The sequence below is a fragment of the Podarcis pityusensis genome (assembly GCF_964106645.2).
Source record: "Podarcis pityusensis genome assembly, chromosome: 16".
Lineage (NCBI taxonomy): Eukaryota > Metazoa > Chordata > Lepidosauria > Squamata > Lacertidae > Podarcis > Podarcis pityusensis.
In genome coordinates this window covers 9,027,731-9,151,696 of record NC_138041.1, presented here as the reverse complement: position 1 = coordinate 9,151,696, position 123,966 = coordinate 9,027,731, and the positions used below count along the sequence as shown (strand labels likewise).

The window sequence follows — 123,966 nt, the reverse complement described above, 5'->3', positions numbered from 1 at the left end:
GTCATAACTGGTGGTACTGGGCTTGATGGGCAAACAATCTGACACGGAGTGAGGCAGCTTTACAGAGCAAGCTTAAGGGCAAGTCCCTGACCCGAGGAGATTACAATTCGGGGAGGGAGGAACAGGTAAATCGCACTGATGGCTAGGGCCGATTGGGGCTGGGAAGGCAAGGAGCCCAACAGTAGGTGGCGCCGGAGCCAATGAGAGGCCAGGCCAAGAGATTATAGCTTTGCCCCTGAGGGAGCTGAGCCTCTTGCTTAGAGAAGAGCTTTTTGCAAACACTCAGCTGCTTTTTGTGTTAATGGATGTAAAATGCATCAAGACTGATACTCCTTTTCTTCCTGGTCTGACTCTTCCAACCTTCCAAGCTTCATAGGGTGACCTCATGTCCTGGTAAGAGGAGACGGCAAAAAACTTATCCCATCCACTTTATCTCCTCTCTCTAAGGTGGGAAGACATACTCTCCAACATTTCTCCGATGAAAATAGGGACGTCCTGTTCCATCATGATCATTTTATTATTTATCCTCTGCCCATCTGTTTTTCGTTGGTGGTGGTGGTTCAGCTGCGGCTTTTTGCTTCCAGAAAAAAGAGCAACAGCCACCATGTGGTACCCTGCCCTCTTCTGATATGGAGTATCAGAGGTTGGATGGCCATCTGTCATGCATGATCTCACTGATATTCCTGCATTGCAGGGGGTTGGACTAGATGACCCTCGGGAAGTCATCCAGATCCTATGGAAGTCATCCAGATCCTGGCCATTTCTCTCTTTCCTGGAAGCAAAATTCATAGTACAGTGGTACCTCAGGTTAAGAACTTAATTCGTTCCGGAGGTCCGTTCTTAAGCTGAAACTGTTCTTAACCTGAGGTACCACTTTAGCTAATGGGCCTCCCGCTGCCGCCGGAGCCCGATTTCTGTTCTCATCCTGAGGCAAAGTTCTTAACCCGAGGTACTATTTCTAGGTTAGTGGAGTCTGTAACCTGAAGTGTCTGTAGCCTGAGGTACCACTGTATGTGCATTGGGTAACCATATGATACACCACGCATGGGCAAACTCTGCCCTCCAGCTGTTTTGAGACTACAGTTCCCATCCTCCCTGACCACTGGTCCTATTAGCTAGGGATGATGGGAGTTGTAGTCCCAAATCATCTGGAGGGCTGAGTTTGCCTATGCCTGTGATACACCATGTCCCTATTCACTCCGGGGATCAACTCTCATTTCACTGTATGTTATATGTCTCTATATGCGGCTTTATTCAGTCAGATCTGTCTGCACTGACTGGCAGCAGCTTTCCAGGGTTTCATATAGGAATCTATCCCGGCCTCACGTGGAGATGCTGCCGGGGACTGAACCTGGGGAGGCCTCCGGTCAGCCATTTTGGGAACAGAATGTTGGACTAGACGGAATCACAGAGCTGGAATGGGCCATGAGGATAAACTAGTCCAGCCCCCTGCAATGCAACAATCCTTCTCCCAAGGTGGGTTTCGAACCCACAACCCTTAGATCAAGAGTCTCATGCTCTATCGGCTGAGCTATCCCAGACCTGGCCTGATCCAGCAAGGCTCTTGTTACCTACGCGAACAAACATACATAGATTAAAGAGAGACATATTTATTTGGTTTGGAGTTGTTCCACTCCATCCTTCCACGTGCTCTCAAGAGGGATAGAACTGACTGGCAGATAGACTTGTTGTTGTTTAGTCGTTTAGTCGTGTCTGACTCTTCGTGACCCCACGGACCAGAGCACGCCAGGCACTCCTGTCTTCCACCGCCTCCCGCAGTTTGGTCAAACTCATGCTGGTAACTTCGAGAACACAGTCCAACCATCTCGTCCTCTGTCGTCCCCTTCTCCTTGTGCCCTCCATCTTTCCCAACATCAGGGTCTTTTCCAGGGAGTCTTCTCTTCTCATGAGGTGGCCAAAGTCTTGGAGCCTCAGCTTCAGGATCTGTCCTTCCAGTGAGCACTCAGGGCTGATTTTCTTCAGAATGGATAGGTTTGATCTCCTTGCAGTCCATGGGACTCTCAAGAGTCTCCTCCAGCACCAGAATTCAAAAGCATCAGTTCTTTGGCGATCAGCCTTCTTGATGGTCCAGCTCTCACTTCCACACATCACTACTGGGAAAACCATAGCTTGAACTATACGGACCTATGTTGGCCCTTCATGGATCACTGCCTTGCCGTGGCGAAGGGGCTTGAATAACTCAGAGAAGCTGTGAACTATGCCAAGCAGGGCACCCAAGATGGACAGGTCATAGTGGAGAGTTTTGACCAAACGTGATCCACCTGGAGCAGGAACCGGCAAGCCACTCCAGTATCCCTGCCAAGAAAACTCCATGGACAAAGACAACAGGCAGATAGACAGACTGGTATAAATGAGATCAGGGAAGGGATGGAGAGAGCGAAGACAGACACACGCCGGCGGGTGAAAATCCCACCGGCAAAGCTTCGCAGCGGATGCCGGCGAGCAAAGCTTCACCTGTTGATCTCCCCACCTGCCTCACACATCCCACCTCGGTGCGACCGAGCCCTGCCGCGGACTCCTGCCTGGGCTCGCGTGTCCGATGGATCAGCCTCGCGCGGCGATCCCAAGGGAGCCAAAAGCGCAGCTCAGCCGTACGCCCAGTCGAGGGCAAAGGCGCGGCGGACTCCAATTCCCGTGGTGCCGCGGGGCGCGCACAGGCGCACTGGCCGCCGGTGCCTTTGGGGAGGGGGCGGCGGGCGGGGGAGGGGGTGATGTCAGCCCGGCGGCTGCTCCCGGGCAGCCAATGAGCGGCCTCCGACGGCAGGTGGGCTTGGCTGGCGGCGCGCGCGAGAGGCAGCGCTGGCTGGCTGTCCATTCAAGCCCCGCTCGCGGCTCGGCTGCAGCAGCTGGCGCCGGCAGCTCCGGGCCGTCGCTTCTCCTCCGCCGCCGCCACCGCCTCGCCACCCCGCCCCGCAGGCTGGGCATCCGAGGGGGCCGCTTGGATGCCCCTGCCCTGGGGGAGGCAGCGCGCTGAGCCCGGGCAGGGGCAAGCCAGGGCCGGGAGATGGAGCCGTCGGGGCCCTTCCACGACTCCGGCGTGGGCGATCTGGACGCCGACGAGTCGCGCCCGCCTTGCCCGCCCTCGGGGGACGAGCCGCGCCCGTCCGCCGCGCCCCCCAGCTTGGCTCCAGCGGCGGCGGCGACGGCGGCGGCGGCGGCGGGTCCCCTGCGGGCTCCTCCCCCGGTGGCCGCCCTCCGCCCTTCCTCCCGCCAAGGGAGCCAGCCCAATGTAAGCGGCGAGCACTGGGCGGCCCCGGGCCACTCGCCCAGCTCCAGCGGCGGCGGCGGCGCGGGCACGGGCGGCAAGCACCGGCAGGCCAGCCCGCTGGCGCACCGGCGGGACAGCAACCCCTTCACCGAGATCGCCATGAGCTCGTGCAAGTACAGCGGCGGCGTCATGAAGCCGCTCAGCCGCCTCAGCGCCTCCCGTCGGAACCTGCTGGACGCCGAGGCCGCCGCCGAAGCGCAGCCGTTGCAACTTCTGGGCGCCGGGGCTCACCCGCCGGAGATCGTCATCTCCCGGGAGGACAACCACTCCCCGCAAGGGCTGCACCCCAACACGGCAGGGCTGTCGGGGACCGGAGGTGGCCCCCACAAGCACCCGCCCGTCGGGGGGCCCTCCTTCGCCAAAGCGCCCAAGCGCAAGAACCAGAACATCGGCTACCGCCTGGGCCACCGGCGCGCCCTCTTCGAGAAGCGGAAAAGGCTCAGCGATTACGCGCTCATCTTCGGCATGTTCGGCATCGTCGTGATGGTCATCGAGACGGAGCTGTCGTGGGGCTTGTACTCCAAGGTAGGCGCGGCTCCCCCCGGACCTCGGAAGGCGTGTGTGTGGTTTTATTGGGGGGGGGGAATGTCCTGGAAGGCGCCTTCCAACCTCTCCAAAAAGCGCGCACCGGCGCTCTCCAAACCAAGAAGGCAATTTCTGAATCGCGACGCGTGACTTTGTAGGGGAGGGAGGGTGGAAGGAAGAAGGGGAGCCACGTCTAAAAATTGGTGAGGGTATCTAGCATCTTGTGGGGGGTGGGAGGTGGCGTTAACATATCTCAGTCGTAAAGAGGGTGGGATGGAAAGCTGCTCCCCCCCCCCCCCCCGCCAACAGCAACCGAAGTTGCGCGCATGAATGTGCTCCCCATGGTAACGTTAGCGCCAATTGAAGTTTGCCTGGGTTTTCCCCTCCCTCCATTCACAGTTGCGGTCGATTCTTTTTGTGGGGGGCGGCGGAAGGGATGGCATGCTTAGGTGAGAGGGAAGACTCTGGTGGCTTCTTCCGCCCAAATTGCTCCCTTACCTCCCCAGAAAGAAGGCTTGATGGACCCCCCCACCCCCTTCTCCAGTAAGAGAAGGATACAGGTGGTATGGGGGGGGGGGAGGCTGTAGATAGAGAAAGAGAGAGAAGGGCGGGGTCACAGTGCTTTTTCCCCTGCTGTGTAATGCAAACCGTGCCTATTCGGAATTAAATCCCATTAAACCCGGCGGGGTTTACTCGCATGTAAATGGGATCGGGCATGCAGCCTGGAGTGCGTTTTCCCACCTAGCCAGTTTCCATCTCTGATCGCTATTGGAAGATGATTGGGGGTGGGGAGCAGGGAAAAAATGGTCAGTGGGTTTCTGCTCACAGTATTCTCTTATTTTTCACCCACCCCACTTGACTCTTGGGCAAGCACACCCTACTGCTGTCTCCATAGGAGAATATTCCGGGATTTGGGGGGTGGGCATTCGTGGCTGCCGTTTAAGGCTTGTAGTACATCATAGCGGAGGGGTGATGGGTTGCATTTTGAGAGCTCCCCCACCCCCTGACTCAGAGCCAAGATTGTCCTCCATGTTCCCCCTCTTTCCTCAATCGGGGTTTTCTATGGGGTAATCCGGCTGTTGATTTCTGTAGGGAGCTACTGGGGGTTGCAGCTGCTTTTCAGCTTGCAGTCATGTGATTTTGACTAGTGTGTGTGTGTGAGAGAGAGAGGAAGATGATGGACAGGAAACCCCTTAATCATTTGAGACATGAGGCACCCGCCATGAGGCCCTGATGCTGCTGGGTTCCTGGCCCCCCCCTCTCGGAATCTGAAATGCACAGTGGTTCTTCTTCCCTCCTTCTGCTGCTGCTGTAGCTCAGTGGCAGAGAATCTGCTTTTGCATCAGAAGGTACCTGGTTCGATTCCCAATGGCATCTCCAGGTAGGGAGGTCCCCTTCCTGCAACCCTGGAGAGCTGCTGCCAGCCTGTGTAGACAATATTGAGATCAGTGGTCTGTACTCAGGCAGCTCCCCATGTTCCCTTTTTGCCCTTTTCAATAAAGCACTTAAGAAAAGCCTGCCTGGATCTGGCCAAAGGCCATTTAACATGTTGCTTTCAGTAGGGCACACCTTTTCCTCCACTAGATTTATGCCGGAATTAAAGGGCTTTGGGGATGAAATAACTCCTCAAACCCTTGTTTAGGGGTCCCTCTAACCTGACATTCGAGCTTCATGTGTACCAGAACTGTAGGGGGCAGAATTAAGGATGTTGCTCTGGCTTGGTATCTGTTGAGAGTTTTTATTGCTTGGGAGTTGCCTTCCCCTTGGGGGCTGTTGGCTCCCTATCTGAGCCCAGTTAGCCTTGTGCTGCCCTGTGGCATGGCGTTCCAGAGGTGAACTCTGTGCCGAAAACCCCCCTGTTTCAGCTCATTGATTGTGGAGATGGGGAAACTCAAAGCACTCTGTATGTTGCTGGACTCCCGATGGATTGGTCATGAGTGATGGGAGCTGGAATTCCGCCATAGGTTCTCCATCCATTGTTAAAGGAGTGGTGCTGGAGGAACGAATGTTTAGAGAATGACAGTCCTTGGTTGTGTGGACAGCTAGATGCTGCTACCAATAATTGACATAATATTAAAACGTATTTATTTATCGCTAATTTCATCTACAAATAATTTCCCAGCGGGCGTCCCAAAGCGTTTTGCAATATTGTGAAAGCATATATCAAACAGCTGCATGTGTTTAAAAACAGTTAAAATATTAACGTATTTTATAGACAGTCTTAATTTTATATATAACACCCATCTTAAAACAGTAAGAACAATCACTCATATATCATATAGATACAAGCGAGCTTAGCATGTCAGACCCAGACCTGGGAGAGCAGGATTCGAATCCGCACCCAGCCGTGAAGCTTAGTAGGTGACCTTGGGCCAATCGCATACTCTCAGCCTAGCCTACCTCCCAGGGTTGTTGTGAGAATAAAATGGGGTGGAGGGGAACAATGTAAGGTGCATTGAGCTCCTTGGGAGGAAAGGTGGGATACAAATGTAATTCATAATAATAATAAATTATAATATCATTCGTGCATATGATCCTTTGGGAGGGCGGGATCTGTTCTTAATCCTCGCTGCCAATTAATTTCATTGGGTCATCCCCCAAATTCCAATATCAGGAGGAAAAGGCAATAGCTTTTTCTGCCTACCCCCTTGGCACCACTCCCATTTTCATAAGTTCCTGTTATGCACACACACATCTCAAATCAGTCACCTTATTTTCCAACCTGAGGATGATGAATCCAGTGGCCCTTTCCAATATTGCTGCCTTCTGACTCCCATCTCAACAGGCCAGTGCTGGCTGGGGATGATGGGAGTTGTAGTCCAACAACATCTGGAGGGTGACAGATGTTACCAGCCCTGCTTTATGCCACATTTGAACCATACATTTCAAGCACCACAATACCACTTTAACCAGCTTCCCTCCCTCCTCCCACAAGACTTATGGGAACTGCAGTTTGTTAAAGGTGCTAAGGGTTGTTAGGAAAACCCCAGTTCCCTTCGCAGAGCTACAATTCCCAGTTCCCTGTTAAGAAGCATTGATTGTTAAACCACTCCTTAGGGAGGAAGAGCAGCATAGAAATCATATATATATATATATATATATATATATATATATATATATAGACAGCTGGACAAAACTGGGAAGCAAGATGTGGTCATGGGGCATTGCCTGATGTTTGCTCCCCTCCGAGAGGCCTGGTATGGAGAGATAGACTGCCACGGGACATGGAAGTTCATACTTAGGTAAAAGTAAAGGGACCCCTGACCATTAGGTCCAGTCGTGTCCGACCCTGGGGTTGCGGCGCTCATCTCGCTTTATTGGCCAAGGGAGCCGGTGTACAGCTTCCGGGTCATGTGGGCAGCATGACTAAGCCGCTTCTGGCGAACCAGAGCAGCGCACGGAAACGCCGTTTACCTTCCCGCCAGAGCGGTACATGTTTATCTACTTGCACTTTGACGTGCTTTCGAACTGCTAGGTTGGCAGGAGCAGGGACCGAGCAACAGGAGCTCACCCCGTCGCGGGGATTCGAACTGCTGACCTTCTGATCGGCAAGTCCTAGGCTCTGTGGTTTAACCCACAGCGCCACCCGCACACAGGTGGATTGATTTTGCCCCCTGAACTAGCTCGTTTGGAAAAATTGTTCCATACGCCACAGTAGTGAGGTAGAGAATTTTAGGCTTGGGGGTTCAAGCCTCTCTAACTCCTTCCCTCCCTAGGCCCCCTCCCCAGCCACGTTGTTTAAAGTCTCTGCTTTGTACCCTCCATGGATGTTTCTGTGTGGCTGGAATGTGTTCTTGAACTCTGATAATGCATCTTGTTTTACTTGGAGGGAAGATGAAGATGTCGTGGGAATGTAGAATCGTAGCGTTGGAAGGGACCTTCAGAGTCATCTAGTCCAACTAGACTAGTCATCTAGTCCAAATCTCTGCAGTGCAGGAATCTCAGCTAAATGTAGAAACTAGCTAAAAGTACAGAAGGAAAAATGGGCACCCGTTGCCCCGCCCACTTTGTCCTCTGGCCCCGCCCACACCTGGCATGTGGCCCCCAGCAGGCAATGTGGCCCTCAGACTGAAAAAAGGTCCCCTCTGCTCCTCCCATCACTGTCCTGTCTCCCTCTGTTCCACCCCTGCCCCCATTTGTGTGTTTGGCACTGTAAGCTCCGTGGAGGCGGAGACCTGGCTTCCCCTCTAGGAATCTCCCTCCGGGGACATCTATGCTGCTGCTTTTCTTTTCACAATGACACTCTGCAGCATTTCAAGGTCACTTTCCTTCTGGGAGGGCAGAAAGTGGCTGCAGTGCTTTAGCATCTGACCAGCAGGGTTGATGAGCAGGGCTTGAGCTATATGAGTTCACAGGGGACTGGGGAGGCTGCAACTCTCCAGGTGTTGTTGGACTCCAACTCCCAGCAGCCCTAGCAGCAGGCACGGCCACGGCAAGGAATGATGGGAGTTGTAGTCCAACCAATAATCTGCAGGGCTAAAGACACTCCCATCTGTGGCCCAGGCGAAAATATTAATTTTAGTTTTTTTATTTTAATTTTGCTTCTTCTTTCTGGCCTCTTGCTAAACACAGATAATGGGGGTGGCGGCGTCATGTTCCCACGGGGGCCTCTTCTTGCTTTGTAAGGGAAGGGGCTGAAATCGTATGTGTTTTTAGGGTAATAATATAATTTTTTATTTATACCCCGCCCTTCCCAGTTCAGAAAACCGGGCTCAGGTTTTAACAACAAATTTAAAACACTTAATTGATGCAACAAAAAACAGCATAAAATATAGTATAAAATGTATATAACAATAAATTCAGAATTCAAAAATCAATTTAGGGGGGAAATCCATCCAATAAACATTAGATGATCACCAGGGCTAGCTGGCTAAATTAGTCCTATTTGGGCCAGCGAGGAGACCAGGGGAGAATTAGCTGTGGGATCCCAGAGCGGGTAATCTTCAAAAAAAGGGGGAGGGGGAGGGAAGGAAGGGGAATAAAAGATCAGGCTAAGTTCAAATTGAAAGCCAGGCGGAATAGCTCTGTCTTACAGGCCCTGCGGAAGGAAGTTAAATCCTGCGGGGCCCTGGTCTCATGGGACAGAGCATTCCACCAGGTCGGAGCCATCACTGAGAAGGCCCTGGCCCTGGTGGAGGATAGTCTGACTTCCTTAGGGAATGGACCCATTCACCTGCCCTAGATCCTATTCATTCTGAATTTCATTTCGATCCCCCTCCCCATTGCCTTTCCATCAAGAGTCTGGGGCAGACAAGGGGAAGGTGCCTTTTAAGATTCTGACACCCGAGGAACGTGCATTTACGGCTATTGCGACCTCTTTGTGCCACAGGACTTTTAAGCTCAGCTTCAGAGAGTTGGTGGTTAGAATCCCCACGACGGGGTGAGCTCCCGTTGCTCGGTCCCTGCTCCTGCCAACCTAGCAGTTCAAAAGCACGTCAAAGTGCAAGTAGATAAATAGGTACCGCTCCAGCAGGAAGGTAAACGGCGTTTCCGTGCGCTGCTCTGGTTCGCCAGAAGCGGCTTAGTCATGCTGGCCACATGACCCGGAAGCTGTACGCTGGCTCCCTTGGCCAGTAAAGCGAGATGAGTGTTGCAACCCCAGAGTCATCTGCGACTGGACCTAATGGTCAGGGGTCCCTTTACTTTTACCAGTGTCATCTAGTCCAAACCCCTGCAATGCAGGAGGCTTTTGCCGAATGTGGGGCTCAAACCCACGACCTTGAGATTAAGAGTCTCCTGCTCTACTGACTGAGCTGTCCAGCAGCTAGGGGCTTGCAAACTCTTTGGAGCTGAACTCACTACTGGGGGAACTGAGAGCGGTGTGGCAGTTAGAGCGCCAGTCTCGGACTGGTAGAGATACGGGTTCAAATCCCCACCCAGCCGATTATGTTCACGGGGGACAGGAATCTTGCTCCAATAACAATCTCTTGCTCTAACCTACCTTGCAGGGATGCTGTGAGCGTAAAGGGGGGTGGGCGTAGCAGAGTGGAAGGCTGGCAGCCCAGCAGTGGGCGGAGCCAGAGCCAGTGGGAAGCTGAGCCGTCCCCTGATTGGTTGTTGTTAAAAGGGCAGGTAGGTGGGGTTGGTTGAGGACAGGCTGCCAGAATGAATCTTTCTCAACCTTGGGCTAATTGCTCTTTCTTGCCTACCTCGCAGGGTGGTTGTTGTGTGGCAAGAAAATCTGGCAGCTGCTCTTTCTGCACATAACCTTCCCTTACAGAGATACAGCGCTGGGGGAAGCAAGGGCACCACCACCTTTGAGCTCTTTGGTGGCGAGAAATGCAAGGAATAAAACAAGCAAATAGACCTTCCTGGCTGGGTGGGTGTGAGACGGTTTGTCAGCCGGCAAAACGCGGCTGCTGTGCACATGCGCAGGAGGCATTCTCCTCCATTAATTAATCTGCTTGTTCCGTACTGCATCCTAGCCTAGGGAGAGAGCATGCACACCGCGTCAGGCTTGCAAAGTTGTGGCTGGCATTGGGAATCTTAAGGGTGAGCATGCGTCCAGCTGGACCTCTCTGTCTGGCTCTCCATGCAACACCCCTCGCTGGTTCTGCATTGCACCCTGATTATTTCCCCCAGGCCGAACTGTGACCTTGGATTCCCGATTGTGGCTGCCTCGATTCCCCACCCCTTCCTTAAGCTCTCTGCCTCCATGCCCTATCTGCATTATGGCTATAACAAAAGTCATACTGCCCTGCCTTGCAGGGGGGTTGTGAGGATACTGTGGAGTGATGCATAAATGAGGGTTAGGGAAAACTGTGATTTCCCCCCCTCCAACATTAATTGCATTCATATCCCACCATTTCCTCCAAGGAGATCAGGGCAGTGTACGTGGCTCTCTTGGTCTCCGCAACAACCCTGTGAGGTAGGTTAGACTGAGAGGGAGCGACTGGCCCAAGGTCACCCCATGATCTTCTTGCTCAGGTGGGGATTTGAACCTTGACCACCCAGGCCCTAGTCTAACACTTGAATCACCACACTACTATGGCCCTCCCAGATGCTGCAAGTCTCATAATCCCAGACCATTGACCATTCTGGCTGGAGGCTGATGGGAGCTGAAGTCCAGGAGACATCACTGCACCCTTCTGTGAGTGCATTTAACATGTGGTCCCTGATTGGTTGGGACATGTGTTTAAGACGCCGCCGAAGCCCTCCAGGTGTTGCTGGACTCCAACTCCCATCATCCTTGACCATTGGCCATGCTGATGGGAGCTGGAGTCCAGGAGACATCACTGCACCCTTCTGTGAGTGCATTTAATATGTGGTCCCTGATTGGTTGGGACATGTGTTTAGAAAGCCACTGAGGCCCTCCAGGTGTTGCTGCATTCCAACTCCCATCATCCTTGACCATTGGCCATGCTGATGGGAGCTGGAGTCCAGGAGACATCACTGCACCCTTCTGTGAGTGCATTTAATATGTGGTCCCTGATTGGTTGGGACATGTGTTTAGAAAGCCACTGAGGCCCTCCAGGTGTTGCTGCATTCCAACTCCCATCATCCTTGACCATTGGCCATGCTGATGGGAGCTGGAGTCCAGGAGACATCACTGCACCCTTCTGTGAGTGCATTTAATATGTGGTCCCTGATTGGTTGGGACATGTGTTTAGGATGCCTCTGAAGCCCTCCAGGTGTTGCTGGACTACAGCACCCATCACCCCTGTGCTCTCTGGGGGCTGCTGGGAGCTGGAGTCTAGCCGCCTCCCCCGAGGGCACTGGGTCCCCCCCCCCAATCCCTGGGATGAATGCTAAGATATTCTCCCTGGCCCTGATTGCTTCTGATTTCGACACCACCTTCCCCGCTCTCCTGCCAGGCTCGCCTGGGTACCTGCGTGTCTGCATTTAGAAGGCTGGGGGAAGGAGTGAAGTTCTCTGCGGGGAAGGGAACGTTGGCATGGGAACTCTTTCCAGGGCCTGAGAAGCCTGGCGGGGAGGCAGGGCTGCTCTCTGGGGACTTGCCAAGGAAAATCACACACCCTCACACTCTTCTCCCCACCACCACCACCAACCGGAAAAAAACCACACAAAAAAAAACCCCACGAAGAATGTGTGTGACGCTGGCACTTTGCCACCTCTGGGGTTGGTGTGATCCGGAGCCTGCCCCTTGTTGCAACACAATAGCAGGTCCCAAGGTTAGGCTGGGGGAAGCGTTTTTGCTTTCTTCTCTTGCCAGTTGGTAGCTAAATATATCTCTTGCCTTCTCTCCCCCCCCCTCCAATCTTGATTCTGCATTCACTCTTTTCCCAGCTCTGAGGAAGAGCAGCACTTGATATCTTTTTTTAAAATATATATACAGTATTAAGGAGGTGATGGAGATCAAGTCAGCTAAGCAATGTGAGCTCCCAGCCTCAAATCCCTGCTTCCTTGTGCGGGGTAATCTGTGCATCCTCAGGGGCATCCTTGTTTTATGCAGATCCTTACCTTCTTATTTTGCTTTTTTTCAACCCCCCCCCCAGTTGAATTTTAATAGCAGCTTTCAGGAGAAGGAAAGGAAAGGAAAATAAAAGGAACTAGAAAGATTAAGTTGCCAGAGTTCCAGGGTCTGGAAACTAAGCCTTATGAGGAATGATTGAAGGAGCTGGGTATGTTTAGCCTGGAAAAGAGGAGATTGAGAGAAGATAGGATAGCCATCTTAAAATATCTCAAGGGCTGTCACATGGAAGATGGAGCAAGATGGTTTTCTTCTGCTCTGGAGTGTAGGACCTGAACAAATGGATTCAGGTTACAAGAAAGGAGATTCCGACTGAACATCCCTCAGGAGATTGTGCACCTTTGCATTAGCTGAGATTCCTGCATTTCAGGGGGTTGGACTAGATGACCCTTGGGGTCCCTTCCAACTCTACAATTGTATGATTCTGTGATTTACTGAGTTGACCATTCCCTTCGTTACTTAGAAAAACATTAGTGCATTTTTGTTTCCTTTTTATCAACATATTTGTTAATCTTTAAAAACTTCATACAGAGGAAACAATGGAAAAAGCACAGGATGAAAATAGGCAGACCCAGAAATGTATCTGCTTGCTTGTTTAGATGTTCAAGTTTGTCACCTGAATCAAAGCTACTACAGTGGTACCTCGGATTAAGAACTTAATTCGTTCTGGAGGTCCGTTCTTAAGCTGAAACCGTTCTTAACTTGAGGTACCACTTTAGCTAATGGGGCCTCCGCTGCCGCCTCCACCATGTGATTTCTGTTCTCATCCTGAAGCAAAGTTCTTAACCTGAGGTACTATTTCTGGGTTAGCAAAGTCTATAACCTGAAGCATATGTAACCTGAAGTGCCTGTAACCCGAGGTACCACTGTACATACCAGATTTTATCATCCTGTCTTGCCACTGTTGGAGGGTTACTTTCCTTGGTCCCTGCAGGCTCTGCCTGTGAGGTTCTGGATATTCAAAATGAAACTGCAGAGATGCAACAGTCAGAGCTAGGTTTCTCCTTCCCTTTCCCAAACTGACTTTTATTCTCTCTCCCCTGCTGATGTGTAAATAAATCTTGCCAGCCCAAGGTCTGGTTGGAGCGTAGCTGTCGTGCCTGTTATGAGCTTGAGCTGAAATCTAGGAACTGTGAAATTTTTAGGAGGGGTGATGGGACAAGTGAGATCCTGGAAGGAAAAACTTAAGCACTCCTGAAAGCTGTCATCCTCACTTTGTTTTTTTTTACCTGGGAGTAAATCCCATTGGACACAGTGCGGCTTCCTTCTAAGTAGACTGAGGACTGCTCGGTTAATCTTGTTTGTTCAGTGAGAGAGGCCGTAGGCACTGTGTGAAATTTCTCAGATGAATCTGATAGAGCTTAAAGATCACCCTAGAATCATAAAATTGTGGAGTTGGAAGGAACCCCAAGAGTCATCTAGTCTAACCCTCTCTCAGTCTCCTCTTTTCCAGGCTAAACGTACCCAGCTCCTTCAACCATTCCTCATAAGGCTTGGTTTCTAGACCCTAGATCATCTTTTTTCTTAAAAAAATAATATTTATTATTTTCCATACATAAATATAACAAAAGAAAAGATTGACAATAATAAAGAAAAAAGAATAACACAGAAAAAAGAAAGAGAAAAAAGAATATAAAACATAAAATGCAACAAATCTTCACTGCACTAACACTTAATTAATTAGAATCCATCTTCATAAACATATTATTTGACTTCCTTAAATCTCTTCCATCTGAATTTCTTAGTAATTATATATAGCAGTTTCCAAAATCATTATTTCATAAACCATATCACAGTCATAATCATATTTCGACCCTAGATCATCTTGGTCGCCCTTCTCTGCGCACGTTCCAGCTTGTCATCGAGGCCACATTCACAACATACATCATAGCTTCTCCCAAAGAATTCTGGGAGTTGTAGTTTATCAAGGGTGCTGAGAGTTGTTAGGAGGTTCCCCCCATTCCCCTCTCAGAACTACAGTTCCCAGAGTGGTTTAACAATCGATTCTTCTTCCCAGGGAACTCTGGGAATTGTAACAAAAATAAGAACACATTATTCTTATTTTGGGTGTGACTAGTGCTATACAGAGTCCCAGAGGACAGGGCCCTGCCCCTATGAGCTTACAGTCTTACAGATTTGACCACAGGTGAAACAATAGAAGAAGACTGGAGGCCTAAGTAAACAAGGAAGTGGTATGCAATGGTTAAGCTCAGTTAACAGACACATTTTGAATTTGGAGAGAGCACTGAGGGCGCCTGTCACAAAAAAAAAGCTGCTTATAGGGGAATGGACACGGCCTAACGCAAAATGGCTGCAGCATGACACAAAATTAGAGAGACAGCCACCCCATGCAACTGTATTCTTACCACAGGAAATCAGTTTTTCCCCGCTGATCCTGATTGTGGCGATTACACAATATTGATTTTTTTTACACACACAAACTGATGCTGCTGGTGTCTTATAGTAACAGGGAGCAGCATTCCTCAGTACCAGGGAAAATATGCAAGGTGGCCACAGTCTCATTTTGCAGAAATCGCTTAGGATGTCCCTGCACATTTCTTTGTATTTATTAAGGGTGCTGAGAGTTGTCGGGGTCTCATATTCCCCCTCACAGAGCTGCAATTCCCAGAGTGGTTTAACAATCGATCCCTTTTCACAGGGAACGGTGGGAATTGCAGCTCTGTGAGGGGAGCGTAGGCCTCCTCTGAAGAACTCTCAGTACATTTAACGAACAACACTTCCCAGAATCCTTTGGGGGGAAGCCATGACTGTGATACCATAGTGCAGGCATAGGCAAACTCGGCCCTCCAGATGTTTTGGGACCATAGCTGTCAACTTTTCCCTTTTCTTGTGAGGAATCCTATTCGGAATAAGGGAATTTCCCTTTAAAAAAAGGGAAACGTTGACAGCTATGTTTGGGACTACAACTCCCATCATCCCTGAGCAGTGGCCCTATTAGCTAGGGATGATGGGAGTTGGAGTTCCAAAACAACTAGAGGGCCGAGTTTGCCTATGACTGCCATAGTGCTTTAAACGAGGGTGTGAATATGGCTTAACAGAGACAATTTCAAGTACAGGACCCAGCCAAACAGATGTGGTGGTAATAATGGTCACATACACCTTCCATTTAAAGCACTGAGTGCGGTAACCAGTCATGGCTTCCCCCAAGGAATTATGGGAACTGTAGTTTGTTAAGGGTGCTGAGAGTTAGGAGACCTTCTCTCCTTCCCTTACAGAGCTACAGTTCCCAGAGTGGTTTAAGGAACAGTCCCTTCTCCTCTGGGAATTATAGCTCCATGAGGGGAAGTGGGGTCTTCTAACCACCCTTAACAAATGTCGTCTCCCAGAATCCTTTGCAGGGGAAGCCATGACTGTTCAAAGTGGTATGATGCTGGTTCACATGCAGACTGCAGATGAGACCAATCTCTTTCTGCCTTGCCAGGGCTGTCGTTACCCGCTTTGCCAGCCGGACCAGGGCAGAGGAAGTGGGGGGCAGCTTGGCAGCTTTCTCCTCTCGATTCCATGCCGTTTGGCTCGAAGTAGAGGGTGGCACGCCGCTCCCCTTGCTTCCCGCTTTTTGCGGTGGAGCTGGAGATTCCTGGGAGCTATAAATAATGCTCCGCAACCGCGCCTCTCCCCACCCCACCCCAAAAGCCCCAGTTCCTTCCCCCTGCCCTTCCCCGGCCAATCCTATTGTGTTCAGGAAATTGGAGCTGAGTTGGCAAGGGGCACCCTTTGCGTGGGCGGCTGGGGAAGAGGGGAACTAACAGCTGTGAGCAGAGGCGGGCAGAGAATTCCCTTCCACCAGGGCTGGGCTCGGGTGGCGCCTTGCCAGCAGTGCCCCTGCAGGGATGCCAATCAGCCTGCCTTTATCCTTAGAAATCTGCATGTTGCAGCCGTCTTCTTCTTTGAAATGGGCAACATTTTGTGCCGAAACCTTTTCCAGTTCCTCCCTCTCGCTGCTCTGCTTTGAGCCCCCATGGTCTCCCAACTGGGGTATGCCTTTATATTTTGTGGGGTGGGAGGAACAGAGTTTTTATTTTTGGAGGGGGGCTGAATGCAGAAGAGCGGCTTCAGGCTGTTTATTTATTGCATGCATATCCCACCTTTTCCTGTACCGAGCTCAAGGTGGCTTGCATGACTCTCCCCCTCCTCTGTTAATCCCCACAACAAGCCTGTGAGGTAGGATAGTCCAAAAGGCCCTGACCTCAATGAGCTTCATGGCCGAGTGGGGATTTGAACCCTGGTCTCCCAGGTCGTCGTCCGACACCTAACCACTGCACCACACTGCCTGTTATTACATTTCTATCCCACTTTCCTCCAGGGACCTCCAGGTGGCATACTGGTTCTCTCTCCCTCTCCATTTTAAACTCACAGCAACCCTGGAAGGTTGGATAGGCTGAGAGATTATGGCTACAGTGGTACCTCGGGTTAAGTACTTAATTCATTCCGGAGGTCCGTTCTTAACCTGAAACTGTTCTTAACCTGAAGCACCACTTTAGCTAATGGGGCCTCCTGCTGCCGTTGCGCTGTTGGAGCCTGATTTCTGTTCTTATCCTGAAGCAAAGTTCTTAACCTGAAGCACTATTTCTGACTTAGCGGAATGTGTAACCTGAAGCGTATGTAACCTGACGCGTATGTAACCCGAGGTACCACTGTATTTTGTTGCCTTAGAACCGGACCCTTGGGGCCCTGGTCAGTGTGGCCAGTGTCCAGGGAATTATGGGAATTGTAGTCCAGCAACATTTAAAGTAATCCAGGTGAAAATAGATTTCATGCAAAAAAAACCCCCAAACCCCCATAGTTACATGTGAGTGATTGTATTTTCATGGGGTTGTTATCTTCCTCTTGCTTGAGTGAAAGGTCTCAAATGGTCCCAAACTAGACATAAAATGAAAATGGGGAGGGGGAAAAGGTTAAGCCTGTTTCCCTCACATCCTCAGACCCAAGGTGTGGAATAATGGCAAGGGGAGAGACTAGTTCTCCCCAACAGCCTTGTGAGGTAGGCCCAAGATATGGCGACCGGCCCAAGCTGACCTCGTGAGCTTTGTGGCTGAGTGTGGATTTGACTTTTCCACCCTAGACTGACACTCTTGAACCACATGGTTAGAGTGCTGGGGTAGGACTTGGGAGACGCCAGTTCGAATCCTAGCACAGCCGCGAAGCTCACTTCATGAGTAAGCTTGAGTTGAACGGATGTGGCTAGACTCCCAGCTCCTATCAACCACAGCAGCCGTGGCCAATGGTCTGATTGCTCATGTTTAGTTGATTTGATCCAGGTAGCGTTTAACAAAGAGAGCATCAAATTTTTCACGGTCTCTTTCTTGTCTCTCATCTTCAAATACATAACGCAGCAAGGCCAAACTATTAAGGGAGACCGCTCCATCCCAATTTCTGTGCTTCTTCCTTGCCCGTTCTCTGCCAGTGAGTCCAAATCTATTCCAGGCTAACATAATAAAAAAAATGAAACCTTTCCCTGATTTCTCTGGCAGGAGGATTTTACCTCAGACCTTGCGGTCCAGCATAGCTACGTGTATGACACCCCTGTTTAACAAGGGGATGGAGCAACATCGGGGCTTTCAGTGTTCGGAACTAGTCAGGCGCCGGGCGCATTTTGCACCTGGTTTTCGACCACAAGTGAAGATGCCTGGCATCTCTGCCATTTTGAGGTGCATGCCTGGGGATCATTGGATCTGGACTGTTCTCACATACTAACACCCTGATCATGTAGAATTCTATCAGTTACCGATACATTTTATCTGCACAGTTGGAACGAATTTCTGGAACTGTTAAGTTGTGGGTGAACATATCAGACAACACAGCGATTCTTCAAACAGCTCTTGTTTATTCACAGGCCAGGACAGAACTGAACTGAAGGGTTCAGCCAGCCTGCTTATATAGAGCTCCAGTACAATGTAACTGTAACAATTTTCTAAAACTATCCAATCACTGAACGTCACTTTCGATCCCTTATTTGCATAACTATCTACAGTATCGCCCTGCTGGCCCAGGGTGAGAACTTCAGTACATAACAGGAACCAGAATGCTTTTTCTCTGCAGCCTGAGCACGAGCAATCACCATTAAGAAAAAGGGGTTGGAATAGGCCAATATATATGTGGACTGTCCCTGGATCAAGCGACTTTTCTTCTTTAAGTTCTCAAAGCTCTTAACCTAGCTCAGGGTTGACATCTGAACTAGCCAGATGCTTAGCTGAGAATCAATCACAGCCAGTCAGTCATCTGAAAAATAAGGCTTTAGAGCCATTTTGCCCCAAAATGGCAACTAGATGTTATATTTTGGCGACTGTAGCCTTGGTTTTAAGGAGCCGTTTGGTGCCTAGCTTACATATCTGTGTTCCTAACATTGGCAGGCTTTATGGGTTAGAGCAGGGGTCAGCAAACTTTTTCAGCAGGGGGCCGGCCACTGTCCCTCAGACCTTGTGGGGGGCCGGACTATACAGTGGTACCTCGGGTTAAGTACTTAATTCGTTCCGGAGGTCCGTTCTTAACCTGAAACTGTACTTAACCTGAAGCACCACTTTAGCTAATGGGGCCTCCTGCTGCTGCCGCGCCGCCGGAGCACGATTTCTGTTCTTATCCTGAAGCAAAGTTCTTAACTTGAGGTACTATTTCTGGGTTAGCGGAGTCTGTAACCTGAAGCATATGTAACCCGAGGTACCACTGTATTTTGAAAAAAGAAGAACAAATTCCTGTCCCCCACAAATAACCCAGAGATGCATTTTAAATAAACGGACACATTCTACTCATGTGAAAACACCAGGCAGGCCCCACAAATAACTCAGAGATGCATTTTAAATAAAAGGACACATTCTATTCTCGTAAAAACATGCTGATTCCCGGACCGTCCACGGGCCAGATTTAGACGGCGATTGGGCCGGATCCGGCCCCCAGGCCTTAGTTTGCCTATCCATGGATTAGAGAAAAGGAGAAAGGTTGGAGGTGTGGATAGGGGAGTTTCCCATAAAGCGGAATGTTGGAAGGTTCAGGGCAGGCGAAAGGAACTACTTCTCTGCACATGGTTAAAATTTGGAATTGGCTCTGTGAAGAGTGAAGGCCACTAACTTGGATGGCTTTAAAAGAGGATTGGACAAAATCATGGTGGGCACGGCTGTGTTCTGCCTCCACTGTTGGAAGCGCTAATGTGCACCTGAATAGAAGTGGCTGAGAATGGCAGGTGGGGGGGAGTTGCTGGTGCGCTCAGGCCACAGCTGTCAACTTACAGATTTGAAAATAAGGGACCAGCAACCTCGAAAATAAGGGATTTTCGGGCAGCCCAAATAAGGAATTTTCAGAGCACAGGTACGTTCGACTTCTGAGCCCCTCCGAGCCAAAGGCAGAAAGCCCAGCCAGCAGCCAAACGAAGCCTCAAGCGGTGGTTCCCACAGCGCAGCAACCTGCCAAAGGGGATGCAGCAAAGAAAACCACCGTCACCTCTCCGCTGGGAAGCGCTGAGCAAAGGAGAGTCCCCAGGCAACGCGGCCGATTTGATCGGCACAAGGCATGCAAGCTCCACCCCCCAGTCGTTCTTAGACTCCTTATTGGGTGAGCAACGCAGCCAAGCAACACAGTTGGAGCCTCCCTCCTCCCTGGCCAGCAGGGAGGGAGGGAGAGGAGCTGCTTCCTTTGAAACCCGGGAAATTTAAGGGACATCATCAATAAGGGACAGCAGCGGGACATGGCGCTGGAATAAGGGACTTTCCCGCCAAATAAGGGACGGTTGACAGCTATGGCTCAGGCATTGCTTGCGGGGTCCTCCCCCCCCGGCGTGTTTGGCCAGCCACTGTGAGAACAGGAGGCTAGACTTGATGGGCTGCTGGCCTGATCCAACAGGCTGCTGTTATGTTCAGTGGGGATTGGCTATGTTCTGGATTGCAGCCTGTGGATTATGGGAGGAAAGCGGTTTTGGGATGGGCAGGTGCGTGTGGGGTAACCGCCGCCATTTGCTCTTTCCCCGAGCGATTCGCAAGTGGCTAATTTCAGGTCGCTTCGATCCATCCAGAGACACTAATTGGGTTTTGCGCTAGGCTGGGATGAGAAATATCTAAAGCCTCGAGAGGGTCAGGGCAGGAGTGTGTGCTCTTTGCGGATGGTACTAAGCATAATGAGGCTTTAATGCCTTTTTTGGTAAATGAAGGGGCTCTTTCCAACGGAGGGCTAACTCCTCTGTTCCTCAACGAGGGAGAGAGAAATCGATGGACAGTAATGGAGAGGATCAGAAGGAAATCGTTCTGAGAAATAACTTTGGGTTCTCCGCTGCCTGGAGGGCCTCAGCTTTAAGCTCTCCTAGAAATTGCCCACAGTCCTTTGCTCTGCGGGGCTCCTGTGCCTTTTTAACAGCTGCAAAAATCCAGCCGGCATGTTTTACCTCTCCCCATTGTCAGCCCTGTTGAATTTCTGCAGGAGGAAGGGAGATAACGCAGGTTCACCACCCCCTTTCTAAGATCCCCACTGTTAAGTTGTGGGTGAACATATCAGACGACACAGCGATTCTTCAGACAGCTCTTGTTTATTCACAGGCCAGAACAGAACTGAACTGAAGGGTTCAGTCAGCCTGCTTATATAGAGCTCCACTACAACGCAACAGGAACCACTTCCTGTAACTATCCAATCACTGAACGTCACTTTCAATCCCTTATTTGCATATGTGGACCTGAGTGAAAACTATCTACAGTATCCCCCTGCTGGCCCAGGGTGAGAACTTCAGTACATAACACCCACCACTGCTTAGTGGGTTGGGAAACAACTGAATAAGCAATAAAGAGGGGATGGGGTGGGGTGCATTGTGAACCCCGCTATCTTAGTCACACCCACTGCCAACATGAGGCCCCTGTAGGGTTTTGCTCTGAGCAGATGAGGCCCCCCCATATAGCAGAGCCCTTCTGTACCTGGCTCTCAACTCTCTTGCCCTTTAAGAGGGAGCTGCTTTTCGATGAATAAAAATAATAAACGAGGTGCCCCTGAGCACGTGCCAAGTGCAGCCCTCATAAACGCATCTCACGGCAAGTAGAGCAGCAGCAGCGAAATGCTGCTAGATGCTTATTCTGCTTTTGCATCCTGGAAAAGAATAAATCTTTATTTCTTTTTCTGTAAAATGAAAGAAGCCGGAGGGAGTAAGGGCAGGGAGGACGGAATACAACAGCCAATACAAACACGGTGGAGAAATGGAAAGGACACAGTTATTACCCAAGTAATATCCTAAACTAATGAGTGTGTGTGCACAGGAAAGTGTACTGGGGCCACCGAGGAAGCAATTACCATTAAAAAACAAAAATCAGTGAAGGATGTGTGCTCAGTAAATGAGGGCATGAATGAAAATGGTGATTATTTTCGTTCCCAGCTTTATTTTGCCCTCCAGAAACAGCAGGCACTGCACCCCTAGCAGAAGCAACTGATGGAACAAAATGCTTGTTAAGAAATTGAAATGCCTCTGCACTTCTTTGTGGCTTATTCTTCTTTTTTTTTGGAGGGGGAGACAAGGAGACACGACTGGATCACTTTTATTTGACATTAAAACACCCAAGGATGTAAAGCCTCCACCCCCCCGCCCTGCCCGCTGCTGTTTCAGAAACATTCAAAATCATCTCCCCAGCTCAAGCTGTCCTTAGCTTCTGAGAAACGAGGCTGCAGTCCTCACCCAACTTACCGGGGAGTAAACCCCATTGAATTCAGTAGGACTCCCTTCTGAGTAGATGTGGTTAGGACTCTGGTGCAAGTTAATAAATAGTCCAGGTGGGATGAAGGAGCGTCTCCACCCCCATTGTTCAGCCTGGACCCTGAGGTCCAGCTCTGAGGGTCTTCTGCTGGTTCCCTCACAGCGAGAAGTGAGGTTACAGGGCCTTCTCGGTGGTGGCGCCCGCCCTGTGGAACGCCTTCCCATGTTTAGGGAAGTTTTTAATGTTTGATGTTTTGTCGTGTTTTTAATATTCTGTTGGGAGCTGCCCAGAGTGGCTGGGGAAACCCAGCCGGATGGGCGGAGTAATAATAATAATAATAATAATAATAATAATAATATCCATGGGGTCTCTTCCAACTCTACAGTTCTATGATTCTGTGTTTAAAGTGGTATGATACTGCTTTATATATATGGTGCAGACAGCGGCCTCAGTTATGTGGATTTCAGTGAATGTACCATGAGTAGGACATGTACTTTTTGAGAATACTAAGGAAAAACCATCTTCCGCAGAAACTGCTGCTTGCCTTCTATCACTGTGCCATTGAGAGCGTGCTCACTTATGGCTTATGTGTGTGGTACGGAAGCTGTACTACCCAGGACAGGATGGGGTTGTGCAGGGTTGTTAAGGCAGCAGAGAGCATTGTTGGCTGCCCACTCTCCACCTTAGAGCAGATTTATGCCACAAGGTGCCATAGGAAGGCACTGGACATAGTAAAAGATCCATCGCATCCTGGTCACTGTCTCTTCGAGCTCTTGCCGTCGGGACGGAGATACAGGACGATGAAGACAAGAACGAGCCGTCTTAAGAACAGCTTCTTCTCCAGAGCGATCTCGGCCCTGAATGGGAAGCCCGGACCTTGAAAGTCATCTAATCTCCCTTGCTGTATTATACTGTATTGATTAATTAGTGTTTTTATGGAGCAGTCAAGTAATTTCGTTGTCCCCGAAGGGGGCAATGACAATAAAGATATTATTGTTATTATTATTATTATTATTATTATTATTATTATTTGCAGTCCTGTTATTATTGCTATTATCCATCACCCTAAAAAACCCTGCTGCTTCACACCCCTTGTGAAAGGGAGAAGGGTTATTGTGTGTGTGTGTGTTGCTTTGAACTTTACAGCTAACCTCTCCCTTCCTTCTCGGTTTGACAGGGCTCCATGTTCTCACTGGCGCTCAAATGCCTTATAAGCCTTTCCACCATCATCTTGCTGGGACTCATCATTGCCTATCACACCCGAGAAGTTCAGGTAATGCCCCTGCGGTCCTATGAGTTGATGTTACATTGATTTCTCTATTATTATTATTATTATTATTATTATTAAGTATTACCAATTGCTTGAAGTTCCCCAGATGTTGTTGAACTACAACTCCCATCACCCCTAGCTAGCAATGCCAGAGCTCAGGGATGATGGGAGTTGTAGTCCAACAACATCTGGGGACCCACGGGTTGAGAACCGCTGAAAGGTTTCAGCAGAACAGCAGTCTTCTCTGGCTGGCAGTGCCTGGTGGGATTTATAGTCCAAAAACACCCGGAGGGCACCCGTGCTGGCGATGACTTTTGTGTATTTATTTATTTTTAATTTAACGCAGTTTATTTATATACCGTTTTTTAGCCTAAAGGGACCCCGAACGCAAGGAATGGCATATTAAAACGAAATACACACACAGTAGGGTGTGATAAAAGTGGCATAAATCAGTCAGCGAAATCACATCAGCTGGGGCACCCGCAGAGAGCTTTTTCTAGCTAGAGAACAAATGGGTGCTGTCTCCAGCTCTTCTTAAGGGCTAGAAACCCCGAATAGACTTTCGAAACCCCAAACAGGTCTATTAACATTTCTTCTTTATGCTTTGGTGAAGAATTTCATTCTCGCTTTTCTGTATGCCACCTTGGAATCCCTTTTTGAGGAACGGCAGCTGAAAGATTTGAAGCTGCAGGGTGGCTAAGCTGTGGTCTTCTAGGGGTAGTCTGTGAATATTGGCCATATTGGTGAATATTCTGGTTGGGGCGGATGAGAATTGGGGACAGCAACATTTGGAGGGCCACTGCCCACCCTTGCTTTAAATGAAGAGTTTTGTGGGTGCAGCTTGAAGTAACCCCAAGTCATAGAAGGAGGGGGACTGGAATGAGGCCTGACAACTCCCAACATGCACCAGCCTGGAGGGGCAATTATTATTTTTTAAATTTATATACCGCCCTATACCCACAGATCTCAGGGAGGGCAATAAGTGTGGGGAGGGGATTAGGACAGTTTGTCTTTGGGGTTTAAGCATTGCTGTGCAGCTCCTCCTCTCAGCCCATTGACGCCATCCTGCCAGTAAAACCAGATCCCTCCCGGCCTCTCCCTCAAATTTTGGGGTTTCTTTAGAGCAGGGGTCAGCAACCTTTTTCAGCCGTGGGCCAGTCCACTGTCCCTCAGATCATGTGGCAAGGGTACCCCTGACCGTTAGGTCATGTCGTGGACGACTCTGGGGTTGCGGCGCTCATCTCGCTTTACTGGCCAAGGGAGCCGGCGTACAACCAGAGCAGCGCACGAAAACGCCGTTTACCTTCCCACCGGAGTGGTACCTATTTATCTACTTGCACTTTGATGTGCTTTCGAACTGCTAGGTTGGCAGGAGCAGGGACCGAGGAACGGGAGCTCACCCCGTCGCGGGGATTCGAATCGCTGACCTTCTGATCAGCAAGCCCTAGGCTCTGTGGTTTAGACCACAGCGCCACCCGTGTCCCTGACCATGTGGTAGGCAGGACTATTTTTTTTGGGGGGGGGGGGAAATGAACAAATTCCTATGCCCCACAAATAACCCAGAGATGCATGTTAAATAAAAGGACACATTCTACTCATGTAAAAACATGCTGATTCCCTGGGCCGGATTGAGAAGGCGATTGGGCCACATCCGGCCCCCGGGCCTTAGGTTGCCTACTCCTGCTTTAGAGAGCTGATTTTCGCATCTGTGTGAAAATATATAAAGTAAAACAATATGTGTGGATGTGTTGGGGGAGGGAGCTTTCCCTTTCTCCCCTCCCCCAAAATGCTTTGTGATCAGTAGGAAATGTTCCATGGACCCAGATGGCTTGAGATCCCATCCTTTTTTGGGGGGGGGTGTAGCCCAATGGGTGACAACTAGGCCTCTCTGGCTGTGGGTTGCCAAGGTTACCAGTGCAATTGACACGACTTCCTGGCATTTTTGTTTTTGCTGATTGCATGTTCTCCTGCCCCCTTCCAGCAGGCTTGAATCGGGTGCTCACAAACAGGCTTTGGGTTTATTTGGGGTTTTTTTTGGTGGGGTGGTGGTATGGGCACTAAACTAAACCCACAACCTTTCATGCCAGGCTCATCTTCCCCATGAGGCATTTCCTCCTCCTCCTCCTCCTCCTTTTTTAAAAAAAGTTAGACCCCACATTTGTGGATTAGGCCTTGCCTCTGAACATGTGCAGAGTGCCTCTCAAACGGTGCAGAAACCAAAGTGGGTGAGAGGCTTGGAAGTGGGTTGGGAGGGTCCGAATTCAGTGTGTGGCGATACCTGACATTTTTATGTATATACGAAGATAATTGGGTGGAAGAGGGGATTTTATTATTAACTATTAGATTTCTTGCCTGCCCTTCACTGTTAGTGAGGCGACGCCACAGTTTCAGATGGGCTTGTTGACAGCACTGATCAGCGAGTCCATCTTTGAAAGCAACATTCAGGAGCTCTCTTGAACCTTCCCAATGCTCCTTTGGAACGGTGCCTTTTATTTTATTTTATTTTTTGCAGAAAACAGTCTCACAGGCCAAATTAGGAGCCGCGTTGGGCTTAGTAAGATCAGTAGGCCGGACGTTCCCTACCCCTTTCCTAGTCCAGCCACGACTCGACTCTGGCTCCTTTACACCCCCCCACCCCTCAGCTGCCAATATTTAAAAGCAATGAAAGAGGAGCTGGGGAACAATTCACTCTGTTTTTCTTTCTTTCTATAGTCTGCTTGGCCTTGGCTTAGAAAATCCACCCCATTCCCCTCCGCAAACGAGTATACCCAGTGGTTCCCTCTGAAATCCACCCTTGCCAGGGTCACCCTGACCCCATTGCTCATCTCCTCCTTCCCCACAGATTTTATTAGCTCTGCAGCGTGCCAGGAAAGCGATGGGAGAAGGAATTACTCCTTCAGCTGTGTGTGTTTTCCTTGCTTGTTAAACGGAAACCGCTGCCAGATGGAACCGATTCTCGGTCTGAAGCATTCATGGGGGTCTTTGGGTCCAGGCTAGGTGTTTGCTGGGTGTAGGCGACTGGCATTTTTGGAGTCACACTCCCCAGCACAACCCCCATCTCACAGAGACTTCCCCTATTGCAAATCACAATTATTTCTGTGCATTTCAATGTTATTTTGTTGATTTATTGCAGGCATAGGCAAACTCTGGCCCTCCAGATGTTTTGAGACTACAATTCCCATCGTCCCTGACCACTGGTCCTGTTAGCTAGGGATGATGGGAGTTGGAGTCCCAAAACATCTGGAGGGCTGAGTTTGCCTATGCCTGATTTATAGCATTTATACCCCACACTTTAGCCAAAAAGGCACTCCAAAAGGGGTGAGGTTTTGCCCCTGCACCTCCAGATATCAAGCACAAAGTTGGGGGTGATTTCCAGAACCCCCCACCCCTTTTCCCAGCTCTAGGCTTGGGGCCGGGGAGGTAGTTTTGGGGGACTGATCCTGCAATGGAACTGTCTCTGAATCACTGCAAGTGGATCCAAAGCAACTGGGCTGCATTGTGATGTCATGGTAAACTGTGGTTTGTCATTTTGGGGTTGAACCTAGCTTCTACTGGGCTTGTGCCTGCCCCGCCCCCTTTTCACCTCCGTTTTTGAACAGTTTAACCACAGTTTAGGGTGTGGGTGCAATCTTAACTGTGGTTTGTTTGAAACAAGCTGACTTTGTAAACTGTGGTTTGAAGTTGGCTTGTTTCAGACAAACCACAGTTGTTTTTTTGCTTCGGGTGACAAGACACACTGTAGTTAATCAAAACCGGAAGAGGAAACCTTGAAACTTTTCCTGGTCAGACCAGCAGTGAGGTGGGGAAGAGAAAGAGCCCAGGGTGAAAATTGGGCTTGCTCCCATTTTGATAAAACCATGGTTTGTTGTGATGTCCAAAGGCAACAGCCTTTCTTACAGCTCCAAGGCTGGAAGGAGAGGGAGGGCTCATCATGCCCTCCAACAGAATTGTGGCCCACTGTTTCTGTACTTATGCAACTGCTTCATGGCAGGTAGGCATTCAACAGATGTAGCAACTCAGAATGCTGCTGCTCTATACCAAGAGAAGCTTCAGATTTTGAGTTTCTCCCCTTCAGACGCTAAAAATAAATTGTGTTTGAGAGATTTGTTTGTGACGAGCCTGCACACTTGCCTACGTCTTTCGGGCTTCTCGGAGTTAATGATATTTTGTCCGCTGAACTCCTTTTTGCTGTTGTCATTGCTGAGTTTTCTGTGTGCTTGTCTTGCTGATTGTTTTATTTTTAGAATGCATTTTTACATAAGCCAACGAATCTGGGAAAGGTAGCATATAACGTTTTAAATAAATTAAGCACACCCACCCAACCCAAATTTGTATATCTAGTAAAAGCTGCCCTGATAAATAAATAGATCCAAATTTGCCTGTGCCCATTGGCATACATTATTTTACTTCTCTCGGGGCTCTCGCTTCTGAAATTTCAACTTTTGGCCCATGTATTTTTAAAACACCTATCTTGAGGTCTAGAACCATGCTTTTAAGAAATAAAGAAAGAAATTGGATATTTCCGGATGTGGAGTTACTCATCTGGTATAAAGCCTGCATTTTGCAATTATGGGGTCTCCAGAACCATCAAATAATAATAATAATAATAATAATAATAATAATAATAATAATAATTATACCCCGCCCATCAAACATTAAAAGCTTCCCTAAACATCTCTAAGATGTGGGATTTCATCCTAATTGGGACCAGCCCACCCATAAGGCAGAGGGAGGCAACTGGAGGCAGGATCCGCAGGGACAGCAGATCCTGATGCTTATCTTTCTTCTCCTCCTCGTTCCTGCCGTAGATCTTCCCTCGCCCCCTTCTTTCCTGGTGCCATTTTGAAGTCTGTCTTGGGATGGCGCTGGGTTCTCCCGTTGGTGGTTTCCCGGCTCGTTCCTCCCAGCATTCCTCTGCTTCCAACCATGACAGTGGCTGTGTTCTGCCAGCATGGCCAGAGGCAGCAATGATTCTGAATGAATACCAGTTGCTCTTGTGCCTTTCTAAACCTCTTTTTCCAATAAGGGCATGCTGTCTGCCTCTCCTGTTTCAGTGCCGCCACCAGCTCTCCCTCGGGGCTAGTCTGACGGCTGTTAACGGATTGCAGCTCTCTTTAGAGGGACATGTTCTGTTTGGGAGTTTGCTGTCCGTATCAATTTGGAGCGAGCCTGCTCCCGTGTCGTTGGGGGCGGAATTGGGGGCACATTTGTCCGTTGTCAGGCAGCTGTCAGCGGTCCTAAGACCTAATGGAGAAGTGAAAGACTGTAGGGGTGGGAGTGCGGAGTAAACCCTCGACACCATGGACTGGCTGGATGCAGAGGAGAGGTGGGATGCTCCAGCTGGGGAACCCCCAAAGGAAGAAGACTTAGAGCTTGGGGATGGGTGGTGGGACTGTTAAGCTGTGGGCGAACATATCAGACGACACAGCGATTCTTCAAACAGCTCTTGTTTATTCACAGGCCAGAACAGAACTGAACTGAGGAGCTCAGTCAGCCTGCTTATATAGAGCTCCACTACAACGTAACTGTAGCAACTCTCTAAAACTATCCAATCACTGAACGTCACTTTCGATCCTTCATTTGCATACAAACTATCCAATCACTGAACGTCACTTTTGATCCTTCATTTGCATAACTATCTACAGTATCCCCCTGCTGGCCCAGGGTGAGAACTTCAGTACATAACAGGGACGACGATAGGTGGTCAGAGGGAGAAGACAGGGAGGAGGTGTTGCCCGAAGCTGAAGAGGTAACAGGGTTTAGTGAGCAGGGAGAATCTGTGGCAGAGAGGAGGCCCGAAACAGAAGCAGTAGCAGGAGAGAGGCCAAGAGGCAGATATGAGTCTGGCTGGCGAAGAAACATGGGTGTCTCCCGCCTCGCCCCGTCTCCCAGGACCAGAGGAGGTATGAAGTGGGAGGAGCAAAGGCAGGTGTGCTGGCATAATCTCAGATTGCTTGTGAAGGACTGGGGAAGGAGTAGATTGAGGCAGCTGTGGGAAGGGGGGGCGTGGATCTTCAGCCTCCATAACTGCCTCGTAGGGGCAAGACCTACCAAGAAGAATCGCTGTGCTCATTAGGCTTGGTCCTCCTGAGCAGACGTTGTTTCTTCTAATAAAGAGTTGTGTTCACTTACTCCATGGGGTTTGTTGTTGGCTCGCTTCTGACCCTTAGGGTGGTCTTTCTCTCTCTCTCTACAGTGGTACCTTGGTTTCCGAACAGCTTAGTTCTCGAACAACTTGGAACCTGAACACAGCAAACCCGGAAGTGACAGTTCCGGTTTGCGAACTTTTTTTCGGAAGCTGAATCTGCTCCGTTTTTAGTATTCTGCTTCCGATTAGAGTATTCCTCTTCCTGTCTGAGTGTTCCATTTCCGATTAGATATTTGGAGCTTATATTTGGTGCTTTTGTTTTTGCGGCTTTTTCGGTTAATTTGTTTTTGTGACTGTGTAGAACCCAGTTCAGCTACTGATTGATTGATTGTGTGACTGAAGAAATGGATAAAAGCTGCAAAGCCAAGAGAACCACTAACAGAGCAGCAATAGAGGTAGTAAAATTCATGTTAAATTTCTGCTTTAGGGGTTGTTTTTAAAGTCTGGAATGGATTAATCTATTTTGCATTACTTTCTATGGGAAAGCCCGCCTTGGTTTTGGAAAGCTTTGGTTTTGGAACAGACTTCCGGAATGGATTAAGTTTGAGAACCAAGGTACCACTGTATATACCATAGATCTGTGTACAGAAAGTCTCAGTGGGGCAGTCCCCCGTCCCCTCAGCTTAAAGGATCTGGAAATCAGGAGTGGGGAGCCTTCACCCTGGGGCCAAATACAGACCTTGAGACCTCCTTGTCTGACCCTCAGGACTCTCCCTGCATTAGTTGCTCCACCTACTTTTTAGCCTCTGGCCCCACCCACCACTGTCATATGCCTCTCGGCCCCCGGAAGGCTGCCCAGGAGGAAATGCGGCCCTCATGCTCAAAAGGGTGTGTCATACAATCGTAGCATGGGGACAGCTTTGTTTAGCACTGCTGTGAATGGGGCTGCCTTGATTATTGAATGAGCTGTCAGGGCGACTCATAAAACCATGTTCCTTTGATGGACCCCCGTGGGCGATTTACCTGCGGGGATGGGAAGTCGGCTGTGCTCTAGGCGTGGGTGGCGAGGTATAAGAAACAGCAGTTTTGGAATAACACGTACCAAAATACATAAAATCTGTCAAAAGAGCAGTTTCCTGCAAGGCACCCAAACCCTCGTATAATGTGAAGGAGATAAATCATTAGTTTTATCATTAACAAAAGTCATAAAAATCCTAACACTGTCCGGCAAAGTAATATACAGTGGTCCCTTGGGTTAAGAACTTAATTTGTTCTGGAGGTCTGTTCTTAACCTGAAACTGTTCTTAACCTGAAGCACCACTTTAGCTAATGGGGCCTCCTTCTGCTGCCGCGCCGCCGGAGTATGATTTCTGTTCTCATCCTGAAGCAAAGTTCTTAACCCGAGTTAATATTTCTGGGTTAGCAGAGTCTGTAACCTGAAGCATCTGTAACCTGAAGCGTATTTAACCCGAGGTACCACTGTATAGGGACGCGGGTGGCGCTGTGGGTAAAACCTCAGTGCCTAGGACTTGCCGATCGCATGGTCGGCGGTTCGAATCCCCGCGGCGGGGTGAGCTCCCGTCTTTCGGTCCCAGCTCCTGCCCACCTAGCAGTTCGAAAGCACCCCCAAGTGCAAGTAGATAAATAGGTACTGCTTTATAGCGGGAAGGTAAACGGCGTTTCCGTGTGCTGCGCTGGTGCTGGCTCGCCAGAGCAGCTTCGTCACGCTGGCCATGTGACCCGGAAGTGTCTCCGGACAGCGCTGGCCCCCGGCCTCTTAAGTGAGATGGGCGCACAACCCTAGAGTCGGACACGACTGGCCCGTACGGGCAGGGGTACCTTTACCCTTTACCTTTACCACTGTATACCGTATTTTTCTGTGTATAAGACTAGGTTTTCCCCCTAAAAAAAAATGTCAAAAATTAGGGGGCGTCTTATACTCTGGGCCATCTCCTCCCATTTTCTTAAATCCGAGTCTCCAAAAATAAGGGGCATCTTATACATGGGGGCATCTTATAGATGGAAAAATATGGTATATATTGCTTGTCCCCTGATTACTTTCAAGTTATGTCAGTTTTTCTTGAAGTTGTGTAGGAGACTTTAAATCCCTGGAACAGCTCTGTTGGTAAGAGCACGAGACTCTTAATTTCAGGGTCAGGGGTTTGAGCCTGATGTTGGGCAAAAAAGATTCCTGCGTGGCCCTGGGTTGGACTAGATGACCCTCGTGGCCCCTTCCAACTCTACAATTCTGTGAGTGGTTCAGAGGGTGTACGACGCAGCTGCATCTAGCAGAGCCTGGTGTGGCCAGGAGCCTATGATCCAGCCTGAAGCTGGGATGGCTTGCACGCTATTGCACAGATGGCCTCCCCCTGCTGCTGTGACAATACACAGCCGCTCCCAGCTGCCCTTTCACCTTGAGTACACAGAGAGAAATCGGCTTCGTGTAACTAAGCATGAACCCGGCAGCTGCGGAGGGTGCTAATCCCACCTCCTCGGCCTGTGCAAAACATCTGCTTTCTTCCGCTCTGCTAGGCTCAGCTTCCCTTCCCGGTTTTTCTCAGGCCCCCAAAACCCAAGACATGGCGTTTTTGATACTGGTGGGAGCCAGGAAAAAAGGAGGAGAATTTGCCTTGTTGGCAATTTCCTCCTCCTTTTAAGAAAAAGATGCCCGGAGATTTCAGCGCAGAGTGCTCTGCTGTTGGTCAGGGATGCATTTCAGAAGAGGAGTCCAGAACAGGGGTCAGCCAACTTTTTCAGCAGGGGGCCGGTCCACTGTCCCTCAGACCTTGTGGAGGGCCGGACTATATTTTGAAAAAAAATTATAAATGAATGAATTCCTATGCCCCACAAATAACCCAGAGATGCATTTTAAATAAAAGGACACATTCTACACATGTAAAAACACGCTGATTCCCGGACCGTCCACGGGCCGGATTTAGAAGGCGATTGGGCCGGATCCAGCCCCTGGGCCTTAGTTTGCCTACCCATGATCTTGTCCAGGGGTCAGCAACCTTTTTCAGCCGTGGGCTGGTCCACCGTCCCTCAGACCATGTGGTGGGCCGGACTATATTTTGAAAAAAAGAAAGAAAATGAATTCCTATGCCCCACAAACAGCCCAGAGATGCATTTTAAAGAAAAGGACACATTCTGCTCATGTAAAAACAAGCTGATTCCTGGACCATCCGCTGGCCGGATTTAGAAGGCCATTGGGCCGGATCCAGCCCCTGGGCCTTAGTTTGCCTACCCATGGCCCAGAAGGATCAGGTCAAACTTTGACTGTCAAAGGCCCATCTTGTCCAGCATCCTGTTCTCCCAATGGCCACCTCGATGCCTCAACAGGAAGCCCACAAGCAGGACCCGGGTTCAGGAGCTGCTGGCCCCTACTGTGTTTCCCAGCAGCTGCGATTCAGAAACATTACTGCCTCTGACTGTGGAGGGAGAACGTAGGGAGATCCTAGCCATTGTGGCTAGCAGGCATTAATAGCCTTCTCTGCGTATTTGCCTAGTTAGTTCCCTTTTAAAGCCGTCCAAGTTGGTGGCCATCCCTGCCTCTTGTGACGGGGAGTTCCATAGTTCAACTATGCCTTGTGTGAAGAAGGACTTCCTTTGATCTGTCCTGAATCTTCCGACGTTCATTGGATGTCCCCATGTTCTAGTTACGGGTAGGTAGCCGTGTTGGTCTGCTGTAGTCGAAACAAAATAAAAAAATTCCTTCTAGTAGCTCATACCAATAACAAACTTAAAGGTAAAGTAAAGGTAAAGGGACCCCTGACCATTAGTTCCGGTCGCGACCGACTCTGGGGTTGTGGTGCTCATCTCGCTTTCTTGGTCGAGGGAGCCGGAGTACAGCTTCCGGGTCATGTGGCCAGCATGACTAAGCCGCTTCTGGCGAACCAGAGCAGCGCACGGAAACGCCATTTACCTTCCTGCCGGAGCAGTACCTATTTATCTACTTGCACTTTGGCGTGCTTTCGAACTGCTAAGTTGGCAGGAGCAGGGACCAAGCAACAGGAGCTCACCCCGTTGCGGGGATTCGAACCGCCGACCTTTTGATCGGCAAGTCCTAGGCTCTGTGGCTTAACCCACAGCGCCACTTGTGCTGTATAGCAGGCAGAAATTCAACAGGTTAAGTTTCTTCTGGTACAATTATGGGAAGGCGTGCCAGGATCCTCCAATGCTCTGTTGGTTTTGCTGTGTATTTTCCTTGTATTCCTTTCTGTTCCATAAAGACGGTTTAAAAATTTGCCAGCCAGCGTTGAGTTATGCCTTTTCATTTGTGGCTATGCATATTATGGCTGGCTGCAGTAATTCAAAATGATTCCTGGGTTCGGGGGGGAGGAATGTTTTCTAACCTACAGCCGCAGCACACCAGTGACAGGTGATATAACAACCAAGATGGAACAGTGCTGAGAAAAGAAGAAAGGGTTTCAAACATGTTCATTTATGAACAACAACAACAAATGAATAGATTGTCTCCCCCCAATCACTTTATGTTTCTTTCTCTTTTCTGCTCTTTCGGTGGGAGGGCGTCCATTTTGCATTAGAGTCTCACCCCTGGCCTGATCTAGAAGGGCTCTTCTTATCTTTGTATGTTCTCTGACTGCCCGCAGTTCTTCCCCCAGCATCCACTATTCAGAGGTAGACTGCCTCTGAATGGGGAGGGTCCATTCAGAATTCACTCTGGAATTCACCCTGCAAGATAAATAATGGCGAACAAGTTGGATAGCTTTGGAGAAGCTTATGAGTTTATGGAAGAAGAGACTATGTTCTCCCTTAGCATGCCTCTGAAAAACCAGCAGCTGGGAATTGAAGGGAGAGTTGCTGTTGCACTCGGATCTTGTCCGTTGTTGTTGCTGTTGTTGACGATGTTGATGTTGTTCTTGTTGATATCCCAGGGCAGGTTACAACAATTAGATGGATATTACATAGCTCAGAAAAAGGACAACAAAATGATCAAGGGGATGAAACAGCTCCCCTAGGAGGAAAGATTGCAGCACTTGGAATTTATTAGTTTTAGATAGAAAATCTGAGAGAGAGGTGACACAAAAGCAATTTATGCTAATATGCATGGCGTCGAGAAAGGGGATGGGTTTTCTCCCACTCTCATAACCCTAGAACATGGGAAAATTCCTTCCAGTAGGACCTTAGAGACCAACTAAGTTTGTTATTGGTATGAGCTTTCATGTGCACGCACACTTCTTCAGATACAGCTCATACGGTACCAATAACAAACTTAGCTGGTCTCTAAGGTGGGATGCGGGTGGCACTGTGGGTTAAACCACAGAGCCTAGGACTTGCCGATCAGAAGGTTGGCGATTTGAATCCCCGCGACGGGGTGAGCTCCCGTTCCTCTGTCCCTGCTCCTGCCAACCTAGCAGTTCGAAAGCACAAAGTGCTTGTAGATAAACACGTACCACTCCGACAGAAAGGTAAACGGCGTTTCTGTGCGCTGCTCTGGTTCTCCAGAAGCAGCTTAGTCATGCTGGCCACATGGCCCGGAAGCTGTTCGCTGGCTCCCTCGGCCAAGACTGGTCCAGGCTTTGGTGGATGGTGTGGAGGTTGCCGAAATGCAGGTGGAATTTCTCCCCAGGGGCTCCTCCCTGCTTGGCCCCAGGTGATGCAGATGTTATTGATGTGTCTCAGGTAAAGGTCAGGCCTCTGGGGGAGACGAAGCAAGAGAGCTTTGTTCCAAATCAGACATGTGATTGAATTCTGGCACTCTGCAAAAACGCCCATGGCGTTGCGATGCCGCTCGTGTTCCCGAACCTGAAATTATTGCGGGTTGGCATAGAAAGTTGGTGGAGGAAATATGGGAAGGCCGGGAGGGGGGATGAATGGTTGTGTAATTACAAGTCTGCAACAAAATGTTGCTGCGTTCTGTTCAGCAGCTCTGTTCCTACTCTCCCTGGTTTTCCACTCTTGACCCCCCCCCCGGCATTTAGCATTCTGTGCTCATTGGTTTCTCCGCCCCTGCAAACGGGTTTTCCCACCTCCAGATCTTTTTATTGTTACAGAATGGGTATAGCTCAGTGGTAGAGGATCTGCCTTGCATGCAGAAGGCTCTGGGTTCGATCCCAGGCATCTCCAGGGATGTCTGGGGATGTCCCCTGCCTGAAATGATGAGGAGCCTCTGCCTGTCAGTATAGACAATACTAAGTTAGGTGGGCCAAGGAAGTGGAAGATTGGCAACAGAAGGTAATGGAATACGCAGAAATAGCTAAATTAACGGGGGAAATCCGACAACAGGGCGATGAAACATTTCAAAAAGAATGGAAGAAAATTATGCTGTACATAGGAAAGATATGCGTGAAATAGAGAAACCAGTAGAATTGAAACAAACCTCATAATGTGCCATACAAATAACTTGATTGGAAAAATAACAACAATAAGTACAATGCAATTAAAGTAACCAATAGTAGTTGCAAATGATATATGGATAGACAATAAGAATTGTATATATAGAAGGATTTATTCATCTACAGACATTTTATGGACAAATGTGGAAGCAGAATAACTATATGTTGTTGTTTAGTCGTTTAGTCGTGTCTGACTCTTCGTGACCCCCTGGACCAGAGCACGCCAGGCATTCCTGTCTTCCACTGCCTCCCGCAGTTTGGTCAGACTCATGTTTGTAGCTTCGAGAACACTGTCCAACCATCTCATCCTCTGTCGTCCCCTTCTTCTTGTGCCCTCAATCTTTCCTAACATCAGGGTCTTTTCCAGGGAGTCTTCTCTTCTCATGAGGTGGCCAAAGTATTGGAGCCTCAGCTTCAGGATCTGTCCTTCCAGTGAGCACTCAGGGCTGATTTCCTTCAGAATGGATAGGTTTGATCTTCTTGCAGTCCATGGGACTCTCAAGAGTCTCCTCCAGCACCAGAATTCAAAAGCATCCATTCTTCGGCAATCAGCCTTCTTTATGGTCCAGCTCTCACTTTCATACATCACTACTGGGAAAACCATGGCTTTAACTATACGGACCTTTGTTGGCAAGGTGATGTCTCTACTTTTTAAGATGCTGTCTAGGTTTGCCATTGCCTTTCTCCCAAGGAGCAGGCGTCTTTTAATTTCGTGACTGCTGTCACCATCTGCAGTGATCATGGAGCCCAAGAAAGTAAAATCTCTCACTGCCTCCAACTATATATAAAATGAATAAAGACAATGCGAAAAATTTAGAGGTGATATAAAGAAGTCAGAAGAAGGAAGGAGGGAAGTCAGCTCTTAGGAACAAGTACAAATGTAAAATGTAATAGAATATGTATATGTAATATGAAATTTGTAAAACTAATAAAGATTATATGGGGGGGGGGAAGCTAGGTGGGCCCAGGGGTCTGCGGAAATTATAAGGCAGCTTCCTACGTATGAACTGTGCTACCTTTTAAGTTGTGTTAGTTTGCACTAGGGAAGTTTCTGGTGACAGATGTCCACTGCGAGAAGCAATTTCATCTTGTCTTCTTTGCCAACTTCTGTGAATGCTGCTCAGACAGTTACTTTTATCTGTCTTCAAGGGCTGGGCTAGGAAGCTGTGTGTTTCCAGACTCTGGGCTTTGCACAAAGCCAAGGATTAGCTTTGGAAAGGGGGCGGGTCATTAAAAGTCTGCAAGGTTGCCTAACCTCATCTATGCTTGCTGGACCTCTCCAAACGGCAGAACTGGCGTTGTTGTTGCTGCTGCTGTTGATTAAATTTGTATACCCACAGGTCTCAGGGCAGTTCACAACGTAAAATCACAATACAGTGGTACCTTGGGTTAAGAACTTAATTCGTTCCGGAGGTCCGTTCTTAACCTGAAACTGCTCTTAACCTGAAGCACCACTTTAGCTAATGGGACCTCATGCTGCCGCCGCCTCGCCGCTGCTGCACAATTTCTGTTCTCATCCTGAAGCAAAGTTCTTAACCCGAGGTACTATTTCTGGGTTAGCGGAGTCTGTAACCTGAAGCATCTGTAACCTGAAGCGTCTGTAACCCGAGGTACCACTGTACAAAAACACAAAAAACACAACAAAACAAAATTACCTCGTTGTTAGGCTGAGCTTAATCTCACCAAAGCTTAGTAGAATTAAATACAGCCTTTTGCTTCTCCAAAGTCCCGTTTTGCTCGTGCAAGGGATGCTTTCCACTTTTGTAAGCAGTTGATCTTTTAGTGTGGCTGCACCTGCACTTTGGAACTCCCTGCCTGTTGACACCAGGCTGTATTCTTTCTGGCACCTACTAAAAACGGTTTTTTTAAAAAAAGCAAAAGCCCATCCAGACACGTAGAGCATGGAGATAGAGGCTTTCATCTGGTTTTTAGCTCATTGTTGACTTTAACTTTTAAAAATGGTTCTCAATTGTTGTTTTTCAACGTTTACAGATAATTTCATTGTACAACATTGATTGTATACCACTTTGGGTTTGTTTGTTTTTTAAAAAAAGCAACAACACACACAATCAAGTGGCATATTAATTTTATGAAATACAGTGGTACCTCGGTTTACAAACTTAATCTGTCCCTGAAGTCCATTCTTAAATCAAATCCGTTCTTAAAACGAGGCACGCTTTCCCTAATGAGGCCTCCTGCCGCCGGTGCCCTTGCACTGTTTGGCTTCCGTTCATAGACGGAGGTAAGTCTTGCAAACTGGGGCACTACTCCCAGTTTTGCAGAGTTCGTAAACCGAATAGTTCGTAAACAGGACTGTTCGTAAACTGAGGTACCACTGTAAATGAATAAAAGTCAAGTGGGTTGTTTGGTGACTGGGTTTGTTTGTGAGAAGGTGGGTTTATTCTGGGTTGAGTTTTGGCTCCCAGCAGAGGGGGTGGGGGCAAAAATAGGAGCCCTGAGCCTCAGTCAGAGGATGCAGGATTTAATTTGGGCCAAAGCTGAAACTGAAGTTAAACCCCAGAACAATTTTTGGGTGCCCCCTACTTCAGCGCTGCATGTAAAGTGTGTGGGATCAGGACTCTCCCCTCCCACCCATTAGATTTACTATAAACATTAGAGAATAAGCTGTGCTATTATAAAGACTAAGGCCTTAGAAGCAAATTATAGAGAATATTGTAGAGATTAAGACTTAAACCATATTTTAACCGCTGCCATAACTGTATTGTTTATCGTTATATTGATTGATAACTTAAACTTAATTTTATTGTGTTTCTGATTTCTTTAGTCCGGTATGTGAGTCTGGTCTGGGACCGTAATAAATTCAGTTCAAATTCAAACGTTAAGAACATCGAAAGAGTCCTGCTGGATCAGGTGTTGGGCAAAAGATTCCTGCATTTCAGGGGGTTGGACTAGATGACCCTTGTGCTCCCGTCTGACTCTACAATTCTATGATATTTCCTTGATAATGTCAGGCCAGAGGCCCGTCTACTCCAGCATCCCGTTGACCTGAGTGTGATAGTGTTCTCTCTGCTTGTCATTTTCAGTAACTGTTACTTAGCGGCAAATATTTCTGGGGTGAGCTGTCCCTGGCAATGAGTGGCGGATTCTGGAGTTAACACCTGCCTGAGTTAAAGCTCCTTTAAGATGCAAGGGAATCCTTGCCATGCATGACAGAACTCTCTCTCCCCCCCCCCCCCCTTCGCTCTTTCATTAATTAGCATTTCACTCTGGGCAATTCCAAATGGGTTTCCTCTCTGAATTGCAATGCAATCCCACCACAGCCCCAAGAGAGACTTAAAAAGGGAGTGTTTGTGGTTGGGAAAGCCAGGCAGTTGAGCTTCTGGCATGGAGTGTGGTGTGTATTTATTTATGCCACTTGTTTTTATGCAACGAGAGAGGAGGGGAAAGGTTGTTGGTGTGGGCATGAGACTACCCAATTGTCCTTGATTTGTTTGGCTTCCATTATGCTTTGGGGGCAGGTGGGTGATATTGAGTAAGATGCATTTGGTAGTCCCTCCTCCTCTGTATTATTATTAATAAATCATCATCATCATCATCATCATCATCATCACCTCCCCCCCTTAATAAGATTTTCAAAAAACAAAATACAATATAAAACCAAACTAATCTAAACAAATATGAAGTGGGGAGGGGAAAGAGTGCAGTGGTACCTTGGGTTACAGATGCTTCAGGTTACAGACTCCACTAACCCAGAAATATTACCTCGGGTTAAGAACTTTGCTTCAGGATGAGAACAGAAATTGTGCTTTGGCAGCGTGGCGGCAGCAGGAGGCCCCATTAGCTAAAGTGGTACCTCAGGTTAAGAACAGTTTCAGGTTAAGAACAGACCTCCAGAACGAATTAAGTTCTTAACCCGAGGTACCACTGTAATACAAAGTCCTTTTTCACAGGTAAATCTTAACTTGACCCACACAGAGAAAAGTGAATATATACACTACCCAAAAAAGTTATTGTAGTTAAGCAGACCTTAACCTAATATGGTATTTATCGCTGAATTTGTCCATGGAAAGTCTACGTTTGTCCACAGCTTGTTCATGTGTAGTGAGCTTGTATATACCTTTAATCTATTTGTTAAAGGGAACTGCATTTTTTATTTTCCCTGTTCATCAATACCTCTCTTTTTCCATAGTACTGTAATTCTCCTGTAAACAGTCATAGTTTCCCCCAGAGAATTCTGGGAGCTGCCTTTCGTTGCACTTGCCGAGATTCGTTAGAAAACCCCCGTTCCTCTCCCAGAACTACATTTCCCAGAGTTCTCTGTGAAGAGGGACTAATTGTTAAACAATTATGGAAACGATAGCTCTGTGATGGGGCCTATTGGGGCCTCCTGACAACTTTCTGCACCCTTAACAGCTATGGCTGCCCCCAGAGAATTCTGGGAGTTAGCGTTCATTCAGATTAGGAGAGCCCTAATTCCCAGAGTTATCTGGGATGAAGAGAAGATCTATGATTTAACCTCTCTGGGGACTATAGCTTTAGGAGAGGAACGGAGCGGGGGGTGATTTCTAAACATTTCTCGGCAGCCTTAAACTACAGCTCCCAGAATTCTTTTGGGGAAAGCCATGAGTCTTTAAAGAGGTATCATAGTGCTTTAAATGAATGTTGTAGATGTGGCCTTCCCCTCTGCTCTCTCTTCCCCTGCTGCCAACTTAGCATCAGGGAAGACTAATTAGGTACCTCTGGACTTAGGATGGGGTTGCCATGGAAACCCGGTGGCAACGCTCACATGTTGTTGGGTGGAAAGCCCGTCTCCGAGAAATAGATCCATTCTGTTGTTGTTTGGGGTAGAGGGAGGACGGATGTCAAGAGAGATCAATGGCATTTCCCCCCTCTGTGGGTTTCTGTGTGTATGTAATGGAGCCCCAGGCAGGAAGGGCCGAGTTGCTGGCTGGCGGTTGGCCCAAGGCCCCTGGCTCCCTTTAAATAGACTACAGCTGCCTTGCAGGCATGAAAACTTTCCAAGGGGGGAGCCCAGATGCGCCTCTTGGTCACGATGATGGTGGAGGGTGGGAAATAATAGTCTGCATTTCTCACACACAATCCCATTAATATACCTGCAGGAAATCTCAACTCCCCCCCCCTCCAATGGGGAATATTTCCTGCAGGTGTATTAACGTGATTATCTGTTCTGCAGGTTTTGATTAAACATTGGTTTCCTATACACACAATGGAAGATCTCCACCTTATTGGCCACTGGGCATCCTCCCTGCTCTGTGGGGACAAAGGTTGCCTAAGAGCCCACTTGAATCGAGTCCCTGCTGTCTCTGGCATTGCATCCTGTTTCTCACACTGGTGCTCCGGCCCGATGTCTCCAGGAAATGGACAAGTAGAGACTATTGAGGTGAAGAAGAAGGGGGCAGAGGCCGGAGAGAGAACTGTGAGTTGGAAAGGGTGTCTTTTCTTTCCATCTTCTTCAGTATCCTCTAGGAAACATGCCAAACTTTGGTACTTAGGACGGGGTGTGGACTGTGAGGCTGCTTGATGAATGGGACACAGCTATGGGCAGTCTTGAGGGTTCTGCAGAGAGCGGGTGGGGGGGGTAGATGGGGGGGGGGACTATGAGTGACAGCCAGGAGGCTGAAAGGGAAGGTGCGTCCAAAGTCAATAACTGAATATTGGTTTATATTTATTAGTAATTTTGTAACATTTTTATAAGCTAACTATGCAATTTTTAATACTTGTTGCTTCAGTTGTCTGTTGTTGCTTTACTCGGTACATTGCTTAGAATTACACACACACACACACACACACACACACTGCTTTTTTTCTGGGGGTACACATGCCATTAACATTTTGTGAATCTAAGTTTGGCCTCATTGAGGGGCAGTATTTCAATATGAGTAGGAAAATGAGAGTACTCCTAAACATTTTTAAAGGAAAAAAAAACAAACAGGTGTGTTTGTGTGTACATATATACATATACATACACACTTACACACACCCACACATACACATATATACATATATATGAATGTATATATATGTATATGTGGGGCAGTATAGAAATGGTGTAAATAACAATAACAATAGTTATCCAGTATAGCCCTAAGTTAAGGTCACTTATGCTTGACCCCAGTGCTTTTTTTCTTAAAAAATGTTTAGGGATATACTCATTTTGACTCAAGAAAATCACCATTTTATAGTTCAAATTGGGAGAAATAAATACAGCAAATGGACAAAAGTAGAAAAAGTCACAAAATGTTTAGGGGGGAATGCTTACCCCTGCGTTCTCCCCGCCCCCCAGAAAAAAGCACTGCTTGAACCTATCCAATCACAAAAGGGAGGTATTGGCACAGCTTGAGGGAATCCCCAGAAGAACAACAACAAAAAATAAAATAAAATAAATCCTAAACTCAGTGAGGATTCATCATACTCAATGTCCATTGAATGTTAAGCATCTGCTGGGGAGAAACTGGGGCAGGACGGAATGGAGTATCATGGAATGGGGCACGGCTGGGTGACTGGCAGACATCCTTTTACAGGATGCCCCACACTGCGACGACATTCTGCTGCCAGCCCTGCCCACCCATCTCTTCTAACCCTTGCCGTTTTCTCCCTTCCCTCCCCCCCCGCCAGCTCTTCGTGATCGACAATGGTGCCGACGACTGGCGGATCGCCATGACCTACGAACGTATCCTCTACATCAGCCTGGAGATGCTGGTGTGCGCCATTCACCCCATCCCTGGGGAGTACAAGTTTTTTTGGACGGCCCGGCTGGCCTTCTCCTACACGCCTTCGCGGGCGGAGGCGGACGTGGACATTATCCTCTCCATCCCCATGTTCCTGCGTCTCTACTTGATCGCCCGGGTCATGCTCTTGCACAGCAAACTCTTCACGGACGCTTCGTCCCGCAGCATCGGGGCCCTCAACAAGATCAACTTCAACACCCGCTTCGTCATGAAGACCCTCATGACCATCTGCCCCGGGACTGTCCTCCTGGTCTTCAGCATCTCCTTGTGGATCATTGCTGCCTGGACGGTGCGTGTGTGTGAGAGGTGAGCTCGCGAGTTGCGCACGGAGACGCAGGGGACGTGCCGTAGGGAGGTGCCTCTTGTGTGTGTCCGGCTGGGGGCTGATGGGAGTTGGGATCCAGGAATATTCGTTGAACTACAACTCCCATCACCCCTGTCTATAGGCCGTGCTGTCTGGGGCTGATAGGAGTTGGGATCCAAGAATATTCATTGAACTACAACTCCCATCACCCCTGTCTATAGGCCGTGCTGTCTGGGGCTGATAGGAGTTGGGATCCAAGAATATTCATTGAACTACAACTCCCATCATCCCTGTCTATAGGCCGTGCTGTCTGGGGCTGATAGGAGTTGGGATCCAAGAATATTCATTGAACTACAACTCCCATCATCCCTGTCTATAGGCCGTGCTGCCTGGGGCTGATAGGAGTTGGGATCCAAGAATATTCATTGAACTACAACTCCCATCATCCCTGTCTATAGGCCGTGCTGCCTGGGGCTGATAGGAGTTGGGATCCAAGAATATTCATTGAACTACAACTCCCATCACCCCTGTCTATAGGCCGTGCTGTCTGGGGCTGATAGGAGTTGGGATCCAAGAATATTCATTGAACTACAACTCCCATCACCCCTGTCTATAGGCCGTGCTGTCTGGGGCTGATAGGAGTTGGGATCCAAGAATATTCAATGAACTACAACTCCAATCACCCCTGTCTATAGGCCGTGCTGTCTGGGACTTATGGGAGTTGGGATCCAAGAATATTCATTGAACTACAACTCCCATCACCCCTGTCTATTGGCCGTGCTGTCTGGGACTTATGGGAGTTGGGACCCAGGAATATTCATTCAACTACAACTCCCATCATCTCTGTCTATTGGCCGTGCTGTCTGGGGCTGATGGGAGTCGGAGTCCAGTGAAATCTGGAGGCCCATAGGTGCGACCACTCCTGCCACAGGCATCTGGGAGCCAAGGGCCTATATTTGTGTGGGGAGGGAAGAGGTTCTTCTATGAACTGAAAAGATGGATGTTGCTGGGCTCAGGAATGAGAGCAAATCATTCCTCCACAACCTGGGCCATTCTGCACCATACAGTTCAAGCACGTTGACAGCCATTGTTTCTGACAAGGATTTTTGGGAACTGCCATTTGTTAAGGGTGCTGAGAGTTCCCTATTCCCCTCACAGAGCTGCGGTTCCTAGAGTGGTTTTAACCATCCGTCCTTCTTCCCAGGGAACTCTGGGAATTGTAGCTCGGGGGTGTGTGGGATAAGGGGCCTCCTGACTCTCCCTTGACAAACAACAGCTCCCATGGTGCTTTCGGCGAAGCCGTGATTGTTCAAAGTAGTACGGTACTGCTTTAAATGTGTAGTGCCGATGGGGGTCTTACTCGCCTGCCCTAGGCATTTGAAACTCTTATAATACCACTTTGTCGTGGCTTTTCCTGTAGAATCCTGGGAGCTGTAGTTTGCTTTTTTTTTTTTTAAATGATATTTATTAAAATTTCAAAAAATACAAGAATTACACAAAAACAAAAAATAAAAATACAAGAAAATACAAAATACAGCAAGAAGAATAAAAAAAACCCCTTATTAAGATATAACAAAGAAATGAAAAATAAAAAGAAACATACAAAATAAAAACAGTTAAAAACACATTAATTTTCCATAGCATATCTTCCTTACACTTATTTCCCCGGACCTCCTCGTACCTCCCTTTTTTGTATTCCAGTTCAGTTTGTTAGTTCAGCAAATCCTTACCATTAAGCTTTTACCCATTTATAAACCTTTTTTCATATCTCTTAAAGCATTACAGCTGGAAACCACTTAGTTTCTATCCAACATCCTTCTAAGATTCATTAATTTTACAATACTTCTGTAAATAGTCTTTAAATTTCTTCCAGTCTTCTTTCACCGACTCTTCTCCCTGGTCTCGGATTCTGCCAGTCATTTCTGCCAATTCCATGTAGTCAATCACCTTCATCTGCCACTGGGAGCTGTAGTTTGTTAAGGATGCTGCGAGTTGTCAGGAGTGCCTTGTTCCTGTTCCAGAGCTACAGTTCCCAGAGTTCTCTGGGAGGAGATTGTTAAACCACTGCGAACTGTAATTCTGTGAGGGGAATGCGCAGCTCGCCTAACAACTCTCAGTACTTTTAGGCACCCGGCACAGTACCCAGGATTCTTTGCAGGAAGCCATGACTAGTACCAGTGGTTTATTTATACGGTTCTATGTGTGCCAGCATGCAGTTCTGCCACCCAGCAACTACAAAAAGGCAACATTTGTGCACTCCTTTTGTTTCGTTGCTTTGCATAAGTTCTGCTGGGGTTTTTTTGCTACTCACAAAGTGATAAGGGCATGGAAAGGAAGAGCTGTGGTTCATGGGTAGAGCGCTTGCATGCAAAAGAACCTAAGAAGAACTAAAAGCCCATATAGTCCACTGTTCTCACAGTGGCCAAACACATGCTCGGGGGAAACATGCAAGCAGAACCCGAATGCAATAACACTTTGCGCTTCTGTGGCTTCCACCAGCTTCTTGGGCTTGCCGATTGGAAGGTCGGCATTTCGAATCCCCGGGACGAAGTGAGCTCCTGTTGCTCTGTCCCAGCTCCTGCCAACCTAGCAGTTCGAAAGCACGCCAGTGCAAGTAGATAAATAGGTACCGCTCTGGCGGGAAGGTAAACTGCATTTCCGTGTGCTCTGGTTTTCGTCACGATGTTCTGCTGCGCCAGAAGTGGTTTAGTCATGCTGGGCACATGACCCAGAAAGCTGTCTGTGGACAAACGCCGGCTCCCTCGGCCTGAAAGCGAGATGAGCGCCAGAACCCCATAGTTGCCTTTGACTGGACTTAACCATCCAGGGGTCCTTTACCTTTACCTTTTTTCCTTATTCAGAAGCACGGCTGCCTCTGACTGTGGAGGCAGAGCACAACCATTGTGGATATCATCATCATCATCATCATCATCATCATCAATTTTTATTTGTATCCCGCCCTCCCCAGCTGAGCCGTGCTCAGAGCAGCTAACATCATAAAAACAACACAATATGGATAAAAACAGACATTGTTAATTAAAATACATCTTAAAATTAATTCAGTCAAGTTAAAATCTGGGCAGGTGGCAATTACAGTGGTACCTCAGGTTACATACGCTTCAGGTTACATACGCTTCAGGTTACAGACTCCACTAACCCAGAAATATTACCTCGAGTTAAGAACTTTGCTCCAGGATGAGAACAGAAATCGTGCTCTGGTGGCACGGCGGCAGCAGGAGGCCCCATTAGCTAAAGTGGTGCTTCAGGTTAAGAACAGTTTCAGGTTAAGAACGGACCTCCAGAACGAATTAAGTACTTAACCCGAGGTACTACTGTATCAGGTTGGAATTGAGAGTGGTTAAAGCTGGTCCCATTCCCAATGCCCAGCATTCCCAGATTGGGCTGGAAAAGACTCCTGTTTGGGAAAGCTCTGGAGAGCAGCTGTCAAGTCAATGCAGGTCAAGGGTAGCCAACCTGGTGTTCTGCAGATGTTTCAGACTGCAACTCTGATTATACCTGACCCTTGTCAGTGCTGGCTGGGGGTTGACAGGAGTTGGAGTCCAATGACATTTGTGTTTATTCAGATTTAGCTCCTTTTCTCCGGCAACCATTCATGGGCCCATCAGTTCTCCAGCCAAAATTGGGTAGCATTTGTTGGCCAGACCTTCCTGTCACAAAACCTCTGCCACAGAGAGAGGTGGCATTGCCCGGCGACAGATGACTCAGGACGAACCAGCTGCCTCCGATTGGCAGGAGAGGCCTCTGGCGAGCAGAGCACGAGATAGGCGACCCCCGCCTTCAGCCGTCAGCCTGGTTCCCGTTTTGACAGGGGATCGGTTTAAAGCGGCAACTGCATTTCTGCTCTTTTCACCCGTCCCCAGAAAACCTCAGCCACCCACCCACCCAAAAAAGACCTGTTGCCACGGGCAAAAGTCAACCCGCAGTTGAAGAAGACAAAAAAAAGAAAACCTCCCAAAGATGCGAGATTGTGTGTGCCAGTCTCCCAACCGTTTGCGAGGCTGGGTGCCAAGGAAGAGTCACCACTGGTGGGCATTCCTGCAAAAATAATAATTAAGGGAAAGGACTGACTAAGCCTTGCCCCCACCCCAAACGCCCACGACCTCATTAGTGCCTGGCAAGCGATGGGAGCGGCTTAGAGGGTGGAATATACCCCTGTTGCCAGGCTCCCTAGCAGCCAGGCTCCCTGGGAAGTGGATGGAGAAGGGCGAGAAGAATGAAAGACTCAGCGAGCGGCGGATCTTTGCCAAGGTGGGGGAGGTTGGCAGGATGCCAGCGGGTGCCCTGCGGAACGCCAGATGCCAACAATTCTCTAGCTGCCAGCTTCTTTTACTCCCCCTTCGCCTTCCACACTGAGTAATCTGGTCCACCCTAATTCCACGTGTGTGCGTTTAAGAAGAAGAAGAAAAACGATTCATTCTCCACATTCTATCTATATCTATATCTATATCTATATCTATATCTATATCTATATCTATATCTATATCTCTATCTCTATCTATCTATCTTATCTATCTATCTATCTATCTATCTATCTATCTATCATCTATCTATCTATCTATATCTATCTATCTATCATCTATCATCTATCATATCTATCTATCTATCTATCATCTGTCTATCCATCTATCTATCATCTATCTATCTATCTATCATCTATCTATCATCTATCTATCTATCTACCTATCCATCTATCTATCTATCTATCATCTATCCATCCATCTATCTATCTATCTATCTATCTACAGTGGTACCTCGGGTTAAGTACTTAATTTGTTCCGGAGGTCCGTTCTTAACCTGAAACTGTTCTTAACCTGTAGCACCACTTTAGCTAATGGGGCCTCCCGCTGCCGCTGCGCTGCCGGAGCACGATTTTTGTTCTCATCCTGAAGCAAAGTTCTTAACCCGAGGTAATATTTCTGGGTTAGCAGAGTCTGTAACCTGAAGCGTATGTAACCAGAGCTACCACTCTATCTATCTATCTATCTAATCTGTACCCTGCCTTTTTTCTCCAAAGAGCTTGAGGTGGCCTACGTGGCTCTCTCCCTTCTCATTTAATCTCCATGACAACCCTTTGAGGTAGGTTAGGCTGAGAGGACACAGGGACCGTCTTAAAGTTGCGCCCAGTGAACTTTTGTGGATGAGATGAAGGTTTGAACCCTGGTCTCCCAGGTCCTAGTCAGGTTGGATAGCTCAGTTGGTTTGAGCGTGGTGCTGATAACGTCGAGGTTGCAGCTTCGATCCCCGCAGGAGACAGCTGCATATTCCTGCATTGCAGGGGGTCAGATGAGATTATCCTTAGGGTCCCTTCCAACTCTGATTCTAGTCCGATGCTGTAACCACCTCACCATGCTGGCTCCCCAGTGGATAATGTCTACCTGCCCTGTAAGAGGCAGTGGTATGCTGGGCATCGCAGGCGTGGTGTGTGTTGTGCTCAGGTCCTGCTTGCAGGCTTTCCAAGAGGCAACTGGTTGGCCACTGGGAGAACTGGATCCTGGGACTAGATTGGCCATTGGCCTGATCCAGAAGAGCTGATCTAGGTTCTTAGGAAGCCCTTTAAGGGTCAACATCAACATCAACACAACAGTCATTTTGCAGATGCAATTCATGGCCACTTGTTGTTGTTTAGTTGTTTAGTCATGTCTGACTCTTCGTGACCCCATGGACCAGAGCACGCCAGGCACTCCTGTCTTCCACTGCTTCCCGCAGTTTGGTCAAACTCATGCTGGTAGCTTCAAGAACACTGTCCAACCATCTCATCCTCTGTCGTCCCCTTCTGCTTGTGCCCTCCATCTTTCCCAACATCAGGGTCTTTTCCAGGGAGTCTTCTCTTCTCCTGAGGTGGCCAAAGTATTGGAGCCTCAGCTTCAGGATCTGTCCTTCCAGTGAGCACTCAGGGCTGATTTCCTTCAGAATGGAGAGGGGACTCTCATGGGACTCTCAAGAGTCTCCTCCAGCACCAGAATTCAAAAGCATCCATTCTTCGGCGATCAGCCTTCTTTATGGTCCAGCTTTCACTTCCATACATCACTACTGGGAAAACCATAGCTTTTACTATACGGACCTTTGTTGGCAAGGTGATGTCTCTGCTTTTGTTGTTGTTGTTAGGACGCCCATTTAGACTTCATTCCTGCTGGTGAACAAACAGCAATCTTTAATCAGTACACCTGGTAGGAAGCAGGTGCTCCACCAGTGAACTACATCCCTTCTGAGGAACATAGGGATCTGCTTTCTACTGAGTCCACCCAACTCAGTATTGTCCACACTGACTGGCAGCGCCTCTCCAGGGTTCCAGGCAGGGACACTTCCCAGCCCTACGTGACAATGCTGGGGATTTTCCTGCATGCAAGGACCGTCTGCACGCAAGGCAGATGTTGTACCACAGGCAGAGATGCAGCTGCAGGGAAAGGGTCAAGTTAAACACAGACATCCCTTTCTACCTCTGTTTCTCTGCTTGCAAGGGGTCGATCTGTTCAGTGGTAGGGGAGGGGTGGTGTTTAACTTGACCCTCATCTCTTCCTCTTTGCAAAGGGTTGTGCGGACAGCCTAGCTCTAGGAGTTTAGCATGCAGAAGCCTTGCTCTTTTTCCTTGGAAAGGAACCCCCACCCACTCAACACGCACCGAACGCAGTGCCTGGGAGCTGGGTGGAGAGAAACCGTTTGTTGGGGGCCGACAGTGAGACAGTGTGCATGTGCGTGAGAATATGCATGCGCACGCCAAGGGTCCAGATGTTTTCACCGAAAGCAGGAACAGCTCACATGAGAGCAACAACTGGCCTCCAACCAGACCCCCCCATAAAAAACTCCCAAAGGGACAGAACAGAAATTTGGCCGCTGGTGCCAAGTGCAGATATCATCTGCTCTCTGTGGACACCCAGCCTTGTTTGTTTCCTTGGTTGTCCTCCCCTCTTCCTCCCCACACCCAGCAAGAGGGAGGAGTAGGGAGGGAGGGAATTTCCTTCCATGGCTGTGGTACCCCAAATTAACAAATCTGCTAAGCGCTGCTAAACAGGGCAAGGCTGGCTCAGTTGAGGAGGCCTCTGTTCTGACTGTCACTGTCTGTTGTTTTGTGTTTTAAAAAAGGAAAATACAGTGGTACCTTGGGTTAAATATGCTTCAGGTTGCATACGCTTCAGGTTACAGACTCTGCTAACCCAGAAATAGTGCTTCAGGTTAAGAACTTTGCTTCAGGATGAGAAAAGAAATTGTGCTCTGGAGGCCCCATTAGCTAAAGTGGTGCTTCAGGTTAAGAACAGTTTCAGGTTAAGAACAGACCTCCGGAACAAATTAAGTACTTAACCTGAGGTACCACTGTAGAGAGATGGAGGGCATAGAAAACAGGTGGGGTGGTGGGGAAGGGGTTAAGATAACCGCCACTCGAATTGGGGGGGGGGGAGAAAGGGTTATGTTAACCACCACCCAGAGAGGTGTGTATGAGGGATGGGGTGAAGTTAACCACCCCTTGAATGGGTGTATGTGAGGGAAGGGGTTCAGTTAACCACCACTCGAAGGACAGGTGAAGGAGGAGGCAGAGGGTTTAGTTAGCCACCTCCCCTTCCTGCCTGCGGTTTTTCCTCTACTAAAAATACCCTTCCGCTGTGCTATGGCATTATTCAGCAGATACGGAGCTGGGAACCGGCACCCCATGTTTGGAATAAATGTGCAGTTAGAGAGATGCACAAACACACTCTCTCACTTTCTCTCTCGCACACACATGGAGCCTTGGTGTTCACAAACAGCCTTGTACAGGAGTTGCATGGGGAAGAATCGTGAGGAATGGGGGGGGGCAGATAGCACACACATGGGGTGCAGGCGGGACTCCCTGGCAACCGGGGAAGAGAGCCAGGAATAACCACCTGCCTTGCAGAGTAGCTCTAATTTAGAAAATGGGGAATGAGCAGGGATGCGGCGGGGACGAAAAGGCATGTGTTGATCGGTTTTTAAAAACCCGTTTTGCTCAAGGGATCTCTCTTTTGAGTTGCTGCAGGAGACTGGCACTGGCCGGCACTCTGGCACCACATTTCCTTATGCGCCCCCCCCCAGGCATGCACGCCCCACCCCCGGTCATTGCCCCACCCACCCACTCATTCATGGCTTAGCAGCAGAGCTTGCCCTGCAGGAGATCCCAGCTTCAATCCCCAATGGCCTCTCCAGGTCGGGCTAGGAAACCCTGCTTGCAACCCCGGGGAGCTGCTGCCGGTCAGTGCGGACCATGTTGAGCTGGATGGACCAGTCCTCCGACACAGTGTAGTGCACGACTGTAGCTCAGCGGTAGAGCGTCGGTTGATTGCAAGTCCAAGATATCTAAGTAGGGCTGGGAATGCCCTTCGTCTGAAACTTTGGAGAGCTACTGCTGGTCAGTGTAGACAGTATGGAGCTAGATGGACTCAGTATAAAGCAGCTTCCGATTCTCTTTAAAATCAGGTATTGGTGCAAAAACATGAGGACTGGTATCTTTGTAGGAAGGGGCTTGTGAATAGGGTGTACTGGGGGGAAAGTAGCTTGGATCCTGGCCAACTTTCTGGTTGCCCCTCATTTTTAAAGGGTAGAAAGGCAGTGGGTGCTGCAACAAAATGTTTCAGCAGGAAATGTTCCTGCCCAGGGTGCCAGCCACTTATCGCTGCCATTTTATCCTCTTCTCTTTCCCCTATGAATCCATCAGTCTTCTGTGCCTGCTGAACATGCTCAGTCCTCATTGGTTTGCTTTTTTGGAGGGGGGGTTCCCCTCCTTGTAGAATTCCTTCCAATTTCATTTTTGTACTGTTGCAAAATTTGGGGTTTCCCTCAAACCGCTGCGGTTTCTCTTGCACCTAGTGCTGTTTTGGCTACATGAGGATACAGCTGGCGGAATGAATTTGCTTATTAATATATAGCAGTGGGGGTGGGGGGACGTTTTCCAAAGCCCAAGAGCTGCATTCCACCCCCCCCTTTTTAAAAATGCATTTTCCATTTTTCTATTTACAAATCATACTTTACTGTCAAATATTCTTTCCATATAGCCTTCCAAGGCATTCGGAATACATCCACTATTGCTGCATATCCATATATTAATTCACCCTACTTTTTCCCTTCCAGTCCTTCTTTGTATTTGTTGTTCAGATGATTACCCCTATTTGTAGTTTTGATTTAGCATCAACTCCCCAAAAGTTTCCCCATTAGCCCTTCATTTGTTTTCCATCCTGATTCCTTATTTTGGCTGTTGTGCTTGTGAGTTTGGCATCTTCTGTCAATTCATACAGCCATTGTTCTTTTGTTGATGTTTGTTTTCCTTTCCAACTTTTAGCATGCACTATTCCAGCCGCCGCTGTTGCATAAAGAAATAAATTGAGTACCCTCGAGGGGAGCTCATCACCAATTATCGCTAATAGAAAGGTTTCTGGTTTCTTTGGAAATGCATTTTAATTTTTTTTTTTTAAAAAAAGCTCACCATAGACCATCTCTTAGTATTTGGCGGCATAGTATTTGCCACCACCTATGTATAATAATAATTATACCCCGCCCTTCCCTGTTAAAAAACTGGGCTCAGGGTGGCTAACAACAAATTTAAAACAATTATAAAAGCAGCATTAAATACAGGATAAAAACATGAATAACAATAAAATTCAAAATTCAAAAATCAATTTAGGGGAAATAAGCATTAGATATGTATGAAAGATCCCTCAATCTCTTCACATTTCCAACACAGTTTGGACCCTCTCTTGTACATTTCAAGCAGTTGACTGGGTGTCAGATACCAACTATAGAGCCTTTTTTGTATGCTTTCCTTTATCAAATAGCAGGCGGAACAGTTTATGGTTTTGTTCCAGGGCTTTTCCCAGGCTATGATTTCGATGTTATACCCCAGGCATAGGCAAACTCTGGTCCTCCAGATGTTTGGGACTACAATTCCCATCATCCCTGACCACTGGCCCTGTTAGCTAGGGTTGATGGGAATTGTAGTCCGAAAACATCTGGAGGGCCGAGTTTGCCTATGCCTGTTATACTTGATACCTATAGCCCAGTGTATCATTGCGCCGGAGGCCTGCATTCCCATCTGGGCAACATTCTGGGGGCCACATGCCACTGACGGTCAGGACCGGGGCAGAAATGGGCAGTTCAATGAATATAAATAAAACAATAATAGATTGTAGGCAGGGCCAGCCACAACAGTTTTATAATCTCCACATCCACCTTTGAAGTTATATCTGTGATCTATTTCTCAGCTTGGTTTCAGTGACGTGCTGGCAGACATCCTTGAGACTTCTCTTTGCATTTGCGAGCGCCTCTTGAGGATGTGCAGAGTGCACAGCTGAGCAGCCACACCGGACCGCCTTGTGGCTGTGCTTGGTTTAGGGTGGACGGCTAGCGGTCCTGCAAACTGCATTTCCAAGCACACTTGAAACCATCAACGCCTCCCCTCTGGAAAATGAATGGTTTCCTTGTAGGATCAGAATATTTGGGGAGAGGGTGGTTGTATCCTGCGCGAGCCCTCCTCCGAGTTAGACCCATTGAAATGAACAAGCAAACTGAGGCCCTTGTGTCTACTTGTGAGCAGGATTATGCCCCCCCCCCGCCTCTTTCAGATGGGGAGGCAAGCAATCCTTCCTTCTCTACTTCTACAGAGGCTGTGGGTTGATTTGAGATGGATAAAGGGAGTTTATTTGACTCATGGGCGCCACCTGCTGAGTCCTAGTTTCTTTCCTCCGCAGCGCAGAATATTTCCTTGTCCAGGTTTTCATTGAATTGCTGAGCTAAGAACATCAGAAGCTGCCCTGTTGGAGGCCCTGTTTTAATCAGCCCTTGGTTCAGAACCATGAGGACTAGAATCTTACTATCATATTTAAGGAAAGAGACACACAGTTACCTCAAGCTAAACATGAGTGGCACCTCCCAGGAGCGGCACCCCACGACGCCAGTGACAACCCTTTTCTCGAAGGAAAACCCTGAAAAACTAAAGATTCCCACTGCTGCTAAAAAATGCTAAAAGGTGGAGGCCTATGCCGTGGTACCTTGGGTTAAGAACTTAATTCGTTCCGGAGGTCTGTTCTTAACCTGAAACTGTTCTTAACCTGAAGCACCACTTTGGCTAATGGGGCCTCCCGCTGCTGCTGCGCCGCGGCTGCACGATTTCTGAGGTACTATTTCTGGGTTAGCGGAGTCTGTAACCTGAAGCGTATGTAACCTGAAGCGTATGTAACCCAAGGTACCACTGTATGATATATGGGGTGAGAACCCAGGTGACACCAGCCACAGTCTGGCCGCCATGGTCTAGACTAGGTCGGATCCTGCTCGCACCAGGCCTGATCCCCTTGGTCGAAACAACAAATATCAGCAACGTTAAGATCACAGGCCATGCTCCAGTAGAAGCTACCCTCAAACTAGGAGAGGAAATACAAACCACCCCATCATGGTCCTTCAAGCACCTCATACTGAGCACAGACCACACAACAAGGGAGAGTCTCTTGACAGCATAACCACCCACCTTCTCCTCTGGGATGCAACGAAAGCAGTTTCCAGGCGAGCTCGTTTATAAAAAAAGGAAAGGGACACTGCATGGTGTCTCCCTTGCATGCAGAAGGCCCTGGGTTCAAATCCAAATAACATTTCCAGATAGGGTTGGACAGCCTTGCAAAGCCCTGTCTAGTCCAGCATCCTCTTCTCGCAGTGGCTATCTGGATTCCTGCAGGAAGCCAAAAGGCAGTGCGTAAAGGGAAGAGCCTTTCTCTCACTGTTATTCCTGTTGTTGTTGTTTAGTCGTTTAGTTTTGTCCCACTCTTCGTGACCCCCTGGACCAGAGCACACCAGGCACTCCTGTCTTCCACTGCCTCCCGCAGTTTGGTCAAATTCATGCTGGTAGCTTTGAGAACACTGTCCAACCTTCTCATCCTCTCTCGTCCCCTTCTCCTTGTGCCCTCCATCTTTCCCAACATCAGGGTCTTTTCCAGGGAGTCTTCTCTTCTCATGAGGTGCCAAAGTATTGGAGCCTCAGCTTCAGGACCTGTCCTTCCAGTGAGCACTCAGGGCTGATTTCCTTCAGAATGGAGAGGTTTGATCTTCTTGCAGTCCATGGGACTCTCAAGAGTCTCCTCCAGCACCAGAATTCAAAAGCATCCATTCTTCGGCAATCAGCCTTCTTTATGGTCCAGCTCTCACCTCCATACATCACTACTGGGAAAACCATAGCTTTAACTATACGGACCTTTGTTGGCAAGGTGATGTCTCTACTTTTTAAGATGCTGTCTAGGTTTGCCATTGCTTTTCTCCCAAGAAGCAGGCATCTTTTAATTTCGTGGCTGCTCTCACCATCTGCAGTGATCTGTTATTCCTAGGAATATAATTAAAGGCTTGCTGGACCAGGCCAGTGGTCCATCTGTTCCGGCATCTTCTCACAGTGTCCAGCCAAATGTATCTTGGGGAGCCTGCAATGGGAACCTGAGAGCAAAGGCAGCTCTCCCTGCTTGCGATTCCCAGGGATGGATAATTCAGAGGCACCTGCCTCCGACAGGGGAGGCAGGACACGACTCTCGTTCCTCACCCCTTTTTGCGTGAGCCTTGTCATAAATCATCTCTGACCTTTCAGTTCCCTTCCCTATTTAGCTCCGACCTTTAACATGGGACCTCGTTTTCTTGACAAGTTTGTCCCTGTGTGCACAGTTGATCGGCAGCTAACGTTTTATTTGCAGGAGGGATCACTTTGAAGTCAGTTGATGGGCAAATTTTCCCTCCCTCCCTGTAGGATAGCTGGCAAATCCCCATTGCCAAACCAGCCACCCCTTAACTGCCAGAGACCTGTGCATAGAGGTCTTCAGCATAAAGCAAATGTTCCGCAACAAAGATGTTCAACGCAGCTCTGTGGGGTGGGAGTTTCACAATTTAGTGCAGTTGACATGAGTCACCTTAAGCTGGGGCAAGAGTCCTGACCTCCTAGTCAAAGGCTTTAGCCTTATTCATCATGATGCAGAGCTCTGTGTAACTTCAAACCTTGTGTATTCTAAGAGTTCTGTGTAACATGGAAGATGATTTTTTTAATAAAAAAAAACAACTACCCCCACCCTTCAACCTGGACAAAGTCCTAGACTTAATCTAAAAACACTGAGAGATTTTCAAGTGTTCTTTAATCCTTCAAATTCCCTGGGTTGAGCCTTAGCTTAGTAAATGGGGGCCTGAGCTTTTTGGTTGAATTGGCCCTGCCCAAACTTCCTACACTTTCTGCAAAATAGAATTCAGGGAAGGCAAGTGTTTCAGGTGAACATCGGATGGGCCTGTTTGTCTCTGTGTACGTACATCATATTTCACTTTTATGCTCCCATACTTCATGAGCCTCTTCACATCCAGGAGATGTTGGGAATTAGATTTCCTCCCCCCCTTCTCCTTCTTTGGGAAGAAGAAAAAAATTGCATGCCAAAACCCCCATAATTCTGAGAGTGATGGTTTGAGAAACTTGGATCCCTCAGAAACCAAGCCAAAATAACCCCATCTGGCTTTTGCCTGTTTAACGATCTGGTAGAGAGGCTGCGAAAGAGGAGGGAGACGTACTTTGGGATCCCGTTGCTGACAGCTGGGCCCTCTGTCCTCCCCCAAAAGCAAGACGAATCCCATCTTTAAGATGAGAATGTCCAGCGTTGTCAACTGGCCGGCAACTTGATTTTATGTTGCTGTTGTCCGGCCGTGGCACCAGGGTATTGATAGGGGTGGGCCCGGCTTCAGCTGGGGAGGGCGGGATATAAATAAATTATTATTATTATTATTATTATTATTATTATTATTATTTATTAACCCTGTCTTTTCCTGCCTGGTTCAAGTGCTTCTGGGTAGGTAATGTGTGTGTGTGTGTGTGTGTGTGTGTGTGTGTGTTGAATTAGAGCGGGGAGGAGGGGGACTTCAGGCATTTGGGCTGAATGTGGCCCTCCAGACCTTTCTGTCTGGCCCTTGGAATTCTCTCCAGAGACCACCTCCTCAATATTTTCTTCCTTGGTTGCCAAAATATGCCTTTCTAGCCAATAACTTTCCTGTTTGCAATTTTAACCTGTTGGTTCTCTAATCCTGCCTTCCAGAACATCAGAGTACAAGTCTACTGTTTCTCCTGCATGCATTGTAACAGGATGCAAAGGATTCTTGGCAGTGCTTTTTTTTTTTTTTAAAGTTTAGGGGTACTCTCATTTTGACTCAAGAAAATCACCATTTTATTTTTCAAATCGGGAAAAATGAATACAGTAAATGGACAAAAGTAGAAAAAGTCACAAAATTTTTAGGGGTATGTGTACCACTACGCCCCTCATCCCCCCGAAAAAAAGAAATGTTTGGCATCTTCCAATGGAATAAGAGTGAACAGGGTTGCAGCGTTAGTGTTTTTGCCAGGGGTGTGGAAACTCTGGCCCTCCAAACCCCTTTTCTTGGCGCTGGGGGCTCCCCCAGGCCACACCCACTCCCTGGCCTTCCTCTGCCCTCTCCTGGAGTGTTTTTGCCAGGCTGGTATTTGTCCTTGAACTCTGATCACGGCCAGATGAGGGATAGAGAGGGGGCGCAAAAGCATCTATAGAAATGAGCCTATGGTCCTGATTGGTTTGCAAGGAGATCAGGCAATGTTGTATCAAATAAAGGGATAGCTCAGTCGATAAAGCACGAGACTCTTAATCTCAGGGTTGTGGGTTCGAGCTTCCTGTTGGGCGAAATATTCCTGCATTGCAGGGGGTTGGACTAGATGACCCTTGTGGTCCCCTCCAACTCTACAATCCTATGACTTTTTGCCCTTTCACTGCATCTCCTCCCCTCCATGACTTTCCTTATTGTAATTTGTCCAATTTCTTTTTTGGGGTGGGGGGTGGGGGTGGAGAGCAGGTTTGCTGTGCAAGACTTTCCCCATTGACTATAATTGCTCACCCTGCCTTTTCCAGTCCATGATTGGAACCCACCCTCCAAAAAAAGGAATAGCTTGGTTGAGGATGCAAGGACATAAGAAGGACATGGATCAGGCCAATGCCCATTCAGTTCAGCATCCTATCCTCACAGTGGCCAACTAGATGCCTGCAGGAAACCTTCAGAGCAGGACCCCCCAAGCACAAGAGCCCTTTCCCAACTCGGCCGTTTCCAGCAGCTGATAATTCGGGGGGGGGGGGGAATTGGCTGCTTCTGACTGTGAAGGCAGAGCGTAACCACAGTGGTTTCTTGTTTAGTTGTTTAGTCGTGTCCGACTCTTCGTGACCCCATGGACCAGAGCATGCCAGACACTCCTGTCTTCCACTGCCTCCCACAGTTTGGTCAAACTCATGCTGGTAGCTTCGAGAACACTGTCCAACCTTCTCGTCCTCTGTCATCCCTTCTCCTTGTGCCCTCCATTTTCCCCAACATCAGGGTCTTTTCCACGGAGTCTTCTCTTCTCATGAGGTGGTCAAAGTATTGGAGTCTCAGCTTCAGGATTTGTCCTTCCAGTGAGCACTCAGGGCTGATTTCCTTCAGAATGGAGAAGTTTGATCTTCTTGCAGTCCATGGGACTCTCAAGAGTCTCCTCCAGCACCAGAATTCAAAAGCATCCATTCTTCGGCAATCAGCCTTCTTGATGGTCCAGCTCTCACCTCCATACATCACTACTGGGAAAACCATAGCTTTAACTATACGGACCTTTGTTGGCAAGGTGATGTCTCTACTTTTTAAGATGCTGTCTAGGTTTTTCTCCCAAGAAACAGGCATCTTTTAATTTCGTGGCTGCTCTCACCATCTGCAGTGATCATGGAGCCCAAGAAAGTAAAATCTCTCACTGCCTCCATTTCTTCCCCTTCTGTTTGCCAGGAGGTGATGGGAGCCTTATTCCCCCTCCGTCAATTTGCCCAATCCTCTTTAAAACCCATCGTTTTGGGGGCTTAGTTTCAATCTCAGTGCAAGGCAAAGCCGGATTCTCAGCTGCCTGCCCAAGTGTGCTTGTGCAGATGTGATGCAGGAGCGTTAAAGAGGGTTGGCGCCATTGGCAGCCCGGCGCCTGGGTTTGCCCGACAGCAGTTTTGCTACCCTCACAGGTCATCATCACCTGTCAGAATCTGAAGCCTGTCTTCAGCTGAGCTCCCTCTCACTTCTTTCCCGCTCAGACACTTCCAGCCAGTGGAGGCCACTCTGTTAGGGCAAACAGGGCACCACTGCCTCAAACTCTCCACCAACACCTGCCTACGTTTTTATACTTAAAACCAGTGGGTTGCACTGTGACCTCCTTAGTGGCTGTGTTGCACTTATCCTTGTGTAAATTAAACATTAATAAATAAGGGGAAATGGTACGATATGTCATAAGAAAGTATTAGAAAATATATTAAGTGTAAGCTAATAAGTATAAGTACATTCAATGTAAAGGTAAAGTACATCAGGAAATGATGGGAAGTCTGTCTTGACATAGTTTAGTTTATTGGATTCTCCTTTGGTTTATTTTTGTTTAGTTAGAAAGTATAAGAAAAGAGCACATATAAGAGCACGTATAAGTACAAGTTTAAATCAATATTTAATGGTATAAGTATTTAAGGTTATTATTATTATTATTAGTTTTACCTTTTCTTTGTACGTGTATTTAAGATTGTGTATGATATCCTTGGATATGTGTGTGTGTGTGTGTGTGTACACACACACACACACACACACACACACACGGTATATATGAAGAAGGAGAATGGGGGACAAAGCTGGAGTTGGCTCTGGTGCCCCCTGCTGTTGGTCTCCTTGCCTTCTGCCCTACCAGCACTATCCTTTGGTGAGACTTTTTTGAACAAGTCCTGTAAGGAAAAGCTGCGGGATTTGAGTATGTTCTGTTCCAGAGAAGAGAGGCTGCACATCAGTGTGGTGTGTAGTGGTCAGAGCGCTAGACCCAGGACCCAAGAGATGTGTGTTCAAATCCCCACTCAGCCATAGAGCCATATGCAAATTGTCTTGAGGCGGTGATTAATAAATAGGAGGGGATTCATAAACTGTTTTTGGCCTACAACTCCCTTCATCCCTAGCGAGTGAGGCCAGGGGTCAGGGATGATGGGAATTGTAGTCTGAAAAAAACAAAAGACCCTGATGTTGGGAAAGATGGAGGGCACAAGGAGAAGGGGACGGCAGAGGATAAGATGGTTGGACAGTGTTCTCGAAGCTACCAGCATGAGTTTGACCAAACTGCGGGAGGCAGTGGAAGACAGGAGTGCCTGGCGTGCTCTGGTCCATGAGGTCACGAAGAGTCGGACACGACTAAACGACTAAACAACAACAACAACAACAACACCCAAATTTGGGAAAACCCTGATCTAAATCTGTATCTTTTGGGGGTATAAAAGTTGGGATATAGATGTACAGTAGTACCTTGGTTCTCAAACAACCTGGAACCCAAACACTGCAAACCCGGAAGTAAATGTTCCAGTTTGCAAACTTTTTTTGGAAGCCGAACATGTTCCGTTTTGAGTGTTATGCTGAGGTCTGTCTGTTTTCGCTGTTTATTTTGCATTTTTGTGGCTCTTTTTTTGTTGTGGTGGTTGTGTGGAACCCAGTTCAACTTCTGATTGTGTAACTGCAGTACATTGTTTATTGCTTTCATTTTATGGATCGATGGTCTTGTTAGTAAAATTCATTTTAAATTGCTGTTTTGGGGATGGTTTTTAAAAGTCTGGAACGGATTAATCCGTTTTGCATTACTTTCTATGAGAAAGCGTGCCTTGGTTTTGGAACGCTTTGGTTTTGGAACAGATTTCCGGAACGGATTAAGTTTGAGAACCAAGGTACCACTGTAATTAAAAATAAAATGATTGAACCCACTACTCTTCAGAAAGTAAGCACCCTCCCTCCCCCTTTTAGTGTAGTCAGACACAAAGTTTTTCGTTTGGGGTGGGGAACAGTGGATAAGCAGCACCGCAAGAACATTTAGGCAGTTCCCAGATTCTCGGCAGGGGCATTTTTGAGGACGTGGGTTTCTTTGATTCACAGAAATGTCCTTTTCCAGCTGCACGTTTTCTTGCTGCCCCAGAATGGTACATTTGATGTCTGGTTGGAGTTCTAGGAAATAAAAAGTCCTGGGCTGCTTCCCCTTGAGAATATTTTGAGAACGCAGTACCCGTTTTTCAGTTTGAAATGTTTTATGGTCCCTGTCTAACGTGCAGCGATACTTTTTGCACAATGGCAAGAGTTGATTACAGCTCCTGGAGGTCTCTCTGCACTAGTCTGAAACTGTCTCACCATTCCTGTTCATTCTCACCACAGGCATATTTTATCTTATTAAAAAAACACACCCTCTAAACGGGTTTACATAAAATGTAATAATACAGATAAAAATTGCCAATGAAAGTCAGAAGCTAAAAGCTGAGGTTTGCATTCAGTGCTAGTCTTACTCAGAGTAGACACACTGGAAGTTAATAGACATGGTTAACTTAGATTCGTTCATTTTGATGGGTTTACTCTGAGTAGGGCTAGCATTGGCTACAATCCAGGTTGGCCTTATTCCCCCCCACCCCACCTCCCATTATAATTAAAATTGGATAAAAATATATAAAAATGCACATCAGCTTTACATAGCTGGGCAGGCTTGCCTAAGCAAAAAATATTTTTTTTGCAGGCACCGAAAACTAAAGCAAAGGCGCCAGCCTTATCTCAATGGACGAGTTGTTCCAGAGAATAAAAGATTGATTCTGTACACAATAAACAATTATACGACACCTGAAGGCAGCCCTGTACCTGGAAGATTTTAATGGCTGTGATGTTTTGCTGTGTTCTGTTATATTCTGTTGGAAGCTGCCCAGAGTGGCTGGGGCAACCCAGTCAGATGGGCAGGGTACAAGTTAATAATAATAATAATAATAATAATAATAATAATGGGGTAGCCTCTCTGTTTGGCCCATGGGACTTTGTAGGCCCCACCCCTTCTCCCTAGGCCACACCTTCCCCTGCTCCTGTTTTGACTCCTTGAGTGTTTCTGCATCTTTCAAATCTGAGATAACGCCTCTTGTTTCTATGGATGTAGTCTTTCGAGAATTGTGTGTAGAAACCAGCCTACTGTAGGAAGGTAAAGTTTGCATATCTTGCTCCTCCCACTTTTGCTGCTGGCCCCTCCCCCTGCTGCTTCATGGCCCCCAGAAGATTGCCCCGAAGGCAATGTGGCCCTTGGCTGAAAAAGGTTATTTATGTATGGAGCTGAGGCTCCAAGACTTTGGCCACCTCATGAGAAGAGAAGACTCCCTGGAAAAGACCCTGATGTTGGGAAAGATGGAGGGCACAAGGAGAAGGGGACGACAGAGGACGAGATGGATGGACAGTGTTCTTGAAGCTACCAGCATGAGTTTGACCAAACTGCGGGAGGGAGTGGAAGACAGGAGTGCCTGGTGTGCTCTGGTCCAGGGGGTCACGAAGAGTCGGACATGACTAAACGACTAAACAACAACAACTACTACTGCGGCCCGTGTTTTGTTAGCCCCCAAAAATGGAAAATGAGCGAGGTCCCAACTAAAGAAAAATGGCAACTTAAGCTGACGGAATATGTTCAGCTTGCAGGTTTAACATATAGAATTAGAGAAAAAGAAGAACATAGGTTTAGAGAAGATTGGAAAACGTTTATTGAATATCTGGGGGGGAATTATGCACACCTGAAAACGTTGGCAGCGTTAAGATAAACTCGACAGTGTAAATAAGGTTTGATGGGTACAATAGTGGAATACTGAATGGTTTAGTTTTTGAAAAATATGCAGGAATCTATGGTATGTGTTAAGTTGTGGGTGAACATATCAGACGACACAGCGATTCTTCAAACAGCTCTTGTTTATTCACAGGCCAGGCCAGAACTGAACTGAAGGGTTCAGCCAGCCTGCTTATATAGAGCTCCACTAGAACGCAACAGTAACCAGCCCACTGTAGGCTGGTTTCTGTAACTATCCAATCACTGAACGTCACTTTCAATCCCTTATTTGCATATGTGGACCTGAGTGAAAACTGAGAACTTCAGTACATAACAGTATGCAAAACGAACAATGGAAGGAGAAGAAGGGAAGTCACTGATATTTTCAGGATGTTAAAATAAGTGTTTTAAACTGTGTAACATAAAATTTAATGAAAATTTTATTTTTTCAAAAAGTTCCTTACCTGTGCTTGTATTTCCTCGGCAGGTACCATGACCAGCAGGACGTTACCAGCAACTTCCTGGGTGCCATGTGGCTCATCTCCATCACGTTCCTGTCCATCGGCTACGGCGACATGGTTCCACACACATACTGCGGCAAAGGCGTCTGCTTGCTCACAGGCATTATGGTAAGATGGAACCTCGTGGGGGCAGTCCTGGGGGAAGATTAAACATTCTGTGTCTCGTCTGAAGTGCTGTTTCAGGGCTGGCAGCCTCCCGATGCTGTTGGACTCCAACTCCCATCTGCCCCAGCAGGCACTGGCCAATCCCTTTGTTCCCCTCGGAGCGCTACAATTCCTAGAGCGGTTTAACAATTGGGCCCCTCTTCCCATGGAACTCTGGGAACTGTAGTTCTGGTAGGGGGGAATAGGGCATCTCCTAACAGCTCGCAGCTCCCTTAACAAACTACAGCTCCCAGAATTCTTTGGGGGAAGCCACAACTAGTTTTGTGCTGTAATAATAAAGGGACCCGGGTGGCGCTGTGGGTTAAACCACAGAGCCTAGGACTTGCCGATCAGAAGGTTGGCGGTTCGAATCCCCGCGACGGGGTGAGTTCCCGTTGCTTAGTCCCTGCTCCTGCCAACCTAGCAGTTCAAAAGCACGTCAAAGTGCAAGTAGATAAATAGGTACCACTCCGGCGGGAAGGTAAACGGCATTTTCGTGCGCTGCTCTGGTTTGCCAGAAGCGGCTTAGTCATGCTGGCCACATGACCCGGAAGCTGTACGTCGGCTCCCTTGGCCAATAAAGCGAGATGAGCGCCGCAACCCCAGAGTCGGCCACAACTGGACCTAATGGTCAGGGGTCCCTTTACCTTTAATAAGAATAATAATGCATTGGGGAGGGGGCATTATTGCGTTCTTCTTGTTTCTATTTTTATTATCAACCTTGTGTTTTCCGGTTGTGATTTTATGCGGTGAACTGCCCTAAGACCTGCGGGCGTTGTGCGGTGTACATATTTAATTAATAATAACAATAATTAATAAATGCAGGCAAGTGGGGTCCGCCTGGCAGCAGCCTCCACTGCTTGCCGCTGTGGGATGCAGAATGAAGATGGCCGTTCTCACCTGAATCGGCGGAGCCTCTTTGATAACCTCTGCTGGTTAGGAATGGAACCTCCATGTCCAGTGGCAACCTGCCTCTAAATACCCAGCTGCTACCAGCTGTAGAGGACAAAGCACAGGAAGGGCTGTTGCCCCCGCGCCCTGCGGGGTGTGATTTCTCAAGAGGATCTGGCCCAAGACTGTGGGAAACAGGATATTGGACTGCTGGACTGGTCTTTGCTTGTCCCATCCAGCAAGGCTCTTCCTGAACACTTTCTGCCGTGGTTCCAACCTCTCCAGAGTTGTCCCAGATGTCTTCCGGAGCCAGCTGTGGAGCGTTCTCGCCTGCCCACCCCCAGCCCACTCCATTAATCCAAGCTACTTACACACACAGCACCATTTCTGGTTTGTTTATCTCTCTTTTAATTAATGAGCTGGATTGGGCTGCCCTACCCCACCCAGGGGAAATATACAGCAGCGGCAAGTCCTCTCCCCTTCCGAATGTTGCTGAAGGTTTGCAACTGGGTGGAGATATTCCTTTGCCAGATTTATTTCTCGGAAGCCGGATCTACAGCCTGGTGAGAATCCCAGAGCTTTATGAGTCAACGAGCGACGGTCCAAAACTTGTGCGCATTCAGGGTTCAGGAAAGGAGCACAGGCTCTGCGGCAATGTCCAGCTCCCTGAGAGGCATGGCTTTAATTTCAAAACCATGCCTCTAGGCCTCATGGTGGAGAAGAAGCTCTTGAATTGCCTGCTTTGGATACCATTCCTATAGGTGTCTACCAAGAACTGAGGATCAACTTTATACATTTAAAGCGCAGGGTTATGTGGCTCCCCCCAAAGGATTCTGGGAGCTTGTTAAGGGTGCTGAGAGAAGACCCCAGTGCCGCCCCACATAGAGCTACAGCCCCCCGAGTTACCTGTAAAGTAGGTTTGATTATTAAACCACTCAAGAGAACTGTAGCTCCGTGGAGGAAACAGGGCTCTTCAAATAACTCTCAGCTCCTTTAACAAACTACAGCTCTCAAAGTTCTTTGGGGGAAACTGTGGCTGTTTAAAGTGGTACCATGAGGTGTTAAATGAATGGGGTAAAGGTAAAGGGACTCCTGACCATTAGGTCCAGTCGTGGCCGACTCTGGGGTTGCGGCGCTCATCTTGCTTTACTGGCCGAGGGAGCCGGCGTACAGCTTCCGGGTCATGTGGCCAGCATGACTAAGCCACTTCTGGCGAACCAGAGCAGCGCACGGAAGCGCCGTTTACCTTCCCGCCGGAGCGGTACCTATTTATCTACTTGCACTGGTGTGCTTTTGAACTGCTAGGTTGGCAGGAGCAGGGACCGAGCAACAGGAGCTCACCCCGTCGCGGGGATTCGAACCGCCGACCTTCTGATTGGCAAGCCCTAGGCTCTGTGGTTTAACCCACAGCGCCACCTGCGTCCCAAAACGAATGGTGTAAATTAGCCTAAATCCCATGGAATTTGGTGGGTCTTACTCCCAAGTCAGTGGATAGAGGATTGCGGCCTATATCTCAGAAAAGGCAGCTGAATAAAGATTTCCCAGCAGTTGCTGGGTTGCTTGAAAACCTTTTTCCCTTGCTGGAAAAGGTTTTTTAAAGGCCAACCAAAATCTTACAACGTTTGGGGCTTTGGGGTTTAGAGGAAAGGGGGAATATGACATGATAGAGGTATCTAAAAGCAAGCACAGCTTGGAGAAAAAATTCAGAGAGAGAAGCTTCTCTCTTTCATGATACTTGAAGCCATCCGATATAGCTGAATGTCAGAAAATTTGGGACAGATTAAAAGAAGGCACTTCTCCACTCCACATGGTTACTCTGTGGAACTCCCTCCCACAAGGTGTATTGACAGCCACCAACTTAGGTAGCTTCAAGAGAGGATTAGACACAATTCATGGAGGAAAAGATTATCAGTGGCTACCAGCCACAATGCCTATTTTCTGCTTCCACTGTCAGAGTCCACATTGTTGGGGATTGGAGGTGGGGAGAATTGCTATTGCTCTTGGGGTCCTGCTTGGCCTTTGGGGCATCTGGGTGGCCACTGTGAGAACAGGATGTGCTAGACCGGATGGGCTATTTTCCTGATCTAGGAGTCGGACACTTCTTATGAGCAAAACCCAGGAAAACGATTTGTGCGAATGGGTAAGCCTGCCCTTCCTTTTGCAAGAAAATGTTCCTGTTTGTTTATTTCCCTATTCAGAAGCCTGCCAGCACAATGTTTAAGAACACCATTTCGCTGACTCCCCAGAGGTCAGTTCTCTGGGATGTGCAGCGGTGCCTTGGCAATTCTTCGCCATCAATCAGTCGTCAATAAATAAATACCACGTGCTTTATTTGGAAGGGCTTGGCCAGCCTAGAACCTTTCCTTCTGTCCTGACCTCTTTTCTTCTTATTCTTGGGAACTCTTTTTTTTAAAGACCCATCATTAATCTGAGACTAGGGAGGTTTCCACACAATTTATCAGTGCTCTGGCATGGCAGCCTTCAAGGATCATCTCCACTCCAGCTGGAGAATCATTAATTCAGCGACACCCAAATAATCCTGGTGTGACCTCTTGATGCATGCTGGGATGGATTCTGGGAAGCTTCTTTAAAGTTTCCAGGGTTCAGCCTGGCTTCCTTTTGAACTTTAGCAGAGCTGGGGAACAATTTGCAGCCTGGAGGCCACATTCACTTCTAGAAGCTGGTGTGGGTCTATGGTAGGGTTTCCAACTTAAATAAAATACAGTATTGGGATGTGTGTGTTTTGTTAACACTTTTCACAGTACGGTCGTACCTCGGGTTACAGATGCTTCAGGTTGCGTTTTTTTGAGTTACGGACGCGTCGAAACCTGGAAATACCGGAATGGGTTACTTCCAGGTTTTGGCGGTCGCACATGCGCAGAAGCGCTAAATCGCATGTGCTTTGCGCATGTGCAGAAGCTCCGAATCGCAACCCGCATGTGCGCAGACGCGCTGCTGCGGGTTGCGAACATGCCTCCTGCATGGATTCGCAACCCGAGCGTCCACTGTACAATAAAAGACAACCTAATCTACATAAAAAAATAAGAGGAAGAAATTAAATGAAAAGAAACAGAAGAGACAGAAGTATGCAAGATCCCCTCTCACAAATATTTCTTAAACTTTGCCCCATACAGAAAAAGGTGTGTACCCCCAGCTCTCACCTGGGAGCATCCCTCTCTTCTCCCACCTCTCACCCTGAGAGATCTTGCAGGGGGTGGGATCCCTTCCAACTCTCCTATGATTCTATGGACCCAACAGTTGGAGCCCAGTGGTGCTGGGTAGACCAAGTGTCCTTCAGCTTTGGGTCCCCCAGGTGCTGCTGGACTACAACTCCCATTGTCCCCAGCCAGCTTAGCCCGATGATCATGGATGATGGGGATTGCAGTCCAGCAATGTGTGCTTGGATCCTGCACACTTGCTGGTTTCCTGGTTGGCCGCCCTGAGAACAGGATGCTAGATTAGGCGGGCCATCACCCTGATCCAGCAGCGCTTTTGTGTTCTCAACACCCCGAGACCCAAGATGAAGAACGACACCATAAATACTGAGCTTGAGGTCTCTGGTTGCAGCATAAGGGAACTTCCTGCATTCCTGAGAGGGGCAATTGCTGGGCCATCTGTGCTGGTCCTGGGGGGGGGGTGACCGTGAGGCGTGGTCAGAGTCCGGTCCTGGGTCGAGGGACTGGAGACTGTCCACCAAGGGCGAAGCGGGGTCCAAATCAAGAAGCCAGGCGTGGTCGGGAACTCCGGAAAAACAGGTCTGGGTGCTGGCAGAAACAGGTTTCCAACGACGTTGCTCCCGCAACCTGGGTCTGGGCTGACTGGCCTTTATCTCCTCTGGGGCCTAGGAGGCGAGCACTCCTCCTGCGGGAACTTAGTTCCCTCCGCCTCTCTGCCCTGAGCCTCTGCAGCTCAGGAGAGGCTGGAGGGTTACTGGACCCAGAGGCCGCCTCACCTTCCCCTGACGGGGCTGAGAGTGGAGCACCTGCAGGCAATGGGTCCTCCATCCCCTCAGGGGCCAGAGCAGACTCAGCTTGTGCCTGCACCTGAGGATCCAGCACAGATGAGGACCCTTCAGGCTCAGGCCCCAGCCCCGGCTCAGGTGGTTCTGGAGGCGGGGACTCCTGTGCAGGCTGGGATTCCTCCGGTTCAGTCTCTGAATCAGATTCCCAGGCCATCACACCATCTCACTGAACCAGAGGGTCCCTCCCTCTCTTTCTGACTAGTGGCTGCCTCTTGCTACTTTCTGACCCATACCAAGTGGAGATGAGAGACAAAACAGCGGCTTCTCTGCCTCCTGCCCCGCTGGAAACCTTGGAAGCTCGATTCCACCCCGCCTCAAGACCTGCCGTTTGTTCTCCGAGGTTCCCATCCCTCTGAGCTTGGCACCTGCTCTTGTTTATTTTCGCTAACCCTCCTTCGAACACCCGCCGCTGGAAAGGGTTGATCAGCCATGTGCTTTTCCTTGGGGCACATAATCGGGATCTCTTAACGCAGATCGATTTCCCCTTAGTACTGGTTAACAGCCTTGCTGTCCACAGTCATGTAGGTTTGTGTGTGTGTGTGTGTGCGCGCTTTTAACCCAAAGGAGCGGCCTTTACTGAGTCAGCTCAGCTTTCTCTCTCTCACACACACAGCCTTTTTTTTCTTCCTCTCTGTGATCCATTTACTGGTGATTCCAGGAATTGAACCAGCAGCCCTTCTGTATCCAAGGAGGCCGCTTTGTCAGTGAGCTACAGCTCCTCCCCAGGATCGCCAATCTCTTTCCAGTCCTCATTTGCACATGGAGCAGAATGATGAAATGGATTGAACCACCTTAGACTGCAGGCAAAGAGGAAATATTACTCCCTCTTCGAAAGAAAAAAGATGCTCTCTTGCCTTTAAAAAGCTCCCTACAAATAGTCAGCCAGCATACATGTCCTAGCTCAGGCATAGGCAAACTCCGGCCCTGCAGATGTTTGGGACTACAATTCCCATCATCCCTAGCTAACAGGACCAGTGGTCAGGGATGATGGGAATTGTAGTCCCAAACATCTGCAGGGCCGGAGTTTGCCTATGCCTGTCCTAGCTATTTCCCCCCCCCTACTTGTAAGGCTTTTCAAACAACAACAACAACCTAACAACATTTATTAAGTTTTACTTACATACATAAAAAGCAAATTATGAAATAATTTTATAGAAAGGAAATGATAAATACTATAACCAGCAACATTAACTCATGGTTCTCTGGCTTAATGCAATAAGGTATATTATTTATATACAGTGATTTCTTCTATAGCTAGAGCAAATTTCTGCTGTTCCTTCCCCTTTTATATTTGCAGGGAATCCCGTGTGGATAGGAACCACATGCACAACACAATTTCCAATTACATTGCAGGAATATATGGAGTTTTTAAATCTGGAAGAGCACTCTGAAGTGGTGCAGTCTGAAATGGTGCCATTCGTTTTATTTACTTGTTCTGTAACATATGTTGATGGAGAATGATGGCCGACCAACGGTGATATCAGCTGATTGACAGCTGGGAGTGGGTTGGGTTTTTTTGGTGGGGGAAAGGCCTCATGAACCAAGATTGGCATATAGGTCAATTACTGTTACATCACTTCAAATTTCAAGCTGAAATCTGCTTCCCTGCCATTTTAAGTCATTGGTTCCAATCCTGCCCAGCTAACTTCTACTCAAAGTAGATCCACTGATATATATATATATTTTAAAAAGGTAGCAAAACACCTAAAGTTAGTCAGGCCCATTACTTTCAAGAGGTTTGTTCTGAGCATGCAATAGATACAAAAACAAGAGGCACATATGAGAGTTCTTCTTCTTTTAAACATGCGGTTTAAAAAGTAATGGACACACCACATTAATGTGGGTAAGTGCACACACACACACACACACACACACACACACATACTGTACACCTCATGAACACAGACACACCCAGCTGTCAGGCTTGAAATTAGCTATTAAGCCAAATTTTGTGTGTGAGAAAGAGAGAGAGAGAATGTGAATGAATGAATGAAGTTTTCTGCAGGTTGCAGCTGGGGAGAGAAGGATTAACCCACGGGTCAGCAAACTTTTTCAGCTGTGGGCCAGCCCACTGTCCCTCAGACCTTGTGGGGGACTGGAGTATATTTTGAAAAAATAAACAAATGAATTCCTATGCCCCACAAATAACCCAGAGATGCATTTTAAATAAAAGGACACATTCTACTCATGTAAAAACACGCTGATTCCCAGACCGTCCACGGGCCTGATCCGGCCCCCGGGCCTTAGTTTGCCTACCCATGGGTTAACCTTTCCAGGAAGATCACAAGCCCCTTGCCCTGCAATTAGACTGCGGGGTGGGGAGCCTTCTATTGGAGCTGATGTGAAAACATTTTAAAAACCTAATTGCATCAGGGGAGGGGAGGAACGCCCCCCAGGGGCCACATTTGGCCTGCAGGTTACCAGTTCCTCATGCCTAGCTTAAGGGCTAGCCTCTTTATTCTTATTTTTTGTTCTTAGAAGAAAAACAGGTTTTTCAAGATGCCAGATTGTTGCGCTCCATGCAATATTCCGCACTTACACGGTAACACTTGTGGGATTGCGGGACACAGCCAGGGATAAGCAGGAACAAGGCAGGGCAGTAATGGAGACGCAGCCGAGCTGCGCATTGGCTGCTTAGAGAGCTCAAGCTGAGCTGGAGAGGAAATCCCCTCCAGACCTGGCAAGAGTGACCTTTCTACGCCATTCATCCAGAAAATGAGTCTTTTAGCACCTGAGGCTTCTTCCCTGCCAGGGCTGGCAGATCTCAGAGCACAGAGGTATTAAAAAACAACAACGAAATCTCCCGCTAAGTAGGATCCTGCCGCTTCAGGGCCGAGTGGGCAGGAGGGAGGGAGCGGATAACTGCAGAGTTCCTCCAGAGCGGCAGGGCTCTGCTTAATATTTAAAACCAGGGCTCGGTTGGCAAGTTACCGTATTTTTTGCTCTATAAGACTCACTTTTTCCCTCCTAAAAAGTAAGGGTTAGGGTTAGGGTTAGGGTTGGGTTAGGAAACGTGTGTGCGTCTTATGGAGCCAATGCAGGCTGCGCAGCTATCCCAGAAGCCAGAACAGCAAGAGGGATTGCTGCGTTCGCTGCGCAGCGATCCCTCTTGCTGTTCTGGCTTCTGAGATTCAGAATATTTATTTTCTTGTTTTCCTCCTCCAAAAACTAGGTGCCTCTTGTGGTCTGCTGCGTCTTATAGAGCGAAAAACACGGTACTTTTTATGTGAATGCTTAAATGAAGAATGATAAATTTTAGTAGGGCATCTCCAGGAGTATTGGGTGGGTTTCACCAGCTCATCCTTTAGTTTGTCAATTTTGTTTTCTCGCTGTTCCCCCTTTCCATAAGCTTTTTTGTGTGTGTGCATCGGCTTGCATTTTGGGGTGTATTTCTTCAAATACCCGTGACCCTAATGTTTACATTTTTGCAAGCGCTTTCCCAGTGGTGGTGTAGCAAGTGTTTCCCAAACTTTGGGGGGCCACCCCCCCTCTTTGTGCCGTATACTCACCCCTACCCTGTAAAAAACAACAACATTTGGAATTATTCAGAATTAAAAAGCATTATTCCAAGCAACGTTCAAAATTTGCTGGGTGCGAGGTGCATTTTGCAACCTAGTGAAGATGGTAGGATGGCGTCTGAAGTCTCCACCATCTGAAGGTGTATGCCTGGGGATTCTTGGATCTTGGCTGCTTTCACACACTAGCAACACCTCCTGCAGAATTCTACCAGTTATATTTTATCTGCACAATCAGAGTGAATTTCAGGAACCAAAAATGCCGTTTTGAAAAATACGACTTTCGAGCCCCAAAATGGCCACTAGGCATTCCGTTTCAGCAACTGTAACCTTGGTTTAAGGAGCCGTTCGGCACCTGGTTTATATATCTCAATTTCTAACGCTGGTTCTGAGTTACCGTGGAGAAGGCTTCTGAAATCTTTGAAGCTTGGCAGAGCATCTCTCCCGCAGATTCCAATTAGCAGATGATGCATCATTGACCATTCCTTTCACGGATATGTGTATTTTTGGCTGGAGAATTGCATTTCAAAATTCAGGGCAGCTTTTCAGAGGATAAGTGTGTTTCGGTTCATGCATTGGTTTCGAGAAGGGGCACAGTTGGTAGGTTTGCAAGGTAAATTAATCCCCCTACTTCTCAGAGAGCTGGGATAGCTTTCGCTTCCCCACTGAGTGCGCAGCTGGTAGCAAACCCAGGTTTAATATGTGGAATGACACATAGGAGTGTTAAGATTTTTCCTGAGTTGAAGTACGCTTCCTGTTGGAGTGCAACTCTGCTTGTATTGATGCTGATGGGATTTGCCTTGGAAGGAAGGTGATAGAGAGGATAACCTCCCGACTTCCTAGACTGTGTTTCTGACCTAACCTGTGCTGACCTTCCTTCTGCTTTTGGACGGATGCTCTCAGGGTTGCTGACCTCACTTCCTCCTTCTCAGCGCCACCTTAGGAGAGAAGACCGCTATCCTCTGTTTCTCCCACCTGCACATATCAAAGAGCAAGCGTGGTTCTATGCATCTCCATCTTGCAGCGTTTGAGAACTTTAAGTTGAGAGAAAAGGCGAAGGTGGCATGAAAGAAGTTTATAAGATTATAAAGTTATGAACTCTAGAGGACTTGTGGACATCCAACAGTGGAAGCAGAGCAGAGCCACCATGGCTAGTAATAATAATAATAATAATAATAATAATAATAATAATAATTTTTTTTTAATTTATACCCCGCCCTCCCCAGCCAAGGCCGGGCTCAGGGCGGCTAACAAGCAATAATAAAAACAAGTTGAATGAATACAACTTAAAAACAAGATTAAAATACAACATTAAAATATTAAAATGCAGCCTCATCACAGGAGGAGAAAGGAAAAAGAAAGAGGGGGAGGGAATCAAATTGGCTCCAAGCCAAAGGCCAGGCGGAACAACTCTGTCTTACAGGCCCTGCGGAAAGAAATCAGATCCTGCAGGGCCCTGGTCTCATGAGGCAGAGTGTTCCACCAGGCCGGAGCCAGTGTTGAAAAGGCCCTGGCTCTGGTTGAGGCTAATTTGACTTCCTTAGGGCCCGGGAGCTCTAGGGTGTTGCTATTTATGGACCTTCAGGCTCTCCGTGGGGCATACCGGGAGAGGCGGTCCCGTAGGTACGAGGGTCCTAGGCCGTGAAGGGCTTTAAAGGTCAAAACCAGCACCTTGAACCTGACCCTGTACTCCACCGGGAGCCAGTGCAGCTGGAAAAGCACTGGGTGAATATGCTGCCATGGCAGAGACCCCGTGAGGAGCCTCGCTGCAGCATTCTGCACCCGCTGGAGTTTCTGGGACAGCTTCAAGGGCAGCCCCGCGTAGAGCGAATTACAGTAGTCAAGCCTGGAGATGAACATTGCATGGATCACTGTGGCCAGGTCGGGGCGGGAAAGGTAAGGGACCAACTGCTTAGTAGACTTTGTTGGGGGCACCAATGTTTCTGAATACCAGTTTCTGGAAACCACCAGAGAGGAGAGAGCTCTTGTGCTTGGATCCTGCTTGCGGATTCCTCACAGGCACCTGATTGGCCACAGTGAGAACAGGATGCTGGACTAGAGAGGCCATTGGGCTGATCTAGCAGGTCCTTTTTCTCTATTCTTTATATATATAATTTTTTATTGAATTTTATAAAAAAAAATTGACAAAACATCCATCTTACATTTAATACATAAAGACCACTTCCCTCCTCCTCACCTAATGGTTTTCCTAATTATGCTCTGATATTGCATTTTGTTATTACAGTGGTACCTTGCGTTACATACGCTTCAGGTTATAGATACTTCAGGTTACAGACTCCGCTAACCCAGAAATAGTACCTCAGGTTAAGAACTTTGCTTCAGGATGAGAACAGAAATTGCGGCATGGCAGCAGGAGGCCCCATTAGCTAAAGTGGTGCTTCAGGTTAAGAACAGTTTCAGGTTAAGAACGGACCTCCAGAACGAATTAAGTTCTTAACCCGAGGTACCACTGTATTATTATTACCTTTAAATCCAGATCTTAAATACAACGTTTAAACATCATATTGATAATGATTGATATCTCTAACCTTACAAAACTTCTTGTAGCCCTACTAACGATGTCAATTGTTTACAATTGTCTCTCAAATACAATGTAAATTTATTCCAGTCTTTCAAAAAGGCCTGGTCCTGCTGGTTCCGAATTTTCCCGGTTAGTTTTGCCAACTCGGCATAGTCCATTAACGTCACCTGCCACTCTTCTTTTGTTGGGATCTCTTCCTGTAGCAGGTCCTTGTTCTCTTCCTCCCTTGGATAGAACTAGAAACTTTTCTATCAAGCCTGCATTTCCTTTAGCAAGCTTAGCTTTCTCATTTTCATACTCAAAAGTCTCAGTGGGGCTGCATATCACAGGGAACTGAAGTCTATTGTGCAACAGCATGTGTGAAGGTCACGTGCTTAACAGCTCTTAGAAAAACATCAGTCTACCCACACATGGGGGACACGGGTGGCGCTGTGGGTTAAACCACAGAGCCTAGGACTTGCCGATCAGAAGGTCGGTGGTTCGAATCCCTGTGACGGGGTGAGCTCCCGTTGCTCGGTCCCTGCTCCTGCCAACCTAGCAGTTCGGAAGCACGTCAGAGTGCAAGTAGATAAATAGGTACTGCTCCGGCGGGAAGGTAAACGGCGTTTCCGTGCGCTGCTCTGGTTCGCCAGAAATGGCTTAGTCATGCTGGCCACATGACCCGGAAACTGTACGCCGGCTCCCTTGGCCAGTAAAGCAAGATGAGCGCCGCAACCCCAGAATTGGCCATGACTGGACCTAATGGTCAGGGGTCCCTTTACCCTTTACCTTTACCTACCCACACATGGCAGCAGGCACCTACAACTTGCTGCCCAGTCTCCTGGCAATTGGAGAGATGCCTTTTTTTGAAAACACCCCCCTGGCCTTGGGTTCAGACTCCAACATCATCCTTGACCAATGGCATTGCTGGATGGGACTGGTGGGAGTTGGAAGTCCCACATCTGAACGGCCCCAGGTTTTTTTGAGGGCTTCTCCGGTTTAGCTGACACCTCTCGCATCCAGCTCACTTCAGGTGGCTGCTCATTCAGAGTCTCTCTGAAGATGATTTCCTCAAAAGGTTTGTCGTTTACTATCACTCGAAAGCAGCAGGCTCACCATTTTCCACACCGCTTGGGTTTTGGGTTTCTTTCTTTTGCCGCAATAGGATTTTGCCTTAAAAGAGCAGCCTTAAAAAGAAAACCTTTGCATATTCAGGGAGAGAGTGTGGTGTGAACGTGTGTGTGTGTGTGTTTGGAGATAACAAAAGCCCTAAACCCCACCAGGCCAGGGCTTATGGGAATGCTTCAGAATTGAGATCGGACCAGGCTTGTTAATTAAAGACTGAGATGGGCTTACTGGAGTGTCTAATCTCCAGGGTGGTGGCAGGGCGGGGGGAAAGCAGAGAGAGAGAGTGAGAGAGAAAGGGCAAAAACAGATGTGTGTTTCTGTCAAGTTGGACATGCGTTCATATGCCAAACACCTGCTGTGGACATGTACACACACGCCATGACACCCATAAAACAACGCTTCTACCTAAAGTGTTTGGAAGCCTGGCATCTGTCTTCGTTTAGCAGAGGAAGCGGCTCCTCTGCCCACCGTCCCTCTGCCAGATGCTCCGTTCTCCAGCCCCAGCAGGTCCTGATTGGGATGTAATCACTCGGATAAAGAGAAAAGACACAGCCCAGCTGTCATTCTTCTGGGCCGGCAAGGGGGGAAGGCGGGCAGGGAGGCACAGGCTACAATCTCTCTACGCACCCGGCCTCTGTTTTGTAACCCGGAGCTTAAGAACCTCTTCACTCTTTACATGGCAATTTGTGACGGCTTTGCTGCTCCCTCCCCTTTGGCCAGTGGGCCAAGGGAGTAGGGGAGGGGTGGGGGATGGGGAGCCTTTGAGGGGCTGAGGGCTTCATTCTCTTCTGGTCCACCTTCTGAGGGCCGCTGGATAATAGCAGGCAAAAGGAGGCAGAGCAAAATGTATACACGTTTTGACCTTTAAAGCCCTTCGCGGCCTAGGACCCTCGGACCTATGGGATCGCCTCTCCCGGTATGCCCCACGGAGGACCTTAAGGTCCATAAATAGCAACACCCTAGTGGTCCCAGGCACTAAGGAAGTTAGATTAGCCTCAGCCAGAGCCAGGGCCTTCTCAACACTGGCTCCGGCCTGGTGGAACGCTCTGCCTCATGAGACCAGGGCCCTGCAGGATCTGATTTCTTTCTGCAGGACCTGTAAGACAGAGTTGTTCCACCTGGCCTTTGGCTTGGAGCCAATTTGATTCCCTCCCCCTCTTTCTTTTTCTTTTTCTTTTCTCCTCCTGTGATGAGGCTGCATTTCAATATTTTTACTGTTTCAATATTTTAATGTTGTATTTCAATCTTGTTTTTAAGTTGTATTCATTCAACTTGTTTTTATTATTGCTTGTTAGCCGCCCTGAGCCCGGCCTTGGCTGGGGAGGGCAGGGTATAAATAAAAATTATTATTATTGTTATTATACACGTTTTACCTTTGCACGACAGGCTAGTTCCAGCGTTCACTCACACAGTCTCCTCTATTCTCGCCAAGGGAAGCGAGGTCCACAAACAGAGCTCCAGGGCATCTTCCAGCCAGGCAGAAACACTCAAGGAGGGTGACAAAAGCAGGGCTGGTCTGGGGAGAGACTGGCGGGCCAGATGGAGAGGCCTGGAGGCCACGTTCAGCCCCCAGGTGTGTAGTTTCCCCCCCCCCACCCGTGCAGGTGGCTGTGATAAGGTCATGGCAGCAAAGGGCGTGGGAACCTGTGGTCCTCCAAATGTTGTTGGACCACAACTACCCTCATCACTGACCATTGGCCCTACTGGCTGGGGGCTGATGGGAGTTGGAGTCCCAAGCACTTCTGGATTGCCCTGGATCAGAGAGGGCTGCCTTAGGTTGTAAGCCTGCAGTCTAGCCCGACTGTGTTGGTTTACAGTTCCTAAGTGCTTCTTGTTGCTTGTAACAATACCAATAAAAGGCATTTATCCTTAATGTTCTCATTAATAAGCAAATTAATTTAAAAAACCCAGTTCTTTTAAGGCAATTTCTTGCTTAACGGGGCTTCTGGATGAACTGCAGGCACCACTGTCCACTTTTGGAGCAAGCAGGTGCTGTTTCAGCACCATGGATAGCGGCTCAGATGCAAATCTTTAGGGCAGAGGCTGTTGTATATCCTTGTCTTTTTCTCCTTGCTATGTGGCTTTGGGGAGTTTTGAAGTCCCAGTGAGTGGCATATTCTGTCTGACACTCCCCCCCCCCCGCCCTTGATCATTCACCTGCCAAATGGTGGCGCTGGAGGGAACCAGGACATTGCAGCTGCCTTGGACACTGATGATAATAATAATAATAATAATAATAATAATAATAATAATAATAAAACAGTGGATGTTCAGGTTGTAAACGTGATCTGTACGGGATGCACGTTCACAACCCGCAGCATTCACAACCCGCGTCTGCGCATATGCGGGTTGCAATATGCGCAAAGTGCAATTTAGCGCTTCTGTGCATGCGCGGCCGCCGAAACCCGGAAGTAACCTGTTCTAGTACCTTCAGGTTTCTGCGGTCCGCAACCCGAAAAGACGCAACCTGAAGTGGCTGTAACCCAAGGTATGACTGTATTGAGGACAACAATAGCAGCAGCAGCAGCAACAACAACAACAACAACAACTGTACCCTGCCCATCTGTCTGGGTTGCCCCACCCACTCTGGGCAGCTTCCAACAGAATATAAGAGAACACACAATACATCAAAAACTTTCCAATATAGGACTGCCGTCAGATTTCTGTGGCAGGTTGTATAATAGTTTCTGTCTTTGATATCTGATGGGAAGGCATTTCACAGGGCAGGCGCCCTGTGCTGTCTATTATTACGCTTTGTATTATGTTTTTATTATTATGGTTCATAAAATGTCTTCTTAATGTTGTACACTGCCCTGGGATCTTTTGATAAAGGAGGATATATCAAACAAATCAATCAATCAATCAATCAATCAATCAGGGCTGAAGAATCTTTTATGTCTGTGATTGCGGGGGGACAGAGAGGCGAGAGTGGGCAGAGATAGGTTTGTGTCTACACACCTGTTCCCCTCTCTATCCTCCCCTCAAGACAAGCCAGAGGCAGTATCAGAGTTCAAGTGTTGGTGCTGACCTTTAAAGCCCTAAACGGCCTCGGTCCAGTATATCTGAAGGAGCATCTCCATCCCCATCGTTCTACCCGGACGCTGAGGTCCAGCGCCGAGGGCCTTCTGGCGGTTCCCTCACTGCGAGAAGCAAAGTTACAGGGAACCAGGCAGAGGGCCTTCTCGGTAGTGGCACCCTCCCTGTGGAACACCCTCCCACCAGATGTCAAAGAGAACAACAACTACCAGACTTTTAGAAGATATCTGAAGGCAGCCCTGTTTAGGGAAGCTTTTAATGTTTGATGTATTACAGTATTTTAATATTTTTTTGGAAGCCGCCCAGAGTGGCTGGGGAAGCCCAGGCTGATGGGCGGGGTATAAATAATAAATTATTATTATTATTATTATTAGGACACGCCCAAGCAAGAAAAAGCACACAACGAGGGTGCAGAGCAAGGCCAGCAGGAGTGTGTGGCCTTGGGGATAGAGGTGGGGTTGAGGAAGGGGCTGTGGCCTAGGGAGAGTTCCGAGGGCTAAGATTGAGAGGCCCGGAGGGTCACCTTGGTCCCCCAGGCCTGAGGTTCCTCACTATACAAAATGGTTGGAGGTATCAGCCAGAAACAAAACTGTGGGCTAGAAAACAAAAATACTAATGGTAGTAGCCGCAAGGGCAAGGATTTCTGTCCTTGGGGAAATTCAAAACAGCAGCCACGGGGATTTGAAAGCGGCTGCGGCAGCAGTGCAAACAGGAAGCTGAGTTAATATTTGGGTTGGATTTCTGGCTAACTCTCAGTGTTGTGTTTTGTTTTTGGTTCTCTCCTTCGCCTGCCAGGGGGCTGGCTGCACCGCCCTGGTAGTGGCTGTCGTGGCACGGAAGCTGGAGCTCACCAAAGCTGAGAAGCACGTCCACAACTTCATGATGGACACGCAGCTCACCAAGCGGGTAAGCGGACTGCGAGCATGTGGAGAGACCCTCCCGTGAGACGCCCCATGGTTCAGTGCATGCACAAGGTCCCAGGTTCAGGCCCCAGCATCTCCAGGTCAGACTGGGGAGCTGCTGTCGGTCAGTGTAGACAATATTGAGCTGGGTGGACAGTGGTCCCAGGTTCACTTAAGAAAAGCTGGTATTCAGGGGTAGACTGCCTCTGATGCTGGAGGTTCATAAGAAATCACGGCTAAGAGCTGCCGATAGACAGACCCTCCACAAAGTTGTCCAGCCTGGGACTTGAGTACCTGATATTACAGCAATGCTAATTGGCAACGGAACGGGTCCAATGTAGACATTAAAATATTCCAATTTTGTTCCTCCTTATGCTTGGATTTGGCGGAAAAGGCTGCATCAGAACCTTCTTTTTTTAGGCTGTTGCTTTTGCCTAGCAACTTCCTCACACTTCCCCTCTGGTCCTCCGGGGCCACCTCTCCCCCCCCCCCCTTCCGCCAGATTCATTATCTAAATTGCTTTCTCCCCGGCCTCTCTGGATAATTTTGCTTGCTTATGGAAGGCTTTTTTTAGATGAGGCGGAGAACAGGAGCTCTTGTTCCCCAGGGGCAGGTTTTGCAAGATCCCTGAGCTGCCCGAGGTTGGAGCCGGGAAAAATGTCAGAGGTGTTTTCTTTGAAGGGGAGTGAGAAAAAGAGGAGAACGGCCTGAAAGGCTTGTTCGGAGCAGGCAGGGACTGTGTGCATGTCCATCAGGGGAGCACTAGAGCAAATTAATGATTCGAGAAGCTGTTTCTTCAGAGGCCCCATATCATGACAAGTTCCCCAACACTTCCAGGCCTGCGTGAAGATCTCCCAGGTCTCGTGCATGTCAGGCAACTGGAGGGGGAGAGAGATTTATCTGGCAGGGCAGCATCAAGGTGTTAATAAGGTTTTTGTGTGCCAATTGTATTTTATGTATTTGTTTCTTCTGGGTTTTGTTTTTAAAGTACTCTTAATTGGATCAGATCCCAGAGCAGGATACATTTTTCAAAGCATTCAACATTTTGGGGGCGAAGGGGTGTCATCAAACAACTCATTTCCCTTGGGGGTAATCCTTTGGGGGCTGCATGATGATTGTAAAGGTAAAGGGACACCTGACCATTAGGTCCAGTCAAGACTGACTCTGGGGTTGCGGCGCTCATCTCGCTTTATTGGCCGAGGGAGCCAGCGTACAGCTTCCGGGTCATGTGGCCAGCATGACTAAGCCGCTTCTGGCGAATCAGAGCAGCACACGGAAACACCGTTTACCTTCCCGCCGGAGCGGTACCTATTTATCTACTTGCACTTTGATGTGCTTTCGAACTGCTAGGTGGCAAGAGCAGGGACTGAGCAACGGGAGCTCACCCCGTCGCGGGGATTCGAACCGCCGACCTTCTGATCGGCAAGTCCTAGGCTCTGTGGTTTAACCCACAGTGCCACCCGCGTCCCTTATGATGAGTGTGGGTAGGGCCAAAGTCAGAGGCAGGCAAGATGAAACCCAAACCAGGACAGGGCCACCCCCCTTTCTCTCTTCCCTACATCCTTCCCATCTTTTTCCCCACCAGGTGGGATGCTGGGGGGGAAGGAACTGGCTGTTTTCAGAAGGAACCTGAACTGATTGCTTGCAGAAAGCTTTTAAGAGTGGGCCAGTGGCCACCTCAGACAGCCAGAAGTGGAGAACCTTACAAACACACACACACACACACACACACACACACATCATCTACAAGCAAGAGTTGTAAGTCACTATAGAAATAAATTATGGGGAAACTGTTTGTCCCATCTCACGAAAACAAATTCAAGTAGGTTTTGAGGGTTTTAAAATGACAGAAGTCCTGTCATTTTTATGCTAAATAATATTTTCTTGCAGAATGTTACGACCCGGTGTATTTTTTCCCTAGAGCGGCTTTGTTAATAATTGTCAAATGATTTATTTGTTTTATTTAAAAGAGGGTTGTGCCAGCCACAATAAGGAAATAAACCCCTCCAAAAGAATCTCCCCAGAAGATCCAAACAAACTGACAGATCTGTAAAGGGGCAGACAGCCTTCCAGGTAATAAAGAAAGAAAACCTCTCCATTAAACTAAACCCAGTACCAAATCTACAGAAGATCATCCCAGGAGAGTTCTTAGTATGAGGAAGCCTATCTTCAATTTTACACTCACTGAGATGCAACATGCAATCAGCCAGCCTCTTCCTTCTCCAGCTCCACCCAGGCACGGACATAAGTTTCACAGGTGATGAGCAAAGCACAGCTCCCAATCCATCATTTTTATGTTACACATGCATGGTGGGTTTTCTGCCCTCCCAGGTTGCTAATTCCAAGAATCCATTTTCTTTGAGAGTTTTTCCGAAGGAGCCCTTGTGCGTGGCAAGAATGATTCATGGACAGAACCGGCTTTCCCCGCCTCAAAGCTGCTTCTTTTTAGCTCCTTGAAAAGGAAAAGAAAAAAGACGAACTGTGAAGGGGGAGTCGAGAGAGCAAGGATTGCTTTTTCACATCTCCCTAGACATGGGGGTGGCAAGAGAGCCTTGCCCTCTGAAAGACCGGGTACATAGCTTGCGGGTACTTCTGAATCCTTTGCTGTCATTTGAGGTTCAGGTGGCCTCAGTGGCACAGAGTGCCTTCCATCAGCTTCAGTGGTAGAGAATCTTTGCCTTGCATGCAGAGAGTCCCAGCTTCAATCTCTGACAACTCCAGGTAAGGTTGGGAGGGACCCCCAACCCTGGAGAGCTGCTGCCAGCCTGTGTAGGCCACAAGTGGGGAACCTTTTGCCACCCCCAGATGTTACTGAAGTATAACTCCCATCACTCCTAGTGAACATGGCCAAAGACCAGGCATGATGATGATGATGATTACTTATACCCAGTGCTTCCCCCCCCCCAAAAAAAATGTTTAGGGGTACTCTCATTTTCCTACTCATATTGAAATACTGCCCCTCAATGAGGCAAAACTTAGATTTATAAAATGTTTAGGGGTATGCGTACCCCCAGAAAGAAACAACATTGCTTATACCTACCCACCTGGCAAGGAAATCAGCCCTGAGTGCTCCCTGGAAGGACATATCCTGAAGCTGAGGCTCCAATACTTTGGCCACTTCATGAGAAGAGAAGACTCCCTGGAAAAGACCCTGATGTTGGGAAAGACTGGGGGCACAAGGAGACGACAGAGGACGAGATGGTTGGACAGTGTTCTCGAAGCTACCAGTATGAGTTTGACCAAACTGCGGGAGGCAGTGGAAGACAGGAGTGCCTGGTGTGCTCTGGTCCAGGGGGTCACGAAGAGTCAGACATGACTAAATGACTAAACAACAACAAACAACCCATCTGGCTGGGTTGCCCCAGCTGCTCTGGGTGGCTTCCAACAGAATATAGAAAACATAATGAAACGCCAAACATTAAAAACTTCCCAATAGAGGGCTGCCTTCAGATGTCTTCAGAAAGCTGTATAATAATTGACTGAGTCAGACCACCAGTTCAGTACTGTCTACACTGACTGGCAGCCGTCTTCCCAGGTTCCAGGCAAGATTCTCTTTCTTTGGGGCAGGAAACTGCACTGCTGCTGCTGTGAGCTGCCTGTCTGCCCCTTCCGCCAGTTGCCAGCCCCACCCCCACCCCCTTTGCAAATGTCTCCATAGCCCTGTAAATTAAAAAGGTATTAGCTGCTCGGTGTGGCATCTCCAGGGCTGGGGAATCAAAGTGGAAATTGAGTTGTTATTGGCATTAGCTTAACCACACATTGCAGATAATTTAATTGGATCCAGAAGGAAGCTCCTTTCCTCCAGAAGGAGGGGCTCTGCCGCTTAGCGGGCAGGTCACATGCTTTGCATGTAGAAGGTCACAGCTTGAGTCCTCAGCGTCCTCTGTTAGAACAGGGGCAGGGGCCCTGTGGCACTCTGGAAGTTGTCGCTGCCCCCATCAGACCTTGCCAGCGAGGCCCAGGGTTCAGGGACAGGCAGGAGCCAGCAGCCAGCAGCAGCATCTGGAGCATAGGTAGGCAAAATAGGGGCCAGATCCGGCCCAATTGCCTTCTAAATCCGGCCCGCAGACGGTCCAGGAATCAGCGTGTTTTTACATGAGTAGAATGTGTCCTTTTCTTTAAAATGCATCTCTGGGTTATTTGTGGGGCATAGGAATTCGTTCATATTTTTTTCAAAACATAGTCCAGCCCCCCACAAGGTCTGAGGGACAGTGGACCGGCCCATGGCTGAAAAGGTTTGCTGACCCCTGATCTGGAGGGTCAAGGATTCCATGCCCGTGAGTTAGAAGAGGTGTTCAGATCTTATTTTTGCTTACCGTATTTTTCGCTCTATAGGACGCACCAGACCATAGGATGCACCGGACTGTAGGAGGGGGAGAACAAGAAAAAACATTCTCCCCCTCTCTGCTCAGCGCCCCTTCAGCGAAGTGGCAGGAGAAACGGCGCCCCTTCCATTTCTCCTCCCGCTTGGCTGAAGGGACGCTGCGCAGCTCTCCCTCTCTACTGAAGCCTGGAGAGTCTTGCTCTCCCGGCTTCAGCAAAAGGAACCCGAAGCCTCCGGAGCGCAGCGCGAGTTCCTGCTGTGCTCCAAAGGCTTCAGGCGGCTATCCCTGAAGCCTGGAGAGTGAGAGGGGTCGGTGTGCACCGACCCCTCTCGCTCTCCAGGCTTCAGCAAAAGCAACGCGAAGCCTCCGGAGCGTTCCCTCTGCGCTTCGGAGGCTTTGCGTTGCTATCCCTGAAGCCAAGGAGCCTGCATTCGCTCCATAGGACGCACACACATTTCCCCTTAATTTTTGGAGGGGAAAAAGTGTGTCCTATAGAGCGATAAATACGGTAACTACAACTCCCATCAGCCCCAGAGAGCATAACCAACGGCTGGGAGTGATGGCAGTTGTAGTTCACCAACTCCTGGAGGGCCAACCGTTCCCCACACCTGCTCTAGGGTAGTGGTTTTGGGACACCTGGGTTCTTGTCCACACTCGGCCATGAAGGTGACCTTGGGCCAGTCTCTGACTCAGCTTAGCCCACCTCCCAGGGGTGTTGTGTGGCTTAAAACAGGGAGAAGGACAAGCATGCAACTGCCTTGAGCTCCTTGGTGGAAAGCTGGGATATAAATATGAATGAATTAATCATTAATATGATAATAATAATAAAAAGCAGAGACATCACCTTGCCGACAAAGGTCCGTATAGTTAAAGCTATGTATGGAAGTGAGAGCTGGACCATCAAGAAGGCTGATCGCCGAAGAATGGATGCTTTTGAATTATGGTGCTGGAGGAGACTCTGGAGAGTCCCATGGACTGCAAGAAGATCAAACCTCTCCATTCTGAAGGAAATCAGCCCTGAGTGCTCACTGGAAGGACAGATCCTGAAGCTGAGGCTCCAAGACTTTGGCCACCTCATGAGAAGAGAAGACTCCCTGGAAAAGACCCTGATGTTGGGGGAAATGGAGGGCACAAGGAGAAGGGGACGACAGAGGATGAGATGGTGGGACAGTGTTCTCGAAGCTACCAGCATGAGTTTGACCAAACTGCGGGAGGCAGTGGAAGACAGGAGTGCCTGGTGTGCTCTGGTCCATGGGGTCACGAAGAGTCGGACACGACTAAACAACAACAACATGATAACAATTATAATTACCGTATTTTTCGCCCTATATGACGCACTTTTTCCCCTCCAAAAATGAAGGGGAAATGTTTGTGCGTCCTATGGGGCGAATGCAGGCTTTCGCTGAAGCCTGGAGAGCGAGAGGGGTCGGTGCGCACCGACCCCTCTCACTCTCCAGGCTTCGCGCACCTCTCCGCAAGCAGCGGGAGCCCAGCGCTGGGCTCCCACTGCTTGCGGAGAGTTGCCTGCATGCTGAAGCCCGCGCACGCTGAGCTCAGCACGTCCAGGCTTCGCGCACCTCTCAGCAAGCAGCGGGAGTCAGCGCTGGGCTCCCACGGCTTGCAGAGAGCTGCCTGTTTGGGGGCTGGGGTCGGGGGAAGCTCGGGCTTCCCCAGCCCCGTGCCTGGGGGGGGAGGAATAATTCCCCCCCCTTTATTTCCCCCCAAAAAACTAGGTGCGCCTTATGGGGCGGTGCGTCCTATAGGGCGAAAAATACGGTAATACTGCTAATAGACAGGGGTAGGCTGCATGTAACTGCCACACAACCCCAGCCAACATGATCGGTTTAGGCTGGTGGCCCAGCTACAACCAAACTGGGGCTTGGGGTAACTTGGCTACAGGAATCTGTGGCCCCAGTGGTAACTGGAAGGTCGGACTACTCCAATGTGCTTTAAAAATGACTCAGAAGCCTCAGTTAGGACCGAATGCGGCTGCCCGACTTGTTGACAGCTTCGAGGCAAACAAGATCGCATGACACCAATTCTGTTAACAGCTACATTGACTCCCCATGCAATTCAGAGTGCTGGTTTTGACCTAGAAAGCTCTTTACAGCTCAGGACCCCAATACCTCCTGCAATGCCTCTCCTGATTTCAACAAACCCAGGCCATTAGAGTTTCTTTGAGATCCTTCTCTGGGTTGAGGGAATGGGTGACAAGGGCCTTATTATTATTATTATTATTATTATTATTATTATACAACCTGCCTTCACCCTAAGGTCCCAGGGCAGGTTACAGCATTAAAACACAGTATTAAAAGCAGTTTTAAAAATACAATTAGAGTTAAACTGGATGCAAAATTTTGCACAGCAACTCATTACCAGAGGGTTGGGGAATCTCTGGCTCCCCGCCCTCGCTTGTGTTGGCGTATTTTTTGGGTTAGACCATTAGTCCATCTAATGCAGCTCCTTCTGTGTATCTTGGGCTGGCTGCTTTTCAGATCCCAGGATGCCACACTTTGGCCTGGGGCGTCCCCAGAAACACGGCACACAAGAGTGCCATTCAACACGTGCAGAGTGCAGTTCCTTCTGTACTAAGAATTGTCACCCATCCGGGATTAAAAGGGAGGCAGAGAGGCCTTCGTGGAGAGAGGGGCGGCATGGAGTCTGGATCTCAGGGCTGGCCCACCTCAGAGCCTCTCCCTTTACAAATTAAACCCACGAAAATGGCTTATGCAATAAAGGGGACCTTTCAGACATACCAAATATATACCGTATTTTTCGCCCTATAGGATGCACCGGCCCATAGGACGCACCTAGATTTGGGGGGGGGGGAAATAAAGGGGAAAAAATTATCCCCCCCCCCCAGGCACAGGGCTGGGGCGGGGGAAGCCCGAGCTTCCCCCGACCCCAGCTCCCAGAACGGGACCCAGAGCGATGCCAAAGCTGCGGGGCTGGGGGAGGGGGAAGCCAAAGGACCCTGATCACCTTTTACAGTTCCAGTAATTCTTTGGGGGAAGCCGCGATGGTTAAAAGTGGTATCATAGCTCTTTGAATGCAAGGCGTGAATGTGTTCTGGGTTAACCACAGCCAGCCTCCGCACCTCTTAACACTGATTTGCAGTTGTGAAATTTTACGGAGGTAGCCACTAGCTCAGGGAAAAGCCGTCCCGACAAATGGCGTGTCGGGCTCGTCAGTGGCTCTGAGCTGTGGTTTCAAAATGGAACCTCTTTGGGCAGGAGCAGTTTACCTTTTCCAGGGAGTGTTCTATTTGTGTGTGTGTGTGTGTAAGAGAGAGAGAGAGAGAGATAATTAAGAGGGCCTACTCAGCCCTCATTGGACAGTTTTGGGGTCGTCGTCCCCACTTTTAGGATTATTTTTTTTGCAAATAAAGATCTGCTGTTTTATACAAATGTTGAACTTTTTCCCAGACTGCTGGTCCCTCCTCCTTGGGCCTGGAAGGAACAAAATGTCAGCTGCAAAAGAATTGGCACGTTTTACCTGAAGATGGAAAATACTTGAAAAGCAATTGTAACAAACAGATTACGCTAGTAGGATTGCAAGAAGTTCTGTAAGGAGGACTGTTTGAAATATTGCAAGAAAGACTATGAAGAGAATCATTAGTTAATGATAATTAAGAGTAATAGAGAAATTAAGAAATGCAGAATAAGCGATAAAGAACGGGAAATCATCAGAGGTTGTTGACGGAAGTCTAAAACATTGTGTAAGACAAGAAGTTAGGTTAAATGGTTGTTGAAAATGATATGTAAAAAAACCAATAAAAATGTATTTTGTAAAAAAAGGAAAATAAAGGGTTGGTGAGAGCCCTCTGCTCTGTGAGCCTGCCTAATCCTTCATAGAGCATAAGATCAGTTGTTGGCTATGTGCTGTTTTGGGGGAGGAAGAGAGGGAAGGAAAAGGTGCACTTCACCTGGGCAGGTGAGCTAACCCCGGGGCCCTGCTTTTTCTTCTCTCCCCTTGCAGATCAAAAACGCGGCTGCCAACGTCTTGCGGGAGACCTGGCTCATCTACAAACACACCAAACTGCTGAAGAAAATCGACCACGCCAAAGTCCGGAAACACCAGAGAAAATTCCTCCAAGCCATTCATCAGTAAGCTGGGCTCTTTTCTCCTCTGTTCCGCCACGCTGGCATCTCCTAACTATAAGGGATAGCAGGTTGCAGAGCCTGCCGAGAGCTGCTCCTGGGACGTCAGGAGTCGCTGTAGCCATTTGGAGCAAGGGTTTTCTGCGCTAGGGGCAGCAAAGGGCTGCTTCCGCCCTAAGGAAGCTGAGGAAGGGCTTTGGGTCCGTGGAACAGCAGCCGCCTTGCACGCAGAATGCTGTGAGTTGAGTCCACAGCATCCCCAGGTTGCTGTTTTGGGAAAGAAAAGTTAAAAAAAAAAGTCAGTTAACAAGTGACAGGGGAAACAAGATTTACCAACTATCGAAGAATGGCAGATGAAGATGATGGACTATATGGAACTTGCCGAACTGACCGGGAGACTCCGAGACCAGAGAGAAGAGACGGTGGAAGAAGACTGGAAGAAGTTTAAGGAATATTTGAAAAAATATGTTAATAAATCTTAGAATAGCTTTGGAAGTGGATATAGGCGGTAGGGTTAGAAGTAGAAGATAATGTATTTTATAAGTGATGAAATGTGAAGTTTTTATGGTTAAAGTAAGTGTGTGGGGGAGATGGTTAGAAATTATGATATATGTAAACTATTAAAGATGAAGTAAACTGAAAATCAGATAGGTGGGATAAAATAAACCGTCCTGGTGCGGGTGCAAATTTAGCCAGCAGAAGATTAATCCAGGATGGCGTACAGGTGAATGGGAAGGGGCTCATCTACGGGTCTTCCTCCGGTAGCGCCGCCAGCGGTGTTTGACCTCCAGGCAAAGGCTCGGCTTGCCAATGTTCTAGTCCTCATTGGGAACCCAGCAAGGCAACAGGTGGAATCAGAGCTCTGGGCTTTGGATTGGGTGGGCAGGCGGGACGCACCTTTTAATGCCCGCAAGCTGATTGGTTGCTCTTTCGCCCCTTTTCCAGGTTAAGGGGTGTGAAGATGGAACAGAGGAAACTGAGTGACCAAGCCAACACCCTGGTCGATCTTTCTAAGGTAACCATCTCTCTCTTTCTCTCTCTCCCGGAATTTGAGACAGGAGTGGGGTAACTTTTCTCAAACCTGAGAGCCGCATTCCCTCCTGGGCAACTTTCCAGGGGCCACGTGCCTGGGGTGGGTGGGGCCAGAGGCAAAAGTGGGTGGAGCAACTAAGGCAGATTTTACCTTTCTACAGTAGGCTAGTTTCTGCACATGCACTCGTCCGAAGAGGCATTATCTAGTGCTCAGGAATGGCAGAAATGCTAAAGGAGGCAGGTCCAGGGAATGGTGTGGCCTGGGGAACAGAAGTGCTTTGGGGAGAGTCCTAGGGGCCAGACAGAGGCTCAGAGGGCCACATTTATTACTACTACTACTATTATTATTATTATTATTATTATTATTATTATATTATATTATATTAAAGTAAAGGGTAAAGGGACCCCTGACCATTAGGTCCAGTCGTGGCCGACTCTGGGGTTGCGGCCCTTATCTCGCTTTACTGGCTGAGGGAGCCGGAGTACAGCTTCCGGGTCATGTGGCCAGCATGACTAAGCCGCTTCTGGCGAACCAGAGCAGCGCACGGAAACGCCGTTTACCTTCCCGCCGGAGTGGTACCTATTTATCTACTTGCACTTTGACGTGCTTTCAAACTGCTAGGTTGGCAGGAGCAGGGACCGAGCAACGGGAGCTCACCCAGTCGTGGGGATTCGAACCACTGACCTTCTGATCGGCAAGTCCTAGGCTCTGTGGTTTAACCCACAGCACCTTCTAAACCACTGTCTCCAGGCTATTTACACACAAAACAAATAGAACAGTTAAAGACCCATTGAGCTTGGCCTGGTTTCAGATTGCCAACCAATGCAAATTCCTCCTGCACCTCAGGTGTCCATACACTAGCAGGAGTTTGCCCCCACAAGCCACTGTGTTCTGCAACAGCAGCCTCCAGACCAACCCCCAAGGGCAGCCCCGCAGAGAGCTCATTGCGGCAATCAGGTTACCAGTGCATGGACCCCTGCGGTCCAGGCCGGAGGTCCCGCCATGCCTGATTTAGGAAATGGGGGATAGGATGAGGTGATTTGAGTCCTACAGGATGTATCTGTGGACTGGCTTGGACTTATACCATGCCCGACATCAGGATGGTGCCAAAATTGCATTTGTGGCTACAGTGGTACCTCAGGTTAAGAATTTAATTCGTTCTGGAGGTCTGTTCTTAACCTGAAACTGTTCTTAACCTGAAGCACCACTTTAGCTAATGGGGCCTCCCGCTGCCACAGTGCCACCGCCGCGCGATTTCTGTTCTCATCCTGAAGCAAAGTTCTTGACCCGAGGTACTATTTCTGGGTTAGTGGAGTCTGTAACCTGAAGTGTCTGTAACTCGAGGTACCACTGTACTTGGGTTTGATCTGAAGATGCTCACCAAAGGATCCCCAGAAGGGAGATGAGGGTACCCCACACTGCAGCCGTGATCTTTCTTCCGAGCCAGCTCCAGTCCTGGACAAGGCTGCCTCCTCCCCCTTGCCCGAAATCCGTTGCCTCCAGCCTCTCTCGACTGCATGGGGATTCTGAGTCAGGGAGTGGTGGCAGAGGTGGGAGGCAGCGATCTGGCACCTTCCATGCGGGGCTTCCCCGAACGTTTGGTTGCCAGGCAACCCTGTGGAAGGAAGTGATAACACACTCTCTTCTCGGCTCAGACCTGCGACGGGTGGCGGTGCGTGGAGCAGGGAAAGAAATGTGTTTACCTAATGGAGCTCACTGCTTCCTTGCTTGCTTGCTTGCTTGCTTAAACGGCCTTGGTCCAGTATATCTGAAGGAGCGTCTCCACCCCCATCGTTGTACTCGGACACTGAGGTCTAGCTCCGAGGGCCTTCTGGCGGTTCCCTCACTGCGAGAAGCCAAGTTACAGGGAACCAGGCAGAGGGCCTTCTCGGTAGTGGCACCCTCCCTGTGGAACGCCCTCCCATCAGATGTCAAAGAGAACAACAAGTACCAGACTTTTAGAAGACATCTGAAGGCAGACCTGTTTAGGGAAGCTTTTAGTGTTTGATGTATTGCAGTATTTCAATATTTTTTTGGAAGCCGCCCAGAGTGGCTGGGGAAGCCCAGCCAGATGGGCGGTGTATAAATAATAAATTATTATTATTATTATTATTATTAAGAACATTGAGAAGAGCCTGGCCGCTGGATCAGGCCAATGGCCCATCTAGTCCAGCATCCTGTTCTGACAGTGGCTGGCCAGCTGCCTCCATGGGAAGCCCTCAAGCGGTTCCTGAGCCTCAGAGCTCTCTCCCCTCCTGTGTTTTCCAGCAGCTGGTATTCAGAAACATTCCTGCCTCCCAACTAGCCTTTGTGGCTAGTAGTTGTTGATAGCCCTATTCTCCGTGAATTTGTCAGGCCTCTTTTTTTAAACCATCCAGGTTTGTTGGTTCCTGAAGTCTGTACCACCATTCCTAGATACTTACAATTTGTGACTTGTTCTATTTTATGGCCTTGGAGGTTCCCAGCTTCTAAGCTTTGGTTTTTCCCTGAAAGCGAGCATCTTTGATAGTTGATTTTGAGAGGTTCAGTTTCACAGCATGCTGCGGGTTTTCTTAGTGCTCTTTTGAGTCCAATGGGGGTTCTAGATAAAATTGCTTTCCTTCTGGGATTGTACCCCCAAGTGTGTTTTATAAACTGGTCTCTGACCGCAATAAATTATCTGTCTGTCTATCCAATCATCCAGGTTGCTGGCCATCCCTGTGGAACTGAGGCCTACACGCTTATCCCCCTCTGTCCTCCTATCTAAGCAAGCAAAGAGGCCTTGCTGGTTTTCATGACACGTTCCAGCCAGGCAAAAACACTTGAGGAGGGTGCAAAGCAGGGCTGGTGAAGGGGCGTGGCCTGGAGAGACAGGGATAGCTTGAGGAGAGAGGGTATCCCCAAGGCTTGTTAAAGGTAAAGGTAAAGGGACCCCTGACCATTAGGTCCAGTCGTGGCTGACTCTGGGGTTGCGGCGCTCATCTCGCTTTATTGGCCGAGGGAGCCGGCATACAGCTTCTGGGTCATGTGGCCAGCATGACTAAGCCGCTTCTGGCGAACCAGAGCAGCGCATGGAAACGCTGTTTACCTTCCCGCTGGAGCGGTACCTATTTATCTACTTGCACTTTGACGTGCTTTCGAACTGCTAGGTTGGCAGGAGCAGGGACCGAGCAATGGGGGCTCACCCCGTCGCAGGGATTTGAACCGCCGACCTTCTGATCGGCAAGTCCTAGGCTCTGTGGTTTAACCCACAGCGTCACCCGCGTCCCTCCCCAGGGCTTGTTAGAGAGGGCCAAACTACAGTTCCCAGGATTCTTCTGGGGGAATCCCGACTGTTAAGGGTTCTGGGGGTCTTTAGGAGAGCCACCCCCCCAACTTAAATAAAATATTGGAGGCGGCCGGTAAGCCCCGCCCCACATAATCACATGACACTGCACACACCCCATTTGAATGGAAATTGCCATTAACTTTTTGGGGGGGCAGCCCCCTCAGGTATTTTATTGGGGGCGACACCCTTTCGGCCCCTATGAGTTGGTTCCTAGGCCCACATTCCCCTTGCAGAGCTTCAGTTTCCACAATTTTTTCTAGAAAAAGACGGGCCGGGGCTCACCATGATCTTGTTCGCCCTTGTTCTCTTGTAATGGCAATGACGCCCACCTGAGAGGTGCCGGAACTGGGCTCCATCGAGTTCCAACTGAATAAAAGCCCTGATTTCCACAATGGTTTAACATTTAATCCCTCTTCGCAGGGAGCTCTGGAATTTGTAGCTCTCCAGGGGGGTTGCAGGGGTCTCCTAACAACTCTTTTCCCCCCCCTTTTTAAAAAAAAATTTATGATTTTCAATTTTATGCATTTCAATAATTTTACAGTCATTTTAACGTTTCAAAACTTGACTTCCTTCCCTCTCCTTCTGCGGTTCCTTAAATTTATTTTTAATACCTTCTGCGTATCCAAATTAACTTATTCATTTATTCATCTACTTCAAATATATACCCTTATGAAACTGCAGGTTATTACAATAATCCCACCTTTCCTCACAACTCTTCAGTACCCTTAACAAACAACGGCTCCCAGAATCCTTTGCGGGAGCAAACCACTGCCGTTTGAAGTGGTATCATAGTGCTTTAAATAAATGTTGCATTTGTGGGATACAACCCTAAGTAACCTGATTAAAGGTAAAGGTAAAGGGACCCCTGACCATTAGGTCCAGTCGTGGCCGACTCTGGGGTTGCGGCGCTCATCTCGCTTTACTGGCCGAGGGAGCCGGAGTACAGCTTCTGGATCATGTGGCCAGCATGACTAAGCCGCTTCTGGCGAACCAGAGCAGCGCACGGAAACGCCGTTTACCTTCCCACTGGAGCGGTACCTATTTATCTACTTGCACTTTGACGTGCTTCCGAACTGCTAGCTGTGCAGGAGCAGGGACCGAGCAACGGGAGCTCACCCCGTCGCGGGGATTCGAACCGCCGACCTTCTGATCGGCAAGTCCTAGGCTCTGTGTTTTAACCCACAGCACTACCCGCGTCCCTTCTGACCTCAATGTAGCCTGCTAATTTGCCTCTTCTTTTTTTAAAAAAAGTAAAAATTCTTCTTTTAATTTTTTTTTTTAATTAAACAGATGCAGAACGTCATGTACGACCTCATCACGGAACTGAACGACCGGAGCGAAGACCTGGAGAAGCAGATAGGCGGGCTGGAGTCCAAACTGGAACAGCTGAACAGCAGCTTCCACTCCCTGCCCTTGCTCATCACGGACGCTCTGTGCCAGCAGCAACAGCAGCTCCTGGCCACTATCCTCGAAGCCCGGGGGGTGAGCATGGGCGTGGGCGCCCCCCAGACGCCGCTTTCGGACAGCCCTTTGGGGGTCAGCTCAACTTCTTTCCCCACCCCTTATACCAGCTCCAGTAGTTGCTGAGCCCCGTCGGACATGAGGGAAACAACAAAAACAACACACACACGCACACGTGGGTCTTTGTTATCCGTGTGGGGGTGTCAATCCTGGCCCCGGATGTGGGGGGAGGGGAGAGCAGAGGACCCCGGCCGCCGCCTTGTGGGGTCGCCTGGAAACAATGCGGGCTCGTCTCGGTGGTAGCGCCCCCTGTTGTCGGGGTGGGGTGGGGTGTGAAACGGGCGTTTTCGGCAGAGCCCCTCGCAGCGGCGTTCGGTGGACCGTAGGAATCCACGTTCAATCTCAGGTCTTCAAAAATCGAAAAACAAGCCAACTCCAAGGGCATCGATGCAACGGCGCAAGGTAGGGGGACCATTCCACTGTGTTGGACCCCAAGCCACTGGCATTGGGGTTGTTCATCTCCTTCTTTCTTCCCTGGTTGTTTTTATTTTTATTTTTAAAAAACATTCTTATTCCTTCTTCCCCTCCGCGCATTAAGTGTCTTGCCGAAGAAAGTCAAAAGGCGACCGGGGAGGTGGCGAATTGGCCGAAACACAGGTGCCCCCCCTTCCCCCCTCCTCCTCTGCTGAATCTTGGCAAAGGTCTCGAGGTATCATTCCAGCTCCCTCAGAATTGGTTTTGCCAAAGAGACCGCCGTAAAGGTACCCTTTGTGGCCTCTTCTGCGTTGGGTCTTTTTTGTTTTGTTTTTTAAGAAAAAGGGGAAATGGCAGGTGTCACCTTTTGCTGAGGCCTAAGAAGAGTTACCTTGACTTGGAGAAATCGGAAGTTTTCCACCACTAAAGCTGTTCTTGGCGGAGACGAAGCAGCGATTTCGACGCATCCAGATGGGTTGGCGTTTGCCCTCCCCTCGCCACGGGCAAGGTGGTTGCCACTGAGGAAATGGGTTTGCTCAGATTCCGAGCGCTCCAAGAAACGCAAAGTGAAAGAGAAGTTGTTCTCCATCGTCCTCCCGAGAGAATCGCCCCAAGCCCCTTCAGCTCACCAGTGGTGCTTTGAAAAATCACATCCCTTTGGACCACATTGCCACGACCCTTCTTTAAACGTTGCGGTTACCAGCCTGAACTGCGTTGCCGCTGCAGTTCCAAGGGCCTATCCACATTACAAACCTCTCATCTGGGCTTCCCAGATTCATCAACTTTTTATTATTAGTAGGGCTTCCCTCTCCCCCTAAAAGCATCCTGGAAATTGTAGGTTTGTTTGTTTTTTATGGTGGTGGGCAGTCCTGCACTTTCAAAGGCTCCACGGCTGACAGCCATTGGTGACTGAACTGGTTTGAACCCAGTTTAAATGTAATTTGCTATTGGCACTTAAATTGGTTTGCTCCTGCTTTGAATTGCCATATAGACAATTAGGCTGCACACTGGTTAATGAAACTGCAGTCAAAGTGGTTGAACTGAATTGCCACTGGCAGTCAAATCAGTTCCAAGCCTGGTTTGAAATGCCACTGGCTTGCATTTGAAGGGTGTGCAAGCCCCGGGATTTTTCAGCAGGGGTGTGGAGTGCACAGCTTATTTGAAAAAACAATTACTAGGAATCATTAGTAAGCTGCCTAATGCAGAGTCAGACCCTTGGTCCATCTAGCTGTGTGCTGTCTACACTGACTGGCAGCGGCTGTCCAGAGTTTCAGTCAAGGGGGCGTATCCAGGCTCTGTTGGAGACACCAGGGATTGAACAGGTTCCCCGCCACCGCTGTCTAAGTCATGTCTGAATCCTACCATTGATTCATTGAGCCCAGGCTGAGCCCATCCCACTTGGCTACATCCCATTTGGAAATGCGTAAAATGCCACCGTTTGCATTAGTGGTTAGCATATCCCAGCCTGACCCTACCTCGCAGGGGTGTTGTAAGGCTAAAGTAGAGAGGGGCTGAGAATTGTGCATGCCACCTTAATCTTCCCTGGAGAAAAGGGATACCATTTTGCAGTGTGCGAAATGTAAGGCCTTCCAAATAATTCATTTTTGGATATTAAAATCCCTCCGCACACCACGGGCTCAGATCTGGAGACTACCTGAAGGCTGGGGATGAGAAGGTAGCCCCAAGAATGCACATGTTTTCAGGGGAGACTATTAGATTCTCCCCTCCCTGCCCAAGTAACTTTGTGGCCCCGAGAACAGTTCAGAGAAGCAACCCACACTCCCCACACAGAGGTGGCAATGGCCTCGACCCAGCTTTGTTGTGTATGAAGCCTTAATGCTTAGCCCAGCCGCCTCGTGCTTAGAGTCATAGAAGTATAGAGTTAGAAGGCACCCCTTCTCAGGTCCCCTGCAATTCAGGAATCGCAGCCAAAGAATCTCTGGCAGATGTCTACCCAACCTCTGTTTAAAAACCTCCAAGAAAGGAGAATCCACCACCTTCTTGTGTTGAACAGCTCTTCCCATTGGGAAGTTCTTCCTAATGTTTAGCCAGAATCACGTTTCTTGTAATTGGTTTGAGTCCTACCCTCCGGAGCAGGAGAAACCTAGCTTGTTCCCTCTTCCGTGTGACAGCCCTTGAGATATTTGAAGAAGGCTATCATATCTCCTCTAAGCCTTCTCTTTTCCAGGCTAAACATACCCAACTCCCTTAACCGTTCCTCATAAGCTTTGGTTTCCAGGCCCTTGATCATCTTGGCCACCCTCCTCTGCAAACCTTCTGGCTTCTCAATCTTCTTCTTAATCTGTGGTGCCAGAACTGGACAGAGGATTCCAGGTGTGGTCTGACCAAGGCAGAGTAGAGTGGTACTATTACTTCCCTTGATCGGGACACTATAGACTTCTGTTGATGCATCCTAGAATGGCATTAGTATTTTTTGCTGCTGCATCACGCTGTTGACTCATATTCAGCTTGTAGTGCACCAAGACTCCTAGACCCCTTTTCACATATGCCACTGGCAGGTGTCCCCCACCTTATATTTGTGCAGCTGGTTCTTCCTTCCTAGGTGGAGAATCTTAACATTTGTCCCTATTGAAATTGTCAGTTTGGTTCCAGTTCTCCAATCTGTCAAGGCCATCTTGCAACCCGATTATCTCTTCTGCAGCTATAGCTATCCCTCCCAGTTTGGTGTCACCTGCTGCTGGTCAAAAGGGGGTTCTCCATTCTCCCGAAGGGGGCCCAAACTCACTCTTTTTACGCTGCCTGCTTTTAACACCCTTTTAACTCCCCAGAGACCCAGGGAAGCGGGTGGCGCTGTGGGTTAAACCACAGAGCCTAGGACTTGCTGATCAGAAGGTCGGCGGTTCGAATCCCCGCAACGGGGTGAGCTCCCGTTGCTCGGTCCCTGCTCCTGCCAACCTAGCAGTTCGAAAGCACGTCAAAGTGCAAGTAGATAAATAGGTACCGCTCCGGCGGGAAGGTAAACGGCGTTTCCGTGTGCTGCTCTGGTTCACCAGAAGCGGCTTAGTCATGCTGGCCACATGACCCGGAAGCTGTATGCCGGCTCCCTCGGCCAATAAAGCGAGATGAGCGCCGCAACCCCAGAGTCGGCCACTACTGGACCTAATAGTCAGGGGTCCCTTTACCTTTAACTCCCCAGAGGGAGCAAGGAGCAAAACAGCCACAGCCCTCTGCTCTGAACCCTCCATTCCCTTTTGTCAAGGCGATTGTTGGCATCACCCAACCGCTACCACCTGCTTTTTTGTCAGGCAAATGCCTCCCTCTGTCACGGCTCCTCATTCAGGCTGTTTTTTTTTGGGGGGGGGGCCTTGGCTCGGCTTCAGAGCCCCGCGAGGCGGCCGCTGGCTCGTTCCAGCGAGAGCTGAGCAGGTGACTCTTCGTGTTCCCTTTGAACAGGCAAAGCAAGCGTGTAATTGCTCAGCGATATTAATTACGCGCCGCCCCGCGGCTCCGGTTAATTGCGAGCCAAGAAAGGGGAGGGAGAAAACACCCCAGGTAGATCTAAGTGCTTTTTAGCGATTTTTCGGCATGTGGGGTTTTTATTTCAGGGGAGGCGGGGGGGATGGATGAGCGGTCTTTTGTCAAAACTCCCCTTCAGCAGCTGTGTGTGGCTTTTCCGAACATCACAGCGCCAGAAAGCATTAAACGGGGAAGAGGAAGGGAGGGAACCTGCCACTTAGCGAGGATGGTAGGTGGCCCACATTCCTTGCAATTGAAGTTGCTTAGGAAACGGAGCGGAGCTTCAGGGCAGGATCCTTACAACGCCCACTGGATTCTCTCCCCCCCCCCCCCCACCATGCCAGTTTGGGGCTTTGGAGAGGCTTCGCCAGGAAATATTTGGAGGAAGGTTATATACGGTGCGAGCCACTTTGAGTCTTCTTGGTCAGTCCCCTGGCCTCCCAGAAAAGCTGGGATTTGTCTGAAGCGATCAGAACAAGGACATTTTGCCTGCCAGCCAGGGTACAGAGCACTTAGCTAGATGGGCCGAATGTTGCGACTCAATATAAGGCAGCTTCCCCTGTTTGGAAAGGAGCCGTGGCTCAGCACTAGAACATCCGCTTTGCATGCAAAAGGTCCCAGGTTCCGTTCCTGGCATCTCCAGTTGGACTGTTAATGTCCCCCACCTGGAGAGCAGCTCCCGGTCAGTGTCTGTGATACTGAGTTAGATGGGCCAACGGCCTGACTCTGTATTAGGCAGCCCATCCCTGCTTTCCTTCAGCTACATAAAAGCGAGTTAGGGCACCTCCATCGCGAGGAAAGGAAGGTAGAGACTGGCTTCATGCTTGAGCATCTATGAGGACTAGAATATTTATTTTGAAGGGAAGGGCCGCCCCTCAATGTTAAAGCATCTGTTTTGCAAGCAGAAGGCACCAGATTCAACCCCCGGCGTCTCCAGTTAGGGATGGGAATGTCCCTTGCCTGAAACCCAGGGCAGCCGCTGCTGCCAACCTGTGTCGACATCCCTGAGCTAGGTGGGAAAGTTGTCTGACTCTGTATAAAGCAGCTTCCTGTGTCTTTATTCCTAGCACTTCAACTCATCTGCATGTTTCTTTTTGCTGCAAATCCTCGTTTGGCAGCCCTGTGAGACAGGCAGGAGTCTTCTGGCCCCCATGCGGCAGGTGTGAAGACGGAGGCTCAGAGAGAGAAAAGGTCGGGTCCTCAAAGGCTCCACGCAGAGGGCAGAGGTGCAGTTTGAAGCAGGCACACCCACCCCTCCCAATTCCTCTTAGCCACACTGGTAGGGGGTAGCACGGTGGGCAAGGGACTTATGGGGAAATTCCAGGAAGAGGAGCAGCAGCAGCCCACACAGCTGGCACAGAAAGAGCCTCATTCCATTTCAGGACCCTGGACAGCTCTGCTTTCCCGTTCTGAAGGCAAGCCTGCCTCTACCTCAAGCTACTCAGACTGCAGACTCAGTTCCACATTGCAGGACTCCTAGCAGTTGGTTTCAATCATGGGAGAACTGCACAGTAGGAAAGGGTTAATTGATCACTCCCTTGAGCCATTTCGGATCCCCAATGGCTGTTAGTCTGGAAAAGTTACTAGCCTCCTCCCCACCCCACCCCCATGTTGATCATTTCTGGCATATCAGTGGCTTGGAGGCAAGAACAAATTTTTTTTGGTCCAGTCTAGAGAGAGAAAATTGCTGGCTGCTTGGCTGGAGGGTCTTTTTTGCTCACCCTGGCGGCCAGCTGAACCCCTGTTCCCAAAGCCGCCTCATTCTTCCTACCCCGTCCTTCTGACAGGGATCCAGAGAAGGGAGCGTCAGATCCTATCTGTTTGGCTGGCAGGATCTCAGCCCCGCGTCTGCCCCTCCTCGTCTCTCCAGGTCAGGCCCCTTATTTCCGTGGCATCTCCCGCCATCGCTCAAAGCACCTGTTTTTCACCGGAAATGAGAAGAGCCCGTCAAAACCGCGCTGGGACCGGAAGCTGGAAAGAAAAAATGGGCCGCGATGAATGCTTAAATGAATTTCGTAGAGCAGCCTGTTCCAAGGCAGCTGTTAGGCAATTAACTACAAATTGAAGGGGTTTTTTGGGGAGGCAATGATTACAGACTGCAGGATCAGATTTAACACCCCTCCTGGTAACTCCTTCGCTCACCAGAGAGCCTTCTCGCCCCCCTTTTTTTCTTTTACTAAACAGAAATGAGCCTGAGACACTCTGTGCAGCTGGAGGTGCCAATCTTGCAATGCCTTACCAGTTTTGATGGGCTTGGTTTTTAGAAAGAGCATGTGAAACACTGCAGCTTGGGCTTTTCTTACACTGCTTTGGGCGAGGGGAGAAGATTGCAGGATCGATGCCCCCCCTTCAGTTAGAACCCCTTTTTCAGAAAGTCGCATTCTTCATGAGAGAGAGAGAGAGAGAGAGAGAGATTGCAGCTTAGCTTAGGGAGGGAGCACCATGGCTCTGTAGACGAGCCCAACCCCTGCTTTGCATGCAAATTATCCCAAGTAGACATCTGGAGACATCTGCCAGCCCAGGAGAACTGCTGCCAGTCAGTGCGGACAAGCCTGAGCTCATCTCACTCAGTACAAGATGGCTTCCTATGTTCTAGCATTCTGGTCATGTATGACATGAGGAGAAAGTGTAGTTGGGTGGTGCCTCCGGACATTCCAGGGTGGTACAGTCTCAGCAGAGCCGTATTAGGTGCTGTGTCTTTACTTCTTGAATGTGTGCATCAGCTCTGGAGCGTATTTTTGACACCAAGACACATTGCGGCAGCCCCTGCCCCACGCGACTTTTTTTTTAAAAAAAAAAAATGTAAACAAGCCATCTCCGCCACTGAGGCGACACACCCAGGTATACAAAGGGTGGGGTGGGAAAATGGGACAAGAGGTCTCAGCAAAGATGTCCCCTTCAGCTAACCATCTGGCGAAGCAATGAGATGCCAGGCACAAGATAAATGTCATATCTGCACCGTTTGGAGCACTATGATACCTCTTCAACAGCCACGGCTTCCTCCCCCCCCCCCCCAAAAAAAAAGAATTTTGGGAGCTGTGGCTTGTTAAATGCAACGGCAGTTATTAGGAAACACCACTATTCCTCTCTCAGAGCTACAATTTCCGGAGTCTCCCGGGAAGAGGGGTTGATTGTCAAACCACTCTGCGAATTGTTGCTCCGTGGGGGGAATAGCGCATAGGTCTGCCAACAAATCTCAGCATCCTTAAACTGCAGGATTCTTTGGGGGGAAAGCCGTGACTCCTGAAATGGCATACTGCTTTTGAAACAGGGTGTGGTATGTGCCCAAACTCAATTCTGCCATTTCCTTTCTGCCCCCGTTACCCTGCTCCCCAGGAGGCAGTGTTGGCCACTCGCCTAAATGGTTTTGAAAGAGGATTAGGCAAATTCATGGGAGAGAGGGCTACCCATGGCTTCTAGCCACCATGGCTTTGAAGGCTGCTGTGCTTCTGAATACCAGCTGCTGGAAACCTCAGGAGGGAAGACTCCTCTTGTGCTCAGATCCTGCTTGCCAGTTTCCCACAGGCTTGGCCACTCGGAGGTGCGCCACTGGTCCGGTGCAGCAGGCACCCTACGCTCATTCTCTGGACTTTGCTATTGTGGGCTCAGGTTCCGTCCACCTTCCCACAACTTCTCTCCGCTGCTAATAATCACCCATCATCTGGAAATGCCTGCGGAGTCGGAGGAATAGGGGACACTGGTACCACCGAGAAGGTGTTGGCAACGACGGTCCTAATGTCACCCCAGCAAAGCCACCATGGTCTGACCCACAAATGTCTACCCGCCCGCCCCCCACCGTCAGAAAGGAGCCAAACAGCAACTGCACACCTTTACAAAACAGCTGCGTCTGACCTAGCCTGGCGCTTGACGCGTTTCTCGAGACGATAAGAGCTTCGGTGAGGAAGCTGCACTTAAAAGCTAGCTTTTTTCTTATTTCTTTTCTTTTTTTCTTTTTCTTTTTTTAAAAAAAGATTATTAGGGGAAAGCATAACCATAGTTTTATTTTACCTATGAAAATATATTGCTATATTATAAAGGATAATATTGTAACTTTCAAAGTACTCTTTTTGTATCTGACGAGCTAGTTTATAGGCGGGCAGTTTGGGGAGGGTGGTTCTGCCTGCCCTTGCTCGCTCGTGTGATTGTTTCTGGGGTTACGGGTCGCTTGGCAGACCAAGGGGACGTGGCGTGGTGTGTCGACACACGGCGGAAGGTTTTCAACTGGTTCCAGGCTGGTTTGAAGTCTTCTGTCGTCGTCCCGCCACCCAAGGAGAGGGAGCCTGAAACTGGGCTTAGAGAGATCTCTGCTGGGAATTCTCCGCACCTGAAGGTAAGGCTTGAAAGGTCTGTAGCTCAGTGGGAGAGCGTCTGCACTGCATGCAAGAGCTCCCAGGTTCAGTCCCCAATGGCATCACCAGATAGGGCTGGGAGAAACCCCCGTGTCTGAAATCCTAGGAAGACGCTGACAGCAGAGATAATTAATACTGAGCTGTATCAACCAGTGGTCTGACTCGCCGTAAGTCATCTTCCTGTGTTTCTGTTCCTAAGTCCCACAAAACAAAAGATTCTCTACCAACAACCTGGAAACTACCGTATTTTTTGCTCTATAAGACACACCAGACCATAAGACGCACCTAAGTTTTTGGATGAGGAACACAAGAAAAAAAATATTCTGAATCCCAGAAGCCAGAACAGCAAGAGGGATCGCTGCTTTCGCTGTGCAGAGATCCCTCTTGCTGTTCTGGCTTCTGGGATAGCTGCGCAGCCTGCATTTGCTCCATAAGACGCACACACATTTCCCCTTTTTAGGAGGGAAAAGTGCGTCTTATAGAGCGAAAAATACGGTAGTTCTGCAAATCACCAGCCTTCAGGTTTGGTGGAGAATGCGGGCAGAAGTTGTTGTTTTCTCTCCCAGTAGAGTTTTGGAGCTATCAAAGCAAAAAATGGACAGGCCACAGATTTCTGGCAAAGCGAAAAGGCATTTTGTTTGCAAAGCTGACCCCTGGGCTTCCTAAGACTCGAAGAAGAGCCTCGCGGATCGATCGGGCCAATGATCCATCCAGCCCTTCAAGGGCTGACCCAGATGCTTCTTTGGGGAAGATTGAAGGCAGGGCCTGGGCGCAAGAACAACGCTTCCCCCACTTGCGATTCCCAGCGGCTGGCGTTCAGAGGCAAATTAATGCCTCTTGGCCACCCCACTTCCATGAAAACGGCAAGAATGCACTGACATTTGAGGGGGAGCGAGGGCATGAACAAATGCTGGCTGTTAGGTGCGATGCCTGAACGGAACCCCTACCATCAGAGGCAGCCTACCCGTGGGAAGCTGGGTGCTGCGATTGGTGGGTTTTTGCACTGTTCGTTTCTGCGCTTTCTCCCCACACCTTCCAAACACGCTTGCTCTGCGTTCCTATAGCAGAAGGAGGATTTCATTGCAACACTGAAACAAGAAAGGGCAGGCAGGCAGGAAGGGGGTGTTCTTTCCAATGGCTTGTGCTTTGCCCAAACCACTCACTCCCCTGAAGGTCTTTTAGGAGCAGGGAGTGGGCACAAAAGCAGATTACATCTACCCCCCTGCCTCGCAAGCTGAATAGGAACCTCATTAACTGCTGCATGGTCTTTTCTCTCCCAGCCTCCACCGTTCAGCAAGGGCTGGGCAGGGCTTCCGCTGCCACCCTGAACTCTGCCAGCTCTTTGTTTCTCATTAAATACGGGGTAGCTGTTGGGAAAGGCCAGGCACAGCTGGACACCCACTTTGCTGTATTGTGGGTTTAAAACCTTCCGTGGCTAATTGCCAGTTTGGCCTTCTTCCCTGCGTTGGACCTGTACCAAGCTGGCTCTTGTTTTCTGAAGTGTGACTTGACTCAGCTTGCATTGCCACCAAATGTTTTTAAAACTCTCTCGCCCAGCCACCCACTCTCCACTCTTGCCCTCCTTCCTTCATGTCCTTTCTCTCTGCTTCTCTCTCTCTCTCTCTCTCTCTCTCTCTCCCCCATACAGTTAAAGCACTATGGTACAACTTCAACCAGTCATGGCTTCCCCCAAAGGATTCTGGGAGCTCTTGCTTGTTAAGGGTACTGAGAGTTGTTAGGAGACCCCTTTCCTCCCACACCCGGTGTGGTGTAGTGGTTAAGAGCGGTAGTCTCGTAATCTGGTGAACCGGGTTCGCTTCCCTGCTCCTCCACATGCAGCTGCTGGGTGACCTTGGGCCAGTCACACTTCTCTGAAGTCTCTCAGCCCCACTCACCTCACAGAGTGTTTGTTGTGGGGGAGGAAGGGAAAGGAGAATGTTAGCCGCTTTGAGACTCCTTCGGGTAGTGATAAAGCGGGATATCAAATCCAAACTCCTCCTCCTCTTCTTCTTCTTCCTCCTCCTCCTTCAGGAAACTGCAATTCCCAGTGCGGTTTAGCAAACCCTCTTCATAGAGGACTCTGGGAATTGTAGCTCTTTGAGGGGAATGGGGGGGGGTCTCCTAACAGCTCTCAGTGGCCATAACAAACCACAGCTTCCAGCATTCTTTGGGGGAAGCATGAGTGTCAAGATTTGGCACCCTAGTGCTTCAAATGTAGAGTGTGTGTGTGTCCACACACCCACACCCTGGCTCAGTCACTAGAGCACGAGACTCTTAATCTCAAGAGTCATGTATTCAAGCCTCACGTTGGGCAAAAGATTCTTGCATTTCAGGGGGTTGAAGTAGATGACGCTTGTGCTCCCTTCCAACTCTCTAATTCTATGAACGAGTTTATATCCCACCTTCCTCCTAAATTGGGATTCAAGGTGGCTTCCAGCATACAAAAACATGAAGCGCAAACTGCCGTATTTTTCGCTCTATAAGACCATAAGACGCACCTAGTTTTTGGAGGAGGAAAACAAGAAAAAATATATTCTGAATCTCAGATGCCAGAACAGCAAGAGGGATCGCTGCGCAGTGAAAGCAGCAATCCCTCTTGCTGTTCTGGCTTCTGAGATAGCTGCGCAGCCTGCATTCGCTCCATAAGACGCAGACACATTTCCCCTTACTTTTTAGAAGGGAAAAAGTGAGTCTTAATAGAGCAAAAAATACTGTAGTTAAAATACACTGAGAAGCAGCAATTAAAATACAGTCCACCCTGACAGCAGCCCGGTAACTGGCCTCGTCTGCAGCTTAGTTTGCAAAGGCCTGTCCGAATAGGCAGGACTTAGCCTGCCTGTGGAAGGAAAGCCCAGAAGGAGCCGGTCTGATCTCTCGGGAGGGGATTCCGCAAAATGGGAGCAGCCACAGAAAAGGCTGCGTCTCGTGCCGCCCCCAACCATGCTTCTGGGAGAAGGTGTGTTCTTGGACTTGTAGCTCCCATCAGCCCCACGGCGTGGCCTGTGGTCTGGGGTGATAGGCAACAACATCTCGAGGGCCCCTTCTGCGTGCAGAGCAGCCGGTCTATTCAGTGAGCATCCGTCCTGCCTTCAGAACACAGGGAGCTGCCTTTGTTATACCAGGTCAGGTTACTTGTCAATCTAGCTCAGTTCTGTTTTCTCTGGCAGTGCTGGGGGTGCGAGTGAGTATCTCTTACCGTGGAGATCCCACCTGACTTCCCTGCCTTGTCCAGCTGCTCTGCCTTGAACAGGTGCTCCGCTTGCCGTTGCAACCTTCGAACCTCTTCGGAGAACGCCGCTGTTAAAGGCAGAGAAGCAGCTGGCCGCTGGACAAGCTGGCAACCCTAGTGTTGTTGTCTCTTGGACGCTGGCACTGCTGACAACCGTGCAGTGTGCCTCATTCAGCCTGGTCACCTGTGTACAACCTTCCGAGCAGTTCCTGGAAGGGCCTCTACAGAAGCTCAAGAGGGACAAAATAGGCCGGCAAAGCAGCAACAGAGTCTAGTGCAGGGATGAGGGAACTTGTGGCCCTCAAGACATGGGACTCCCAACTCCCATCAGCCCCAGCCAATACGATCAATGGTCAGGAGTGATGGGAGTTGCAGTCCAAGACTATCTTGGACACAGGCTGCCCCTCCTCCCTGCACTAGTGATTAGGGCTGGGCGATACCTGGTTTTCAACTTCATGATACAGTGGTACCTCGGGTTACATACGCTTCAGGTTACAGACTCCGCTAACCCAGAAATAGTGCTTCAGGTTAAGAACTTTGCTTCAGCATGAGAACAGAAATCGTGCTCCGGCGGCGCGGCAGCAGCAGGAGGCCCATAGGCTAAAGTGGTGCTTCAGGTTAAGAACGGACCTCTGGAACGAATTAAGTACTTAACCCGAGGTACCACTGTATATCACCAGCTAAACATCCCAATATATCACAAGGCCTGAAATAAGGATGGAGCCAGGTAGAGGCCTTGGCTGGCTTCACGGTTTCCCCCCACATTGCAATTTTTGCATAGCACCCACCCACACACCTACGATTTGCAATATATTGCAAGGTCAAAAATGATAAAACCAATATCGTGGTTTTGGGCAGTATATCACCCAGCCCTAACATGCATCGTGATTCTCAATCTGTTGCCAGGTCAAAAATTAGGAAATTGATATCACGATATGGACTTCAAAGTGGTTTTGGACAATACGTTGATATATCACCCAGCCCTACTTGTGATGTCTTTCCCCAATTTCAAGTTTCAGAAGACTGAAGGGCTGAATTTTAGTGGCTGGACGGGGGCTTGCAGACCATCGGTTGCAGACCTTGGGAGCTAGTTTGAAGGAGAATGAGGAATAGAAACTATTAGCAGCATGTGTGTGCGTGTGTGTTCCCCCTGCCTTCCCCGCCCCTTCTGGGCTTGTTAGTAAGGTTGCCAACTGACCCAATCACCAGCCTGCTCCTGTGCCTTTTAAGAGTAAACGGCAGGTGTGGCTATTTCCCCCCACACACAGTGTGCTTGCAGGCCGTGCTGCTGCTTTGTGGCGGAGGAGCTGGCACGAGCAGGAGAAGTTGGCAACCTTAAGCAGCCATGCTTTATTGTGCCCGAGTTGAGGAGGAGCAGGGGGTGGGTTGTCTTTAACCAAAGGGGATGGCACAGGAGGGGGAAAGGAGGAGATGGGAGGGAGCAATTGGCAATCTCCAACAACCCTGTCCCCCAACCACTCGAAAAACAACAATCAGCTCTGTACCCAGAAACAATCATGTCTGAATCCAAACTAATGGCTTTAACCTGTTCACTGTAAAGAATCAAAAAAGTAAAACTAAAAAAAAGTGCCTTGGACTTGGATCTCAAGAGGTCGTTCTCTATGTCTTCACCTATGCGGGTATATAATTTATGTAGATACCTACATAGAGAGACGCGGACACAGCATATACGTGTTAGACAGTCCTGATATAAAAGGCTTTGAAACCCTTTTGTGTTTTCTCTCTCTCTCTGTTCTCTGTTCTTTCATTCCTTCCCCAGATCAGAAGATTACTCGGGCCCATTCTCTCCTCTAATTTTTATTAAGTATTCCCTCAATCCATTATCTATTTGCAATTTCAACCCTCGGCTTTGAGATAATCTTTCCGCACTCTCGCTGAGCTGGTGGGGAGACATGTCAAATCACAGGAGCATGCATCAGCCTTGCACAGGAAAGCGGCTGAATAGCTCTCTCTCCCCCCCCCCTTTTCTTTTTCTTGCTAATTTTACCTGGGGGGGAAAAATCAGATAAGCCTGACACAAGGGAAGTCAAAAGGGAGGCTGCGGGTGTTTGATAGCTGCAGAGCTAGGAGAGCTCCACCTGTCAGCTGACTGGAAAAGAGGTCTTGGCGGTTGTCAGGGGGGCTACAGAGTGTTTGCAAACATTCCAATTGCTCAAAAGGTTTTTTAAAAAACACACACACACCATGTCATGCAACATCAACCCTGCCTTTGGGTGTGTCGGTAGGATCATCGAGAGATGAGGGAAGGATCAAATTTAATTGCAAACCATAAATTTCCAGTGCAGACATTGCCGCAGTCATTTTGGAATGCGTCCCTCTAAAATCAGGTAAGCCGAATAAAAGAAGGCAGTTCAAAAAATAAATAAATGAACAGCTCGAGTCAAAGGCCAGGTGCAGATTTGGAAACCCCCATAGCTTGACCGCAAGACCTGTGCCTTCAGCTGATTCAAATGAGACTACCTTAAAGGTAAAGGGACCCATGACCATTAGGTCCAGTTGTGGCCGACTCTGGGGTTGCGGCGCTCATCTCACTTTATGGGCTGGGGGAGCCAGCGTACAGCTTCCGGGTCATGTGGCCAGCATGACTAAGCCGCTTCTGGCAAACCAGAGCAGCGCACAGAAATGCCATTTACCTTTCCGCCGGAGTGGTACCTATTTACTTGCACTTTGATGTGCTTTTGAACTGCTAGGTTAGCAGGAGCAGGGACTGAGCAACGGGAGCTCACCCCGTCATAGGGATTCGAACCGCAACCTTGATCAGCAAGTCCTAGGCTCTGTGGTTTAACCCACAGCGCCACCAGTGTCCTTGAGCCTACCTTAGCGGCTGGCTTTTTCACTGAGGAGTCACAGAATGCTGATGCACGTTCCAACTTCTGAAGTGTTGCGGAAATGAAGTGTCCCTAGATACTAGGTAAACATGTCAATACTCCCCACCCCCTCCACACTTCAACCACCTGGCTTAATAACATTGGTGTAGTTAGCATAAAGTATTTCCAAACAAAGCCCCGGTTCCCAGTTCTCTCTCTCCCCCCCCCCAATTTAATCTTGAATCTCTCCAAGAACTGGCTCTGCGAAAAACCTCCCCAAAGATCCTGTGCTCAAATCCTGGTTCTGCAGATGAAAAAAAGAGATTTCCCAGGCTGCAAATAATGGTTGGCATGTGTGGGATGGAGAAAAGAGAGTAATGGTCCCCCCGGGGACTCGGAAATAACCACTGACTGTTCTTCCTCGAGGCTCAAGCTACACCGACTGCAGAGTAAAACATTCACTAGTCTCTTTGTTCTGGCACTGCTGCTTAAATCTTCACAAGCTGAAACTTTGTGGAGTTGGAAGGGCCTTGGTTGAAGGGCTGGGGAAGCTCAGGTCTGGGAATCAGATGCACCCCTTTAGGCCTCTGTACACAGGTGGCGCTGTGGGTTAAACCACAGAGCCTAGGACTTGCCGATCAGAAGATCGGCAGTTCGAATCCCCGTGACGGGGTGAGCTCCTGTTGCTCGGTCCCAGCTCCTGCCAACCTAGCAGTTCGAAAGCACGTCAAAGTGCAAGTAGATAAATAGGTACCGCTCCGGCAGAAAGGTAAACGGCATTTCCATGCGCTGCTCTGGTTCGCCAGAAGCGGCTTAGTCATGCTGGCCACATGATCCGGAAGCTGTACGCCAGCTCCCTCGGCCAATAAAGCGAGATGAGCGTCGCAACCCTACCCCAGAGTTGTCCACGACTGTACCTAATGGTCAGGGGTCCCTTTACCTTTATGTGGCCCCCAGGGCTCTTTCCCAGACCATACCCATCCCCCGACTTACTCAAGGCCCTCCAGCCTGGCTGAAACGTGTCCTTGAAGTTCCATAGTGCCATAGGGGAGAGCTATTGAAACCTCTGCCATTTCCTGGTTCAACTGAAGCCTATCTCTCACTTGGCCTGCTTTTCGCTGCTGGCCCCTGGAAGGCTGAGTCCGGCAGGATGCGGCTTTTGGACCAGGAAAGATCCCTCCCTCTGCTACTTATTCCCTCTTGGTCCAACCCTCTGCTCAGGAAATCCAGAGCATCCTCAATAGATGAATGACACTCCGCCCTGAAAGGGAAAGGGGGGGCATGGCAAGCAGGTGGATCAGGCAGCTCTAGCAAAACGATCCAGACCAAATATCTCCCTGCTCCACCCCCCCTTCCAAATCCTTCATGGGCCCTTCCGGATGACCAGCTTTCTTGACCGCTAATCTCATTTGTTTGCAAGGAGATTAGATGATGTTTGCTACTCAAGCAGCACCCATTCAGATGAGATTGTGGGGCGCTTAGATGATGTTGCATTGAGGCAAGTCTTGCACTTTTGAGTGCATATTCCCTGTTACTTTCCTCACTGCAGAAAGTTTGCCTTGGCTGTCAATCAGTGGAGGGGGAGTCACGGAATGCTGGCGAACAGTACAAATCCTGAAGTGTTGAAGAAACAATTAAGGGTACCTAGATATTGGATGGAGATGCCAAACTATCTCCCTACTTTGCTGTCGTCCTGGTTTGATCAGAGTTAATAACATTGGTATCATATGGGACGCGGGTGGTGCTGTGGGTTAAACCACAGAGCCTAGGACTTGCTGATCAGAAGGTCGGCGGTTCAAATCCCTGCGATGGGGTGAGCTCCCGTTGCTCAGTTCCTGCTCCTGCCCACCTAGCAGTTCGAAAGCACATCAAAGTGCAAGTAGATAAATCGGTACCACTCCGGCGGGAAGGTAAACGGCGTTTCTGTGCGCTGCTCTGGTTCACCAGAAGCGGCTTAGTCCTGCTGGCCACATGACCTGGAAGCTGTACGCCGGCTCCCTCAGCCAGTAAAGCGAGATGAGTGCCGCAACCCCAGAGTCGGCCATGACTGGACCTAATGGTCAGGGGTCCCTTTACCTTTACCTTTATAGTTATCATGAAGTGTTTTCATTTGGGGTGGGGGAGCGGGTGTGACGTGCAAGACCTCCCAGCCGACTTCAGTTGCACAGAACCCGATATTCCTGGCTCACGACTGAATCCCACCTGAAAAACAGCAAGAGTTTGGGGGTGCCCATTGTCTCTCCAGAACCAAAGGAACGCCTCCGCTCAGGAAGAACTGGATTTAAAATTAAATCAGGCAGCAGGCAGGGAGAGCGAGGGAGACAACGTGAATGTTTAAGACTCTGTAATAAATTTAGAACCGGAATATTACCGCTGCGGTGAGCCGATTCGCCTGGGAAGGCTGAATGGAGATGTCGGATTATGGGAAGCTCATTCATCGCACTGGTTTGCCCTCGGGGAGACCTCTGCACCAAGAATGGAAGTCACGAGGGGAGACTAATCCGCTTTTCACAGTATCGATCAACCCCCCCAACACACAAACACACAACCCCAACCACACACATTAGAGCAAAGTACATTATGTCTCCTCAGATGTAAGTCCTGCTGGATTCAGTGGTGCCTATTCCAAGCTGACAGGTTAGGATTGCAGCTTTGGATCGACAATTTGCTGCCCATTCATGATCTCCAAAACCATCTGCTTGAGACAATGATCTCACGCTGTCTAGTGTAGTTGCAGATCCTAGACTTTGGCTGTGGGCCTGAGGGGAGTTGGAAGCAATATCTGGACGAGGGTCACAGGTTCCGCAGCCCAGGTCTAACAGCAGGGCCAACTGCAGGGAAAAGGGGAGCTATTTTGCTCCCATGCACACCTAGCAGAACCTCAGCACTCGGCCTCAGTACTTGGGCACGTTAATAAAACAACGCATCTCTTGAGAATATGCAGAGTGCCTTTCCTATCCACCCCTGAGTACTTGTGACCCCTCTGCTAATAGTCTCTAGTCAAGAGTCGTCTCCTGTCATGGATGCAGAGGAGTGAAATGATGGGAGGAACCAGCTGGGGAATCCCTAAGAGAAGAAGACTCAGAGCCAGGGGATTGGTGGTGGGATGATGATAAGTGGTCAGAGGGAGCAGGCTAGGAGGAGGTGGTGTTGGAAGCTGAAGAGGCAACAGGGTATAGTGAGCAGGAAGAGGCTGTGGCAGAGAGCAGTGCAGAAGCGGAGGCTCGAGAGGGGACAAGAGGCAGGGTGGAGGCAGGCTGCTGAAGAAGCCAAGGAGTCTCCCCCTCCTGCTACGACCAGTCCCCATCTGTCCGTCTCCTAGAACCTGCAGAGGCATATTAAAGGGGGCGAAGCAAAGACAGGCAAGGTGAAGTAGTCTTAGGTTGCAAGGGAAGGACCTGGAGGAGGAGGAGACTTAGGGAGCTCTTGGAAGGCAGGGACCATCAGTCCTCGCAAGTGCCTCTTTGGGCCAAGGCTCATTAGCCTAAGCTGTTTTGTTCCTTTGAATAAAGAGTTAACTTCACCCTTGTGAGTTATTGCTGACCTGCGCCCAACTCCCACCTTGATATCTCCTCTCTCAATAGATGTAGAAAGAGGGCTCCCCGTGGACCACGAGTGGGGAAAGCTGTTGGACTCCCCAGCTCCCATCAGTCCCAGACAGGAACGGTGAGAGATGACCCCCTTGCCATAGATCTTTGTGGAAGAGAACTGTTAGTTAATCAGGAAGTGGGCATTTTAAGAAGGGACACAGAACTATTCCACCCATCACTCAAAAGCAGCTTGCTATCCTCCACATCTCTACTGAAGGCCAAAAAGCTGCAACTCAAGGCCAAACAATAAGGTGTGCAGCTGCCAGCCCCCCCCCTTTTAATCCCTTACAGCTTTATTTGAGGGGTAGAGCTCTGGTCATCATTGGACCATGACTGGCGATCTAAGAAGCTGGTCAAAGTATAACCTTGGCTGCAGCAACATCTGCATCCCTAGGGAGCTGTCCCTGGTCCTGAAATAGTTGCTGCTTGTAGCCAAAGCTCTTGTTTTTATCTGCTGGTTGTCTTCTGTCCCAGGCCTGTTCCCTGCCCCCATCCCCTTTCACCTCGCCTTGGAAAAGGGTATTGTAGAGTTGTAAAATATTCACTGAAGGGTAGCCAAAGCGATCTAGGGGATGAAACGACTGCCCTATGAGAGAAGGTTTCAACGGTCAGGACTTCTTAGTTCAGAGGAAAGGTGGGTAGGCATGTTAGAAGTTTATAGAATTAGGCATGGCAAGGACAAAGAGGGTAGAGGAAGGTTTTTCTCTGTTGTAGCACTAGAACTCATGGCCATGCAATGAAGCTGAATGTTGGAAGGTTCAGGACAGATGAAGAACTTCACACAGGGCAGAGTGAAACTGTGGAACTCACTGCCACAGGAGACAGTGATGAGCACCAACTTAGATTAAGAGGATTAGACAAACACATGGAGGAGAAGGCTACCGACTGCTTCAAGCCAAAATGGCTATGTTCTCCCTGCCTGAGTACCAGATGCTGAGTCTGCTTTTGTCCTTGGGTCCTGCTTGTGGGTTTCCCATAGCTATTTGTTTTGCCACCAACAAGAACAGGATGCTAGACTAGATGACATGACATGAAATTTATTACGGTCAGAGACCAGCTTGAGAGACACAAATGGAACCACAATCCCAATAGCAAAACAAACATTTAAAACAATGGACAACAATGGATTTTAAGTTTAAAAGTGTGATAGGCATATAAACACATAAAAACTTTAAAACAGACTGCCTTAGAGAAATGACCCAAAGTCGCCCGTGGATCCAGGTTTGGGAATTTTCTTAGCAAACTAGATTGAATCGGGGGATGGTCTGCGCCTGCAGATCTGTGCGCAGAATCTGGCGACAATCCGGGTCATCTTGCGGTCTTTGCCTAACAGGAGAATATCGAATTTTTGCTTTGCCAGGAGGTCAGCAAGCCTCACCAGCTTGGTTTCTCTACGTGCCTCAAGGGACATCTAAAAAATATGTGTTCACAGCTTCCTGTATCCCCCAATGACTAGATGATCGATTGGTCTGATCCAGCAGGGGTCTTCTTAGGTTCTCCCTGGGGTCCACCTGGGCCCCCCACATTTGAGTACATGACCCTCGGAACCAGCCCTCTTATCACATGGAGCTTTCAAGCAAACCAGAATAAGTGAGAGATTGCATATTTCCTGCTGTGCATTGACTCTCTATCTCAGGGCAGTGGGTTCGAGTCCCCACGTTGAGCAAAAGATTCCTGCATTGCAGGGGGTTGGACTAGATGACCCTCGTGGCCCCTTCCGGAACTCTACAATTCTATTATTCTATAAAACGTTTTCCGATGGCGCAGATCAGCCCAGTCCTTTCTGCTTTTTCTCCATTGCTGTTGAAAGGAATGAGTGATGGATACCGGGCTTTGAAAATGAAAAGGGAGAGGGGGAAAGGAGAAAAAAGCCTCAAGCAGGTGTTGAATCTATTCTTGGTTGAAATGTCAGCGGCAATTACTGGTCTCTCGAGGTGAGCGGGGAGAGAAGGAAGCAAAAAGGCAGTCTGCCTCCTTCCCCAGCACACATACACAGACCGCCTTTGCTTGGCTGAAAAGTACCGTGGCATTTTTCATATGAAAGACAAATGGGTGGGGGGCCTTTGTCGGGCTGGCAACCGGCGTTGGCAGATGGGAGCCAGCAACCGTGATTGGACAGCTGAGGCCCCAAGAGTCGCCATCTCTTCATCAAAGGGTGATCAATGGCTACTAGCCATAATGGCTGAGTTCTGCTTCCATGTTTAGAGACGGCAATCTTTCTGAATACCAGTTTCTGGAAGCCCCAGGAGGAGAGAAGGCCTGGATCCCAATTGCAAGTTTCCCGTTGAGGCATCCAGCTGGCCACTGTGACAACATGATGCTGGAAAATAGCTCAGTTCATTAGAGCATGGTGCCAAGCTTGCAAGTTTGACAAATGCATATTCCAGCGTTGCAGGGGGTTAGACTAGAGAACCTTCGGGGTCCCTTCCAACTCTGCAACTCTTTGATTCTATGACTAGATGGGCCATTGGGCTCCCTGCCATGGGAGCCTATTCACCCAGTGCTTTACCAGTTGCACTGGCTCCCGGTGGAGTATAGGGTCAGGTTTGGCTCTAGCGCCACCTACTGCCGGGTACCATTTTTGCTTTTCGGTCCACTTCCTGCTTTGAAAGGTGTCAATCATGCTTGCCTTTAAATGCCTACTACTAAATGACGCAGGTGGCGCTGTGGGTTAAACCACAGAGCCTAGGACTTGCTGATCAGAAGGTCAGCGGTTCGAATCCCTGCAATGGGGTGAGCTCCCATTGCTCGGTCCCTGCTCCTGCCAACCTAGCAGTTCAAAAGCACGTCAAAGTACAAGTAGATAAATATGTACCGCTCCAGCGGGAAGGTAAATGGCGTTTCCGTGCGCTGCTCTGGTTCGCCAGAAGCGGCTTAGTCATGCTGGCCACATGACCCAGAAACTGTACGCCGGCTCCCTCGGCCAATAAAGCGAGATGAGCGCCGCAACCTCAGAGTCGGTCACGACTGGACCTAATGGTCAGGGACCCCTTTACCTCTTACTAAATCAAATTCCTCCTTCATCCCTGCTTCAGATAGGCTGGCTCTATCCAGTGGTGGAACATGTCACTCCCTACCAAAGGAGACACAGGCCACATTCGCACCGTGCATTTAAAAAGCAGAGCGACAATTCTTTGGGAAGCTGGATCGACTGTTTTCAACCTCTCTGGGAACTGTTGCTTTGCAAGGAAAATCAAAGGGGGCTTCTCCTCCTAAAATCTCTCAGCACCTTTAACAAACCACGGTTCCCATGACTCTTTTTGAGTGAAGCCATGGGTGCTTAAAGTGGTATCACAGAGCTTTCCGCCTTTCGTGCTGTTAACAGAGAAATCTGAGGGCTCCCTTGGACAAAAAACAAGGACACCAGCCAGGAATACCAGAATAAACAGCAGCCAGTAGGCTTGGTCTTTATTGAAGAGTGTCATGACAGGACTCCCACCTGCCACAAGGTGGAACAAGATGGAAGCCCCGAACAAAAGAAAACCCAAACTTTTATTAGCTGCTAATCCCTATGTCACACCCCCCCAAACTACATCACTAATACATCATGGTTACATCATGAAAGGGGAGGTCTGGTGGCAGTAATCTGAGCATCCTGGACCCTGCCCCATGGTTCCCCTTGCCCTCCACCACACACCCATCAAGTGAAGCAAAAGAAATATTTACATTTCTCTGTTTCCCAGCCAAGTTAATCACACCCTTTTGTCTTCATCTGGGTTTGTTATTTCTGGAATGGCTACCTGTCTGGCACTCAGGTATCAGGATGCCAGGAATTATCACTCAGGCAGAGGGGCTGCTGAATAGCTGAGCTCACATGTCTATATGAATTTCTGAAGTTTTCCCAGTGAGCCAGTACATAGATACATTGATCAGTGAATTGTTACGTTTGGTATTGTGCAGCAGAGGCCCTTTGAATAGATAGGAAGAATCATAGAATCATAGAGTTGGAAGAGACCACAAGGGCCATCGAGTCCAACCCCCTGCCAAGCAGGAAACACCATCAGAGCACTCCTGACATATGGTTGTCAAGCCTCTGCTTAAAGACCTCCAAAGAAGGAGACTCCACCACACTCCTTGGCAGCAAATTCCACTGTCAAACAGCTCTTACTGTCAGGAAGTTCTTCCTAATGTTTAGGTGGAATCTTCTTTCTTGTAGTTTGTTTTTTTTTTTAAATAATATTTATTAAGATTTTCAAAAAAGAAATACAGAAAGCAAGAATTAAAATACGTTCATAGCCTTATTTTCATATATCCGCTTTCTGGGACTCCCCCCTTCCCCCACCCCTACCATATTCCTTTTTCATATTGTTGGCTCCACAAGCTCTCAGTTCTGAATAAAAAACTTAATTTGTTTAATCCATTATTCGAATTTAAAATTTCTAGACTCCACATCAATACCCTTAGTAAAACACAAAAAATTTCTTTCCCAGGGCCCACCCCATTTTCATTCCACAATTTCCCTTATTTTTAATAATAAAGACACCCCACATAATAGAAGTATCAGAAATAAGAAATAAAGAGTATAATAGATGAGACAAAGCCAATTCAAAAGAAAGAAGTTAACAAGCCTTTGGATTTTAGTTCTCCCCCCCTGTCCCCGGTTTAATTTCCCCCTGGCCACCAAACCATGTTATCCGCCTGGAATTCTTACAATCCATAAATCACCTATTTCCCCCAACTCTTTGCTGGTTTTTTTTTTTTTTTTCTTTTTTTTCCTTTCATACTTATTTTTAGAACACTTAACTTCAGATCTTTAATAAAGCTCCCCCCATTGTTCTTTCCAAATTGTAGTCCAGTTTCCTCTTGTTCCGCTGCTGAAACGTTCTAATTCAGAAGCTTAGTAAGTCTGCAGGGATTATTGTTATTCAGGAACAAAAACTTGCGTTCAGTCCCTTCCTTTCTTCAATAGAAAATCCTATTGTCTCCTTTAGCTGAACACCCTGTAGACAAAATATTATTTCCGTTTTGCAGCTTTCCCAGAAGATAACCAGTCCTGTAAAATTCCAATGGTGTTTTTCCACTTACGACCATCTTTGTAATGTCCCGAAACTCCTCTAGGGGGATTGTTGTAACTTTGTCTTCTCTAGTCCAAAAGTCCGATTGTTATCCATGTTTTCGCCATTTTGTATCCAAGTTTTAACAAGTTGTAGCAAATTGTAACAAATTTAGCCAGCAAAGTTCTCATAATAAAATCCTCTCTGCTTTCCGACTTTGACAGCTACTTTGACAGCTGTCAAAATCTCCGACTCTTTTCACCAGGCTCTCTCTTCAATCACCCCGGTTCCCAGGGGGGGGGGGTTACGTTTCTTCTCCCTCAATTCATCCTCCAGCACAGTTCTTATGATTCCCCATCGTGGAATTCTTAGTTTTTATCAGCAATACAAATCTTTTTGGACCTTGGTTTCCCCGTCCTTGTCTTGAAAGGTTTACAATAGGGGGGGGGACTGACTTCCTTTTTGGATCCCCCCCCGCTCGTATCCAATTCAAAAAGAAATTCTCTTTTTCCTCCTTTTAAACCCAGTTTCCAAATTACTCACGGGTTGTTGTCTAAAAGTCCGAATTTTCAATAGAAGAAGTCAGCGCTCTCCGCCGGATGGCATGCGGCTGCGCTCGGCAGGGATAGCAGAGGACTCAAAGCACCACGCTTCTCCCCGGCACCCGATCCGTAGCCTTTAAAAAGGCTCCTTCACGAGTCGGGAGGGCGCTAGCGGTGCCAGCCGAGTCTCCATGTCCACGACCCTCGTGGCCGTGGTTTTTAAGGGTCCCCGCATCGCCGGTGCGGTAGGACCCAGCCCCTGCCGAGCAGGCTCCCTCCGGAGCTCGGAGGGAGTCCGCCATTCGGCGATGGCGCCAACCCGGAAGTCCCCTTCTTTCTTGTAGTTTGGATCCATTGCTCCGTGTCCGCTTCTCTGGAGCAGCAGAAAACAACCTTTCTCCCTCCTCTATATGACATCCTTTTATATATTTGAACATGGCTATCTTATCACCCCTTAACCTCCTCTTCTCCAGGCTAAACATGCCCCGCTCCCTTAGCCGTTCCTCATAAGGCATCATTTCCAGACCTTTGACCATTTTGGTTGCCCTCCTCTGGACACGTTCCAGTTTGTCAGTGTCCTTCTTGAACTGTGGTGCCCAGAACTGGACACAGTACTCCAGGTGAGGTCTGACCAGAGCAGAATACAGTGGCACTATTACTTCCCTTGATCTAGATGCTAGACTCCTATTGATGCAGCCCAGAATTGCATTGGCTTTTTTAGCTGCCACGTCACACTGTTGGCTAATGTCAAGTTTGTGGTCAACCAAGACTCCTAGATCCTTTTCACATGTACTGCTCTCAAGCCAGGTGTCACCCATCTTGTATTTGTGCCTCTCATTTTTTTTGCCCAAGTGCAATACTTTACATTTCCCCCTGTTAAAGTTCATCTTGTTTGTTTTGGCCCAGTTCTCTAATCTGTCAAGGTCGTTTTGAAGTGTGATCCTGTCCTCTGGGGTGTTAGCCACCCCTCCCAGTTTGGTGTCATCCGCAAATTTGATCAGGATGCCCTTGAGTCCATCATCCAAGTGGTTGATAAAGATGTTGAATAAGACCGGGCCCAAGACAGAACCCTGTGGCACCCCACTAGTCACTCTTCTCCAGGATGAAGAGGAACCATTGATGAGCACCCTTTGGGTTCGGTCAGTCAGCCAGTTACAAATCCACTGAGTGGTAGCATAGTCGAGACCGCATTTTACCAGCTTCTTTACAAGAATATCATGGGGCACCTTGTCGAATGCCTTGCTGAAATCAAGGTAGGCTACATCCACTGCGTTCCCTTCATCTACCAGGCTTGTAATTCTGTCAAAAAATGAGATCAGGTTAGTCTGACATGACTTATTTTTCAGAAATCCATGCTGACTATTGGTGATCACAGCATTCCTTTCTAGGTGCTCACAGACTGTTTGCTTAATGATCTGCTCCAGAATCTTCCCTGGTATTGATGTCAGACTGACTGGGCGATAATTATTTGGGTCCTCTCTTTTCCCCTTTTTGAAAATAGGGACAACATTTGCCCTCCTCCAGTCTGCCGGGACTTCACCTGTTCTCCAGGAATTCTCAAAGATGACTGCCAGTGGTTCTGAGATCACATCTGCCAGTTCTTTTAATACTCTTGGATGCAGTTCATCTGGCCCTGGAGACTTGAATACATCTAAACTAGCCAAGTATTCTTGTACTATCTCCTTAGTTATCCTGGCCTGTGTTTCCTCTGCTGAATCATTTGCTCCAAATTCTTCAGGTCGGGCATTGTTTTCTTTATCGGAGAAGACTGAGGCAAAGAAGGCATTGAGGAGTTCAGCCCTTTCTGTGTCCCCTGTTTGCATTTCACCATCTTCTCCTCTGAGTGACCCCACTGTTTCTTTGTTCTTCCTTTTGCTACGGACATACCCATAAAAGCCTTTTTTGTTGCTTTTAACCTCTCTAGCAAGCCTGAGTTCATTCTGTGCTTTAGCTTTTCTGACTTTGTGTCTACATATGCTGGCTATTTGTTTGAATTCCTCTTTGGTGGTTTTCCCCTTTTCCATTTTTTGTACACATCCTTTTTTAATCTTAACTCAGTTAAAAGTTCTTTAGATAGCCACCCTGGCTTCTTTAGGCACCTTCCACGTTTCCGTCTCATTGGTATTGCCTGACTTTGTGCTTTTACTATCTCCCTCTTAACAAACTCCCAGCCATCATGAACTCCCTTTCCTTTTAGTATTACTGTCCATGGGATCTCACCCAGCACTTCCCTAAGTTTTATGAAGTTGGCTTTCTTAAAGTCAAGAAATTGAGTCCTAGTATGCTTGGCTGCTCCTTTCCACTGTATAGTAAACTTCAGAAGAGCATGATCACTCGCGCCTAATGATCCTTCCACTTCTACCCCACTAACCAGGTCATCAACATTAGTTAGGACCAGACAATAAACTGTGATGAAGTGTTTTGTGGGGACAAATCACAAAAGTCACAAAAGCGATTGTGCTGATTTTGGTAGTGGGCTGCATGTGCATGATATCTGCTGGAGGGGCAACCCCCCCCCAACCTATACATAAATTCCTGCAATGGTGCGGATGTGGCCGCAGTCCCCTAGCACATACAAAATCTAAACGCGGTGGGGGGAAAGCGAGTCTAGGAAGGAAGTGAACAGCCAGCGCTTGGTATTTAAAATGTCGCTGCCTAGATCTTGCCTCGGGCAAGAGATGATCAAAAGAAGCCACCATCTGCACCTGGGGCTATCTGAAGTTGGCTAATGGGTTTGGAGCCCAGCAAAGGCCTGCAATTCTTTTGTAGGGTGGCAGGGATTGTGGGTAAGAAAGAGCTTGCCTGGGCATGCTGCAGAAAAACCACAGCTAACCATCAGGAGAAATCAGGTCCCTAAGGGTGTCTCATTCATAAGAACTGAAGATCAAAGAACTCTCTCATGTAACTGCTCACAGGCTCTGTGTTGAGACAGAATTGGAAGCTGAACTCATTTACAGCCTGATGGCAAGAGCTGGCTTCTTGGCAGCCTCATCTTTGGCTTCCAGAAGGCAAGCTTCTAACCCTCATGGAGGTAGAAGAGGAAAAGCCTGAGCTGGATGGATTTTTTTCCAGAGAGGGGAGGGAAGAACATGAAACACTGGCAGTGCACTGCAACAGGCTATTTTTTCTCTCACACACAACTGAGAATACTGTCTGCACGTCACAACATTATGATGGAAGATTGGGGAAAATTATGGAAAACTGACTTCAAATTTACCGATTGTTCCCTATTGAAGGAGAATTACATGAAGATGATGTACACAACACCAGTGCAGTTAGGGGAAATGTACAAAACTAGTTCAAATATATGTTGGAAGTGTAAGTCTGATAGGAATTTATGGTCTTAGATATATGGTAATGTTCATAACCGCACATACATAGATCAACACAGGAAGACCAACCTGGAACCATTTTGATTCCTAAACTGACCAAATGATTTCTCTGCAAGGTCAAAATGGAAAAGCCTCCCCATTGTCTCTTCCTTCACAAATCCTGTCTTAATCTGTGTTTGAATAAGGGTGTGAGCCTTATCATTACAAAAGACTGCCAAGGCTCCCCAAGAAATCCAATCAAGTAACCTGCCAGACAGGAAATAAACAAGCGACAGGAGAAAACAACATGCAAATGTTCTGTTTTAGACCGCCTTTTCTGAGGGGTGGTCTTAGGTTACACCCCTTCTGTGATGTATGTATAATGTTTCTGGGGGTGGTCTTGATCTACAGGATGGGAATTTCAAAAGTCTTTATAAGCCCTTGCACAGCATTTTGGGGGGTCCTCCTCCTCTCCTGCGTGTGAGGGGAGTACCCTGTTGCAACAGATCAATAAAGATCAAGCTTACTAGCTGCTTTGCTTCTCAATATTCTCTGGTTGGCCTCTGTTATTCTCTCCTACCAATAGGGAACCTATGTAAGGACTCTATATGGGCTCTTGGATACCCCATAAGGGAAAAGGGCATATTTTTATTTACAACATAAGGAAAAGGAGGGGACATTTTATCATATGTGGCGGGATTGTAAGGTAATTACAAAATTTTGGGAAATGATATACAATGAATTGAAGAAAATGTTCCATTTAACATTTGTTAAAAAACCCCGAGGCATTTTTAGTGGGGATTGTAGGGGAAGACCTGCCAAAAAAGTTGAAAAACATCTTCATGTATGCGACAACGGCCGCGAGAGTTTTAATAGCACAAGGATGGAAGACTGAAGAAACCCCAACTAAAGAATCATGGCAAGAAAAATTGATGGACTATGCAGAACTGGCAAAACTGACATACAAGCTACGGGACAAGGATAACTGTGACTTTAAGGATGAATGGGACCCTTTACAAAGTATCTGAAGACGCAACAAAGTGAACTAGACTCCTTGGCAGGTTTTGAATAAACATTCACAAACTTTTTATTGATAATAATCAGCTAAATAGTTTGAGGATCTACAAAACTTTGTAACATGCAGAAAATAGCATTATTAGAGAAACCAAAGACTGGAACTGAGGGAAGTCGGGGGTGGGGTGGGGGGTGGGGTTCTGTGTGGGAGGGGGGAGGGAGGAAAAATGGGGGGGTGAAATAAGGATGATATGTTTTTGGATAATATGTCTTGTTATAATTTTGTATAAAATTATTATTATTATTATTAATAATAATAATAATAAAGATAATACTGTCTGCACATTTTGTCTCATAGCTGAGGTTCTAGAAATGCTGGAAAGTTTCAAGAAAATTGGAGTAAATATTTGATGTATATAAGAAACAATTGTAAATCTTTGAAGACACTGGTAGGGTTGGAATAACTCTTACAGCGTGTAGCTGATAATATGATATATAAAGTATGTGATATTAGAACTTTATTTGATACTTACCAAAGAAATGGAGGGAAGTCAGAGGCATGATAGAGCCTAAGTTAAATATGTAACCTATATATGTGTAATTTATGAATGTATGTATGTTTACTGAAAATCAATAAAAATTTCCTTCCAGTAGCACCTTTAAGACCAACTAAGTTAGTTCTTGGTATGAGCTTTCGTGTGCAAGCACACTTCTTCAGATACGTATCATAGTTCTCATACCAAGAACTAACTTAGTTGGTCTTAAAGGTGCTACTGGAAGGATTTTTTTTATTTTGACTATGGCAGACCAACACGGCTACCTATCTGTAACTGGAACCAATAAAAATTTAATTTGCAGAAAAGAAAGAAATGCTGGAAAGTCACCTTTAAAAAAAAAACAAACGAAAGTGGAGATTTGGGGGGGGGGTTCTGGTTCATCCAATGAGGGCAGCAGGGACTCAGCTAGGAAGAAAGGGGTGGGCAGTGAGATTCTGCTGGAAACAGTGACTCAGTTCTCAAAGAGAGGAGTCCCCATAAAGGCTTTTAACCCCAGCTGAAAACAAATGGAGCATGTCTTAAGTGCATATGAATAAGAGGTTGCCTCTGGGCATGCACAGACTGCATTTGTGCCTCACTCAAGTGCTTAGGACTGGAAGGAGGAGAGGTTTCAAATTATGCACACAGCCATAAGCCGCAGGACCCCTCTCTTTGAGAAACAGCCAGCGGCTTCCAGCTGAGCCTTGCTCCCCACCCCTCTTCTGAGCTGAGTCACGAGCCCATAAAATGTTTCATTTTGTTTGCTCAGAAGATTTAAGATGCAATAAATGGGGGATCATGAGATTTGTCAGTTACATAGTTGGTTAAAATCCTAGTTCCTGTCTGAGTTAAAGGGTGAGGGGCAGGGGAGAGAGTGAGGGTACAGAGGGACTTTCCAGCATCCTTTTAAAAAAAATAATAATATTGCTTTTCATTGATGAAGCAATACAAAATTACTGCCGAAAAACCATTAACAGAACACAAAAGAATGTAACCCACCATGATGAGATTTTAAATTAAATTTCAAACGTACTTAAATCATTGCACCTGTTTGGTTCGATTCCTGTGATCCCCAGTTTTGAAAAAAATAATAAAATGAATTAAAGATGAGAGAGACCGGAGTCTGCTTCAAACCTTGGAGAGACGCTGCCTGCCAGAGCTGACAATGCTGGACTAGATGGGGGGATGCTCTGAACTTCGGATATTCATTGAGATGCATTATGTTGGAGAGGAACTGTAGTTTGGTTGTAGAGCATCTTGCTTTGCATGCAGAAGGTCCCGGGTTCCCTCCCCAGCATCTCCAGGTAGAGATGGGAATGTCTGCTGTCTGATACCCTGGTAGAGGCAGATGGGGCTTTTCCACCTGGAGGCGGGCTGGTGTGGAGGACTCCCTGGTCCTGAATGGGGTAACCTGTCCATGGAGGTGCAGGTCAGTTCTGTGTCCAGGGCAGCTGTTTATCAGCTCCACCTGGTACGCAGGCTGAGACCCCACCTGCCTGTGGACTGTCTCGCCAGAGTGGTGCATGCTCTGGTCATCTCCCGCTTGGACTACTGAAATGCGCTCTACGTGGGGCTAGCTTTGAAGGCAACCCAGAAACTACAACTAATCCAGAATGTGGCAGCTAGACTGGTGACTGGGAGCGGCCGCCAAGACCATATAACACCGGTCCTTCAAGACCTACACTGGCTCCCAGTAGGTTTCCAAGCACAATTCAAAGTGTTGGTGCTGACCTTGAAAGCCCTAAACGGCCTCGGGCCAGTATACCTGAAGGAGCGTCTCCATCCCCATTGTTTAGCCTGGACACTGAGGTCCAGCGCCGAGGGCCTTCTGGCAGTTCCCTCACTGTGAGAACCCACGTTACAGGGAACCAGGCAGAGTAAACCCTGCACAAATCCAGAGTGGAGTCCCTAAGACAGTTACATGACGTCTTATATGCCCCTTTGTGGCAACCCCCTCAGCCAAGCTGGTGCCAAATATCTTGCTATGCTTACCACTGGGCCACATCTGTGAGGCATGCTTGGGTGCTGCTGTAGCAGGAACCCCCCACCCCAATCATTCAGTTTGTACAAACTTCACACACTCACACTCACACACTACATATGCCACACTTCTGTTATAAATTCATAGAAAAATCAACCATACATCGGATTTGCACTGTTCCATTTTTATTTTACTCCATATGACAAGAACTATCAAAGGGGGGTGGCTTGGTTCTGGTCAGCCATAATCCCTTCACCATCCCAGCACATCCACAGGAGCCCTGCCCAGTTGCTATGCCAACCCTGATGGTCCTAGACAGAAGACCATCAAGATCACAAAGAACTTGCATATGGGAGTGGATTCAGCATGGACTGAAACAAAGGACAATGATCAGATCTTCCCTCTGGGGGCAGGAAACTGTCAACTCCTCTTTGTCTCCTGGAAGTGACTCATGGGCAGGGGAAAGGAGGAACCAGCCAGGTG

General features: G+C 48.5%; 1 protein-coding gene across 1 annotated transcript; it reads left to right on the top strand.

Annotated features, from left to right (window-relative positions):
- The first annotated feature begins 3,010 nt into the window (after positions 1 to 3,010).
- KCNN3 (potassium calcium-activated channel subfamily N member 3) lies at positions 3,011 to 100,120 on the top strand. Its single transcript, XM_080984617.1, has 8 exons — positions 3,011 to 3,814; positions 23,097 to 23,192; positions 42,231 to 42,649; positions 62,741 to 62,882; positions 78,826 to 78,936; positions 87,236 to 87,363; positions 88,303 to 88,372; positions 92,988 to 100,120. The coding sequence occupies exons 1-8, from the start codon at positions 3,026 to 3,028 to the stop codon at positions 93,282 to 93,284; spliced, it is 2,052 nt and encodes a 683-aa protein (XP_080840743.1). The 5' UTR covers positions 3,011 to 3,025; the 3' UTR covers positions 93,285 to 100,120.
- The last annotated feature ends 23,846 nt before the right edge of the window (positions 100,121 to 123,966 follow it).

Coding starts and splice junctions, on each gene's coding strand:
- KCNN3 (XM_080984617.1), top strand. CDS start 3,026: ATGGAGCCGTCGGGGCCCTTCCACGACTCCGGCGTGGGCGATCTGGAC. Junction 3,815..23,096: donor CGTGGGGCTTGTACTCCAAG/GTAGGCGCGGCT, acceptor TCGGTTTGACAG/GGCTCCATGTTCTCACTGGC. Junction 42,650..62,740: donor ACGGTGCGTGTGTGTGAGAG/GTGAGCTCGCGA, acceptor TTTCCTCGGCAG/GTACCATGACCAGCAGGACG.